The sequence below is a fragment of the Mesoplodon bidens genome (assembly GCF_964165515.1).
Source record: "Mesoplodon bidens genome assembly, chromosome: 5".
NCBI classification, from domain to species: domain Eukaryota; kingdom Metazoa; phylum Chordata; class Mammalia; order Artiodactyla; family Ziphiidae; genus Mesoplodon; species Mesoplodon bidens.
In genome coordinates this window covers 79291017-79435195 of record NC_138161.1, presented here as the reverse complement: position 1 = coordinate 79435195, position 144179 = coordinate 79291017, and the positions used below count along the sequence as shown (strand labels likewise).

General features: G+C 38.7%; 1 protein-coding gene and 1 pseudogene across 2 annotated transcripts; both read right to left on the bottom strand.

Annotated features, from left to right (window-relative positions):
• Positions 1-66872: 66872 nt before the first annotated feature.
• On the bottom strand, positions 66873-110869 carry NMD3 (NMD3 ribosome export adaptor). Its single transcript, XM_081235039.1, has 16 exons — positions 110770-110869; positions 110161-110217; positions 108921-109055; positions 106627-106723; positions 102518-102598; positions 101630-101758; positions 101266-101356; positions 93701-93779; positions 92916-93012; positions 89925-90042; positions 84108-84253; positions 77832-77944; positions 76951-77023; positions 69581-69687; positions 68580-68650; positions 66873-68247 (listed from the first exon to the last, which is right to left on the bottom strand). Exons 2-16 carry the CDS (start codon positions 110202-110204, stop codon positions 68117-68119), a joined length of 1512 nt encoding a protein of 503 aa, XP_081091165.1. The 5' UTR covers positions 110205-110217; positions 110770-110869; the 3' UTR covers positions 66873-68116.
• Positions 110786-125745, bottom strand: LOC308617935 (small ribosomal subunit protein uS2-like; annotated as a pseudogene). The gene is made up of 4 exons: positions 125660-125745; positions 112628-113495; positions 111976-112094; positions 110786-110954 (listed from the first exon to the last, which is right to left on the bottom strand). The product of its transcript is annotated as a small ribosomal subunit protein uS2-like (transcript).
• Positions 125746-144179: the final 18434 nt, after the last annotated feature.

The following is a 144179-nucleotide window of genomic DNA, read 5'->3' as shown; positions in this document are numbered from 1 at the left end:
AGCAAGCCTCCTTTGAGAAGGCTTTTGCCTTCTGCACATCTACCAAGCAGAACTAGCATTTGGGTTAGAGGCATCTGTGACTCCAGAAGGTATGGGTCAGGCACTGTGACAGAGACAACAGAGGGGAGAGTGCCCCTCGGATTTTGGTCCCAGCTCTGGACAATGGGAAACAAGGGCATACGATTCATGAGTGTGTCCTTGTTGGTCAGGATGTGTGGAGGGACATTTGGGTTTGCCTCCAAGAGCCTGAGGCAATCCTCATTCTTTTCCACATCCCAGCTAGTAAGGCACTGACACCCCCTGGCAATCAGGAAGCTGATGCTCCAGCTCAGATACAAGCCCTAGCAACTGACCCTCTAGTAGATACAGCAGATTTGGGTGTATAAAAGGAGCAGCCACCACAATGCTTGGGTAGGATGGCATATTGCCAAGGATGTCAAATTGCCCTTGAAATACAGTGACTTGGTTAATAGCAGTAACAACATGTCCTGTGTGTTCTAAGCAATGCGCAAGGCAACATTATGGATGATTGGACCCATCCACTGTAGTTCCCAACTGGGGAGGGATTGGAAAATTGATTATATTGGCCCCTTCCCTGCAAGTGAGGGTTTAAACATGTCTTGGTTTGTGTGGACACTGGGTCTGGTTTAACCTAAGCCACATAAACCAGGCTACCACTGTTAGGGGATTAGAGAAGCTGAGTACCATGTATGGATACTCTTTTTGAATATCAGTGATAGTGATCAGTGATCACATTACAAAAGTCAAGATGTGCAAGACTGGGCAAGAGAACATGACATTAAATAGAGGTTCCATCTCCCCTACAATCTGCAAGCAACAGGGCTGGTAGGAAGGAAAAATGGAATATTAAGACAGCAGATTAAATTACTATCAAGTAAAATCACCTTGGCAGGGTGAACTAAAGTATTGTCTTAGGCTTTAATATATTTGAATGATCAACCAGTATGGCCTGTTGTCCCATATGCCAGACTAGGGACCTCTGCCAAGGCACCCAATACTGTAGAGGTATGGAAATAGCAGGAAAAAGCCATTGCCCCAACACTCACCATGGATCAACCTGCTATGCTGTTGAGAACATCGGGCCCCATCACACCTGGGAATTGTCTCCTGGAATTCGCAATAGGACGTCTCACCCAGATCAGAGACTTTGCACCCCTGGGTGAAAGGAAACTATGCAATCTCCTCAGGGATCCCATTTTCCTGCTGCAAGCTGGACCTGTTGAAACACATTATACTTGGAAGGGAACACACACCATTGAAAGAGGGAGAAGGTGGGGGCCCTGGTCTGGTATATCTCACCCACAGTCCATCTCCTCGTGCCTGAAATTGCTGCCTCCCCAGCCAGCATGTATGGTGTGCACAACCAGGTCAGTTTCCTAAAGCTGCCAACCTCCCTCTCTTGAAGGCCAGGGGGGCATGTTCTGTTTTCCACTGGTACAATCATTTGGCCACCGTTTGTTCCCTCTGTTGGCCTGGAGGACATTATAGCACACATAGAAGTCCTTACTAAATTCACCCAGCAAGACTTCAGTGAAAGCCATCAAGGCCTATCTTTACTGAACCCTGAAAGGTCTCTAATAATAAAAGCTGCCCTCCATTTTAAGATTCTGGTGGGCGGTACGGAAATCTACTCATCTTGTAGCCACCCAAAACAAGCATTGTAGGTTTGTTCCTACCCTTATTTAATTTGCCACCTACCAATGTGGAGTGATTTGCCTCTTTCTTGAGTCTCTTGCTGTCCCGTATGTATGGGAGCCAGTTTCAGATTACACCCAGGAAGCTCTCAAGAAGGCTGTGAACCAAAAAATGCACTTATGTCACCTCCCACCCCGAACACGCCACAACAACCTGCACTTCCATAACACTGTCCTTTTCTACTTTGTGTTGCAATTATGTGTGCATGTATCTAATTTTCCCTTCTAGATAACAAGCTATTTAAAGACAAAGAATTTGTCTTATCTTCATAGAACCCTCACTCCAAGTGCCATGCCTTGCAAATATTGTCCAGTAGGAACTGAACTGGGGTGTTGGCATAATTTTGCAAATGTGGGATATACAGGAGTGGTGGGAAGCATTGTGCATATATGAGTGGAGGAGAGGGAAAAGGAATGTGTCGACTAGGAATGCCTTTGTCTGCAAGTAACAGAAAAGCTGAACAACCATGAATTAAACAGTGAAGAATTTATTTTTCTTGTATAACTAAAACTAAACAGGTACTGGCAATTGGTTTAGCTACTCAGTCGCACCCAAGGGCCAAGACTCTTGCTTTATTTCTGCTCAGTATTCTTCACAGATTGGCTTTTTCTCCCATGGCTATCTCCCCATGGGAACAAGGTAACTTTTTTTTTTTTTTTTTTTTTTTTTTTGTAGTACGCGGGCCTCTCACTGTTGTGGCCTCTCCCGTTGCGGAGCACAGGCTCCGGACGCGCAGGCTCAGCGGCCATGGCTCACGGGCCCAGCCGCTCCGCGCGGCATGTGGGATCCTCCCCAACTGAGGCACGAACCCGTGTCCCCTGCATCGGCAGGCGGACTCTCAACCACTGCGCCACCAGGGAAGCCCCAAGGTAACTTTTGCATCTCCAGAGAACTTGTTCATTTCAAAGCAGGAAGAAAGGAGGAATGGTCAAGGGCCAAACCAACTGTGCCTGTCATCTTTTATAGAGAAATAAAATATTCCCCAGCTCATCAGCATCCTCTGCCTACATCTCATTGGTTAGAACTGGGTTACATGGCTAGAAACAAGGGAAGCTGAGAAATACAGGAATGTGATTAAAAATTTAGGCATAGACCCAGCTATACACACCTTGCCACCATAAAAAATCTCAGAGTTTCATTGAAAAGAAAGAAAAGGGGAATGTCTCTTGGAATAATAAACATATTATTTCAGCCTCAGGGATGATCCGTGCCTGAAGATAAGATCACAGGTACAAAAGCTAAACTGGGTATCTTAAACACAAAGTCTCTAAGTGAGTAAATGAGCAAAACATGCAGGTGATTTCTGTAGAGATCTATTTAAATGTATATGAATCCCTAGGATACTCTCACTTCCACAAGGAAATATGCTTTCTCTCATTGTTCTTGAATCATATGGCATCTTGGTCTGCATCATGCTTTTTGACACAAATGAGGTTATCAGACATATTCTAATATTCTGTTAATTCTACCATCAGACAAATAACCATCACATGGATGGATGGATTACAATTGACATTCAGCCTCCACATCTGGAGAAAATAAAAGGGTGAGAGGGGAATGGACAGTGGGGAACTGGCTCTTTCCCAAATGAGCAGCCACTATTCAGTCTTACTCAGTGAGAGCTACTATTGTGGAATGCTATCAGATTTTTCAAGAGAAATCAGAAATGTGGATTTGCATGTGAAATTTCATGATTAAGTGTTAATAATGAATATAGGAAATTTCAAATATAATGAGGCCTAAATGTTTTGTGCCCTTTGAGAGCAACTGTCAAGGATGAGAGCTCTCACTACAAGCCAAGCTCAGCCAACCCCCTCAGAGCTTCCTTTCCCACCCCAGCACTTTCCACAGGCATGTTCCTTTCCCACCTCCCAATGTCTAGACATTTCTATCAACTTTGACAAACAAAAACACTTTAAATGAGTACACTTTTTATTCTAAAACTGGAGTTCATTTGTAAGAGCAAACCTCTCCTACTGTTAAAAAGTTCTTTCCAATTTTTTACTAAAGGTTGGACTATGTACCTTTTTTAAACTTTAGTAAGATTTCTAAAATGCTATAGCATCAGGTTTAAAAAACAAACCCAGATATTTCTGGTTATCATAAAGAGCAAATATTGACTCATTTCTTGGTGAGATGACTGCTTCTTTGTTGATTCTTTCACTTATTTGTTTTCATTTAGAAAGTGTTGTTTGCTTTAGAAGTAGGACCAATGGTCTGTTTTCAGCTCAAGAAAATGCTGGACTACTTTACTTACTCAAATTTTCCAAAGTAAAACTTTAATAAATAAAGCTCTGGCTTGTCATCAAGCATTTTGATTTTTCTTTTCTCTCCTATTGTTTCTTGTTTTCCCATTTCACTCTGGCCCTAGGCCTTTTGGTTAGCCCATAACAAAACCAAGAGAAATTTGACAAAGACTATCCTCCTCGCTTCCCAAAGTAATATTCTTGTTGATTTATGTCGCTGTAAATAGCCAAGGCAACCATTCCCCAATCTCAAATCTAATACTGTTTTTCTCTCATTGTGATAGAAATACACCTTTCAGACTGTGCTGTCTGACCTTAGTACATACATCTTATACCTGCCTTTCTTGTAATTGGACCACTGTGCAGCTTTCTCACCAGGTTTATGATATTCCTTTTCCTCTGAGAAATTCTTTGGATTTTCTATGTCCTTTTCTCCTTCTCTTAGATATAAAAAAAAAAGATTAAATAACTAAAGGTAAAATACTTTTTTCAACACATGGTTCTTCCAGCTACATAATATCCATCCACACCAAGTTAACTTCAGCAACTCTCTCATATAAATATATGTATTTATAGTTTATACATCAGAAGTCAATTCTTGGAATGATCCTCATTTTTCCTTCCTATTATAAGCATAATACATACCACCTTCCCACGTTTATCTAATAGTTATTGCTCCTTGATTTTTCTTAATGTTACCATCACAGCGATTAGCTTCACTATGGCGAAAGGCATTAATTTTCCTTAAACATGAATCAGAGATGAGCCAAAATTTGCCAAATATCTTTATAATTTTTGTTATCTGTAGTTCTAAAATGCATTTGACATCACTTATAATAAAAATATGTAGTCAGGCTAATTTAAAGAAAAAAAGCAGAAGTCTTTTAGAATTGGGATAAGGTACTTATTATCACAACAGAGCATAAAATCTGGCTTGAAGTTTTCTGGCATGCAAGGGAAAAGAAAACCAGAAAATGATGCAAAGCTCCCATCAGGTAATCAAATAAAGTACATGAGTTCTTCCTTCAATAAACAAATCCACTTAACAAATATTTGTGGAGGACTCACAATGCCTCAGATACCATGCTCGCTGTGCAGATATAAAGAAAGACAATATAACAATGACCTGAAGAGCCCAGCATCCAGTAGGGTAGACAGACATAATGATGACAATGGAATGAATTAAATTTAGCAATTGAAATACGTACAGGATGTTCCAGGAGCACTTTCTGAAGTCAGGAGTATTCCCTCTCCTGAAGGAGAAGCAGGTGACTACCTAGGACTGAATTCACAAACAGGGGTTTCCATGCACTAGATGCCCTAACTAGAGGATAACACATACAAAAGAATACTTGGGATTTCAGGTGAGAAAACAAGAGTAGTTTGTAGTAATAAACACAATCAATCTGTGTAAAATTTTAATTGTTTCCTCTTTGGAAAGTGACATGTATTTGCAGTGTCTCAAGTTCAAAATCCATTCAATTCAAAATGGCTGGATATGTACCTAGAAAAATAAAAACATATTATGGGCTATATAAAATATAAAACATGGGCCATGCAGTTTTATTCAAGAGCAGTTCACACAACCTGCAGTTTTAAGACTGTGCATCACTAATTGACATTTGGATCAATTCAACCTAAAGGGAATTTGATCAATAAGAACTCAGGCATGCCCAGTAGGGGCACTTCATGATGGATGGTGACAAGTCCATGCAGGCACAGCCTCCCCCTCAATGTGATGGTTAATTTTATGTGTCAGTTTGACTGGCCACGGGTGCCCAGATTAAACATTATTTCTAGGTGTATCTTTGAAGATGTTTCCAGATGAGATGAGCATTTAAATCAGTGGACTCAGTAAAGTAGATTGCCCTCCCCAATATGGGTGAGCATCATCCAACCCATTGAAGGTCTGAATAGAACAAAAGGTGGAAGAAGGAAGAATTTGCCCCTTTCTTCCCTGCCTCACTGCTTGAGCTGGGACACCTCATTCATCTTCTCCGGTCCTCATATTGGGATTTACACCATCAGCTTCCCTGGTTCTCAGACCTTTGAACTTGGACTAAATTACACCACTGGCTTTCCTGGGTCTCCACCTTTCAGACAACAGATTATGGGACTTCTCAGTCTCCATCATTGTGTGAACCAATTCTTATAGTTATAGATATAGATAGATATAGGTATAGACATAGACATGATAGATAGATAGACAGATAGATATCCTATTGGTTATATCTATATCTATATCTATATATACAGATATCCTATTGTTCTGTTTCTCTGGCGAACCCTGGCTAATGCCCTTGGGAAGGGTGAATGTGGACACACACAGAGGAAGCAGCAGCAGGGAGCAGCACTGCTCAATCCTGAAGGGAAGACAAGATGACTAGGTGTGTTGAGCTGTTGTTGCATCACAGATCACAGTGGGCAGTAGAGCTGCTGGGAGTTCCCGAACAACACTGAGCAGTGTTCTCACTGAGGGAGGGCTGCTGAACCTCCCAGACTTGGATGTACGGGGGGCTGGAGGGACCCCCAGTTTGGCAGGTTCACTACCAACCTTTTGTGGTAGGCTGAATAATGGTCCCCCAAATATATCCATATGCTAATCCTCAGACCCTGTAAATACACTATCTTACATGCAAAAGGGGCTTTACAGTTGTGATTAAGTTAAGGATCTTGAAGTAACGAGATAATCCTGTATTATCCAGTTTGGCCTGATATAATCACAATGGTCCTTATCAGAGGGAGGCAGGAGAGGTCAGAGTCAGAGAGAAGGTAATGTGATATCAGAAACAGAGTTTGTAGTGATGAACTTTAAGATGAGGGATGGGTCACAAGGCAAGAAAGCCAAGGAAGGTGGCCATAGAAACTGCAAGGAGCAAGGAAATGGACTCTCCCCAAAGAGCTGCCGGAAGGAACCAGCCCTGCCAACACCTTGACTTTAGCTCAATGAAACTGATTTGGGACTTCTGACCTCCAGAACTGTGCAAGACAGAGTTTTGCTGTTTTAAGGCACTCAGTTTGTGGTAATTCGTTATAACGGCAATAGGAAACTAATACAAACATCTTTGTCCTCTTTCCCCTTTGACACTGCAGACCACCTTATGCCTTAGGCTCATTTAGGAACAGACAAGGCAGTGTGATGCAAGTTTCTGCATGAGCACACATGAGGAAGAGCAAGATATCCACTCAGCATGTGTGATAAGAGTTGAAGGAGGAATACAGAAAATTGAAAGTCACTGGTCCTTTGAGTGGGGCGAGTACTGAGCAGAAAGCCTACTTTTAGAGGGCTGATTCACAATCGGGAGATGAGGAAATCAGACAGCCAGTGAGTGTGGACCATGAGTTCATACTGCTTGTCGTAAAAGGAAACAAATTTGTCTGTCCATAAATTCTAGAAAGAACAAAGCACTGGATTCTTATATAAAGGGAAATTTATAACATAACAGATAATGTCTTCAAGCAGCAGTTTTATAGAGACATTCTTAAAACCTCAAGAAAACAAGAGCATACTCTTCAATTACAGCCCAGGGACAGCAAGTTTTGTAGGAGCAAGACAAATTGAGTCAGAATATATTATCTGCAGTAATCCAACTTGATAAAAAAAAATAATGTAGAGAGTTTAGACCACCTGAATGAATTAGCAAAAGTTATTCAAGGGATATGGCCTCATACCTTAAGAAAAGTTGGCTTTAAAAAACAATGCATTAGTAGTGACTTCTAATTTTTTTTTTAAACAGAGAGAAATTGAACATGCTTCCCCTATGTGGACAGGACCTACATCTCTTTATGTCTCTGGATTATAACAGGTAGGGTAGATATGAAAATCTTTTCCCAGTGTGGGAAGCTGAGGGCACTGATTACAGAGGGTTCATTCCCAAACTTTACTACAGATCCTGGTTTGTGTTCTGTGAGAAAATTAAATAATCTAATGTATTTGTACTGATTATAGAATAATTATATTGCATATTGTTCATTTATTTTCTTAATGGAATGTTGATAGACACAGAGTAGACCACACCCACTCTGAAAAAATGAGTGAATATTCTGACTTGATTAGGTCTCCATCTTTAGCAATCATGAAATCCTAGTTCCTCCTTTTACAAGGCCCCAATATCAGAGGGTAAATGTGAGATGGAGATTCAGATTTTTAACTCCTCCCACTGGCTGCGCTTAGTTCTTTCTAATTCCACGCTTCCCAGAATATGGAGCTGGATCTTAGCCCACAAACTCAGGATTACAAAAAAATATTTATTCTTATTATTTTTGTCATTCCTTTCTTTTCTTTTTTTTTTTTGGCTGTGCCGAGAGGCTTGTGGGATCTTAGTTCCCTGACCAGGGACTGACCCCGGGCCCTTGGCAGTGAGAGCATGGAGGCATAACCACTGGACTGCCAGGGAATTCCCTCATTCTTTCTATTTTATTCTTTATTCTTTTAATTCAGCTTAATTTCTGTTTTGGGTTCCCATCATGCTGGGCAGGGAGGAAACCCAGCCTCAAGCCATGGTTCCTCCCCTCTGGTCATGCTGGGGTCCCAGAATCTTGGGCAGTGGAAGGCAGTCACGGAAAGACAGACTTGGAGACATCCAACATAGAGGCAGCAGGCCTTGGAATTTCAGAGTTTTCCCACTGCTGCCTAACCTAGCTGAGGCCTGGGAGTCTCCATGAAACTGCCCCAAGCAGCTTTCTCAAATCTAGAGTCTTTCCACCCTCCCAAAGCCCTGCCTAGAAATTAAGCAAGCAGTTAAGAAAAACAAAACCAGCTTTCTGGGTTCAATATTCAGCTCTGATACCTACTAGCTATGAGATCAGCAAATTATGTAACCTCTCTATGTCTCAATTTCTTCATTTGTAAGCTGGGTATATATCAATAGTATCTAACTCAACAGGTTGTAAGAAGTAAATACATGCCATGCACTTAGAATAGTGTCTGGCATACCAGAATCCCACACATTTGGATATTCACTAAAATGTAATCTCCATGAGGGCAAGGATCTTTGTGTATTTGTTCACTGCTCTTAGACCTTAAAACATGGTGCCTTAAAACATGGTGTATACAGAAGTTAAAGAATGAATGAATGTTGAAAGATTCAGTGCATGTTCCTTCTTTGTCCCAGGACTTCAGAGCTCTCTGCTTTCCTCATGTTCCCTCTCTCCAGCCCTGGAAAATCTCTCTCTAGTATCAGAGAAGTTTTTATTTTTTGGGGTGTCTGGCCAATATGTTTTTTCTGACCCATACCATCCCCACCTCTGCCCACAGAGCCAGGAAAACATGTAGACTATGCTTTATTTTCTCCCAACCATATCCCTCCACAGAAGCAAAGAACAGACTTTACTCTGCTTCAACGGAAGGAAGAGAAAGGAGGAAACACAGAAGAAAAGCAAAGTTTAAAAATCTCAGAATAGTATCCCATCCCAAGAGCTTTAACTCATTTTTTTTAAAACTTTTAGTTTCTCACGAATGAGTCCAAGGGTTGTGCAAAATCATAGGGCTTTTTCTTGTAATCATTACATGAAATGCACTCATGCCTGCTCACATCAGCTGAATCTAATCTGTCTGTGATTCATGGCCGAGTTACCATGTTGCCTTGCTCGTCAGAACAGTTTCCTCCTGGTTCCCTTGGACAGGATGAGGCTGGCTCTTGGTAGCCAAGTCATTAGAGTCATATCAATGAGCAATTTGCATTCTTTGATAAAAGCTCTACTCTGATTGTTAGGTACACACAGAGCCCACACCCAAGCACACTATGTATACTTTCTAAACAGAGGTGGGGCAAGCACCATGATGTCCGTTTCCTGCCAAGTCAGTAATGCTGTCCTCCTTCACCCTCCTTCCCACCTAGTTTGCCATCTTCAGCTCTAGGCAGTGCAGATAGTTACTAGCCTCCTATTTATTAGTGAAAGCAGTCTGGGTTTCTTTGCCAAAAGATACACTCAGGAAGGCTCATCAGCCCATACCCAGTTACACTGGCTGTGCTGCCAGCTGGCAGCCTCCCATACTTCACGTTTGGGCCCTAAAATCAGGGCCCAAAGTTAACCTGGCTTCTTCTGGGATAGCAGCATCAGAGCCAACAATTTTTCACTAACATTTAATGAGATTGTTAAACACTTCATTTCAAACCAGATCTGAAGTTGGCTTAGGGTTTTGTTTTAAAGCCAGATGTATTTTCTGGTTCTTAGTTTGTCCAGGTATGGCTGAGATTAGATTTTAGTCTAATCACTGCTGCCTAGAGCTGAAGATGTGAGCCATCTTACTGGTAAAGACACCTCTCCCTCAGCCTAATTATTTTCCAGGGTTCACTATTATACCATACTCACGTGGTAAATATTGATAAGGATTGGAAATGACATAATATGGGGGTAAGAGCCCTGGACTGAAGTTCAAATATCTGCAACCCAATCATGACCTAGTCACTATTAGCCCTTGGGAAAGTCAGTGACCTGGTCTGGATTTATATACAATCTGTATATTATGAGACATTTTTAAAACATTTTCATATCCTACAATTATCCTTGACTATGGTAGCCCACTCTGACTCTGAAGCATCCATTCCTTTGGGAGGGCAGATACCATCTCTAACAAAGGGTCAGCATCCATGTCCCAAACTGCTTCTTATTAAAATTCTTATTAAAAAAAATAGTAATCACCAATTTTAAAATCTCTAAATTCTTTCAGCTTCCTTTATATAACAAAAGCAAACCTTGACCAACGCATCTTGATTTGCCCAGGATGTTCCCAGTTTTAGTACTGAGAGTCCCTCCCATACCCCAGGAACCCCCTCAGTCCCAAATCAGGGTAATCAGTCACTCCACTTAGAGTTCTGGACCTACAGTTTAGTTATGAGCCATAGTGTAGAGATTATTTAAGATAAAAGAGAAAGACTGGTAAGAATGTGAGCTCCAGAAGGAGTGAGTGCTTCAGTCATCTATGAACAAACCACCCCAAAAGAGTGACTTAAAATATGAGCAATCATTTCTTTTGCTCATTAATCTGAGCATTAAATGGGCTTAGCTGGGTGTTTCTTTCTCAGGGTGTCTCTTGAGGTTGTAGTCAGACAGTGATTGAAACTGATACCATCTTGAAGTCTTCTTAACTTGCATGTCAGCACCTGGGTTGGGCACACTTGAACAGCTAACAGCTCAAGCTCCTCATATCTCTCTCTCTCTGCCCCCCCCACTCCTCCCTCCCTTCCTCCCTCTCTAACTCTTTCTCCCATCTCCACATGCTCGCCCCAAATGGTTGCCTCAGGATAGCTGGACTTCTCACATGGGGGCTGAAGGCTCCCAGAGCAAGTCCCAAGAGAAACTGGCAGAAATGGCATGGCCTTTTCTAATCTAGCCTCATGTCATACTGCGTTGCTTCTGCCATATTCTTTTCATTAAGCAAGTCACAAATGTCCACCCAGGTTCACAAAAAGTGACACAGACTCCACCTCTTGATGAAAAGAGCATCAAGGAATTTGAAGACACGTTTCACAACCACCATAAGGAAGAAGGACACGTACTCCTTCCAGCTCAGATAATTTACTTGAAAGAGAAGAGAGGTAGGGGAAGCAAATTGTCAGATGCATATGTGCTAGGGATCACCACCACACCTCCCCAGACCATAAGATCTGAGCGGCTGGTATCAGACAGTAAAGAGTCAAGAAGAAAGCCAAAAGTAGAGAAGCCTCAACCACTTCCCATTCACAATTCTGGGAAGACGTCACCACATAAGGCATCAACAATGAATGATGCAACAAAGTGAAAATGGCAGCCCAGCCCGGTTAGGTAATGAGAGCATCAATTACCCAGAGCCTTCCTTGTGGCACAGAAGAAATTTAGAGGTTTCTGCATATCTCATGAAGGATGTAAGAAGATGATGTTGCTGATAGCAAAGGTACCACAGAGCAATGATGAGGTCACTCTGAAGTGCTTTAAATTGGGAATCACAGGCGTCCTTAGGGGAAGAAACTGTGGCATCAGAGAAAATGGAAGTAGGGTGAGTCTGCAGGAAAGACTTCTGGACCAACTGAGCCCAGAGAACAGACTGAGAGTTCTCCAGAGACAGGTAAACAAAGTGCCCCCAACCCCATCACTTGACTGGATGGACAAGGGCAAGACCAGAGCTCTGGCTTCACCTGTCAAGATGGAGACAGGAGGAGCCAGAGGGCAGCAGACAACTGGTGTGTGGACCTGGGGCCTCTCTTCCCCGCCACCTTGCAAAGACAATGGAGTCACCTGAAAGTGATGAACATACCACAAACTGGCAGGTTTAAATTTCTGGTCCCTTCTTTCAGTCTCAACTCCCATTCAGGGTGGCAGCTGTGAGAAAATTCAGGTCAGCTCTAGAGAGAGAAAAAGCGATATTTCTTTTTGCACATCTAAGTTACAGTGTTAAACTTGTCCCTGAGCAATATGAAAAACAGAAACCACACTTTTGATTACCTCACTCCCCACTCTGAAGCCACAATAGTTCCTGTTGCCTACCTCTGACTTGCTGTTTCCTCCCTTTGTGCCTGTGCACCTATGGTTCCCTCTATCTGGAATGTTCTCTCGGCTGGCTCTTCGTAACTTTCATATCTCACCTTAAATGTCAACTTCTGAATGAGGCCTTTATTAACTGCTCTGCCAAAATGGATCTACTCCTGTTTTTCTCAATCTCAATACCTACTGATTTTTTCCGATAAATGATTTCTCACCCCACCCACACTGTTCCCAACCTGCTCCTCTCCAGACCTGCCCATCTCAGGAGACAGTCCTACCCAATCACTTAAGCCAAAAACCTCAGTTCTTCTGAGTCCTTCTCATTTGTCCTCAAACCCACATCCAAAGGAACTGCAGTCCGAAGGGTTCTGTCTCCAAATATATATCCTAAATCCATTCACTTCTCTTGGTCGCCTCTGCCACCACCATCTAGTTGGGCCAGAACTTTCTTGCCTGGTCTGACCTGCAGTGCTAGCCTCCCTACCTCTGCTCTTGCCTCTCTACCATTCCACATAACACTCAACAAAATATTTTTAAAATATAAATCAGCTCCCACAGCTCCTGTGTTTAAACCCTCAATGGCCTCAAAAGTCTCCCCCTAGACCCACAAGGCCTGAAGGGTCCAGCCCTCAAGCTCTTCACCTAACAGCACATCTCCTTCCCTATACACTGGTCTGCTTTGGACTCTTTGAACCTGCCTTCCTGCCTCAGGGCCTCGGCAATTCCTCTAACCTGTAACAATCTCCCCCAATGCCTTAACACAGATGGCTCCTTCTCATCATTCAAGCCTCAGCTTAAATGTCATCTCCTCAAAAAGGCCCTCCCTGAGCTCCTCCCACCCCCGTCAGAAAGTCCCTCTCCTTGGACTTCTTTTCTTTACAACACGTAACTCTGTGATGAAATGGGCAGTTCATTTGTTTACTTTTTAAAAATTATCTAGTCCCTCCTTCACAAACACACTTAGGTAAGCTCCCTGGTGCAGGTCTCTATAGCCCCAACACCCAGAACAATATGTGGCTCTTAGGTGCTCAGAAGGTACTAAACAAACAAATGAATGAATGAATACCTTGAAAACCAGTTATTCTCTGAGGAAGAAGGAGCATTTTCTTCTGGTCTCAGTTTCCTCACCTGTGAAATAAAGCTATTGAATAAGGTGATCTTCAGGGCTCATTTCAGCCAAACATCCAGGGTTCTTTCTATAATTGCACGAGCACTCTAATTGTTAGCTCTGTAAGGGCATCTTTTCTCTACAGATAGTTTAAAGGGCTCTTTCAATCTTCTCCTAGAGTAAAAATTCGTGTCTGCCAAAATAGAGTAAAACTTCACTAGGTAAATAATACAGTTAACACTTGCCAATAAGATAAGGTCGGCCCAAGTAAAATGTAAATCCCTCATTTCAATAAATGATGAAATAAACTGCCTGTGCTCCAGATCTATTTATATCTGGCATTTAGCTTTCCTTAGGAATTTGGCTCCTCTGGGCTGGAGCTTGAATTTAAGTAAACACACACACACACACTATATATATGTATGTATGTATGTATGTATGTATATATATATATATATATATATATATATGTATGTATGTATGTATATATATATATATATATATATATATATGTATGTGTGTATGTATAATCAAAACTCTATTAACTGCAATGATTTGTTGTGTCCCTATCTGGGGCAATATTCTTTATTGTCAGCAGTACTTAGTTTTCAATTTCAATTCATTTTTCAAGTTCTTCCTGATCTAAAAAAAAAAAGAGAAAAAGCTATGAGGGTGGAAAAAATACTCTTTTATTCTAGCAGGGTTCCCAGCTACATGACTTCAGGTTGGTACCTCCAGGCAAATGGCAATAGAACCCAGGACTTCAAGTTCTCTCTCAAAGTATTTCTCTTTGAAGAACCACAAAGTCACTCTAAATGCTCTTTGGGCTTCAAAAAAAGAACATCTCAAGCTAGTCCCCATGGTGAATTTTTACCATATATAAACACATCTAATTTCATAGGCTAAAGGCATGAAAGAATATGTTTGGAGAAAAAGTAGACATTTGAATAAGAAAATACTAACCAAAAAGTCTAGGATATACATAAAAAAAATTTTCCTTACTCTCTTCTGTAACTTCAGAATCAGATCCATCCTTCAAGCTTCACTTCAGAAATCACCTCCTCCAATAAATTTCTCCCCAGCTCCTCAGACCACTTTAAAATTTCCTTCCTCTCAATTCCTGCCACACTTTGCTTGTAATTATTCAATTTATTTGACTCAGAGATTATATATGGTTGTTTACATGCCCACCTCCCAGTAGACAATGTGCCATTCACTGAACTATCTTCCCCACTGCCTGTAAGCACTAGAGGGCAAGGACTCCCTCTAACTCACCCAGAAGGTTCAGCAAGACCTAAAATCACACTTCTGTTCTTATGTTCAAAGTCATTATTGCCTTTTTTTTCAAGCTATTAATAAAATACAGATACTTCTATGTTTTTATAAGCATTTTTACTCACTACCTAGGGTTTTTTTAAACTTTTTATTTTAAAACATTTATAATACCCTTCATCCAGCTTCCCCCAGTGGCAACATGTTGAACACAAGATCAAAACAGGAAACTGACATTGGTACAATACTCTTAACTAGATAGACTACAGACCGTGTTCAATGTTCATCAATTTTTACATGCACTCATTTGTATGTGTTTCTATGCACTATATGCATATGCAATCCCATGTATATACATTTATGTAGCCACAGTCAAGATACAGAGCTGTTCCATCATCACAAAGGATCCTGCTCATGCTCTCCATTTATCTTCACATCTCCCCAACATCTATCCCTGCCCCATGGCAACCAGTAATCTGTTCTCCAACTATAGTTTACCATTTTGAGAACGTTATGCAAATGAAATTATAAAGTATGTATAAAACCTTTAAAGGTTTTAAAGTATAAAACCTCTTGATGTTGACTTTTTTCAGCATAATGCCCTTGAGATCCACCCAGGTTGTTGTGTGTATCAATAGTTCATTAATTTTTATTGCTGAGTAGTATTCCAAGGTATGAATGTACCAGAGTTTGTTTCCAGTTTGGAGGTATTACAAATAAAGCTGCTATAAACATTCATGTATAGATGTTTGTGTGAACATAAGTTTTCCTTTATCTGGGATAAATGCCCAAGAGTGCAACTGCTGGGTCATTATGGTAAGTGCATGTTCAGCTTTATAAAAAACTGCCAAGCTATCTTTCCAGAGTGGCTATGCCATTCCCACCAGGAATCCAATTTCTCGGCATTCTCTCTAGCATTTGGTATTATCACTACTTTTAGCGTGTATACATATATATATATATATATATATATATATATATATATATATATATATATATAATGGAATATATATATAATGGAATATTATTTAGCCATAAAAAGGAATGAAGTACTGATACATGCTACAAGGTGGATGAACCTCTAAACATTATATAAGTGAAAGAAGGCAGACACAAGAGGTCATGTATTGTGTGATTCCATTTATATGAAGTACCCTGAAAAGGTAAATTCATAGAGTGGGAATGCAGATTGGTAGAGCCCAGGAGCAGGGGAGAGGAGAAATTGAGAGCAACTGCTTAATAGGTACAGGGTTTCCTCTGGGGTGATAAAAATGTTTTGGAACTAGATAGAGACAGTGGTTGCAAAACATTGTGAATGCACTAAATGTCACTTTAAAATGTTAATTTTATGTTATAGGAATTTGACCTCAATTTTTTTTTAAAGTTGAACATATTTATGTGGGTCTGTTTAATACCATCCAGCACTGATTACTGTAGGTATATAGTTAACATCATACTTTTCATACATAGGGCCAACTACAGGTGAGCTGGGTAAACGGACACTCTCTTCACCAAGCATTTTCTCTCAATAGGCTGGGAGTTTTCCCCCAGAGGCACAGATCCCTCTATCCCAACATACATTCACAGGCCCCCTATTATCTGTCTCCCTATTACACACAGGTGGAAGTAGGCTTTGCTGACACAGATTGGCATAGGCTCTCAAGAAACTGGAGATTCAGTCAAAGTTAATTCATATTATCACTTTGACTTTCTGCTTACCCACCTTATTATTTTAAAAAATCTCCAAGTATTAAATGTAATATTGTATTATTACTTAAAATTGTATGCATGATTAAAGTGGGGAAAGGAGAGTTTTTATCTTCCTTTACGGTGAGGACTGAACTAATAATGCGAGTGTGCTTAGCTTTAATTTGGATTGATTAGGTTTAATAGCGTTAAGTGGCACAACCTTGTAAAAGTGATACTAAAGTTTATATTTATTTCTAATGGGCCTCTGGCTGGACTTTGGGTTTGGTTGGGGTCAAAGCCAGGTTGTTCCTAAGTTGAATTCATTCTGATGCTTGACACCCCCCACCCCCTTGTCCATTTAGAAACCCTGCTTCTAAAGGTCAGTGTACTCTCTCTTTGGCACCCAACTAACAATTAAGAGTAGGCTATAAGGGAAGATTGTCTATATTTTGAGTGGCAAGAAAAGCCGCAGTCATTTTGTCTTTGCACTTTGGATGCTGAAATCTTCCTGTGTAACATAGCCACATCTAGATAAATATGAGCTTTTTCTTCTATTAAAATTATTTCCAATGTCTATCAAAATGCTTTCTTTTATAGAATGTTTCTGACCCATAGTGGTCTGTAAAACATGTATTTGGAATATTTGGAAAAAAGTAAATAGTTTTTTCAAAATGAAAAAAAAAAATTTGCTAAGCAGTAAGCAGCAGTCAATGAACAACACTTTCAGAATGGTTTTGAAGAGATGATCCAGTGGACAAAAGAGGGGAAATTGTGGGAGTTCCCAATTAACAATGAAGCAGGTTTTGATGATGATGTTTCAGAATTTCATGAACATATATTTCTGGATAAATACCTGGAGGATTTTCCAAAACAAGGACCAATTCGCTACTTCATGGAGTTGGTGACCTGTGGCCTTTCCAAAAGGCCACAGGTCACCAACTTTTTTTTTTTAACAATTTTTAACACACTTTATTGATTTAGGGGCCAAACAAGGCAGCATTTGGACAGTTAAGAGAGGCACCTCATTGAAAATAATACATCACAGTGCTGTTGAGTGATCCCAGTCACAGGATTTGAGGATGGAAAGGACAATCTCTGGAAAATGTCACTTAGGACACTTGCTCATTTATTAAAAACAGTCCTTTCACACAACATGGATGGAGGATGGCAAGAGTGTAGGACTATGGCATATGTTGGGTGGCTGTCGAGAGCTTACCCACGAGAGCCAGTGGGCTGGTACATCAGTGGTAAGTTGAGAAGGAGGTGAGACCAGCCTGCTCCACCTGCCCCATGACTCCAGTAAACCTGATTTGCTGAGCCACTGCCCCCATGAACACACTCCATATCTCCTTCAAATGCGGAGATGACTTTTTGATCTCATGGTATGGGGAACCAGGGTTAGTAGTCAACTCCCGCCCTGTTCCAAGCTACAGGACAGACAGGACAACAGTGTGATTTCCTGCATTCCTGGGCTGGCATGAGGTTCTGATAAAAGCTGAGGTCTTAGGGCACTGGCACTCTAGAGTTAGAGTATTAATTACTAGCTTATCAAGATTTTTAGATATTTAGATTTTTACTTAATTCTAAGTTTTACACTAGGGAGAAATCTCCTGGCAGGCATTTCAAAAATACCCATAAACTGTCACCAGAAGATGTACTGGAATTAGACCATCTTCATGGAGCCATGGCACACCCCAGCCTCCCACTCATGGAAGGCTGAGCCTATAACCAGCTTTCTTCACCAACCAGGCAGGATGCTAATAGGGCTGTACAGTTCCATCTCATGCCTGTGCTTGACAAACTGAAGAGCTCAGTTGTCATGTCAAACTTGATGACTTTGTGGAGCTGATATGAGGATCGATTTTGCTGCCTTGTCCTTCCTCTCAAGCTTACAGTGAGATAATAAAGAGAATCTGCTCATGTCAAATTCCTGCTTAAAATCTTCCATTGACCTCAGAATAAAGTCCAACATCCCAGCATATCATACAAGCTCCTTGGCTTTCCAACTTTCTCTGTCCCCTTCTCCAATCCTAACTCCCAGTTTCATATCAAAATATTTGCACGTCCAACACTTTGCCATAGTCTCACTTGGCCCAGTGCCTTTGCATATGCTGTCACCCTTCAAGCTTGACTCAGGATAAATCCTACCTGGAAAGTTCTCTGTGACCCATCATAGTCAGGTTAGGGTCTCTCTGTGTTTCCTTCTTCTACAGTAAATCTTACCTGTGTCAAAATTCTCTGTTGACTTGTCTTTCTCCCTCATGAGACTAAAGCTAAATTGTTCCAGCCATGTAGTAGGCACTCAACAAATGTTTCTTACATGAATACACTTATTAATTCATGATAAGGGATATTTCTCAAACACCTGTTATGTGCCAGATACTGTTTTCTACATGGAGATATAGCACTTTACAAGGTAGGCAAAACCCCTTCTTTCTTGGAGCTTGTATTAAAATAAAGGAAGGAGACAATAAATAAGTGTATATTAAAGTTTCAGGTGTGATAAGGTATGTGAAGAAAATCAAAGCAGAGTGAATGGGTGAATGAATGAAGAACTCGGATCTAGGAATCAGGCAGGCCATTCAGACTGCTGCCATAGAAGCCAATCTTACTGCTATCAATTCAAACTTGAAATTACATGATTTTTCAATTTGTATACATTTTACAAATATTTACTGATTGTCTTCTAGATGCCAGCCATTGCTCTAGGTCTGGGATAGAGCAGGGAACAGAGCAATTAGTTAGTTGTTAGTTAGTCAGTCAGTCAGTTTTGGCTGCATTGGGTCTTCATTGCTGCTTGCAGGCTTTTCTCTAGTTGTGGTGATTGGGGGCTACTCTTCGTTGCAGTGTGCAGGCTTGTCATTGTGGTGGCTTCTCTTTGTTGCTGAGCACGGGCTGCAGGCGCACAGGCTTCAGTAGTTGTGGCACGTGTGCTCAGTAGTTGTGGCTCGTGGGCTCTAGGGCACAGGCTCAGTAGTTATGGTGCATGGGCTTAGTTGCTCCGCAGCATGTGGGATCTTCCCAGACCAGGGATCGAATCTGTGTCCCCTGCATTGGCAGGCAGATTCTTAACCACCGCGCCACTGGGGAACTCCCCCAGAGCAAGTTTTATTAGGAATTTTTACTCCTGTCCTTGAAGAGCTTACATGTGAGTGTTAGCAAGTAAATATATAATATTATCAGAGGCTGGAAAGTGCTTTGAGGAAAATAAAGCAAATTAAAAGGCAAAGAAGTTCTTGAGTGTAAACTAGACTAAGTGCAGGCAGACCTGGGTGTGAGACCTGGGAACCTCACTTATGGTTGTATGGCTTTAACCAAGGTTTTAATCTCCTCAGGTCTCCGATTCTTCATTTGTACAATTAATGCCTCTCTGAAAGTATGGTCATGCTACTCCAGCAGGATGATGGACTCTAAAGTATTATGAATATCAGTTTTAACTATTTTCTCATATACCTTGTCTTCTAAGATTGCCAGGAAAGTTAACTAGATCATTAGTGATCTAGTTATGATGATCTAGTTATGATGAAGAAGCACTCATTATATCTAAATGCAACATGAAATTATAGAATTTTCAGATTCTTGTGGTATGTTCACATTATGTAACTAATTATTTATATAATGTGACTTAATTAAGATGTTTTCAATCTTAGTATTTCTTGAAAGAGCTATCATTTCTGACCACTAACAGTATCTAGACTTCCTATATCATTAAGGTTAAAGGTTTTTTGTTGCAATATGCATACATCCTTTGTCAAATTGACTTTGATTCCTGATTCTAGACATTAAACGGATTGTTCTTTTCATAATTTTATGATCTAAAAGAGCTCCTATCATTTTTAATTTAGATAAGCACAGTACAAAGAAAGTTTAAATTCAAAGAGGCTGGGGTCCGGGCCTCCCGGATGTCTGGGACAGGCCCAACAGGGATACCTGTTTTTTGCTGGTGACTAAAACAATGGGGAGGATTTGATCTGGTGGGACAGTTACCCAAAAGGTGACTTAAGTTTTCACTATGATCCCTCACTGGAGTTTTATACTATATATTATTATATACATTATATGGATTACAATATAATTACATATACAAAGCTATATTTGTGTATGTAATGGGTAATATAAGGCATTTTTAAGTGTAATTTTGTACTATACGAGTCCTTCAGGAAACAGTGCAAGCATACATTAAAAAAAAACAATTCACAAGATTAGGCAGCATGTGACAACTGACATACAGGTGGCACAGACAATAGAGGATGGAAGGACTTCAGAGAAGGGAGGGTAGTTTACTAAATTCGACAATCAGGAAAGGCTTTGCAGATGGGTGGGGATTTGAGTTAAGGACATATGATTCAGAGATGGATGAAGACATTTCCAGAAAGGCATGGGAAAGGCCCTGAGATGGTACCCATGGAACGATGTTTGAAATCAAAACAATGTAGCTGTAACTGAGGGCAGATCTGAAGTAAAGGCTTTATACAGGAATATATTTGGAATAATTTAGGTGGAAAGAAAAGTCAGGAAAAATGTGGAAGGCCTTGAATGATTTCATCCCTGATACACTGTTGGTGGGAGTAGTAAATTTATACAACTTTCTAGTGAGCAGTTTGGCAGTATTTCTCAAAATGCATATAACCTTTGATTTAACAATCCCACTTCTAGGAATTTATTTTAAGGATATAATCAGAGAAGATCTCAAAAATATATGTAAAAGGATGTTTACTGTAGCATTATTTATAATATAAAAATAAAACTAACTATCTCACATACCAAATTGGTAATAAATAATAGTGTCTCCACCTATGGAATCCAATGCAACCATGAAAGCTGGTTTTTCAGGATTACTAAGGAGATGGAAAGACAATGTAAATATGAAGTGAAGAAAGCAAATCACAAAAAGTCTTTATACAATATGATTCTGCAGGGGCAGAAAACTTTTCCCTTCTTCCCTTCTAGTTTCTTTGCCTGGCCTAATAATTAAATTGACATAAGACAGATTAACAGGAGAAAAACAAATTTAATTTCATAAGTACAGGAGCCCAATAAAATTATAAGACTCAAAGAAGTGACCAAAGCAGGCAGCTTTTATACCTGCTTGACAAGGAAAAAATAAATTTGTAAAGAATTGACAAGATAAAGGAGTTTGGGCCTGGAGTAGTAAATTAGCGAAGAAGTAACAAGGTTTGTTTATATAGCCTTCTCAGCCCTAAATTCCCTGTCTCTGGTGATAAGGATGCCTTCTAGCCTCCTGGTACCAGGAGGGTTCCTTTCACATAGGATATTTATTTCCTGCTTTCAGGGGTACAAAGGAGGGTCAGAGTGTTCTTGCACCAGCTGTTTCTTAGGTAACTTTAATCCAAAGTAATCGATACACCAAAATGGCATATTTCGGGGTAGCATATTCTACTTTCCTTCAAGTCAAAATTTTTAAAGGTTGTATAAGGTGGGCAAAGAATACACCAAAATGTTAACAGTGGTAAATGGGTGCTTTTTTTTTTTTAAACAATCAATGTTTACCTGTCCTGTGCTCCATCGCCTCAGGGCCAATCTGATAAACTGTGATAAGTGGTGGAGGACACTCAGTGCAGTGCAGCATAGTGCGGACAGCTGCCTCTCCCACAGACGATGGCTCTCTTACAAACAGAGGCTTCCTGAAACCAGTGCCTGAAGCCCAAGGCTCAGTGAAAGGCCTGCAGTGCAGATGTTTTAAAGGGAAGTAAGCTTTCAGTTTCTCAGATCACACCAAGTAAGAACAGGGGCTTTAGTTAGTGTTTACTTAGATGCCAGGCATTGTGCTAGTGTTTCTCAGATGGTCTCATTTAAACCCCCAACAGTCCAATAAGTTATGTACCAGTATTCTCATTGTATATATGAAGAAACTGAGGTACAGAGAGGTTAAATAATTTCCTCAAGGACACACAACTAACAAGAGATGGAACCAGGATCCAAATGTAGATAATGACTCCAGAGTCCATATTGACCACTACACTCACCCACCCATTTTAATGGAAGACAGAAAAAAAAAAATCCGTCCTATACATCTCCTCAGCCTAGGGTCACCTGCTGTAGTGTCCTTGGTGGTGGAGTTAGGCAGCATATGATCCAATAGAAAAATTCTGGATGGGGCCTGTGGGAGCCCTCTGGTACTGGGTCTGGCACCTACTAGCTTTGTAACTTTGGGCATGTCATAATGCCTCCAAGCCTTGACTTTCGTACACATATAAGGGAAATAATATTCCTTGACCTGCAGGCCTCCCAGGATGGCTATGAAGATCAGAGGAGACAAAACACATGAAAGTCCTGTGAAAACTATCTAGTGCCATACAAGTAAAAGGTATTATTAGTCATAATACTAGCATGGAACTCTCAGAGTGTTAAGATTGGACACCAGATTGCTCTGAGAAGCTCCCCCAAGGGTCATTCTCAAGGAGTATACCATACGACAACACAGACATTTGCTCCAGCTGTGGCCTGACAATCGTGATGTGCTATTTGGAACAAAGCACCTGATTTGCACCACAGTGCAACGCACTGTGTAGTAACACCTACCCATGACTAATGGACAGAGATGAGCTGAATAATGGCATTCACACAGTCCAAGTCCTGGCCTGGAAAGACATTCAGAGAACTTACTGAGATTCAGACCTAGTAAGGTCTTTCTTGATTCACAAGGCAGAACATAAGAGGCAAACAATTGATGGTGCCCGCCACACACCAGGCCCTGTCTGTGCTAGGCCCCTTAAAAACATCTTCTCTAAGCCTCAGAGCATACCTGCTATTATGCGCATTTTACAGTTAAGAAAGTTGAGGCTCAGAGAGGTTAAGGGGCTTGCCTACCAGAGAGCTAAAGGGATAAAGAGAAAATTAAGGTATACTGACACAATTTTGCTCCTCCATTTCTGTTCCAGTAAAGATATCTAAACTCTTTTTTGGTTCAGTCCCTCCAAAATGAAGATAATTAATAAATCAGATTATCTCCTGGGTTTCTCTTGACATGTTAGGTGAGTAAAACTGACATTTATCCAAAATATTTTATTATAATATATATCAATATTTTGAGACCAATGTATGGCTGCCAGACTCTTATGAAAATCATGTGAGTTTAATAGAAAGTAGTTTTGTCTAACTTTTTTTTTTTTTTTTTTTTTTTTGCGGTACGCGGGCCTCTCACCGCTGTGGCCTGTCCCCTTGCGGAGCACAGGCTCCGGACGCGCAGGCCCAGTGGCCATGGCTCATGGGCCCAACCGCTCCGCGGCATGTGGGATCTTCCCGGACCGGGGCACGAACCCGTGTCCCCTGCATCGGCAGGCGGACTCTCAATCACTGCGCCACCAGGGAAGCCCTGTCTAACTTTTTTCTCCAATAACAGAGAAAGGCTTTTGATTTTTAACGGAGAAATGAAAGGAATATTTACAACAAACATGGCCCATTCTTAATGTCAGTAATAAACTCATGTAATTCTATAAGTTTGTTTAACACATAAACAAATTGCCCCTAAAAGGAGCAGACAGTTCACAAAGGAAGAAATATAAATTTTTATCAAACATATGGAAGCTCACGAATAATGAAGTAAATTCAAAGTGAAACAATGATATCCCACATTTCATATGTTGAATAAGTAAAGATTTTTAACTTTTTAATATTTAATGTTGGTAAGTGTGCATTCTCATGAACTGCTGGTAGAACTGCATATCAGCACCTTTCTGGAAAGTGACTTGGTGATGTGTATAAAGATCCTTCAACAATATGCTCTTCTCTTTTTTAAAATTTATTTTATTTATTTATTTTTGGCTGCGTTGGGTCTTTGTTGCTGTGCGTGGTATTCTCTAGTTGCGGCAAGTGGGGGCTACTCTTTTGTTGCGGTGGCTTCTCTTGTTGCAGAGCACAGGCTCTAGGTGCACGGGCTTCAGTAGTTGTGGCACGTGGGCTCTACAGCGCAGGCTCAGGAGTTGTGGCGCCCAGGCTTAGTTGCTCCGTGGCATGTGGGATCTTCCCGGACTAGGGCTGGAACCCGTGTCTCCTGCATTGGCAGGCAGATTCTTAACCACGGCACCACCAGGGAAGTCCCCAATATGCTCTTTGACTATGGTAGATTAAATATGGCCACAAATTCCTTGTCACTTCCTCCACCTCTGGAATCTGACCTGTGACTGCTTTGACCGAGAGAGCATGGTGAAAGAGACTCTGTGCCAGTTCCAGGCCCCTAACCTTTAAGAGGACTGGCAGCTTCCACCTCCTCCCTCTCTGAACCCAGTGGAGACACCCACCTTGGAGGGGAACTGAGGCCCCAGCCAACAGCCAGCACCAACTTGTCAGTCATGTGAAAGTTACCTCGGAAGTGGATCCTCTAGCCCCAGTCAAGCCACCCCAGCCAGCTAACATGTGGAGCAAAGACAAATTGTCCCCAGATTGCAAGCAAATGAATGATTGCTATTTTAAGTTTAAGTGACTAGGTTTTAAGTTTGGAGGACACGTTACACAGAATATTGACCTGATATTGATCCAATAATTTTGCTTCTAGAAATGTATCCTCAGGCACTAATCAGGAATGCAGACAAAGGCTTACACCCAAACATTTCTTGCAGAGAAGTTTCGAAGAATGTTAATGTCTAAATTAGGAAAAATGATTATGTAGGTCGCAGTATAACCAGTATGAAAGTAATTCAAATGTTAGCAATATGATACAGTATTTATGATAGACTTTTAGGTGGAAAAAGTCATATAAAGAACTATGAATATAAAAAGGAAAAAAATTAAAAGTTAATAGTAGTTATTTCTGGGCAATAGAATAATGAGTGATTTTATTCTGACCTTCACATTTTTGTGATAACTGCACAAAATAGAAAAAATAAATTTTAAAAATGAGAAAACTATCAACTTGTAAAATCTGTCCATAGATAAACAAGTAAATAAAGCTCCCTTTTAACTATAGCTTCAAACTTTTTCATAAAACCATTTTACCAAGGCATTCAGCAATACTGATGTTGAATCATCTGCTATTTCTCATAATTGACAGGCTGATAGGCAGTTACACTGCAATTTTAAAAGTCAGCAGGAGGAATAAAGACGCAGACATAGAGAATTGACTTGAGGACACAGGGAGAGGGAAGGGTAAGCTGGGACGAAGTGAGAGAGTGGCATGGACATATATACACTACCAAATGTAAAACAGATAGCTAGTGGGAAGCAGCCACATAGCACAGAGAGATTAGTTCAGTGCTTTGTGTCCACCTAGAGGGGTGGGATAGGGAGGGTGTGAGGGAGATGCAAGACCGGGGAGATATGGGGATATATGTTTATGTATAGCTCATTCACTTTGTTATACAGCAGAAACTAACACACCACTGTAAAACAATTATACTCCAAAAAAGATGTTAAAAATAAATAAATAAATAAAAGTCAGCAGGAGACAGACTTATTAGCAAGGGGCTTTGATAATCCATAAACTGGATGTAAAAAATCCTGAATAATTAAGCAGTTCTAATGATGTGGCAGTAAGTAAAATAACTGAAGAAAAAGCTTCAAAAAATCAGATTAACATCATTGAAAATCTGTTACCTGCCAGGAAAGTTCCTAGAGCCATGCCACTTAATCCTCTCAACAGCCTTGTGAGGTAGGTGTTATTCCCATTGTACAGATGAGGACACGGTGGTCTTGATGGAACTTCCTACAGCCTCCAAATGCAGAGCCGAGAGTTGGGTTCAACACACGTTTTTTCCACAGTACCGGGCCATTCCACTCCAAGGTCAGGGTTCAACATTTTTACAGAATGGAAAAAAAATTATTAAACATATAAGCTTTTTGAAAAAGGCTTTCTTTCATTCTAACACAATTCATTAAAATATATTTAACTGAACTTTGTGAGCTTCTTTTGCAGGGTCATTTTCTTCTTGCATAACTTGAAGTAATCCTTAAAAAGTCAATGCCAATTTTGTAAGAAGCCTAGACTGTTCTTGAGCAATTAGAAGGTGTTGTGAGGAGGAGGAGAGGCTGACAAAGAAGAGGTACTTGTCCTCTCTCTCACAGCATCTCTGAGAAACCCTATCTTTAGCGTGACTGAGTCTTTTAGTAAGTTGGAACCTGGCTATGCTCGTTGGTTTTATTCACTCTTCATACCTGTTTTATTCTGTTTCCAATAGGCCATATCCATTTTGGGAGCCAAGATGTGAGGGATCAGTACCACAGAGAAGCCCCACAGGGCATCTGGCAGGATAATGTGGAGAGCCAGATTTCAACCAAGCCCAGGGGTTTTTGTTTGTTTTTAAAGACAGTAGTTTGTTCTGTTTGTTGTTAAAGAAGAGTAACTAATGATAATAACAGCTAAGATTTCCATAGTGTTTATATGCATCCGCTCTGTGCTGTGTACTTTGTTTGTGAACATTATACTACTTAATCCTCATGACTCTAGGAGGTAGGCACTATTTTTACCTTCATTTTACAGATGAAGATGTGAGGTCTCAGACTCCAGACAGGTGGCGGTCAGGGTATGAATTGTTTGTCCGATCTCAGTCCATGCTCCTAACTGCCACATGGACTGTAGTAGTCAGGCTGGAGTTTCAAAGAGAAGCCTGTTTCTGTCCCTTTCTGTCAGTTCCTGTGGGAGCCCCGAGTATGAGCAAAAGGAGAAGGGCCATAGCCAGAATAGAGAAATGGGAATCCTAGTCGCACAAGGCCAAGCTGGAGGGTGGCTCTTCCCAGAGCCAGGGCTGCTTGCCACCTAGTTCCAAACTTCTAAGGACTCTGAGTCTTCTTTTTAAATGTACTTCTATTCATTCATCATTCCCTATATCTAAAGGGATATAAGGGAGTTTACAATGATAGACAAAATATAACAACATGAAGTAAGAAAGAAAAAGAAATGAGTGGTAAGTATTCAATGGCTGACGTCAGTTCATGATCAGTAATCATCACAGATCAGTGTTCAGTAGATTGAAATAAACCAGCGGCTCAAGACAAGCACAACTAATGCCAATATTAAGATCAGGAAAATATTTCCTTCTGAAAGCAAAGGGGCACAGTGCAGTGTGATGAGCAGTACCCTCTGCATCTCCAAATGTTTAAACACCAGGCAGCAAAGCACAGTGGTTGAGCACACAGACTCCGGAGCCAGACTGCCTGGGTTCCACCACTTTCTAGCTGAGTAATCTTGGGCAAGTTATTTAAGCTGTTTGTGCCTCAGTTTCTTCATCTATAAATCAGGACTGGGGAAATATGGAAGACTGAATGAGATAATGGATATAAAGCCTTCAGAACAGTGTGGGGCATGCAGGAAGCACTGTGTCTGTGTGCCGTTATCATCAGCCTGGTTTGGAATATAATAGACACTTCCTACCTCAGGACCCCTGTCCTCACTGCTCCCTCTGCCAGGGACAACATTTCCCCCCATTATCCAGATGACTCACTCCTTTCTCTCCTTCAAACCTTTGCTCTAATGTCACTTTCTCGGTGAGGCCTTTCCAGACAACAATATTTAAAACTGAAATGCTTTCCCTACCTGTCTCCATCAAACCAGTAAGCTACATCTCCTTCCCCAATTCATTTCTCTCCTTCTCATGAGCTCTTCTCATGCTCAGATAACCAATTACTTCATTTCCTCTGCTTTCTGTCTATCTTCCATCACTAAATGAGGGCAGGTTTCTGTTTTATTCACTGAACCATTACCAACACCTACAACAGAGCATGACAGAGAACAGACACCCAATAAACCCATGATGAATGAACTAACCAACACATTCATCACTGTACAACCAACTGCAGGGTCCTTTTGAAACATCTGTAAGGGCAAGTCAGTCAGTCAAAAAGAGAACCTGTAAATTGTCTGGACTTTTCAATCTTCTGATAATAATTTGAGAAAGACTTTGAAAGGCTTACAAAATTTTATAGTGGCAAAGGTTACTCCACTGAAATTTTAGGTGACGTGTACTGTTTTATACTCTTGGAGTGAGTTTAGAATTAGTGACTAAGAGTCACTTCCAGAAGAGGAACAGCTAGAGGGAATTGTCAAAATGCAGAGTAAGAATAAAGCATTACTGGAATTAAGTCATCACTCTGTCAGTTCTTAATGGAGCCAGTCCAAATAAATCATAGGTTTTACTATCCAGTTCTCTCCTAACAGCAAAGCAAGGACAGGAAAGCCGGTTATTAATGAGACATCTTATTTCATGCCTCAGAGGAACTCAAAATTCTGTATTTCCTAAGACAAAGGCAAGTGTTAAGTGCAGAACTTGGGGAGAGACATCAAGACACATGGGGCTCCCACTTAGTACTAAGACTTATATGACTGCACAGGCCTAAGTGGTGACTGGCCGTCTTTCAGTCACTGAAGGGCAATCTAGCAGAACGGAAAACATGCCACAGAAAGGGCAACAGAAGGCAACAAGGTGAGTCAAGCTCCAGGTGAAGCTGGGCAACTCTCCCAGTCCCAAAGGCAGATTGATCCATGTCATCCACATGTGGTAGAAAGCCAACCTCAAAGGAGCAGCCATTACTATACACCACTCTTTGGTCAAACAAAAGAGTTTGGGGGTACTCTTAACTTTCCGATGGCTGAAGTACGAGAGCCAGGAATACTTCCATGAGATATTCTTCATAAGGTTTTCAGAAAAAGAAAGTTGACTGACTAGGCTGCAATTCTGGCCATTCTGTTGTTGTCCTTACCTGTTGTCATGTAAATCGTGGCCTGAACACAGATCTCACTGAGAGAGAACTGTGTGGCATGGATTGCTGGCTGTGAATGAAGCTGTGCTTGTCTCTTGTTACCCTTTTTGGTTTAAAGTCTATTTTGTCTGATATAAGTATAGTATACCCCTGCTCTCTTTTCTTTTCCACTTGTATGAAATATTTTTTTCCATCTCTTCACTTTGAGCCTGTGTGTGTCCTTAAGGCTGAAGTGAGTCTCTTATAGGCAGCATATAGTTGGGTCTTGTTTTTTAATCCATCCAGCCCCTCTGCCTTTTGATTGTTGAATTCAATCCATTTACATTTAGAGTAATTATTGACAATTAAGGACATACTAATGTCATCTTATTCATTGCTTTCTGGATGTTTTGTAGTTCCATTGTTCCCTTTTTCCTCTCTTTCTGCATAACTTTGTGAATTGGTGATTTTCCATGGTGGTATACTCTGATTTCCCTCTCTATTTTTTATGAGTCTACTAAAGGTTTTTGCTTTTTGGGTTACCATGAGGCTTACATAAAACATCTTATAGTTAAAACAGTCCATTTTAAGCTGATAGCAACTCCAATCACATATAAAAGCTCCACCCTTTTACTCCTCGTCCTTTTTTGTTTTTGATGTCACAATTACCTCTTTTTGCATTGTGTATTTGTTAACAAATTAAGGTACCTATCGTTATTTTTAATACTCTTGTTCTTTAACTTTTACACTACACTTAAGTGGCTAACACACCACCATATTACAGGTATTAGAGTATTCTGAATTTAACTATAAACTTACCTTTACCAGTATATTCTACACTTTCTTTTTATTGAATTATAATTGACATATAAAATTATGTTAGTTTCAGGTGTACAACATAGTGATTTGATGTTTAAATGATTACCATGATAAGTCTAGTTACCATCTGTCACCATACAGTTATTATAATATTATTGACTATATTTCCTATGTTGTATATTATATCCCTATGATTTATTTATTTTCTAGCTGGAAGTTTGTACTTATTAATCTCCTTCACCCTCTTCCCCACCCACTTCCTTCTGGCAGCCATCAGTTTGTTCTCTGTATCTATGAGTCTTTTTTTTTTTTTTTTTGGCTATGCCACATGGCTTGCAGGATCTCAGTTCCCCAACCAGGGATTGCACCCGGGCCACGGCGGTGAAAGCCCAGAATCCTAACCACTAGGCCACCAGGGAACTCCCTCTATGAGTCTTTTTTTTTTGCTTTGTTTGTTCATTTGTGTTGTTTTTTAGATTCTACATATGAGTGAAATTATATGGTATTTGTCTTTGTCTTACTTCACTTAGCATAATACCCTCTAGGTCCAACCATGTTGTCACAAATGGCAAGATTTCATTCTTTTTTATGGCAGAGTATATATAGATATGTATATACCTATATACGAATATTGCTCATTGATAGACATATGGATATATATATACCACATCTTCTTTTTCCATTCATCTATCCGTGAGAGTTTAGGTTGCTTCCATGTCTAGGCTGTTGTAAATAATGACACAATGAACATAGAAGTTTATATAATTTTTTAAATTACTGTTTTCATTTTCTGCAGATAAATAACTAGGAGTAGAATTGCTGGATTGTGTGGTAGTTATATTTTTAATTTTTTGAGGAATCTCCATACAGTTTCAAATAGCAGCTGCACCAAATGTGTTTGTTGGCCATCTGCATGTCTTCTTTGGAAAACTGTTTATTCAGATCCTCTGCCCATTTTTTAAATTGTATTGTCTGTTTTTTTGATGTTGACTTTTTTATATATTTCAGATACATATCAAATATATCATTTGCTAGTATCTTCTCCCACTCCATAGGTTGCCTTTTCATTTTGTTGATAGTTTCCTTACTATTACTGTAGCTTTGTAGTATAGTTTGAAATCAAGGAGGGTGATACCTCCAGCTTTGTTCTTCCTCAAGATATATTTGTCTGTTCAGGGCCTTTCATGTTTCCATATAAACTTTAGAATTATTTGTTCTAATTCTGTGAAAAGTGCCACTGGTATTTTGATAGGTATTATATTGAATCTGTAGATTGCCTTGGGTAGTATGGTAATTTTAACAATATTAATTCTTCCAATCCAGGAGCATGGGTTATCTTTCCATTTGTTTATGTCATCTTCAATTTCTTTCATCAGTGTCTTACAGTTTTTTTGATTATAGGCCTTTTACCTCCTTGGTTAGATTTATTACTAGGTATTTTATTCTTTTTGATGCAATTGTAAATGGGATTGTTCTCCTAATTTCTCTTTCTGATAGTGTTGTTAGTGCATAGAAATGCAACAGATTTCTGTATATTAACTTCATATCTTACAACTTTACTGAATTCCTTGATGAGTTCTAATATCTTTGTGATGGCATCTTTAGGATTTTCTATGTATAGTATCATGTCATCTGCAAACAGTGACAGTTTTATTTATTCCTTTCCAATTTGGATGCCCTTTCTTTCTTTTTCTCATCTGATTGCTGTGATTAGGACTTCCAATACTATGTTGAATAAAGGCGGCTAGAGTGGAATCCTTGTCTTGTTCCTGATTTTAGAAGAAATGCTTTCAGCTTGTCACCTTTGAGTATGATGTTAGCTGTGGGTTTGTCAGATATGGCCTTTATTATGTTGAGGTATGTTCTCTCTATACCCACTTTGTTCAAAGTTTTTATCATAAATGGATGTTGAATTTTGTCAGAAGCTTTTTCTGCATCTATTGAGATAATCATAAGGTTTTTATTCTTCAGTTTGTTAATGTGGTGCATCACATTTATTGATTTGCAGACATTAAACCATCCTTGCATCCCTGGGATAAACCCCACTTGATCATGGTTTATGATCCTTTTAATGTATGGTCGACTTCAGTTTGCTAGTATTTTGTTGAGAATTTTTGCATCCATGACCATCAGTGACATTGACCTGTAATTTTATTTTTTTTATAGTGTCTTTGTCTAGTTTTGTTATCTGGGTGATGCTGGCCTTGTAAAATGAGTCTGGAAGCATTCCTTCCTCTGCAAGTTTTTGGAATAATTTGAGAAGGATAGATGTTAACTCTTTTTTAAATGTTTGGTAGAATTCACCCACGAAGCCATCTAGTCCTGGACTTTTGTTTGTTGGGAGTTCTCATTGTGGTTTTGATTGGCATTTCCCTGATGATTAGTAATGTTGAGCATCTTTTTATGTGTTTGTTAACCATCTGTATGTCTTCTTTGGAAAAATATCTCTTCAGCTCCTCTGCCCATTTTTTAATCAGGTTGTTTGTTTTTTAGATATTGAGTTCTCTGAGCTCTTTATATATTTTGGATATCAACCCCTTACCAGATACATCATTTGCAAGTATCTTCTCCCATTCAGTCAGTTGCCTTTTCATTTTATTGATGGTTTCCTTCACTGTGAAAAAGCTTTTTAGCTTGATGTAGTCCCATTTGTCTATTTTTGCTGTTCTTACACTTGCCTGTGGTGACATGCAAAAAAAAAAAAATTGCTAAAACTGACGTCAAAGAGCTTATTGCCTTTGTTTTCTTCTAGGATTTTTGGTTTCAGGTCTTATATTTAAGTCTTTAATCTATTTTGAGTTTATTTTTTATATCATTTAAGAGTGTGTTGTATATTTTTTAGGTTACTAATTAGCATCCTTACATTTCTGCTGGAAGAACTCCTTTCAGCATTTCTTGTAAGGTATTTTTAGTAGTGCTGAACTCTCTCAGTTTTTGCTTTTCTGGGAAAGTCATTCTCTCTCCTTCATTTCTAAAATATAACTTTGCCAGATACAGTATTCTTGGTTGGCAGTGTTTTTTCTCTTAGCACTTTGAACATATCATCCCACTCTCTTCTGATGTAAGGTTTACACTGAGAAATCCACTGGTAGCCTTATGGGGGTTCCCTTGTAATTTACAAGCTTCTTTTCTCATACTGCTTTTAAGATTCTCCCTTTGTCTTTAAATTTTAACAGTTTTAGTATAATGTGTCTTGAAGAGAATTTCTTAAAGCTGAGTTTGTTTGGTGACCTATGAGATCCATAAATTTGGATATCCAAATCTCTGTCCAAATTTGAGAAGTTCTCGGCTGTTATTTCCTTAAATAAGCTTTCTGCCCCCTTTCTCTCCCTCTCTTGCTACTGGAACTCCAATAATTCACAAAGTATTTTTTTTCATGGTATCCCATAAATCACATAGGCTTCCTTCATTCTTTTTCATTCTTTTTCCTTTGTTCTCTGACTGGATACCTTCAAAGTTCCTATCTTCTAACTCACAGATTTTTCCTTTGGCTTGATCCATTCTGATGTTGATGCTCTCCATTTCATTTTTCATTTCATTCCTTGTATTCTTCAGCTCCAGAATTTTTATTCACTTCATGATTTCTGTCTCTTTGTTAAACTTTTCATTTTGTTTATGTATTGTTTTCCTGATTTTTTTGAAATGTATTTTCTTGTAGCTCATTAAGTTTCCTTAAAACAACTATTTTGAAATCTTTATCATGTAAAGTACAGATTTTCATGTCTTTGAGATCAGTTACTGGAAAATAATTATAATCCTTTGGTGATGTCCTGTTTCCTTGATTTTTTTCATGTCCTTGAACTTTTGTGTTGCCATCTTCTCATTTGAAGTAACAGTCTCTTCCTTTAGTCTTTATTAACCTCCTTTGAGAAAGAAATACCTTGCATCAGCCCTGCTAGTGATTCTGAGGCTTTCTATGGGTATACCTGCTCCAAGCTTCTTGCTCCCTCTTGTGGAAGAATTCCTAATTTATAGGCATACCTTGAAGATATCGCAGGTGCAGTTCCAAACCACCACAATAAAGTGAATACTGCAATAAAGAAAGTCACATGATGTTTTTGGTTTCCCAGTGCATATAAAAGTTATGTCTACACTATACTGTAGTCTAGTAAGTGTCTAATAGCATTATGTCTAAAAAAATGTACATATCTTAATTAAAAAATACTTTATTGCCAAAAAATTCTAACCATCATCTGAGGCTTCAGCAAGTTGCAATGTTTTTTGCTGGTGGAGGGTCTTGCCTCGATGTTGATGGCTGCTGACTTGTCAGGCAGGTGGTTGCTGAAGGGTGGGATGGCTGTGGCGATTTCCTAAAATAAGACAGCAATGAAGTTTGCCACATCGATTCCTGCTTTTACAAATGATTCTCTTTAGCATGCAATGCTGTTTGATAGCATTTTACCCACAATAGAACTTTTTCTAAAATTGGAATCAATCCTCTCAAGCCCTGCCGTTGCTTTATCAACTAAGTTTATGTAATATATGTAATATTCTAAATCCTTTGTTGTCATTTCAACAATCGATTAAGTTCACTATCTTATATGGGCACAGTTTGTGGCACCCCAAAACAATTACAATAGTAACATCAAAGATCACTGATCACAGATCACCATGACAAATATAATGAAAAAGTTTGAAATATTGTGAGAATTACCAAAATGTGACACAAAGTGAGCAAATTTTGTTGGCAAAATGGCACCAATAGACTTGCTCAACACAGGGTTGCCACAAACCTTCAATTTGTAAAGAACGCAATAACCTGCAAAGTGCAGTAAAGATATGCACAATAAAAATAAGATATATATATATATATATATATATATATATATATATATATATACACTACCAAATGTAAAACAGATAGCTAGTGGGAAGCAGCCGCATAGCACAGGGAGATCAGCTCAGTGCTTTGTGTCCACCTAGAGGGGTGGGGTAGGGAGGGTGGGAGGGAGACGCAAGAGGGAGTAGATATGGGGATATGTGTATATGTATAGCTGACTCACTTTGTTATAAAGCAGAAACTAACACACCATTGTAAAGCAATTATACTCCAATAAAGATGTTTTAAAAAGGATAGGCCTGTATACCTTCTCTTGATTTCGCAACAAACCAGGCTGAGTACTGATGGCCTCCTTTTTGTTTTTACAAAAGTAGCACTAAAACTCAAGTTTGTAGGTTCTCCCTGGTCCGCAGATTCAGGTCGATTTTCTGTACATGCTCACTAGCCATTTGCCAAAGCTCACTCTTGCTGCCACCAGTGGGAGCATGTACAGGGAGCCACCACAGTAGGCGGGGGGTGGGGGGTGGGGATGAAGCACACAGAACACTGGGGGTACCCATAGGCCAGTTGGGGGGATCTGCTGGCAAGGTGCCCGCAGCAGCTCATGGGCAAGCTTCTTGATGGAGTCTGTGACACAGGAGGATCTGTGTCCCTTTGATGCCCTCCAAGAGTCCAATCTGGAGCCCTCCCAGTCTTCCCCTGCACCTGCCCAGTCATGCAGCTCACAACTCAGTACCCTGGATGGGTGAGAGAAATGAGCCTCTTGGAGAGTGTCCCACACAATGGGGAATCCAAGTGCTCATTCACACACTCTCATTTCCCCCACAGGAGAAATCACAGGCTAAGAAGATCTGTCTTGGCCCTAAGCAGTGCCGTCTTGGGGATGGGGTGATGCAGGTAAAGTCAAACTGTTCCTCTTACCCACTCCATTGCATCCAAACTCATGTTTTTGTTTCAGTGGTGTGCTAGGATTTCTCCACTGGAAATTTTGACTTCCACAAAGGCTCTCTTGCTCATGGATGACTAAGACAGTGTTTTCCAGGGGCTCCTGGACTGTAGCCAAGAGGGACTGGAGCCAGTTCACAGGTCATTGCAGGGTCCAGAGCCAGGACCAAGGTTCATTTTCCTATTATCTGACACATTAGTGGGCAAGACTCTTCCTGGACCCCCTGGCCTATGGGGCTGGATCCCACAGCTCCCACAGGGCACTTTTGTCCCTGGATGGATGCAAAATTGTTGTTGGGGGAAGGCCACAAACGAGTGATGTCTTATTCAGCCATATGGCTGACATCACTCCCCAAACAGCTCAGCCCTGTATCTTGCAGCAAGCTGAGAAATTCATGAATGGAAAAATGTGGACATCCCAGCTTTATTTACCACAAAATTCTTGGATCCATCAACTACCTAACTCTTAACCTCCAGCTCCATTCCTATAATTCCCAGATTTATTCCTGTCCAATACTGCCTGTAAACTTTGAACATTGTCCCCCACTGTCCATCCCATGCTTGTCCTTTGGATCTGAAATGGACTTGGCTTCTCTGATTTGACCCCCTCATTTCCTGGCTCATCCATCCTGAGTATCTGCTCCAGGAGATCAAGCCTAGGCTCCCAGACCAAATTAGTCATTATCCAGATGCTTATCTGGCATCTGCTTGGGAAGAAGTGGGAAACAGTACATGATGGTTGGACCTGCTACAATAATCATGAGTATAGTCAGGACGGCACAATTCTGCCATGCTGTGTGCTTCTACCACCACCAGCAACAGCACTTTTCCATGTCCTGGGTGTGTGAGGAGTGGTCTGGCTCAGCTCACCACCACCAGAAGCAACAATTGATTTATCACTAAACTGAGAGACCAAGGCACGAGAGTAGAGAAGACTATAAGCTCCCTAGAGGTAAGAATTATGTGTCTTATTCATAATTGCCTCTTCAGGGCATGCCAGTGTCTAATATGTGAGTAGGTTCTCAACAAATTTGTTGAAATAATTCATTAGGAGAAGAGTGGTACTATCTTTGATCTCCATCTTATTGTCCTTTAAAGGAATTTAAGTCAATAAACATGTATTGTTCCAATCATGGTGCAAAGCCTTGCAAATATATGAACAGATGAAATGAGTTACATGTAATCTTTTCTCTCAAGAAGTTTACAGCTCCCTTTAAGCATAAAGGCAGACACATTTTAGACGCCTGCGTGTTGTTTCACTAGAGTTACAGATAAATAACTATGAGCATAGATAGAACTTTATGGAGTAATTTATTCTATTAAAGTTGGAAGCCTACGGGGGGGAAAAAGTGACATTTGAGCTGGGCCTTGAAATAGGAAGCATATCTCAGGGGAACTTATAATGACAAGAATGAAATTGACCACACAGTGAGGACTCTGTGAAGAACAGCCCAGTCTGAGAACAGAGTGAGTTCAGGGCTGCTAGTGCCCCTCTGGCAGACAGAGCTAACTGTTGACAGAAGTCTCTATCACAGGAAGCCTAGGACGTACTAGAGATGTCCTAGAAGAACCCTGAGGACATATATTGGGAACTTATGACAACCACAGCTCTCCACCAAGATCAGCCAGTGGTCCATGTAGCACTGAATGCAGGTGACCTAAAGACCCTAAAGAAACACCCCAGGATGAATCAGGATATTCATATATCCCCCCAAACGTCATCAGGGCTCCAGCTACAGCACTGCTACTTACTGTTTGCCTGATGTTTGTTACTTAAATAAGTGCTATCAATAGAATATTATAACAGAAACGAATCCATTTGCTAAGGAAAAATTTAAATGAGGCATTTAAATTATTTGCATTATGAACTAGGATTAACGAGTAATGACAATATCTTAATTGGTACAGAAGTTTCAGTTTTTAAGATACTTTCCCATTCATCGATGTATATGGTGCTAATAATCCCTGATGAAGTAGGCAGGTAAGACACTAACAGAGAGGTTAACTGCACCTCCCATGGTTCCACAGTAAAACAGGAGGCAAGCCCAAGAAGGCTAATTCCCAATCCTGTGGTTTCCTAATCCTGGCCAAATATGGCCACCAGGAATACCACTGTGATCCACTCATTTTATTTAGCCATTTCTAGATTTCATCTGTCAGACGCTTTCCATCTGATTTGCTCTGGTGACGAGCTGCTCTGTAGCTGAATGTTCAGGATTCAAAGCACCTTAGTTCTTAATACCTATTACATACTTTACGAAAAGGGTTCATAGTAGTGTTTGAAGCAAAATCATTCTCATCTATCTTTTCTTTATGATGCATGTTACCTTTGGCATGTAGTAAAAGGAATGTAAAACTAGCTTTATATCAGGCTTTTAAATATCTAAAATCACAATTTGGATAACTATTTTAAGGTAGATAAGATGTGCTGCTAAGGAGTTCTGAGGAAAATTTCATCACAACTGAGACTTTAAAGTCTCGACATATTCCCTTTGTTTTTAATTAATTAATTTATTTATGGCTGCATCAGGTCTTCGTTGCTGCGTGCAGGCTTTCTCTAGTTGCGGCGAGCGGGGGTTACTCTTCGTTGTGGTGTGTGGGCTTCTCACTGCAGTAGCTTCTCTTGTTGCAGAGCATGGGTTCTAGGCATGTGGGCTTCAGTAGTTGTGGCTAGCAGGCTCCAGAGCGCAGGCTCAGTAGTTGTGGCACACAGGCGTCGCTGCTCCCCAGCATGTGGGATCTTCCCGGACCAGGGCTCGAACCCGTGTCCCCTGCATTGGCAGGTGGATTCTTAACCACTGTGCCACCAGGGAAGCCCCTCCCTTATTTTAAACTCTGAATTCAGGAACCAGAAAGGATGCCAGTGAAGTCTTTTACCTGTTTGCCATTGTATGGAAAGTGCCCAGGGCCCAACCCTGAGCAAGCAGGCACTCCCCTGGTGCACACCCACTGGTCCCCCATCTTTCCCAGGCTGGTCCCACTGCACCTCACCTCTAGTCACCCACATGCTCACCACCACCTCAAGACAGGATATGCACCTGCTTCCCCATCCAGTGTTCCACTTGTAGATTTGCCTTGTCTGAGTTCCAGCTCTGGTCTCTATCATTAATTAGCACAAGCTTGAAAAAGAGCATTGGCCCACATGTTGGATGGGTAATACATTTACACCAAACTCACAGAGGGACAAATACGACAGTCCAGTAAAAAAGCTTAATAAAACTTGACAGCAAGCATCAAATAAAAATGTCCTGCTCATTTTATATCTATTTTTGCTGATATTTGCTGTTGATATTACTCAGATTGCAGTTATAAACAAAGCCAAAGGACAGAGGAAGGAAACAGGGAAGGAAGGGAGGGAGGAAGAAAAGAAAGAAAGAGAGGAGAGAGAGAGAGAGAGAGAGAGAGAGAGAGAGAGAGAGAGAGAGAGAGAGAGAGAGAAGAAAGAAAGAAAGAAAGAAAGAAAGAAAGAAAGAAAGAAAGAAAGAAAGAAAGAAAGAAAGAAAGAAAGAAAGAAAGCTGGACAGGAGGCTCTAGCCTCACCTCTTTGCAGCTTTGCTCAAAACTACTAAGTAACTGATACTTATCTGTCAATTCATGTAATATGTTACTCTTTTAAGAATACATCTTTCTAACAGTTGAACCCAAAGAAAACTCAAAGGTCTGACACTTTATGGATAGAATTTAAGAGACTATGACAACTGAATGGAGAGATTTAGAGGTAGGAAGTTCCTTCTAAGACTTCTTATACCATGACACCCTTTTAGATTTCAAAACAAAGCTCAAACTTGGTAATGAGTTGCAGACAAAAAACGCTGCCTGCCATTCCAGTAAATATTGCCCGCCATCAAGCCCTCAGCCACAGCAACCACCCCCACTAGTGTCCCCTGAGAGGGAATTCAGGCTAGAGAAAAACAGGACACAGGTCCTAGATAAGATGCATATCTAAGGAATAACTTCAGTGAGCCCAGACTCTTGCACCTTCCCATACATAGGAAAGCACTAAAACCATTAACTTGAGATGTATATTTTTTGTGATTAGCAGTAATCTTTTGATGTTTGACTACACTTTTTTCTTTCCCCAGCAAAAACTCCTATATATCCTGGCTCCTCCCTTACCTCTTTGGAATAGTTCCTCAGAGCTATCTGAGGGCTGTCTCCCAGGCTACAGTCCTCAGTAAGCTCCCTGAATAAAACATAAGTCGCAACTTTTGGGTTGTATGTTTTTCTTCAGTCAACTAAGTCTTCAATAAACGTTCTTGCAATACTCATCCTAAAAGAGAACCACGATTCCATGTGTCTTGTTCTGAGTATACCCTAGCCTGTTTCTCTTTGGTAATCTTATAAGCTTTTCTCTGAAGCCAGACTCCCCAGGTTCAACTCTGGGTTCTGCCACTGTATGACTTGGGGCAAAATACTGTCCCTTCTCCACCACTTACTAGCTGTGTAACCCTGAGTACATAATTTAACCCTCTTTTGCCTCAGTTTCCTCATCTGAATAAAGATAACACTATTACCTACCTCATAAAGTCTTTGTAAGGATTACATGAATTAATGTATTTACATAAGGCACTTAGAACAATGTCTGACTTGTAGTACACACTGTTTGCTATTATTTCTTCCTAAGAATAAAGACATCCTATAGGTCTCTAATCACAACTAGAGTTAGTTATGCAAATGCCAACCACAAGCCCCAGGAAGAACAAAAGATAATGAGAAAACAAAGTAATACAAAGCAGTGCTAAATCACAGATTCCACACTCCATCTGGTAGTTTTAACTAGTGAGCTGCGATTTCATTCTCTTTCCCTTCCCTTCATCACCCTTTTGATCTAGAGATATAAGAAGGGTGATGAACTTGAAAGGCAAGCAACAAGTAGGAATAGGGAAATAAGAAAGAAACTGGTGCATTTCAGACTGGACAGACAGCCCCTTACTGGGGGAATGCTTCACCTGCCCGAACGCTGCTCTGTCGCAGGGTTCAACCTCTTCCCTGCCTACTTACTCCCTGGTTATAGAAGCACAGAGGAATTGAGAGAAGTCTGTGCTAAAAGGGCATGGATCTGGGAATCAGGCCTCTCATCCTAGCTCTGGCACAGGCCTCTGAGTGACCTACGATGAGTCACCTGAATTCTTTCTTCTGTTTCATTTACAGAATGAGAATGCCTATCAGAGTTAGGTCCTAAGCTTAATTATAAACAGATTTTAAAGCTACAAGGACAAAAGTAAGTCCCAGGGGGTGAGGGAGAACTCTTGTTTTTACAGGACAGACTGTGCACTGCACACTATCTACTGTCCATGACATCTGGGCCAACTGGTGTGACGAGAACACTCCCACAAATTTATAACTTATAAAATGTCTCCTGGGGGCAGTACCACTCTACTGAGAATCATGGCTAAAAGGCTTCAGAGAATCTTTAACATGATAATGTGAGCAGTGCTGAGAAAAAAGTTTGCTTAACCACAGAACACCTTCCAAGTAGCTTCTGGAAAGATTATTGTTTCATTAATCACACTTTGGGAAATATTGGCATTGCTCATTTTTTAAAAGTGAATTCAATAGTGGAAACATACTGAGTACCTGCCGCAAGTGAACAGCAGTAAGAAGGTTCTGGAGATATCAGGGATGGAAAGCCTGATGCTTGGCTGGGCCTCTCAATGTATCAGTAATACAGAAAAGATATCATGTCTCCAAAGGACAAGAGAGAGGGAGCTCATAGAAACTTTTCTAGGATGTTTGGACCCAGGCACAGAGCCTGAGTCATCAGTACCATTCAGAATAAATGGTATCAAAGTTTTACACTTGGAGTACAGATTGTTGCTTGGAAGTTACTCTTATGGCCCTTGGATATATTAATGTTTATTTTTCAAAGTCTACAAATTTCTCTATGCTTACTTCCCAAAAGGAAATGGTATTTGTAGATCAGTCCAGTGAATGAGGTGGATAATCTTGCCTATTTTTTTCATTATATAAAATTAAAGCAATGCAATGTTTATTTCCATGATTTTCCCAACCTGCAGGTTTTATACACGTTGAAAGATATGTTTAAATTAGAAAGTCTATATTTTAGGTTTCACTTCTCCCAAAACTGGCTTTAACTCATAACCTAATGATTACTAGAAAATAAAAGTCCCACTATTCATGGCCTAGGCTAAAAATGTCCTGATCTCTACCTCAAGTGAAAGAAATAGACTCTAGTAAATAATTACAGAAGAAAGATACCTCATCCAACCTGGAGCCCCAGAAAGGGTTTCCTGAAGACTAATTAATAGGGAGCCAAAATTATCTCCATAATTACACTGTCAACACATTCTTATTTCAACAGATTTTAAGTGTGAGAATAATGCTTCTGATCTTCATTAAGTACTTATCATGCACTGGTGCCATCTGGTGGACATTTTTAAACTAAAGCTAAAAGTATTACTTAAAGAGTTTGGGGCTTTCTCCTCTAACTTAAAAAGAAAGTAGAAAAATACCTTTTATTATTTTGCAACATACTTTATCTTATAGTTTCCATAACTTGGGGACCAATGCATTAATTCACTCCCACGAGGTTCTATTAACCTAACTCAGGTCACTTGCAACACGGCCACATCTCATCTTTATCCAGATTTATGAATGGGTTAAGTTACCACATTATATGTAAGGTAAGTACTTGCAGTGATGTTGCAAAGCAAATTCAAATGAAATGGGCAACAACAGAGCATAGTGTTTGTCCATATCTTTAAACCTGCTTCAATTCATCCAACAGTTTTTAGTGAGAAGACTTTTATTTATTCAGAAAATCTACATTATAGATATTAGTGGTCCTGCTTGAACAAGATCCAGAGAAGCACAAACCTTAAGGAGAAAGAATTTCTTGTTATAACTACATCAAAGTTAAATACTTCTGTTTAATGAAGGACATTATTTGCAAATTTAACAACTAATAAAATGAGAAGATACTTGCAATTTCTGAAACCAGTAAGGGCTATTATAAGACATTTCATCAAATCAACGCAAGACAGAAAAATTAAAGAAGAGCAAAGAATATAAATAAGCACTGACCAAAAGGCATATGACTGGATATTCAGCATGTTATCAAATAAATATAATTAAAATGAAATATCACTTTACACCTATCAGGTTTGCAAAAAATTATTTAGAAACACCTGATACTAGCAAGTGCTAGCGAAAAGTGTGAGAAAACAAAAGCCTCAAGTATTGCTGACAAGAAAGAAATCTGACAGTACTTAAGTATGCATATATCCCACAGCCCAACAATCATACTTCTGGGTATATTAGTTACCTATTGCTGTGCAACAAATTACCCAAGATTGTTATATCAAAGTTTCTGTGGGTCAGGAATCCAGATGTGGTTTAGTCGGGTGCCTGAGTAGGGTCTCTCAAAAGGTTGCAATCAAGAGTCAGCTGGGGCCGCAGTTACCTCAAGGGTAACTTGGGGAGCATCTGCTTCCAAGCTCACTCACAAAGCTGTTGCCAGATCTCAGAGGCTTGTTGGCTGTTGGTCAGAGACTTAAGTTCCCTGCTACATGGACCCCTAACATAGCAACTTGCTTCCCCCAAAGAAGAGAGAATGAGAAATGGCAAGTAAGACATAAGTCACAGATCTTTAAAAATCTAACCTTGGAAGTGACATCTCATCACTATTGCCAGATACTATTCACTAGAAGAGAATCGCTAGGGTCAGTCCACATGAAAGGGGAGGAGATTAAACAAGGTGTGAATATTAGGAGGCAGGGATCATTGGGAGCTATTTTTAGGCTGCCTGCCGCACTGAATATATACCGCAGAAACTCAACAGATCAATATAAAGTAAATAAAACAGGGATGAAGCTGCTCATTGCAGTATTGTATGCAAGATAATTGCAGGCAACTTAAATGCCCATCTATGGGAAAACAGATGAGAAGAGAAAGGGTGATAAATGCATATGGTAAAATATCATGCAACAAAATAGTGAACCAAATTTATATACAGCAACATGGATCCATTTCAGAAACCTAATGCTAAGTGTAAAAAAGTAATAAAGAATAAAATTTTTAGCACAACAGCATTTATTTAAATTTAACCCATGAATAACATTACATATTGGGTTGGCCAAAAATTGCCTTTGGTTTTTAAGTAAAAATAAAAGACACATTTTCCATTTTTACCAAGAACTTCATTGAACAACGTATTCACCCTTTTGTTCCACTACCTTCTGCCATTTTTCAGACAACTTCGTAATTCCATCTTCCCAAAACTTTTTATCTTTTTGAGCAAAGAACTGGTCCAGGTGCCTTTTACAGTCCTCCAGGGAACTGAATTTTCTTCTATTAAGAGAACTTTGTAAATACCAGAATAAATGGAAATCTGAAGGTGCAATGTCTGGTGAATACGGCAGATGAATCAGAACTTCCCAGCCAAGCTGTAACAGTTTTTGCCTGGTCATCAAAGAAACATGTGGTCTTGCGTTATCCTGATGGAAGATTATGCGTTTCCTGTTGACTAACTCCGGACGCTTTTCATTGAGCGCTGCTTTCAGTTGGTCTAATTGGGAGCAGTACTTGTTGGAATTAATTGTTTGATTTTCTGGAAGGAGCTCACAATAGGGGACTGCCTTCCAATCCTACCATATACACAACATCACCTTCTTGGGATGAAGACCAGCCTTTAGTGTGGTTGGTGGTGGTTCATTTCGCTTGCCCCACAATCTCTTCCATTCCACATTATTGTACAGTATCCACTTTTCATCGCCCGTCACAATTTATTTTAAAAACAGAACGTTTTCTTTCTGAGAACTACGTGCAGAAATACGGTCAAGAAAGTTTTTTTCGCTTAACTTACGTGGAACCCAAACATCAAAGTGATGAACATAACCAAGCTGGTGCAAATGATTTTCAACGCTTGATTTGGATATTTTGAGTATGTTGGCTCTCTCCCACGTGGTATAACACTGATTGTTCTCAATGTCTCAATTTGATCACTATCAACTTCAACTGGTCTACCCGACCGTGGAGCATCATCCAGCGGGAAATCTCCAGTGCGAAACTTGGCAAACCACATTTGACACGTTCGATCAGTCACAGCACTGTCTCTGTACACTGCAGAAATCTTTGTGTTTCAGCTGCACTTTTACCTTTCTTGAAATAATAAAGCATTATATGCCAAAAATGTTGTTTTCCTTCCACCTTCAGTATTAAAATGGCTACACAAAAATTCACCAATTTTGGTCTTTTTTTAAAGGCACGCTAATAATGACAGAGCTGTCACATACAATCTAACAAAATTGTTCTGAATGAAGTTAAAGACAACTAAGTGCTACTAGAGCCATCTTACAGAAAAAACCTAATGAACCTTTTCGCCAACCCAATCTCTTTCAAGAATTTCAATATATCTATATAAAAGTATGGAAGGTGGACAAACATGGCATAAGTGACAATGGGAAAAAGGAATGGCATGATGCATTGCATGAACAAAAATCAACATGCTATGAAATGAATAAAATCAACTTAATTCTGTGGATCTAAAGGCATTAAAAACAAAGCCCCAAAGACAAGGAATAAAATGAATGCATCCCTCCACTGCTGTGCTCAAGCCCCCAAGTTCTCCTTCCTAGAGACACAGTTACTGATTATAGAAGATATGTGCATATACATAGTCTTTGCACAGGTTGTTACCTGTTATTTTTCACCCCACCTACCCTACCCTTCTATATGCAACTCTGAACATCTGGGGCTGGGAAACATCAAACTATATTTCTAAGCTCTCTTGCCAGGTAGCTTCCTGTTAGGCACTGAAGGGAACTGAGGAAGCTGAAGAAAGAGAAAGGTCCTGGCTCCCAATGTGTGACAGTTGCTGGCAGACACTCTTGCTGCTATGGAAATGGATTCCAGATGAGCAGCCAGGGCAGAAGCAGCAGCCTTTGGTTAAGTGACACCTCTTCAGTAGATCCAGGCCTGCCTCTGTGCCTTCAAGAGTACAGCAGCAGTCAACTCAAGGGCGGCAGCATCTGCACTTCTATCTCTGGGTATCACCCCTTCATCATCCCTTTTACTGCTCCAGGCCCACTTGTTTTCCTTTTTTGCACTTCCAGCCCCTTTATGTGAGTAGAGACAGTATAGATCATCTGAAAAATACTGCATTTCTATTACCCTCACAATAATGGGACACCACAATTTTAAACAACTGAATTCCCATTTTACAGATAAGTACATTGAGTCAAAGAAGGGAAGTACTTGCCTGAGGATCACAGCTGGGATCTGAACTCAGGACATATGGCTCTTGAGCCTATGCACTTAACTATATTCTGCACTTCCTTTCGCACACATATAAATAGAGTAAAACTGTATTACCGTATGATGCCATATAAAAAAAGAAAATGTGACTGTACGGTAAAGACAGCCGAGTACCACCTGTGCACCTTTTATTTTGTATCCTCATACCCTAGAAAAAGGAAAATATGAAAAAGCAGTTATACAATAAAGGATATGACTGACCTCCCTTCCTTCTTGATATTCATTCATATGCTTGGGGTAAATATGGTTCCATATTTCATACTACAGGTCTGATGCTCAACTTTCCATGGTTTAGTCAGTGGGAAGCACCAGACTGGGTAAACATATTATCAGACCCGTACCCGTGTTAGATTGTTTTGCATCATAAACTATTTTTTTAAATAACTAAAAGAATTACTAAGACAAATCATATCACAATCTTTAAAATTCTTTTTTAAAAAAGCATTTCTATTTTTTTGCTTGCACTGGAAATTCTCAAATCACAGAACAATGGGGAAATTTGTATAGGACATTGGTGATGTTAACATCACTGAATTAGATTAGAGTCCAAAGCTAGGGGCTGTTAGATGATTTTATTCTCAAACCATTCAGCCTCAACCCAACTCCTGTGAACTTCAGTTTATTCCTAAATATGTGACAGCAAGGGAGCATGTTACTGTGAACATTTACAGCTTTGAACCTTTCTAATGGAAAGAAAACTGCTTTTAGTTTCCTAACACAAAGTTCTCCCTGGTTTGCCAAAACTGAGAATTGCTAGTCCTCTGTTAGTTGCCTTCTGCCTCATAAAATGTAGACCCTCTCTTCTCTTTTCCCTTACTTAATATCCTACTCTTTCCTTTTGCTAATATCAACAATAACAATGGGTCCTTTTGTGGGACTCCTATAAATTCCACTTGACAGAACTGAATAAACACGCACACATACACACATGCACCCTCTCTTCTGTCACATTAACTTTTCTCTAAGGAACATCTTAGATTATCAGAAATGAATAACTTGCCAATAAAATGTACCAATATTCACTTAAATTTCTTTCAAATAAATCATTTATTTTTATTATGATTTATTATTTATTAGAGGAAAAATTATTTCTTTTCCTCTAATATTAGCTCTTACACATGGCAATGCCTTTAATTCCCTCTTTAATTCTGAAATAATCATATACTCACAAAAAATTAAAAAAAAAAAAATGTACCAGGAGGTCCTGTGCATTCTCCACCTATCCTCCTACCAGAGCAACATCTTGCATAGCTAGAATACAGGACCAAAACCAAGAAACCGACACTGAGACAATCCACAGAGCTTATTCAGATCTTATTAGTTTTACAAGCATGTGTATGTGTATCTGCCTGTCTGTGCAATTTTATCACCTGTGTAGTTTCATGTGATCATCACCACAGTCAAACCTCAGAACTGTTCCATCCTCAAAAACCCCCCTTGTGCTACCCTGCTATAACCACACCCAACCTCCACACACACACCCATCCCTAAACCCTGGCAATCACTAAGCCATTCTCTATCTATAAATTTGTTGTTTCAAGAATGTTATATAGACTTCCGGGTAAGATGGCGGAAGAGTAAGACGCGGAGATCACCTTCCTCCCCACGGATACACCAGAAATACAGCTACACGTGGAACAACTCCTACAGAACACCTACTGAACGCTGGCAGAAGACCCCAGACCTCCCAAAAGGCAAGAAACTCCCCACATACCTGGGTAGGGCAAAGCGGAGAGATTCCCGCACAGAGGATCGGTGCCGAGCGGCACTCACCAGCCCGAGAGGTTTGTCTGCTCGCTTGCCGGGGCGGGAGGCGCTGGAAGCTGAGGCCCGGGCTTCGGTCAGAGCGCAGGGAGAGGACTGGGGCTGGCGGCGAAAACTCAGCCTGAAGGGGGCTAATGTGCCACAGCTAGCCGGGAAAACTCTGGAGCTGCCGAAGAGGCAAGAGACTTTTTCTTCCCTCTTGGTTTCCTGGTGCGCGAGGAGAGGGGATTAAGAGCGCTGCTTAAAGGGGCTCCACAGACGGGCGCGAGTCACGACTGAAAGCGCGGAGCCCAGTGACGGGCGTGGGACGCTGGGGCTGCTGCTGCCGCCGCCAAGAAGCCTGTGTGCGAGCGCAGGTCACTGTCCACAACGCCCTTCCGGGAGCCTGTGCAGCCCGCCACTGCCGGGGTCCCGGGATCCAGGGGCGGCTTCCCTGGGAGAACGCACGGCGCGCCTCGGGCTGGTGCAACGTCACGCCGACCTCTGCCGCTGCAGGCTCGCCCCGCACTCCGTGCCCCTCCCTCCCGCCCGGCCTGAGTGAGCCAGAGTCCCCGAAGCGGCTGCTCCTTTAACCCTGTCCTGTCTGAGCGAAGAACAGACGCCCTCCGGCGACCTACACGCAGAGGCGGGGCCAAATCCAAAGCTGAGACCCAGGAGCTGTGAGAACAAAGAAGAGAAAGGGAAACCTCTCCCAGCAGCCTCAGAAGCAGCGGATTAAAGCTCCACAATCAACTTGATGTACCCTGCATCTGTGGAATACATGAATAGACAACAAATCATCCCAAATTGAGGAGCCAGGAGTCAGTGCTGTGCCTCTGAGGTGGGAGAGCCAACTTCAGGACACTGGTCCACAAGAGACCTCCCAGCTCCACATAATATCAAACGGCAAAAATCTTCCAGAGATCTCCATCTCAACACCAGCACCCAGCTTCACTCAACGACCAGCAAGCTACAGTGCTGGACACCCTATGCCAAACAACTAGCAAGACAGGAACACAACGCCACCCATTAGCAGAGAGGTGGCCTGAAATCATAAAAAGTCCGCAGACACCCCAAAACACACCACCAGACGTGGACCTGCCCACCAAAAAGACAAGATCCAGCCTCATCCACCAGAACACAGGCACTAGTCCCCTCCACCAGGAAGCCTACACAACCCACTAAACCAACCTTAGCCACTGGAGACAGACACCAAAAACAACGGGACCTACGAACCTGCAGCCTGCAAAAAGGAGACCCCAAACACAGTAACATAAGCAAAATGAGGAGACAGAAAAACACACAGCAGGAGAAGGAGCAAGATAAAAACCCACCAGACCTAACAAATGAAGAGGTAATAGGCAGTCTACCTGAAAAAGAATTCAGAATAATGATGGTAAAGATGATCCAAGATTCTATTTCCCAGATCCAAAATCTTGGAAATACAATAGACAAAATGCAAGAAACAGTTAACAAGGACCTAGAAAAACTAAAGATGAATCAAGCATCGATTAAAAACACAATAAATGAAATAAAAAATACTCTAGATGGGATCAATAGCAGAATAACTGAGGCAGAAGAACGGATAAGTGAGGTGGAAGATAAAATAGTGGAAATAACTGCTGCAGAGCAAAATAAAGAAAAAAGAATGAAAAGAACAGAGGACAGTCTCAGAGACCTCTGGGACAACATTAAACGCACCAACATTCGAATTATAGGGGTTCCAGAAGAAGAAGAGAAAAAGAAAGGGACTGAGAAAATATTTGAAGAGATTATAGTTGAAAACTTCCCTAATATGGGAAAGGAAATAGTCAATCAAGTCCAGGAGGCACAGAGAGTCCCATACAGAATAAATCCAAGGAGAAATACGCCAAGACACATATTAATCAAACTGTCAAAAATGAAACACAAAGAAATCATATTAAAAGCAGCAAGGCAAAAACAACAAATAACACACAAGGGAATCCCCATCAGGATAACAGCTGATCTCTCAGCAGAAACTCTACAAGCCAGAAGGGAGTGGCAGGACATAATTAAAGTGATGAAGGAGAGAAACCTGCAACCAAGATTACTCTACCCAGCAAGGATCTCATTCAGATTTGATGGAGAAATTAAAACGTTTACAGACAAGCAAAAGCTGAGAGAGTTCAGCACCACCAAACCAGCTTTACAACAAATGCTAAAGGAACTTCTCTAGGCAAGAAACACAACAGAAGGAAAAGTCCTACAATAACGAACCCAAAACAATTAAGAAAATGGGAATAGGAACATACATATTGATAATTACCTTAAATGTAAATGGACTAAATGCTCCCACCAAAAGACACAGATTGGCTGAATGGATACAAAAACAAGACCCATATATATGCTGTCTACAAGAGACCCACTTCAGACCTAGAGACACATACAGACTGAAAGTAAGGGGATGGAAAAAGATATTCCATGCAAATGGAAACCAAAAGAAAGCTGGAGTAGCAATTCTCATATCAGACAAAATAGACTTTAAAATAAAGACTACTAGAAGAGACAAAGAAGGACACTACATAATGATCAAGGGATGGATCCAAGAAGAAGATATAACAATTGTAAATATTTATGCACCCAACATAGGAGCACCTCAATACATAAGGCAAATACTAACAGCCATAAAAGGAGAAATCGACAGTAACACAATCATAGTAGGGGACTTTAACACCCCACTTTCACCAATGGACAGATCATCCAAAATGAAAATAAATAAGGAAACACAAGCTTTAAATGATACATTAAACAAGATGGACTTAATTGATATTTATAGGACATTCCATCCAAAAACAACAGAATACACATTTTTCTCAAGTGCTCATGGAACATTCTCCAGGATAGATCATATCTTGGGTCACAAATCAAGCCTTAGTAAATTTAAGAAAATTGAAATTGTATCAAGTATCTTTTCCAACCACAATGCTATGAGACTAGATATCAATTACAGGAAAAGAGCTGTAAAAAATACAAACGCATGGAGGCTAAACAATACACTACTTAATAACAAAGTGATCACTGAATAAATCAAAGGGGAAATTTAAAAATACCTAGAAACAAATGACAATGGAGACACGACGACCCAAAACCTATGGGATGCAGCAAAAGCAGTTCTAAGGGGGCAGTTTATAGCAATACAATCCCACCTTAAGAAACAGGAAACATCTCGAATAAACAACCTAACCTTGCACCTAAAGCAATTAGAAGAACAAAAACATCCCAAAGTTAGCAGAAGGTAAGAAATCATAAAAATCAGATCAGAAATAAATGAAAAAGAAATGAAGGAAACGATAGCAAAGATCAATAAAACTAAAAGCTGGTTCTATGAGAAGATAAACAAAATTGATAAACCATTAGCCAGACTCATCAAGAAAAAAAGAGAGAAGACTCAAATCAATAGAATTAGAAATGAAAAAGGAGAAGTAACAACACTGCAGAAATACAAAAGATCATGAGAGATTACTACAAGCAACTCTATGCCAATAAAATGGACAACCTGGAAGAAATGGACAAATTCTTAGAAATGCACAACCTGCCAAGACTGAATCAGGAAGAAATAGAAAATATGAACAGACCAATCACAAGCACTGAAATTGAAACTGTGATAAAAAATCTTCCAACAAACAAAAGCCCAGGACCAGATGGCTTCACAGGTGAATTCTATCAAGCATTTAGAGAAGAGCTAACACCTATCCTTCTCAAACTCTTCCACAATACAGCAGAGGGAGGAACACTCCCAAACTCATTCTACGAGGCCACCATCACCTTGATACCAAAACCAGACAAGGATGTCACAAAGAAAGAAAACTACAGGCCAATATCACTGATGAACATAGATGCAAAAATCCTCAACAAAATACTAGCAAACAGAATCCAACAGCACATTAAAAGGATCATACACCATGATCAAGTGGGGTTTATTCCAGGAATGCAAGGATCCTTCAATATACGCAAATCAATCAATGTGATACACCATATTAACAAATTGAAGGAGAAAAACCATATGATCATCTCAGTAGATGCAGAGAAAGCTTTCGACAAAATTCAACACCCATTTATGATAAAAACCCTGCAGAAAGTAGGCATAGAGGGAACTTTCCTCAACATAATAAAGGCCATATATGACAAACCCACAGCCAGCATCGCCCTCAATGGTGAAAAACTGAAACCATTTCCACTAAGATCAGGAACAAGACAAGGTTGCCCACTCTCACCACTCTTATTCAACACAGTTTTGGAAGTTTTAGCCACAGCAATCAGAGAAGAAAAGGAAATAAAAGGAATCCAAATCGGAAAAGAAGTAAAGCTGTCACTGTTTGCAGATGACATGATACTATACATAGAGAATCCTAAAGATGTTACCAGAAAACTACTAGAGCTAATCAATGAATTTGGTAAAGTTGCAGGATACAAAATTAATGCACAGAAATCTCTGGCATTCTTATATACTAATGATGAAAAATCTGAAAGTGAAATCAAGGAAACACTCCCATTTTCCATTGCAACAAAAAGAATAAAATATCTAGGAATAAACCTACCTAAGGAGACAAAAGACCTGTATGCAGAAAATTATAAGACACTGATGAAAGAAATTAAAGATGATACAAATAGATGGAGAGATGTACCATGTTCTTGGACTGGAAGAATCAACATTGTGAAAATGACTCTACTACCCAAAGCAATCTACAGATTCAATGCAATCCCTATCAAACTACCCCTGGCATTTTTCACAGAACTAGAGCAAAAAATTTCACAATTTGTATGGAAACACAAAAGACCCCGAAATAGCCAAAGCAATCTTGAGAACGAAAAATGGAGCTGGAGGAATCAGGCTCCCTGACTTCAGACTATACTACAAAGCTACAGTAATCAAGACAGTATGGTACTGGCACAAAAACAGAAAGATAGATCAATGGAACAGGATAGAAAGCCCAGAGATAAACCCACGGACATATGGTCACCTTATCTTTGATAAAGGAGGCAGGAATGTACAGTGGAGAAAGGACAGTCTCTTCAGTAAGTGGTGCTGGGAAAACTGGATAGGGACATGTAAAAGTATGAGATTAGATCACTCCCTAACACCATACACAAAAATAAGCTCAAATTGGATTAAAGACCTAAATGTAAGGCCAGACACTATCAAACTCTTAGAGGAAAACATAGGCAGAACACTCTATGACATAAATCACAGCAAGATCCTTTTTGACCCACCTCCTAGAGAAATGGAAATAAAAACAAAAATAAACACATGGGACCTAATGAAACTTAAAAGCTTTTGCACAGCAAAGGAAACCATAAACAAGACCAAAAGACAACCCTCAGAATGGGAGAAACTATTTGCAAATGAAGCAACTGACAAAGGATTAATCTCCAAAATTTATAAGCAGCTCATGCAGCTCAATAACAAAAAAACAAACAACCCAATCCAAAAATGGGCAGAAGACCTAAATAGACATTTCTCCACAGAAGATATACAGACTGCCAACAAACACATGAACGGATGCTCAACATCTTTACTCATTAGAGAAATGCAAATCAAAACTACAATGAGATATCATCTCACACCAGTCAGAATGGCCATCATCAAAAAATCTACAAACAATAAATGCTGGAGAGGGTGTGGAAAAAAAGGAACACTCTTGCACTGCTGGTGGGAATGTGAATTGGTACAGCCACTATGAAGAACGGTATGGAGGTTCCTTAAAAAACTACAAATAGAACTACCATATGACCCAGCAATCCCACTACTGGGCATATACCCCGAGAAAACCATAATTCAAAAAGAGACATGTACCAAAATGTTCATAGCAGCCCTATTTACAATAGCCCGGAGATGGAAACAACCTAAGTGTCCATCATCGGATGAATGGGTAAAGAAGATGTGGCACATATATACAATGGAATATTACTCAGCCATAAAAAGAAACAAAATTGAGCTATTTGTAATGAGGTGGATGGACCTAGAGTCTGTCATACAGAGTGAAGTAAGTCAGAAAGAGAAAGACAAATACTGTATGCTGACACATATATATGGAATTTAAGAAAAAAAAATGTCATGAAGAACATAGGGGTAAGACAGGAATACAGACACAGACCTACTAGAGAATGGACTTGAGGATATGGGGAGGGGGAAGGGTAAGCTATGACAAAGTGAAAGAGCGGCATGGACATATATACACTACCAAACGTAAGGTAGATAGCTAGTGGGAAGCAGCCGCATAGCACAGGGAGATCAGCTCGGTGCTTTGTGACCGCCTGGAGGGGTGGGATAGGGAGGGTGGGAGGGAGACGCAAAAGGGAGGGGATATGGGAACATATGTATATGTATAACTGATTAAATTTGTTATAAAGCAAAAAAAAAAAAAAAGAATGTTATATAAATGGAATGACACAATATATAACCTTTTGAGATTAATTCTTTCCACTCAGCATAATTCCCTTGAGATTCATCCAAGGTGTGTGTATCAATAGTTCATTCCTTTTTATTGATGAATAATATCCCATGGTATGAATGTACAAGTTTGTTGATAAGCAATTTTAAAATTTTCTAAAAAATACCTTTTTTTCCTAACAAAATCTTACATGAAAACCAAATATCGAAATAAAAGTGAAGCTGCTTGCCTGAAGCAGAGTTGGGAACAAATGGAGCTAGGTCTTCTTGGCCTCCCCCATCTGCCCAAGGTACCATTATTTAAACCAGTAAAGCCTATAATACAGACAGAAAGGAGAATGCATGGGAATGAACCCAATAAAATTTTTGTACTTGTTCACAACAGTGAAAGCAGCAGTAAAAGCCAGGCTGCTTTAAGGGACTCTACAGGAGTATATCCACTATCATCTTAACTTTAACCCTATCCAATGAATGGGGGAAGGGAGACTGGCTATTTCTACAATCCGAGAAGTTATCCATTGACAACTACTTAATGAAATGAATTTTAAAGATGAAGAGACTATCAGTTAGCTATTGCCAATGATACTACATAAGAAACCACCCCAAAACTCAAAGGTTTAACAACTAATCATTTATTCTTACACTCAATAGTTGTTTAGAGTGACACTGCTTCAAATGTTCCATTCTGAGCCCAGATGAGGCAGTGACTATCCAGGGCATTCCTTCTCATAGTGAAGGCAGAAAAACAGGAACACAAATGCAAATAAGCAAAGGCATTTTAATCTTCTTACCATATCCACTAACACCCCACTGCCAAAGGAAGTCACACAGCCAAATCTAAAGTTAAGGGACAAAGAAATACACTCCACCACCATAAGGACTGGGGCAATATAAGGCTATTGGTTACTTACAGAGGAATTAAGAATTGTGACCAACAATTCAATCTACCACACTCAGAAGATCTGCTATCTCCCAAAATATATTTCCTCCATTTGAACGTGCCTTTGCTTAGGTCCCTAACAAAAATGAAAATACTCCCAGGAGTAACACTTTACTCCATAACTATTTATTCTATCCCTTACTATGAATATCAAACCATTTCCTATGAAAAGAAGAAAAGGCAAACATGACTAGGGAAGGCAGAGTAAGGGACTGGGGGAACAACCCCAAACAAACTTTCTTCAAATTACAAATTTACCTAGGATCAGAGTCTATGTATTCTCACAAAATAAAAGGCAAAATGCCACAGAAATAGTCACAGATGTAGAAAACAAACTTATGGTTACCAGGAGGGAAGGCTGGGTGTGGGGGGGGGATAAATTGGGAAATTGGGACTGACATATACACATTACTATATATAAAACAGATAACTAATAAGGACCTACTGTATAGCACAGGGAACTCTACTCAATACTCTAATGGCCTATATATATATATATATATGGGAAAAGAATCTAAAAAAGAGTGGATATGTGTATATGTATAACTGATTCACTTTGCTGTACAGCAAAAACTAACACAGCATTGTAAACCAACTATTTATTCTCCAATAAAAATAAAAAGGAAAAATGCCAAAATGGAACTCTACAATCAGAACACAGATATTTTTAAGATCCTCTCAGAAACACAGAATTCCACATTCCAGACTATTCAGAGTGTCACCAACCCAGGAATCTGTCTCGCAACACTCCGCGGAGACTTCTATAGCATTTGCTTATGCTGACACTCTAGAACCCAAATGAACGCTGATTTATCTCAGCCTCTGTCAAGTAGTCAGCACATCAACATTATTCTGATCCAAATGCATAAACACAGGAAAACTACCAGACATATTTCATACTTCTTGAATACTGCCCAAGAGTTTACCGTTCTGATTACAAGCTACCTTCTCTGCGTAGGTCATTTGTACTTCTCTGTCCACGTGACCATTTACAAATACCATTTGTGCTATTATATACAATAAAGTACCCTAAAGTAAGAAAACTATTTACTGAACAGTTACACTGTTACACTGAACAGTTTGTGTTAATACTACAACATATGACTTCTGTGGTTAATTAATAATAATTAGCACACTCCCATAAAATTTACCAAGCTTACAATTAGATGCAGGTTTTGTTTTTATTAAGTAAAATGAAGTCTTGACCAACATGAACAACTCTCCCTACAAATCCCACTTACTGCCTAACGCCAGTAAGATCTGCTTGATTTCTTATTTCATGACCAGACTCGTAAGGAATTATTTAAAACAAAACTATATCCATTTTTCAAAATATTGACTTCAGTCAAATCATACTACTACCTATGTTTGAGGACTTATGCATTATATTTGTTGCCTTAAGGAAACTGCAGTCTAGTTAGAGAGAAAGACAAATACACATAAAAATAGTAATGATAACTCAGGAGGCATATAAAAACCAACCAAGCAGAACAGACAGTAACTGCTACAGAAGTTCAGCAAACAGATCACTGTGGACTGGGCCTCACCTACTTAAGCCCAGAAAATATTAAGTGAAAAGAGAAACATGTCAATCATCAAGAATAGCAAGACTGTAAAAGAGACACTCCTAAAAATTCTACCACATGGAAAGCATCTTTCTGGAAAGGACTTTTTTTTTTTTTTTTTGCAGTATGCGGGCCTCTCACTGTCACGGCCCCTCCCGTTGCAGAGCACAGGCTCCGGACGCACAGGCTCAGCGGCCATGGCTCACGGGCCCAACCGCTCCGCGGCATGCGGGATCTTCCCAGACCGGGGCACGAACCCATGTCCCCTGCATCGGCAGGCGGACTCTCAACCACTGTGCCACCAGGGAAGCCCTGGAAAGGATTTCTGTAATGTGTCCTGAGATTCATACATGCTCTTTGACAGTACTTTCACTCCTAAGAAAATAATGAGCAAAATGGACAGATTTTTATAAGAAAAGGAAAAAATGAAAAAAACCTGGCAACAACCAACTTTAGAAATTGGATAATTAAATGCTGGCACAACAGTCTACCAACTGTCTAATGCCACAACAATGCTATGAGGTGAACACAAACCTTCAGGGGCATGTAAGTTTACTACTCACGTGTCTGGGGTTAGTCAGGGGTCAGCTCAGCAGTTCTGCTGATCTTAGCTGGGCTTGCTCAATGTCTGAGGGTTGGATGGCTTCATACAGGGCAATGGGGCAACTTGGTCTGTGCCACCTGTATCTCTCTTCCTCCAACACTCAACCAGGCATGTTTTCACAGTTACGACAGAGGTGCAAGCCCTCCTGAGCCCTAAACTCAGAACTTCCACCTCATTCTAATCACCAAAACCCAGAGAAGAGTATAAGGGCACTACAAAGTTACATCTGGGGTCAACAAACTACAGGCTACAGGCAAAATGTGACCTACTGCCTTTTTTAAAAAAAAAAGTTTTATTAGAATATAGACACTTCCTTTCATTTACGTATTTTCTATGGATCTTTCAGCCTACAACAGCAGAACAGTTGTGACAGAGACCATATGACCTGAAAATCCTTAAATGTTTATTATTTAGTCTTATCGTAAAATCACAGTAAAGGGAATGGACACAGTGAAGAGTAAAGAATTGGGGCTATTTCTGCAATCTACCAGTGGAATATTGTTTTATTATTAAATATGTTTAAAAAACTTTAACGGTTTAGAGAAGGTTTATAAAATAATGTTAAAGAGAAAAGAAGGTACAAAAATAAACAGGCAGTATGATCTCACCTCTACATAATCATAAGTAAATTACATATATTACATATAAATAATTCATATACATATATTATTTTCATATATATTTTTAAAGGCAAGCCACAAATAAAGAATATATTTTCAAAACAGGTACCTGATAAAGGACCTGTATCCAAAATACACAAAGAACTGCTAAAACTCAATAAGAATATAATTAACACTGCTGTATGTTATATATGAAAGTTGTTAAGAGAGTAAATCCTAAGAGTTCTCATCACAAGGAAAAACATTTTTTTCTATTTCGTTAATTCTGTATCTATATGAGATAATCGGTGTTCAATAAACTTATTGTGATAATCATTTCATGATGTATATCATTATGTTGTATACCTTAAACATATATGGTGCTGCATGTCAATTATTATATCTCAGTAAAACTGGAAGAAAAAAACCTCAATTTAAAAATGGGCCGCCAGGGCTTCCTGGTGGCGCAGTGGTTAAGAATCCGCCTGCCAATGCAGGGGACACGGGGTTCGAGCCCTGGTCCAGGAAGATCCCACATGCCATGGAGTAACAGCCCGTGCACCGCAACTACTGAGCCTGCGCTCTAGAGCCCAGGAGCCACAACTACTGAAGCCCGCGCACCTAGAGCCCAAGCTCTGCAACAAGAGAAGCCACCGCAATGAGAAGCCCGCGCACCGCAACAAAGAGTAGCCCCCACTTGCCGCAACTAGAGAAAGCCGCGGACAGCAACAAAGACCCAATGCAGCCAAAAATAATTAATTAATTTAAAAATGGTAAAAAAAAAAAAATAAAAATGGGCTGCCAGACAAAGACAAATATCATGATATCCTTTGTATGTAGAATCCAAAACAAAAATGATACAAGTGAACTTATATACAAAACAGAAATAGACCCACAGACATAGAAAATAAACATGGTTACCAAAGGGAAAGGGGGGGGCATAAATTAGGAGTTTGTGATTAACATATACACACACTACTACATATAAAATAGATAACCAACAAGGACCTACTATATAGCACAGGGAACTATACTCAATATTTTGTATAACCTATATAAGGGAAAAAAATCTGAAAAAAATAGGTATACGTGTATGTGTAACTGAATCACTTTGCTGTACGCCTGAAACTAACACAACATTGTAAATCAATTATTACTTCAATTTTAAAAAAAAAGGGCCAAAGATCTGAACAGACACCTCATTACAGAACATATACAGATAGCAATTAAGTATATGAAAAAACGCTTATCATCCTTTGTCAACAGGGAATTGCAAATTACAACAATGAAATACCACTACGCACCTATTAGAACAGCTAAAATCAAAAAAGCTAACAATACCAAATGCTGGCAAGGATGCAAAGCAACAGGAACTCTTACACATTGCTGGTGGGAATGTAGAATGGCACAGCCACTTTGGAAGACAGTTTGGTAGTCTCTTCCAAAGCTAAACATAGTGTTACCATAAGAGCCATCAATGTCCCTAGGTATTCAACCAATTGATGTGAAAGCCTTTATCAACACAAAAACCTGCATATGGAAGTTTATAACAGATATATTAATCATCACCAAAAGCTGGAAATAACCAAGATATGTTTTGACACGTGAACGAATAAACCAAGTATGGTACACCTATACTATGGAATATTACTCAACAATAAAAATAAATGCACTAACAAGCCACAAAAGATAGAATAACATTAAAGGCATATTGCTAAGTCAAAGAAGGCAGTATGAAAGGTTACATATCATATGATATGTACATATGATATGTATATATGATATGTATATCACATGTATGATACTGGAAAAGACTAAACTATAGAGATAGTAAAATGATTAATGGTTGCCAAGGGTATGGGGTTCATGATGAATAGGTGAAGTACAGGGGACTTTTAGGAAAGTAAAACTATTCTGTATGATACTGTAATGGTGAATACAAGACATGATGCATTTGTCAAAACCCATGTAACTTTATAGCACAAAATGAACCTTAACCTAATCCATGCAAATTTAAAAAAATCATTTAGGAGGTTAGGGGATTAAATGCAGACTGTGACAAGAGATTCTAACTGTATTACAAATATATAAAAACAACCTCACTGAAGGAGGTGGGGGGGGGTTATTTAGGTCACTAAATAACTCTGGAAATGACTGCAGTCTGTAAGACTAAAGGCAAAAGGAATTGCACATAAGCACTTACTGTAATAAACAATGTTGTAATGGGCAGAGGTTAACAATTCTGATACAGCCATACATGTACACCAGAAATGAATAATTAAGTAAATGAATGGCGGTGACGGGGATCAGGGTTTTTATTTTTTTTATTTTTATTTTTTTACTATTGGAGTGGGAGTTTACAGATAAACGAGGGAAGTTAGACTGATCCATGATGTAATGAATTAAGAGTTGAAGACAGTATGAACTCATGTTTAGCTTAATGTAGACAGAGATGGTTACATATAGAAATACTTATAAATATGTGTAAATATATAGGTTAGTATAAAAGCATTTTTTTCAGCCTGTCAGCTAAGAGGGCCTAAAAGAAATGACACACAGGAGCAACAAGCATTCCTTGTGCCTAGATATTGGTTTCTAAAACCATTCTCCAATAAATGGAAGCAGAATTTCTGGGCAAAATGGCTGATTCTAAGGTAGTAAATATACAAAATGACTCTGTAGTGCCATAATTATGGTGGCAGAGAATAAGGAAATGCAAAGGTGAATGTGAAGGGAGAGGGAGACAAGGGGAGAGGAGGGGTGTAGGAAAGAGGGAAGGGTAAGAGAGGAGAGGGAAGGAGGAGGAGGAAGAAGAGGAAGGGGAGGAAAAGAAAAAAGAAAATCTACATACACAAGCCCAATAGGGTTATGTCAAAGGAGCACAGGAGCCAACCAAAAGAGCTCCAAATGACCAAAGCTAGAACAATTCAAAGAGCAAAGTAAAATAGTTATTAGCTAATAACCCAAAATATAAAATAAGTACTCATGAGTCCATGTTGCTTTAAATAAATGATTGAACAAACTAGTACAGTTGTCCCTCAGAGTCTGCAGGAGATTAGTTCCAGGACCCCTCATAAGTACCAAAATCTGAGGATGCTCAAGCCCCTTATGTAAAAGGGCACAGTATTTGCATATTGGACACACGCTGCTATATACTTCAAAAATCATCTCTAGATTACTTAAAATACCTAATATAATGTAAATGCTATGTAAATAGTTACAAATACAATGTAAATAGTTGCTGGCATTTGGCAAATTCAAGTTTTGCTTTTTTGGAACTTACTGGAACTTTTGTCCCAAATATTTTTTTAATTGAAGTATAGTTGATTTACAATGTTAATTTCTGTTGTGCAGCAACTGATTCAATTATACACGTATATACATTCTTTTTTTCCCCAAATATTTTTAATCTGAGGTTCGTTAAATCGTGGATGCAGAACCCAAAGATATGGGGGGATGACTGCAAATGGGAAAAAAAGAGACAAATCTCCTATAGAGGAATTCAGAATAATTTATGTAGATATCCCACCCTCAAGAAAAAGCAGCATGACTCACTACTTGGTAGGTGTGGAGTGTGCATAGTGACTTCCTTCCAAAGTGTTCATTATGCAAAGGGGAAAAATAAGAGTTACTCTACAGTGGAGAAACCTGACAAACACTATCTCAGTCAGGTGACCATGACCAACATCAACAGTGATAAATCATGCTAACAGTATATACCCTTGATATAATGTCATGGAAATAGCACTTTGCATGTGGTCTTCCTCCCAATAACCCATAACCCCATTCTTATTATGAGAAAAACATCAGACAACCTCAATAGTGGGGCATCCTACAAAATCCGTGCCCAGTACTCCTCAAAACTGTTAAGTTCATCAAAAAAAAAGGAATTCAGAGAAATTGCCCCTGCCAAGAGGAGCCTAAGGAAACAGGACAACCAAATGTAATGTGGTATCCTGGATAGGATTTCAGAAAAGAACAAGTACATTACATAAGAACTAAGGAAATCAAATCAACTATGGACTTAGCTAATAACAATATATCAATATTGGCTTATTAAGTATAACAAAGTATATAAAATGTTAAAATGTAAAATGTTAAAAACAGGAGAAGCTGGGTGTGATATACTCAGTACTATCTTCTCACTTTTTCTGAAGATCTGAAACTATTAAAAATTAAAGTCTATTAAAAAAGAAATAACAGCCAAGTGTTAAATGACAGATCTCACTCTATTGGAAATATGGGCAATTTATGACTAGTCTTTATAGTTCTCTGTGCCATACACATTTTCTAGAATAAGCTCTATGTTGCTCTAAAACGTATACGCATACAAGATTTGTTTGCTCAACTTACTTAAATACTAAACACTAGAACCGTAATTATAAATTTTAAAAGCAGATACTATTTATTGAATAATTACAATTTGTTGCATACTGATTGTGCTAAGAATTTTTTTTTTTTTTTTTTGCGGTACGCGGGCCTCTCACTGTTGTGGCCTCTCCCGTGGCGGAGCACAGGCTCCGGACGCGCAGGCTCAGCAGCCATGGCTCACGAGCCCAGCCACTCCGCGGCATGTGTGATCTTCCCGCACTGGGGCATGAACCCGTGTCCCCTGCATCGGCAGGCGGACTGTCAACCACTGCGCCACCAGGGAAGCCCTGCTAAGAAATTTTAACAGTACTCTGTGAACACTACTCTTCCGTTTTAAAAGAACACCACTGTGCCTTTTTAAAAGATAAGGAACTAGAGGTTCAGAAATTTTAGGCCATAGAGCTAACAGATGGCAGATAAGCTGACTTCAAACATGCTTTTATTTTTAGATAATATAGCTTCCCTAGAATTACTCGTTCACTAGTGCCATATATTATCTTAAAGTACTTCACAACAACACTATGAAGTGAGTTTTAAATAACCGTATTTATGTGAAACTGTGTTAGAAGAAAAATGTGACAGACACCATTGCAGTGCCAATTCCACCAAAGACAAAACAAAACCTCCATCAGATAAAACAATGGGTTTAAGTCCTGATAAACCCATCATAAATTGAAAATATCAAGTTGAAAATGCATTTAAATACACAACCTATCAAACATCACAGACTAGCCTAGCCTACCTTAATGCTCATAATACTTAATTAGCCTATAGTGGACAAAATCATCTAACACAAAGCCTATTTTATAATAAAGTGTTGAACATCTCATGTAATTTAATTAACACTGTACTGAAAGTGAAAAACAGAACGGTTATATGTGTACCGAATGACCGTAAGTACATTGACTGTTTACTCCCTCATGGCACTGGGAGCTATGCTCTCTGCCGCTGACCAACATCACAGGAGAATATCGTACTGCATATTCCTAGCCTGGGAAAAGATCAAAATTCAAGGACTGCCCTGGTGGTCCAGTGGTTAAGACCCCGTGTTTCCACTGCAGGGAGCGCAGGTTCAATCCCTGGTCGGGGAACTAAGATCCTGCATGCCACGTGGCGCGGCCAAAGGAGGAAAAAAAAGAGAAAAAAAAAAAGATAAAAATTCAAAGTATGGGGCCTCCCTGGTGGCGCAGTGGTTGAGAGTCCGCCTGCCGATGCAGGGGATACGGGTTCGTGCCCCGGTCTGGGAGGATCCCATATGCCGCGGAGCGGCTGGGCCCGTGAGCCATGGCCGCTGGGCCTGCGCATCCGGAGCCTGTGCTCCGCAACGGGAGAGGCCACAACAGTGAGAGGCCCGCATACCGCAAAAAGAAAAAAAAAAAAAAAAAAAAAAAAAAAAAAAAAAAAAAAAAAAAATTCAAAGTATGGTTTCTATTGAATGCATGTCACTTTCACACCATGTTAAAGGTGAAAAATCCTAAGTTGAACTATGGTAAGTCAGTGAGCACCTGTACAAGCAGCATTGCTACAGAAACACAGTGACTGCCAAACCTACTTCTAATAACTTTTAAATATTTAGATCTTGTTTTACCAGGAGGCATCCTCAAGCATGCCTCTTTCCTAGGCAATAAGGCGGTTCTTTCAAAATGTATCAAATCAATTATTCTCCTTATACTACTGTTAAGTTCAAAGAGATATTGAGACTGATTTCTTGCCTTCATCAAGGCTCGCCACCCTACTGCTCAAGCTATTTTAACATGTGACAGAATTGATAAACTGAGAATGAATAGCCTATATCTGTGTTTCTTATGATGCTATTTCATGATTCCTTAATTCACAGGATGACTCAACTAAGGCTGGCTTATTTTTAAGAAAATTGGTGTATTTTTAGGAAAATTGGTCCCATCATGAAAATAAGCCAAGAGGAGACTGCACACATGTCCTGAACAAGGGAAATCCAAAACCTACTCAAAGAGTTACATTATCAGCATCCACGAATAAACTCAAATATATGGAGAAGAACCTGGCAAAAGGACACAGGAGCCACACTGATGGGGCACCCACTAGCCAATTCTGGGATAATGTGAGCGACAAAAGAAAAGATTAACAAAAAGAAAACAAACAATCTGGTATTTAAAAGTAGGCAAAGGTTTTGAACGGCCATTTTACCAGTGAAGATATACGAATAACAAATAAGCATATGAAAAGATGCTCAACATGATAAGCCATTAGGGAAATGTAAATTAAAACCACAAAGGACACAACCAACCACCTATTAGGATGGTTTTTAAAAAATGACAACATCAAGTGGTGGTGAGGATGCACAGTTACTGATATGTTGATACACTGCTGGTCGGAAAGCAAAAAGGCACGAACCACTTGGAAAACAATTAAATAGACAAATACTATAAGGATCCAACAATCGCATCCCTAGTTATTTATCCAAGTAAAATGAAACCTGTATACAAATATTCAAAGCAGCTTTACTCCTAATCATCAAAACCTGGAAATTCAAATGTGCCTCACCAGAGGAATGAATAAAATGGGGTACGTCCATAAAATGCAATATTATTCAAAATAAAAAGTAACAAACTCTTGATATATACCACACCTTAGATGAATCTCAAGTGTACCACGCTAAGTGAAAAAAAAACAGACTCAAATGTTCACATACTGTATGACTGCATTTACATATTTTGGAAAAAGCAAACCATAAGGTTAGAAAACAGATTGGAAGTTGGCAGGAGTTAAGGATGGGTGAAGGGTTTGAAAACAAAGGGGTAGCAAAGGGAATTTAGGGGGACTGGGGAGGATGATAGAAATTTTTTGTATTTTAATTGTAGTGGCAATTCCATGAATATACACATGTTAAAATTCAAAGAACTGTAAATCAAAGCATAAGCTTCACCATCTATAAGTTAATGAATTTAAAAAGAAAAATCAAGTTAAAATAACAATTGCAAAGGATTAAATCCTTTAATCCCTTCAAACAGAAAACCAAATAATATAACCCCAAAACATTTGGGAACATCTGGACTAATCGACAGCATATGTCTCCTGATGCAATGCATTGAGAATTTAGCATTACGTCAGGGGAATTCCTTCTAAAAGGGCTTGACATAAATTTAATCATGAGGAAAGTCAGACAAGCCTAAGCTGAGGTCACTCTACAAAACAACTGGTTTGGACTCTTCAAAAATGTCAATTACATTTAAAAAAAACTCAGGAATGGATCCAGATGAAAGAAGTCTAAAGACATAAGAGAACCCAATGCAACATACAATCTTAGATATTTATTTTTTCCATAAAAGACTTTATGGTTGGGATAACTGACAAAATCTCAATGTGGTCAATCAATTGGATAACAGTATTGTGTCAATGTTAATTTTCTGATTTTGATCATTGCACTGTGATTATGTAAGAAAATTCCTTGTTTTGGAGGGGAAAAACCAAATATTTAGGGGGTTACTCTTAAATGGCTCAGGAAAAAAATAACTAAAAAGAGGAAGAAAGAAAATAAGGTTATGTTCACGTTTGGCAAATCCGAGTGAAGGGTATCAAGGAATTCTCTGTACTATTTTGCAATTTTTGTCTGAAATTATGCCAAAATTAAAAATAAATTATTTTTTAAAGTAAACGTCCTCTGGGCTAAAAATACCAGATCAAGTTATCTAAAGGATGGGAATCGGACTTCCCTGGTGGCACAGTGGTTAAGAATCCACCTGCCAATGAAGGGGACACAGGTTTGATCCCTGGTCCGGAAAGATCCCACATGTCGTGGAGCAGCTAAGCCCGTGCACCACAACTACTGAGCCTGAGCTCTAGAGCCCGGAAGCCACAATTACTGAGCCCGCGCATCTAGAGCCCGTGCTCACAACAAGAGAAGCCATCGCAATGAGAAGCCCACGCACCGCAAAGAAGAGCAGCCCCCACTCGCCACCACTAGAGAAAGCCCACGCGCAACAATGAACCCAACGCAGACAAAAATAAATAAGTAAAATAAATAAATAAACTTATTTTTTAAAAAAATAAAGGATAGGACTCAACATGAACACATTTACTAAAATTTTAAGAGTCATGGGAAAGCTCCTGGCACTTACTCAGAACTGATCAGAGAAGTGTGATCTAGCACAAAGTCTGGAATTCTGGGTTCCACTGAGGCAAGGAATTAGCTTGATGCTGTTAAACATCTAACCACACAAGCAACTCTCTCCCCTCAACTGTTTCCTTGCTCATCAAGTGCCTCTTGCCAATAAAACAGCAGCTTCAAATGCAGATTTGGCCACAAAAAAATAATCAATCATACTGACTTAGAATATTTATAAATTGGGTTATAAATCAGGTTCCTGTTATTTTGATTAATACCAGCATCCTCAAGTTGTATCAACTCTGGGACATAAGCCTGGAAATTATCCTCTAAAATGGTAGATTTATCAAGGCTATATAACTGTGTGCACTCTTGGCTAACAGCTTTTCTTTCAGCTATATTCCCTCATCTTGTCACAACCTTCTTTCAGCCAATAGATTTCATTACTCATAAAGACACAACATGAAAACAAGACTAAATAAGGTTAGTGAGAAATTACATTTTTCAGTGGGAAAGTCATATGACAAGTACTTAAATAACATTAATTCTACTTCAGAAACCTGCATGAAATTTAAATATGACACCCACATAATCACTTCAAGGACACAAAAAAGGGGGAGAACGTTTTTATTTTCATGCTTTTTAAAGTCTTGACATAGAAGAGGTAAACACAGACCACAGGTAAAACTTTAAATATGCAGACAGAAGCCACTTTAGAAAGCACAGGCCTTTATTCAAAACTTCAGAATTAGGGAGTCTGATCTTAAAATTAAGGAAAATGTTCCATTCAGCACTTACTCAATTTCCTTATATAGTGGTATATATAGAATTTATGAATTAGCACTTAGTAAGTCTGATCTTGCTTATAGAAATAGGATCTTAATACTTCATTTTCAGAACACTTTAAAACCCAAGCCAATGCTTTTCCTTCAAGGATGTGGAAGGCATTCCTCATTCAAATCTGATTCGTGGTTTTATAAAGCATGAAGATCATTTTCATTACTTCATCAACTATATGCTGGATTCTAATATTCTTTTTGATAGTGATGTGTTCAGTGATAGAAACTTTTTTTATAAGAGAATTCCTTCTCAATTTGTAAACCAAAATTTTAAAAGTAAAATCCCTGAAGTGATAGGAAGACATTTTTATGACATAAGCAGCTACTTCACTAAGCTGCTGGCACAAGCCAAAACAAAGGTACAAATTGTTATTTAACCTTTAACTATTGTTTGCTACAAATATTTTAAATAGACCTTCTTCTGCAATGAAAATTAAGATAATACCCAGCTTAACAGCTTTTGAAGATGTAAATATTACAAATAAAAAAGACAAGCTTTCCTACTGAATGTCTAATGATAAACTGAACCCCAAGTTTTCTATCCCAAGGACATAAAAATGATCTGAAGTGGACTAAGTGCATGGCAAGTTCTTATTAAAAATGATTCTTCATATGCTCTTCTACTAAAGCAATCAATATAAAAAGAATATGAAACTTGTTTCCTGCTTGAAGACTTAGGTAACCTCCAAGGAATCAGAACTTGTGAGCTTTTAAACCCAGAGCTATAGTATATGAAAATACTAGTGTCTGATAAAAAAACAAACCAATAAAATTCCATACGTAAAATGGCCTAAATATCAGTAATAATTACATTCTGCATTTTTTTATCTAAAACTTCAAAGCCATCAACCTTTATCAGTGCTTCAAGTGAACAATCAAAATAGTCATATTTATCCAGGTTTAAAACTAAACTTCTCTTCTCTCAATATGAAGGCATAGACAGAATAGACAGTAAAAATTATTTTGTCCAACATCCTGAGCCTACGGATGTGGAAACCATCTACAACATGATCTCATTATGTCATCATCGATTCACCTTCTTCACCAGTAGCATCTTGGGAAATGTGAAGGTCTTCAAGCATCTCAGCCAGACTAATTCGAGGTGCTCCTTCATCATCTGTGTCACCTTCCACAGAAATGGTTGAATCTAAGAAAAGTACAAAGAGGATTTCAAATACAACTATGGAAATATACAAATATTTCCATATTTGCTGTACAGGGGTCAGCAAATTAAGGGATCATGCTAGGATGCAAATGATATCAAATGTGGTATAGTAAACAACATTTTAATAAGTTTTACTGTTGTGCACGTTTGGGATTTTTTTTTGGGGGGGTGGGTAAATGTTTAGAGTAGTTTTAAAAACACATGATAAAAGTCATTTATGGAATCAGAGTTTAAGATACCAAAATACTCATACTGGGTTAATATATTTATTTACAGAAGCTACAACTTAAATCAAATACTCCTAATTCACCAACCTCTATAAATGTTCACATTTTTTCTAATTGCCTCATCCTCTTCAAGATCTTCAAGGAAATCTTGGTATTGCCTACCGAAGCATAAAGAAACATTTAAGTATTTCACCTTTACCAAGAAAGTATGAAGTTGATGTTTTCTTCATTTTCAGCATTATAAGTGTGTTCCAAGTATTAAAATCTTTCAAAATAGTTAACTGAAGGTCAAGTAAGGATGTTAATTAAATACTGACAGGTTTCTAAAAATTCTTTTCTTTCAAAATTACATTATTAAAAAAAATACACACCTGAATATAGGTGACATTAAATATAAGACAATAACAAGACCCCTTCATACTTTACCCTCCCCCGAAAAAAAGTATGGTCAAGTTGAAATACACACACTTTAAGACTATAGATGAAATAGTCAAATACGTACTTACAATATCTATTTAACATTATATACTTATATATACGTATTTTAAGTTATACTATGAGACTATATTTTAGAAATATTGCTGTTTCCCACTCACATTTCATGACACAACTTTATTTAAACTTTTCATTTTTTTATACATCAGCGTCATTAATGTCATCATTAAGGCCACTTTTCCAATCATCCAATAAACTTTTCTAGAACACAGTATCTTCATTTCTCCTTAAGTTGTATGAAAAACAGCATATTTGATATCAATGTGCTATTTTCTTTCTATACTAAATCATAAGTACTCATTTGCTATTTGTGATATCCACAAGGTAATTGCTCATTATATTTTCAAATGAATCATCAATAATAACACTGCAATTGTCAGGTCATAACCCAGGAAATAATAACTAAATCTGTGTTAAATGTCATTACATCTGTTCATACTGACCCAAGCAACATATTGATAACAGAAAATTAATACTGAGTGCAAGGAGCAAGTGTGTGGTGACTATTTCTTTATCATAAAAAAAAAAAACAATAAAGATTTATCATAAGAATTTCCTTTGAGACAACATATAAAATATAAAGAAAGTGGGACCTTTCATCATCTGTATCCATGTTTTCTCTATCTCTTGCAAGCTCTTTCAGTTTCCAGTTTCTACGACGCTGACGTTTGGTACGGTCATAGCTCTTCTTGATTAACACCTAAAAGTAAGAAATATTTGCAAGGTACAAAAAATGGGAACTAGGTAACAGGACCTCAAAATCCAACAAAATTTTTAAAATGAAAGCTTACAGGAATGCCAGGAAGACACTAAACTAATGACAGTGGTTATACCTTAAGGGAAAGGAGTAGGGATAAAGAATTGGTGTCAACATATTAATCAAACTGTCAAAAATTAAACACAAAGAAATCATATTAAAAGCAGCAAGGCAAAAACAACAAATAACACACAAGGGAATCCCCATCAGGATAACAGCTGATCTCTCAGCAGAAACTCTACAAGCCAGAAGGGAGTGGCAGGACATAATTAAAGTGATGAAGGAGAAAAACCTGCAACCAAGATTACTCTACCCAGCAAGGATCTCATTCAGATTTGATGGAGCAATTAAAATGTTTACAGACAAGCAAAAGCTGAGAGAGTTCAGCACCACCAAACCAGCTTTACAACAAATGCTAAAGGAACTTCTCTAGGCAAGAAACACAGCAGAAGGAAAAGACCTACAATAATGAACCCAAAACAATTAAGAAAATTGGAATAGGAACATACATATCGATAATTACCTTAAATGTAAATGGACTACATGTATCTTTTCCGACCACAATGCTATGAGACTAGATATCAATTACAGGAAAAGAGCTGTAAAAAATACAAACACATGGAGGCTAAACAATACACTACTTAATAACGAAGTGATCACTGAAGAAATCAAAGAGGAAATTAAAAAATACCTAGGGCTTCCCTGGTGGAGCAGTGGTTGAGAGTCCGCCTGCCGATGCAGGGGACACGGGTTCGTGCCCCGGTCTGGGAAGATCCCACATGCCGCGGAGCGGCTGGGCCCGTGAGCCATGGCCGTTGAGCCTGCGCGTCCGGAGCCTGTGCTCCGCAATGGGAGAGGCCACAACAGTGAGAGGCCCACATACTGCAAAAAAAAAAAAAAAAAAAAAAAAACCTAGAAACAAATGACAATGGAGACACGACGACCCAAAACCTATGGGATGCAGCAAAAGCAGTTCTAAGAGGGAAGTTTATAGCAATACAATCCCACCTTAAGAAACAGGAAACATCTCGAATAAACAACCTAACCTTGCACCTAAAGCAATTAGAGAAAGAAGAACAAAAACATCCCAAAGTTAGCAGAAGGAAAGAAATCATAAAAATCAGATCAGAAATAAATGAAAAAAAATGAAGGAAACGATAGCAAACATCAATAAAACTAAAAGCTGGTTCTTTGAGAAGATAAACAAAATTGATAAACCATTAGCCAGACTCATCAAGAAAAAAAGGAAGAAGACTCAAATCAATAGAATTAGAAATGAAAAAGGAGAAGTAACAACTGACACTGCAGAAATACAAAAGATCATGAGAGATTACTATAAGCAACTCTATGCCCATAAAATGGACAACCTGGAAGAAATGGACACATTCTTAGAAATGCACAACCTGCCAAGACTGAATCAGGAAGAAATAGAAAATATGAACAGACCAATCACAAGCACTGAAATTGAAACTGTGATAAAAAATCTTCCATCAAACAAAAGCCCAGGACCAGATGGCTTCACAGGCGAATTCTATCAAGCATTTAGAGAAGAACTAACACCTATCCTTCTCAAACTCTTCCAAAATATAGCAGAGGGAGGAACACTCCCAAACTCATTCTACGAGGCCACCATCACCTTGATACCAAAACCAGACAAGGATGTCACAAAGAAAGAAAACTACAGGCCAATATCACTGATGAACATAGATGCAAAAATCCTCAACAAAATACTAGCAAACAGAATCCAACAGCACATTAAAAGGATCATACACCATGATCAAGTGGGGTTTATTCCAGGAATGCAAGGATTCTTCAATATACGCAAATTAATCAACGTGATACACCATATTAACAAATTGAAGGAGAAAAACCATATGATCATCTCAATAGATGCAGAGAAAGCTTTCGACAAAATTCAACACCCATTTATGATAAAAACCCTGCAGAAAGTAGGCATAGAGGGAACTTTCCTCAACATAATAAAGGCCATATATGACAAACCCACAGCCAGCATCGCCCTCAATGGTGAAAAACTGAAACCATTTCCACTAAGATCAGGAACAAGAAAAGGTTGCCCACTCTCACCACTCTTATTCAACATAGTTTTGGAAGTTTTAGCCACAGCAATCAGGGAAGAAAAAGAAATAAAAGGAATCCAAATCAGAAAAGAAGAAGTAAAGCTGTCACTGTTTGCAGATGACATGATACTATACATAGAGAATCCTAAAGATGTTACCAGAAAACTACTAGAGCTAATCAATGAATTTGGTAAAGTTGCAGGATACAAAATTAATGCACAGAAATCTCTGGCATTCCTATATACTAATGATGAAAAATCTGAAAGTGAAATCAAGGAAACACTCCCATTTTCCATTGCAACAAAAAGAATAACATATCTAGGAATAAACCTACCTAAGGAGACAAAAGACCTGTATGCAGAAAATTATAAGACACTGATGAAAGAAATTAAAGATGATACAAATAGATGGAGAGATGTACCATGTTCTTGGATTGGAAGAATCAACATTGTGAAAATGACTCTACTACCCAAAGCAATCTACAGATTCAGTGCAATCCCTATCAAACTACCAATGGCATTTTTCACAGAACTAGAACAAAAAATTTCACAATTTGTATGGAAACACAAAAGACCCCGAATAGCCAAAGCAATCTTGAGAACGAAAAATGGAGCTGGAGGAATCAGGCTCCCTGACTTCAGACTATACTACAAAGCTACAGTAATCAAGACAGTATGGTACTGGCACAAAAACAGAAAGATAGATCAATGGAACAGGATAGAAAGCCCAGAGATAAACCCACGGACATATGGTCACCTTATCTTTGATAAAGGAGGCAGAAATGTACAGTGGAGAAAGGACAGTCTCTTCAATAAGTGGTGCTGGGAAAACTGGATAGGGACATGTAAAAGTATGAGATTAGATCACTCCCTAACACCATACACAAAAATAAGCTCAAAATGGATTAAAGATCTAAATGTAAGGCCAGACACTATCAAACTCTTAGAGGAAAACATAGGCAGAACACTCTATGACATAAATCACAGCAAGATCCTTTTTGACCCACCTCCTAGAGAAATGGAAATAAAGACAAAAATAAACACATGGGACCTAATGAAACTTAAAAGCTTTTGCACAGCAAAGGAAACCATAAACAAGACCAAAAGACAACCCTCAGAATGGGAGAAACTATTTGCAAATGAAGCAACTGACAAAGGATTAATCTCCAAAATTTATAAGCAGCTCATGCAGCTCAATAACAAAAAAACAAACAACCCAACCCAATCCAAAAATGGGCAGAAGACCTAAATAGACATTTCTCCACAGAAGATATACAGACTGCCAACAAACACATGAACGGATGCTCAACATCTTTACTCATTAGAGAAATGCAAATCAAAACTACAATGAGATATCATCTCACACCAGTCAGAATGGCCATCATCAAAAAATCTAGAAAAAATAAATGCTGGAGAGGGTGTGGAAAAAAGGGAACACTCTTGCACTGCTGGTGGGAATGTGAATTGGTACAGCCACTATGGAGAACGGTATGGAGGTTCCTTAAAAAACTACAAATAGAACTACCATATGACCCAGCAATCCCACTACTGGGCATATACCCTGAGAAAACCATAATTCAAAAAGAGACATGTACCAAAATGTTCATTGCAGCTCTATTCACAATAGCCCGGAGCTGGAAACAACCTAAGTGTCCATCATCGGATGAATGGATAAAGAAGATGTGGCACATATATACAATGGAATATTACTCAGCCATAAAAAGAAACGAAACTGAGCTATTTGTAATGAGGTGGATAGACCTAGAGTCTGTCATACAGAGTGAAGTTAGTCAGAAAGAGAAAGACAAATACCGTATGCTAACACATATATACGGAATTTAAAAAAAAAATGTCATGAAGAACCTAGGGGCAAAACGAGAATAAAGACACAGACCTACTTGAGAATGGACTTGAGGATATGGGGAGGGGGAAGGGTAAGCTGTGACAAAGCGAAAGAGAGGCATGGACATATATACACTACCAAACGTAAGGTAGATAGATAGTGGGAAGCAGCCGCAGAGCACAGGGAGATCAGCTCGGTGCTTTGTGACCGCCTGGAGGGGTGGGATGGGAAGGGTGGGAGGGAGGGAGATGCATGAGGGAAGGGATGTGGGAACAGATGTATATGTATGACTGATTCACTTTGTTATAAAGCAGAAACTAATTAAAAAAAAAAAAAAGAGAAATCTAGAAACAATAAATGCTGGAGAGGGTGTGGAGAAAAGGGAACACTCTTGCACTGCTGGTGGGAATGTGAATTGGTACAGCCACTATGGAGAACGGTATGGAGGTTCCTTAAAAAACTACAAATAGAACTACCATATGACCCAGCAATCCCACTACTGGGCATATACCCTGAGAAAACCATAATTCCAAAAGAGACATGTACCAAAATGTTCATTGCAGCTCTATTCACAATAGCCCGGAGCTGGAAACAACCTAAGTGTCCATCATCGGATGAATGGATAAAGAAGATGTGGCACATATATACAATGGAATATTACTCAGCCATAAAAAGAAACGAAACTGAGCTATTTGTAATGAGGTGGATAGACCTAGAGTCTGTCATACAGAGTGAAGTTAGTCAGAAAGAGAAAGACAAATACCGTATGCTAACACATATATACGGATTTTAAAAAAAAAATGTCATGAAGAACCTAGGGGCAAAACGGGAATGAAGACGCAGACCTACTTGAGAATGGACTTGAGGATATGGGGAGGGGGAAGGGTGGGCTGTGACAAGGCGAAAGAGAGGCATGGACGTGTATACACTACCAAACGTCAGGTAGATAGATAGTGGGAAGCAGCCGCAGAGCACAGGGAGATCAGCTCGGTGCTTTGTGACCGCCTGGAGGGGTGGGATGGGGAGGGTGGGAGGGAGGGAGATGCATGAGGGAAGGGATGTGGGAACAGATGTATATGTATGACTGATTCACTTTGTTATAAAGCAGAAACTAATTAAAAAAATGAATAAATAAACTTAAAAAAAAATGGATAACCAGTGGACCTACTGTATAGCACAGGGGACTCTGCTCAATGTTATGTGGCAGCCTGGATGGGAGGGGAGTTTGGGGGAGAATGGGTACATGCATATGTATAGCCGAGTCCCTTTGCTGTGCATCTGAAACTATCACAACATTGTTAATCGGCTATACTCCAATATAAAATAAAAAGTAAAAAAAAAAAAAAAAAAAAAAAGAGACATGTACCAAAATGTTCATAGCAGCCCTATTTACAATAGCCCGGAGATGGAAACAACCTAAGTGTCCATCATCGGATGAATGGGTAAAGAAGATGTGGCACATATATACAGTGGAATATTACTCAGCCATAAAAAGAAACGAAATTGAGCTATTTGTAATGAGGTGGATGGACCTAGAGCCTGTCATACAGAGTGAAGTAAGTCAGAAAGAGAAAGACAAATACTGTATGCTGACACATATATATGGAATTTAAGAAAAAAAATGTCATGAAGAACATAGGGGTAAGACAAGAATAAAGACACAGACCTACTAGAGAATGGACTTGAGGATATGGGGAGGGGGAAGGGTAAGCTGTGACAAAGTGAAAGAGCGGCATGGACATATATACACTACCAAACGTAAGGTAGATAGCTAGTGGGAAGCAGCCGCATAGCACAGGGAGATCAGCTCGGTGCTTTGTGACTGCCTGGAGGGGTGGGATAGGGAGGGTGGGAGGGAGACGCAAAAGGGAGGGGATATGGGAACATATGTATATGTATAACTGATTAAATTTGTTATAAAGCAAAAAATAAAAAAAATAATAAAAATAAAAAATAATTGGTGTCAAGAGAACTTTTAACATTTTTATTAATGTACTTAATATTTTATGAGAATGCATTTAGCCATTATTTGTATAACTGTTAAAATTTACTAACTGAAATTTTCCAGTGACTGAAAATTAAAATTTTTTTCTACCAAAAATTTCATTTTTCTGGTGGTTTTTTTCCTTCCTTTATACCAAAGTTCAGTTTTCAGCTACCATTCACATAAATCACTCTGAAACATTATCACAGGCAGACATTTTTCTCCCTTTCATTCCTACTAATAAGCACTTATAGAATTATATATATTTTCACAACTGTCTATTCTAGAACAATTTAATAAAGTGTGGAATAAATGAAAATAACTTTATAATACAAAATCTATGTAAGACCATTTGATCTTTTATGACCTTTTTGAAAAATACCTATTTAGACTTACACCGAAACCATGCTTCTATTTCCTAATTTATTAATATAAAAGCACAACTGGGTGGTGAGGAGGGGAGCCCTTCTTATACCATGACTTTATTTTTGCCCACAGCTAAAGAGATCAATGTTTATTTTAAAAGATTAAGTAAAGCAAACAGGAGATAGGGTCTTTCACATTTCACATTCACTGTTGCTCAGGATTCTGATAAACTCATGTTAGAATTTAACAGATTTTTTTCAGAAGTAACATTCTTTCTCTAAGACTTAACACTGTGAAGATTATTTTTAACTACAATTATATTCAAACCTGAATGATGGTTTTAACTCTAAATGCCTTCTTAACAATACATGAAATAAGCTGAGCCTAAAAGAATGAACAGGAATAAATTCTAAAGGTCATCATTTCTAGCTGCAAATTTATTTTTACTCTACAGATACTATCAAGTATTTTGACAGAATGAAAATTTGATAAGAGCAACCAAAACACTCAATAAATCTTGGGTTTTATCCACTAAGAATAATTATCTTAAATGAAGGTTTTGCTATTATACCTTAACTGCAATTTCAAAAGAAACCTCTAAATTGATTACTTTCAAAAATGTGAACTCGGGCTTCCCTGGTGGCGCAGTGGTTGAGAGTCCGCCTGCCGATGCAGGGGACACGGGTTCGTGCCCTGGTCCGGGAAGATCCCACATGCCGCGGAGCGGCTGGGCCCGTGAGCCACGGCCACTGAGCCTGCGCGTCCGGAGCCTGTGCTCCGCAACGGGAGAGGCCACAACGGTGAGAGGCCCTCGTACCGCAAAACAAACAAACAAACAAACAAACAACAAAAAAAAGGTGAACTCATGCATCTTACCCATAAGAGTTTCATCAATCATCTTCAACACATGAAAAAGAAGAAAATCTAAAGCCTTACCACATCTGGGACTCTATCTGATTTCATTTTGTTGACATGCTCATCATTTAAGTTACAGTTGGCCAAATCAAACCTGAAATGAAAACAATGAAACACTTAATAACAAAAACACTTACTCTTTCCATGTAACTTTTTATTTTATAGATGATCACCTAACAGTTCCTCCTAAGATCAAACATTTAATACACTTTCCCACTTCAGAAGTTTTGCAGTGTACTATACAGTGAACAGGCTTCTACAGATCCTGGTAAAGATAATAATGCACTCTATCTCTCAGTTTCACATGTCATCCATTATTGTCCACCTTACTATACTCTTGTAAAAGAAGCAAAACAGACTTATATATCAGTCTAACATTAGGATTCAGTTACATGGTTCCATTCAATTTATAGACAACAAAAGCAAAACACCCCTCATTCTCTAGTAAAAGGAACTGAAACCCTAAGAGCAAAAATAATGTTTAAGGCATGCTTATAAGCTCTGCATCAGAATGGACTATCCAATGCCTATAAAGACCCTTTACATATATAGCTGCCATATTTTAAAAGTGAAATATTTTAACAACAGCATATGCATAATAAAATACTACCTGCTCCCCCCAAAAACTACAAACATAATCTAATCATACTACTTCAGGGTTCAATTACTCAAAATCTTATAATAAATGACTCTTTAAGATGATGGCCAAAATGGAATAACTATGGGCTTCTGTCCAATCAATAATTTCATTTAGTTATCAATAATAAAGTGAGCTATATGGCTCCTAAGAACTCTTAAATTCTTTTTAGGATAAACAACTTTATTTTAGATAGCTTTGCTGGCTCCCAGAGAAAATCTACAATGTTAGTCGGCAGTTTAAAATACTATAAAATAATACAAACCCCAACACCAGGTCTCCAGGATTTAGAAGATGTCCCAAATGAGTGCGACAAAAATACTGTTTATCTGTATTCATTTCAGATGTTTTCTGTACCCAGACTTCCCCGAGGGTATGCTTAACAGGAAAGAAAATGAACTCTTCAATAATCTAGGCATAACTTAAAAAGCATCTCATAGAAAAGTTAAATACAATGTTGATTTTGGTTTTCTGATTTTCATTCTAAAGACAGAAATTGTTTTATTTTCCAGATCTCTGAATCACTGTCAAAATTAACAAATTACTGAATTATGAGTACAGAAAAAGACTCATAAGTAATTCATAAAATAAATATTTTGTTAAGATTTTATTCAAGGCTTTTATAAAACATTAACATTGTCACCTAAAAACAGACACATATGTAGGATTTTCAAAAGAAATGTTCTCAAAGGGAGATGGGCCAACACAGACTGAGTAAAAAGAATAACTAAAAAAGTAGGGGAATCTTAAATCCAGAAAATATCTTAAGCAACCCCTTGTTTTACACATAAGGTTAAAAAAAACAGGCTTCAGAGAAAATAATCTAGCAATCCCAGCGGCACCACTACCACAACAGAACCCAAATCTTCATCAGTTTTTTGAAGGTCTACTATTTTGAGGTATAACTTTTTTTTAAACTATATACCATGGAAACATCATCTCAAGTTTGAACTTTTAAAGCAGAAAACCATTAATGTCCCTTTCCAAACATGGAATTTTACAAGCAATTGTAACTGACATTTCAAACTTCCCGGCTGAATGAAGTATAGCATGTGCCAATACCTTTTACTAACAAAAACAGAACAAAGTAAAATGGGATCAAGAGCAAAATAATAAGAATTATTGACAGAATTAAGGAATCTCAAAGAGGTGAAAAGAAGAGGTAGAGAGAGAGGAAGAAACTGAAATAACAGACAGGTCCCAGATTTAGGAAAAAAATGGGAAAAAAATCAAATTACCAGGGAAACACTAAATTCTAGCTAAATGCATTTTTTGAAAGCAAAGAAAGTAGTTTCATATATGCCTGAGGGGAAGTGGTGGTGCTTAAATGATAAACATTTCTTTATTTTTTTATAAATTTATTTATTAATTTGTTTTTATTTTTGGCTGTATTGGGTCTTTGTTGTTGCTCATGGGCTTTCTCTAGTTGAGGCAAGCGGGGGCTTACTCTTCATTGCGGTGCGCAGGCTTCTCATTGTCTTGGCTTCTCTTGTTGCAGAGCACAAGCTCTAGAGCGCAGGCTCAGTTGCTCCACAGCATGTGGGATCTTCCTGGGCCAGGGCTCGAACCCGTGTCCCCTGCACTGGCAGATTCTTAACCAATGCACCACCAGGGAAGCCCTAAACGTTTGTTCTTAATCATATTATCAAATTTTTTATTTTAAAGAAAAATATGAAAAGTAATTCTTCCATTCCCATTGATTTTCTCAAGTTACTGGAAGTTATTTTTGTCTCAAGACACAATATTACCTCAATAGAAATGAGCACTGTTACTATACAGTTTGGGGGGGCCTCTAAATACTATTGTATAGTAGAAGAAATCAGACTTACATCCTTGAAGAAACACCTGATTTCAGATATGGGGTAGGAATTATACAATGTGATTTTGGAACACCTAAATGTTGTGGTGTTGTCCCACCAAGTAAGGATGCTTTCAAAGACTAGGAAAGTCATGTCAAAAGGACAAAGGAATAGACCTATATCTATTAAAGAAATTGAGTCAATATTAGTAATCTTCCAAAATAAAAAGCACCAGGCCCTGATGGATTCACTGGTGAATTCTAGCTAACATTTAAGGTAGAAATTATACCATTCCTCTAGAATCTTTTCCCAAAGGCAGAAACAGAGGGAATACTTCCTAACTCATTTACAAGGTCAACACTACCTTATAACCAATACCAGACAAAGACATTACAAGGAAAGCAATCTACAGACCAATCTCTCATGAACATAGATTCAAAAATCCTCAACAAAACATCAAAGAACTGTACACCATTACCAAGTGGGATTTAACCCATGTATGCAATGCTGGTTCAACATGTGAAAATCAAATTAATGTAGCCCATTAATCAAATCAACAGGTTAAAAAGGAAAAAAAATCACATGATGATATCAATAAAGAAAAAGCATTTGACAAAATCCAACACCCATTCATGATAAAAAAAAAAAAAAACCTCTCAGTAAACTAGAAATAGAGGGGAACTTCCTCTACCTGATAGAGAATATCTATTAAAAAAAAAACCTTAAACCTAACATTATACTTAATGGTGAGAAACGTGCAGCTTTCCCACTAAGATCAGGTACAAGGCAAGAATGTTCCCTCTCACTACTCATTTTCAATATCCTACTGGAAACCCTAGCTAATACAAAAGATAAGAAAAGGAAATGAAAGGTATATAAATTGGAAAGGTAAAAATAAACTTATCTTTGCAGATGACATGGTCATCTACATAGAAAATTTAAATGGACCAAAGAGCTCCCAGAATATAGCAAGGTTATAGGATACAAGGTTATAAATGAAAGTCACTTTCCTATATACCAACATAAGAAAGTGGAATTTGAATTTTAAAAATACCATTTACATGGGCCTCCCTGGTGGCGCAGTGGTTGAGAGTCCGCCTGCCGATGCAGGGGATGCGGGTTCGTGCCCCGGTCTGGGAGGATCCCATGTGCCGCGGAGCGGCTGGGCCCGTGAGCCGTGGCCGCTGGGCCTGCGCGTCCGGAGCCTGTGCTCCGCAACGGGAGAGGCCACAACAGTGAGAGGCCCGCATACCGCAAAAAGAAAAAAAAATACCATTTACATTAGCACCCCCCCAAAAATGAAATACTTAGGTGTAAGTCTAACAAAATATGTATAAGATCTGTATGAGGAAAACTACAAAACTGATAAACAAAATCAAAGAACTAAAACAGAGAGACGTTCCATGTTCATGGACAGGAAAACTCAATATTGTCAAGATGTAAGTTCTGCCCAACTTGACCTACAGATTCATGCAATTCGAATCAAAATCCCAACAAGTTTAGCCACAGAGGCATAATATACAGCATAAGGAATATGGTCAGTAATACTGTAATAACTTTGTATGGGGACAGATGGTAACTAGACTTATCATGGTGATCACTTCATAATGCATGAAAATATCAAATCACTTGTGTAGTACACCTAAAAATAACATACTGTTGTATGTCAACTATGTTTCAATTAAAAAAAATTTCCAGTAAGATATTTTGTGGATATCAACAACTGCTTTTAAAGTTATACCAAGAAAAAAGATCCTGAACAGTCAACACAATTTTAAAGGAGAAGAACAAAGCTGTAGGACTGACACTATCCAACTTGAAGACTTACTATAATGCTACAGTAATCATGACAGTGTGGTACTGACAAAAGAATAAACAAATATTATACATCAATGGAACAAAATAAAAGAGCCCAGAAATATACCCAAATAAATACAGTCAACTGATCTTTGACAAGGGAGCAAAGGCAATACAATGGAACAAAGACAGTCTTTTCAACTAATGGTGCTAGAATAATTGGACATTAACATGCAAAAAAAAAAAAGTCAATCTGGACACAAACCTTACACCCTTCACAAAAATTAACTCAAAATGGATCATAGACGTAAGTGTACAACACACAACTATGAAACTCCTAGAAGATAACAAAGGAGAAAATCTAGCTGACCTTGGGTTTGGCAATTACTTTTTCAATACAATAACAAAGGCAGGATCCATGAAAGAATAGTAGATAACCTGGACTTCATTAAAGTTAGAAACTTCTGCTCTATGAAAGACAATGTCAAGAGAATAAGATGATAAACCACACTGGGAGAAAACATTTGCAAAAAACATATCTAACAAAGGACTTTTAACCAAAATACACAAATAACTCTTAAAACTCAAAAATAAGAAAACAAACAACCTGATTAAAAAATGGGCCAAAGACCTTAACAGACACCTCACCAATAAAGACATACAGATGGCAAATAAGCATGAGAAAATACTCCTCATCATGTGTCATCAGGGAAATACAAATTAAAATGACAATGAGATACTACTATATACCTATTAGGAAGGCCCGAAACACTGACAAATCCAAACTCCTGACATCAAATGTTGGTGAAGATGTGGAGCAACAGGAACTCTCATATATTACTGGTGGGAATGCAAGATGACACCAACACTATTGAAGACAGTTTGGCAGTTTCTTACAAAACTAAACATACTCTTACCAAATGATCCAACAAACATGCTCCTTGGTATTTACACAAAGAAGCTGAAAGCTCATGTCCACACAAAAACATGCAAAAGAATGTTTATAGCAACTTTACTGATAACTGCCAAAACTTGGAAGCAACCAATATGTTCTTCAGTAGGTGAATGAGTAAACTGTGGTATATCAAAACAATATTATCTGGCACTTAAAAAAAAAAAAGAGCTATTAAGCTGTGAAAATACATGGAGAAAATTTAAATGCACATTACTAAGTGAAAGAAGCCAATATGAAAAGACTGTATGAGTCCAATTATATGACACTCTGGAAAAGGCAAAACTATACAGACAGTATTAAAAAAAAAAAATCAGTGATTGCCAGGGGTTAGGAGTGAGGGAAGGATGAACAGGCAGAGCACGGAGGATTTTAAGGGCAGTGAAAATATCCGGCATGATACTATAGTGATGGATACATGTCACTATACATTTGTCCAAACCCATAGAAAGTACAATACCAAGAGGGAATCCTAATGTAAAATATGGACAATGGGTGATTATAATGTGTCGATGTCGATTCATCAATTGTAACAAATGTACCACTCGTTTGGCAGAAGAAGGGCATTTGATAATGGCGGAGGCTATGCATGTGTGGAGGCAAGGCGTATACAGGAAATCTTTTACCTCCTCTTAATTTTGCTGGAACCTAAAAGTGCTCTAAAAAAAGTAAGTCATTAAAAAATTTTTTTCTGAAGGAAATAGAAACTATTCTGAAGGGGCTCCTACTGGCTACATTTGAGGTGATCTGAGAGGGAGGGAGGGAGGGAGGGTAGTAGCAAAGGGAAAAAATTCTTCAATTACAATGGAGAGACCTGGCTATCAGATAAACAGCCAAACATTACTTGTCTCTTGATATATCATAAAAGGTACATAGCATCACCTCCAAAATGTTCTGCCAAAAAAAAATTAACCTAAACTTAAATAGGACTTTAGATCCATTTTCCAGTTTAAAGGAAATATAAGAGATTAGGAAGAAAGTTAAATGACATCATGAGGGGCTTCCCTGGTGGCGCAGTGGTTGAGAATCCTCCTGCTAATGCAGGGGACACGGGTTCAAGCCCTGGTCTGGGATGAACCCATATGCCGCAGAGCAACTGGGCCCATGAGCCACATCTACTGAGCCTGTGCGTCTGGAGCTTGTGCTCCGCAAAGAGAGAGGCTGCGACAGTGAGAGGCCTGCGCACCGTGATGAAGAGCGGCCCCCACTCGCCAAAACTGGAGAAAGCCCTCGCACAGAAACAAAGACCCAACACAGACAAAAATAAATAAATAAGTTTAAAAAAATGTGACATCATGAGGAAACAATAAAACTAGATCCACAAGATAAATAAATGCCCTACTTGCATTAGGAAGTTGTTATCATAAAAAAATGAATGAGAAGAAAAGGAGGGGGCTGTTATTAAATATTTAAGAGGTACAATATTCACATTCAATATACAGTCCCCAACTAGACACTGGTTTGAACGAACCATAAAAGGCACTTTGGGACAAATAAGGAAATCTGGCAAACTATGCAGTTTATATGTATGATAGTACTTTGATTATACAGAAAATGCTTCTATGTTTTAGAGATGATTATTGAAGCATTCAGTATTTAGTGATAATATATATATATTTAATTCAACATGTTTGAAATTTTTTTAAAAGCAAAAGAGGGTTAAGCTTGTCATTTGGTCCTTCTGTACAAAAGGAAAGGAAATGCTTTTTCATAATAATATTTTTTTAATTTTTCCAGTATTAAACAGAATAAGTTAACCTACTAGATAGTATAAGTCTGACAGTTTTCATCACAATGACCACACGTTAAAAGCAAATGTTATACAAACACACAATGCATTTTTAACTGAATGAGCTGTTAGCTTATTTGGAACCACATTTTGGAATTACCAACAAATTTTAAAAAAACAAAGATACAAAAAAAAAGAGAGAGAGAGAGAAACACAAAAACAGTAAGTTGGAGGCTAGGAGGAGGAAAGCAGGATGGAACTTACCTTTTTTGATATCATTCCAGCACCTGCATTGCGTTTTAGATCTCGGACTATGCTACATTCCATAACAATAAACTCTTCTAGCTGTTTGGGATGGCATAAACTATTGAAAGGGTGACTCCAAAAAGTGTTGCCATCAATATCTGCAACTAAGAATAAACAAAGAACATTAAAGAACAAAAGAACTGAAGTATTTCAAAAGCCATCAAATGCTGTCCCGGGTGAACGCCCAGAGCATCCGAGCTGGCTTCCAGGGTTTCAGCAGCAGCAACCCAACAGGCAGATTTCAGATACTCAGACTCCACCTATACTTTCATCTACATTGGCGGCCCCAAAAGCCATGTGGCTGACAGGGTCCTGGTGCTCTGGCCGGGTGTCAAATCTGTAACTCTGAGGTAGGAGAGCCAAGTTCAGGACACTGGTCCAGCAGAAACCTCCCGACTCCACATAATATCAAAATGCGAAAACTCTCCCAGAGATCTCCATCTCAATGCTAAGACCCAGCTCGACTCAACGACCAGCAAACTACAGTGCTGGACACCCAATGCGAAACAACTAGCAAGACAGGAACACAACCCCACCCATTAGCAGAGAGGCTGCCTAAAACCATAATAGGGTAACAGGCACCGCAAAACACACCCCACACGCAGTACTGCCCACCAGAAGGACAATACCCAGCCTCATCCACCAGAACACAGGCACCAGTGCCCTCCATCAGGAAGCCTACACAACCCACTGGACCAACCACAGCCACTGGGGGCAGACACCAAAAACCGGGAACTACAAACCTGCAGCTTGCGAAAAGGAGACCCCAAACACAGTAAGTTAAGCAAAATGAGAAGACAGAGAAACACACAGCAGATGAAGGAGCAAGGTAAAAACCCACCAGACCAAACAAATGAAGAGGAAATAGACAGTCTACCTGAATAAAAAAATTCAGAATGATAGTAAAGATGATCCAAAATCTTGGAAACAGAATGGAGAAAATACAAGAAATCTTAACAAGGACCTAGAAGAACTAAAGAGCACACAAACAATGATGAACAACACAATAAATGAAATTAAAAATTCTCTACAAGGCATCAATAGCAGAAAAACTGAGGCAAAGGAACGGATAAGTGACCTGGAAGATAAAATAGTGGAAATAACTACTGCAGAGCAGAATAAAGAAAAAAGAATGAAAAGAATTGAGGACAGTCTCAGAGACCTCTGGGACAACATTAAACACACCAACATTCGAATTATAGAGGTCCCAGAAGAAGACAAAAAGAAAGGGACTGAGAAAATATTTGAAGAGATTATAGTTGAAAACTTCCCTAATATGGGAAAAGAAATAGTTAATCAAGTCCAGGAAATGCAGAGGGTCCCATATAGGATAAATCCAAGGAGAGACACGCCAAGACACATATTAATCAAACTATCAAAAATTAAATACAAAGAAAAAATATTAAAAGCACCAAGGGAAAAACAACAACTAACATACGAAATCCTCATAAGGTTAACAGCTGATCTTTGAGCAGAAACTGTGCAAGCCAGAAGGGAGTGGCAGGACATATTTTAAGTGATGAAAGAGAAAAACCTACAACCAAGATTACTATACCCAGGAAGGATCTCAGATTCGATGGAGAAATTAAAACCTTTACAGACAAGCAAAACTAAGAGAATTCAGCACCACCAAACCAGCTTTACAACAAATGCTAAGGAACTTCTCTGCACAGGAAACACAAGAGAAGTAAAACACCTTCAATAACAAACCCAAAACAATTAAGAAAGTGGCATTAGGAATATACATATCAATAATTAACTTAAATGTAAACAGATTAAACGCTCCAACCAAAAGACATACACTGGCTGAAAGGATACAAAAACAAGACCCATATATATGCTGTCTACAAGAGACCCACTTCAGACCTAGGGACACATACAGACTGAAAGTGAGGGATGGAAAAAGATATTCCATGCAAAATGGAAATCAAAAGAAAGCTGGAGTAGCAATTCTTATATCTCACAAAATAGACTTTAAAATAAAGACTATTAGAAGAGACAAAGAAGAACACTACATGATGATCAAGGGAATCAATCCAAGGAGAAGATATACCAATTGTAAATATTTATGTACCCAATGAAGAAGCACCGCAATACATAAGGCAAATGCTAACAGCCATAAAAGGGGAAACTGACAGTAACACAATCATAGCAGGGGACTTTAAAACCCTGCTTCCACCAATGGACAGATCACACAAAATAAAAATAAATAAGGAGACACAAGCTTTAAATGATACATTAAACAACATGGACTTGATATTTATAGGACATTCCATCCAAAACAACAGAATACACATTTGTCTCAAGTGTTCATGGAACATTCTCCAGGATGGATCATATCTTGGGTCACAAATCAAGCCTTGGTAAATTTAAGAAAATTGAAATTGTATCAAGTATCTTTTCCGACCACAATGCTATGAGACTAGATATCAATTACAGGAAAAAATCTGTAAAAAATACAAACACATGGAAGCTAAACAATACACTACTTAATAACCAAGAGATCACTGAAGAAGTCAAGGAAGAAATCAAAAAATACCTACAAACAAATGACAATGAAAACACGACAACCCAAAACCTATGGGATGCAGCAAAAGCAGTTAAAAGAGGGAAGTTTATAACAATATGATCCTACCATAAGAAACAAGAAACATCTCAAATAACCTAACATTACACCTAAAGCAATTAGAGAAAGAAGAACAAAAAAACCCCAAAGTTAGCAGAAGGAACAAAATCATAAAGATCAGATCAGAAATAAATGAAAAAGAAATGAAGGAAACGATAGCAAACATCAATAAAACTAAAAGCTGGTTCTTTGAGAAGATAAACAAAATTGAGAAACCATGAAACAGACACATCAAGAAAAAAAGGGAGAAGACTCAAATCAATAGAATTAGAAATGAAAAAGGAGAGGTAACAACTGACACTGCAGAAATACAAAAGATCATGAGAGATTACTACAAGCAACGCTATGCCAATAAAATGGACAACCTGGAAGAAATGGACACATTCTTAGAAATGCACAATCTGCCAAGACTGAATCAGGAAGAAATAGAAAATATTTCAGACCAATCACAAGCACTGAAATTGAAACTTGATTAAAAATCTTCCAACAAACAAAAGCCCAGGACCACATGGCTTCACAGGCGAATTCTATCAAACATTTAGAGAAGAGCTAACACCCATCCTTCTCAAACTCTTCCAAAATACAGCAGAGGGAGGAACACTCCCAGACTCATTCTACAAGGCCACCATCACCCTGATACCAAACCAGACAAAGATGTCACACAAAAAAGAAATCTACAGGTCAATATCACTGAGGAACATAGATGCAAAAATCCTCAACAAAATACTAGCAAACAGAATCCAACAGCACATTCAAAGGATCATACACCATGATCAAGTGGGGTTTATTCCAGGAAGGCAAGGATTCTTCAATATATGCAAATCAACCAATGTGATACACCATATTAACAAATTGAAGGAGAAAAAACATATGATCATCTCAATCGATAAAGAGAAAGCCTTCCACAAAATTCAACACCCATTTATGATAAAAACCCTGCAGAAAGTAGGCATAGACGGAACTTTCCTCAACATACACTAATGATGAAAAATCTGAAAGTGAAATTAAGAAAACACTCCCATTTACCACTGCAACAGAAACAATAAAATATCTAGGAATAAACCTAAGGAGACAAAAGACCTGTATGCAGAAAATTATAAGACACTGATGAAAGAAATTAAAGATGATACAAATAGATGGAGAGATATACCATGCTCCTGGATTGGAAGAATCAACATTGTGAAAATGACTCTACTACCCAAAGCAATCTACAGATTCAATGCAATCCCTATCAAACTACCAACGGCATTTTTCACAGAACTAGAACAAAAAATTTCACAATTTGTATGGAAACGCAAAGGACCCTGAATAGCCAAAGCAATCGTGAGAACGAAAAATGGAGCTGGAGTAACCAAACTCCCTGACTTCAGACTATACTACAAAGCTACAGTAATCAAGACAGTATGGTACTGGCACAAAAACAGAAATATAGATCAATGGAACAGGATAGAAAGCCCAGAGACAAACCCACGCACATATGGTCACCTTATCTTTGGTAAAGGAGGCAAGAATAAACAGTGGAGAAAAGACAGCCTCTTCAATAAGTGGTGCTGGGAAAACTGGACAGCTACACGTAAAAGTATGAAATTAGAACACTCCCTAACACCATACACAAAAATAAACTCAAACTGGATTAAAGACCTAAATGTAAGGCCAGACACTATCAAAATCTTAGAGGAAAACATAGGCAGAACACTCTATGACATAAATCATAGCAATATCCTTTTTGACCCACCTCCTACAGAAAGGGAAATAACAACAAAAATAAACAAATTTGACCTAATGAAACTTAAAAGCCTTTGCACAGCATAGGAAACCATAAACAGGACCAAAAGACAACCCTCAGAATGGGAGAAAATATTTGCAAATGAAGCAAGGGACAATGGATTAATCTCCAAAATTTACAAGCAGCTCATGCAGCTCAATATGAAAAAAACAAACAACCCAATCCAAAAATGGGCAGAAGAGTTAAACAGACATTTCTCCAAAGAAGATATACAGACTGCCAAGAAACACATGAAAGGATGCTCAGCACCACTAGAAATGCAAATCAAAACTACAATGAGTCATCATTTCACACTGGTCGGAATGGCCATCATCAAAACATCTACAAACAATAAATGCTGGAGAGGGTGTGGAGAAAAGGGAACCCTCTTGCACTGTTGGTGGGAATGTAAATTGATACAGCCACTATGGAGACCAGTACGGAGGTTTCTTAAAAAACTAAAATAGAACTACATATGACCCAGCAATCCCACTACTGGGCATATAGCCTGAGAAAACCATAATTCAATAAGAGTCATGTACCACAATATTCACTGCAGCTCTATTTACAATAGCCAGGACATGGAAGCAACCTAAGTGTCCATCAACAGATGAATGGATAAAGAAGGTGTGGCACATATATACAATGGAATATTAGTCAACCATAAACAGAAATGAAATTGAGTTATTTGTAGTGACGTGGATGGACCTAGAGTCTGTCATACAGAGTGAAGTAAGTCAGAAAGAGAAAAATAAATACCGTATGCTAACACATATATATGGAATCTAAAAAAAGAAAAATGGTCCTGAAGAACCTAGGAGCAGGACAGGAATAAAGACGCAGACATAGAAAATGGACATGAGGACACAGGGAGGGGGACGGTAAGCTGGGACGAAGTGAGAGAGTGCCATGGACATATACACACTACCAAATGTAAAATACATAGTTAGTGGGCAGCAGCCGCATAGTACAGGGATATCAGCTCGGTGCTTTGTGACTACATAGAGGGGTGGGATAGGGTGGGTGTGAGGGAGATGCAAGAGGGAGGAGACATGGGGATATATGTATATGTATAGCTGATTCAGTTTGTTATAAAGCAGAAACTAACACACCATTGTAAAGCAATTATACTCTAAATGGAGTACAACTAATAAAAATGTTAAAGTTCACAGAAATCTTTCTTCAAACAAAAAAATACAAGGATAACTTATTAAAAGCTTTAAAAATTCCAGTATTTTAAAACACTGTATGGTAAAAATTTAACCACTGTACAGTAGTTTTTTAAAACAATGTTACTAAGAATGCTTGATAAAATTAACAACATTAACAAATTATTACTGCTTGCTGGAAAGAACTGTCAAGGCAAATAGTTTCGAAAACTTACCTTGTAGGGTATTTGGATCTATGAGATGGATGACGCTGGTTACTCGAATACACACACAAATCTGGTTCATGTTTCCCAGGCTTTGTGCCAGTTTTGGAGACAGACAAACAACATTATCCTAGGCATAAGAACTAACATTTAGTGTGAAGGAAATCCTAAGTAACAGTCTCCAGTAAACACTCATCAACGTAAAGCTGGTCCAAGTGTATTTGCCCGAACCAAAATGTCATTTTTAATTCTATGTATCAACAAAGGGCCTAAAAAAAAGAATCAGACCTTAAAGAAACAGAAAATAAGCTACACCTTCTTAAGATGGAAATATGTCTTAATAAAAATGCTTTAAAAAATATTTTCCAGATCCTAGTCACCAAACTATTAAGTTTGTTTCAATTTTATTCAAGTGTGAATGCCTTTTTACTCTATGTTAATATAGTTTACATTCCAAGCAAAGTATTATAAACACCAGAAGAAGAGTGATTTTCTAATCTATTTGTGCCTTCATTTAATCTCTATAAAAATTAATTTCAGGGACTTCCCTGGTGGCGCAGTGGTTAAGAATCCACCTGCCAATGCAGGGGACACGGGTTCGACCTGTAGTCCGCGAAGGTCCCACATGCCGCGGAGCAACTAAGCCTGTGCGCCACAACCTGTACTCTAGGGCCTGTGTGCCACAACTACTGAAGCCCGCGCCCAGAGCCCACGCTCTGCAACAAGAGAAGCCACCGCAATGAAAAGCCTATGCACCGCAACGAAAGAGTAGCCCCCGTTCACCGCAACTAGATAAAGCCCTCATGCAGCAATGAGGACCCTACACAGCTAAAAATAATTTTAAAAAAAATAAATAACCATTATTTTTAAAAAAATTAATTTCAGAGGAGCCACGTGTTCCTCCTTCTTGTCTACATGTACCAATATGAAATCAAAGATCTAATGCCCCCTTAAAAGCACATATGACTATGTGTGCATCAGGAGATACTACCACCAATGTGGTTATCTGTTTTTAAGCTGTTATTAAAATATAAAAAGGATCTGGGTTATATTTTAAGCTGTATCTATTCACAAGGCTCCCCCACTGAAGGAACATTCTGTGCCTCCCTAATGGCACCTACTTCAGTCCTTTTTCTTTTCTTTTTTTTTTTAACTTAGTAAGAGTCTCCAAAGATTAATGAAAAAACTTCTTTACACTGTGTATTTATCCAGATACCTGTGTGAGTCACTCAAAGCACTTAATACACATGGCCTAAATATGCCCTCACACCTAGATTCATATTTCCCCAGTTTTGCACCAGGAAAATGTTCACTGTTTTAAACTAGGAGTCTGCAAATAAGATCCTCAGACCAAATTTTTGTAAATAAAAGTTTTGCTGGAACACAGCCTCAGCCCTTCATTTACCTGTTAACTATGGCTACTTTTGTGCAACAACAGCACAGTTGAGTAGTTGCAAAACCAATTATATAGCCTAAAAGCTGAAAATATTTACTATCTGGCCCTTTACAGAAAAAATTTGCTGACTCGGTTTTAAGCCATCATTTCATCCCTGGTACTGTGCTACACCATAAATTAGTGATAACTTTAAAGCCTCAAAGTCACAGACCTAGACACAAATCCTGGCTTCATCATTTTGTAGTTATGTAACTTTGGGCAAGTCATCTAACCTCCCCAAGCTTCAACTTCCTCATCTTCAAATGATGATATGATTTACTCCCGTTGTTATAAGACTTGAAGAGGTGAAATATACTTATAATAATAAGTATAAGAGATAACAGCTTTATGTAGAATGCTCACAATAAATTATGGCATTTATTATTAGTGATTTAAACATGGACATGCAAGTTCCTACGTGGCAGCGACCTCTACTACATAATCCTTAACACACAGCCTTCTATACAATAGATCCTCAGTAACTATTTGTTGAATTTTAATTCATTTATATTTTTAAAGCAGAGTTTACCTTAGTACAATCAATGAAATGATAACCTATGTCTTAAGTGTTATTCGGATTATATGTTTAAAATCACAGGGATTTCCCTGGTGGCGAAGTGATTAAGAATCCACCTGCCAATGCAGGCAACAATGTTGGGTTTGAGCCCTGGTCCAAGAAGATCCCACCTGCTGCAGAGCAACTAAGCCCTTGTGCCACAACTACTGAGCCTGCGCTCTAAAGCCCGCGAGCCACAACTACTGAAGCCTGCGTGCCTAGGGTCCATGCTCCACAACAAGAGAAGCTACTGCCATGAGAAGCTCACGCACCGCAACAAAGAGCAGCCCCCCGCTCGCCACAACCAGAGAAAGCCCACGTGCAGCAATGGAGACCCAACACAGCCAAAAATAAATAAATAAATTTTTTTAAAAATCACAAAAATAATTCTATGATCTCCTTTCCACAATACTGTTTAATTCTATCATGCCAAAATCCAGTTTGCATATATTCCACAAAGTGGTTCACTGATAATTATTTTAAAGTAATTTCCTGTATTCAAAGTTTCACAGAACTATCAAGTGTCCACTAGGATTGCAAAGTTTAAGGAATTCGCACCATAAACACTGCAACCAGGCCTTTTAATTAGTACACCAAAAATTTATAATTTTAAGCATGATTACTTTTAAACATCTTTTTAACATGGCTGAAATGTGTCAGAAATCATTAAGAAGGAAGTTTTCTAAATGTTTAACCAATCCCAGAAGGAAACCAGGACCTAATAATTACATATAAACCAATTAAGAAGGACATGGGTTAATTTGGGCTTCGCTGGTGGCGCAGTGGTTGAGAGTCCGCCTGCCGATGCAGGGGACACGGGTTCGTGCCCCTGTCCGGGAAGATCCCACATGCCACGGTGCAGCTGGGCCCGTGAGCTATGGCTGCTGAGCCTGTGCGTCCGGAGCCTGTGCTCCGCAACGGGAGAGGCCACAACAGTGAGAGGCCCGCATACCGCAAAAAAAAAAAAAAAAAAAGAAAGAAGGACATGGATTAATTAAATGAGAAAAAGTACCTTGCATATTGGAACAATTTCCACAGAAAAAGTGCTTTTGTAATTGTATGTGTTACTATGGACATCCTGAGAGATCAGTCTCTGTGAGGCTTTGTATCTGTTAAGAGAAAAAGTTAATCGTAATAAAAAAACAAAGGTCCTTACTTGTATAGTCTCGAGAATATAAATTTTCATCAAATCAAATCATTACTGTCCAAGGTCTGAAACAGCAGATGCCTGCTACGGTGAACCCTCATTTCGTCCACTTCATTTAAAAACCTTCACCAATCTGACTGCACCCTAACCTATTTTCAACTTTACCTACTGAAAACCTCCAAAACATGCCCTTGGCTTAGACCAATCTAGTCTACATATAGCATCCATTAAAAGCCACACTAATGCCTGCCCCAAGTCATTGTTCACACTAATCTCACTTTTCAATACAAACTCTACTTTTGAAAATTTCCCCATTTTATGAGCTTAAGTTCTTTCTCTTTCATGAAGTTTCTCCCCAAAGTCCTCTACCCCCATTTTTCTTCTCGCTTATTTAAACATATTCAATCAGTGGTTCAGTACTACAGTGCTTACTATTGTGGGGTGAGGTCTAGCTCCCCAAAGAGATTGTTAATGCTCTTTGGCTAATACTTCCCTTAAAATGCCTAATCCAATAAATGCTTACTAACTGTGTAAGTATTCCTACTATAATTTAAGTATTTTAAGATAGGATGCTAAAGCCTGAAGAATGGATTTGACCTAAGTTCATTCCCAGTTCCCGGGATTTAATCACATGTACGTTCAAAACATACCTAGTGGGAACCGTACACTGAAGAAATTCTACCATCTTCTGAGCATGTTGTTTTGAGGAATAATAGAAATCCAGACCATCTTTTAAAGAAATAAGCCATGTTAAAATAATACCACAAAGTAAGATTTTCCTCTACTAACATGACTATACCAAAAATTCAGTGCATATTAAACAATTATAATATTCTAGCCATAGCACAGTAGGAATACCGTTATCACTTAAAGACTTGTTTGACAAAAGGATAGACAAATCCGATAAATGCTAACAAAACAAAACAAGATGCCCGATTTAAATTTCAGACAAAATAAAATCAAGGTTAAAAGAAAACAATATTAAACAGAAGGATATTTTATGTAATAAATGAAACAATCTACCAAGAAGACAATAGGAATTCATCTAATAACACAGCACTGAGATGCAGAAAACAAAAACTATTAAAAAGAATAAAATTAACAAATGTTAACACACGTGCAATCATTGTGGGAGACCAGTATATAAGACTATCAAAACCAAAATGACCAAACTGACCAAAAATAGGGAGGATACACAGAACTTGAAAAACCAAGTATCAAGGTTGATTTAATTGACATTGTAGAACACGGTCCCAAGAAAGACTGTTATTTTCAAAAATTCATAGAATATTCATAAAATAATCACATACTAAGAACAAAAAAAATTCAATAAATTCCAAACAGCAGAAATGACTACAATGTTATCTGATCACAATGCAGTACCATTAAAAATCAGCAGCAAAGAGATAACTAAAAGCAAACTACCTGCTAAGAAATGTTTAGAGATATTCTTCCAAACAACTCAGCTAACTAGGAAGACTAAAATAACTTAGAACAGCCAAACAATTTTGAAAGTGACCAAAGTTGTCAGGAATTTACACTTCCCAATTTCAAAACTCAATAACTTTAGGTAGTCAAGACAGTGAGGTACTAGTATATTAAGGATAAATTATATAGATCTATGGAACAGACTTGAGAATCCAGAAATAAACCCTTACATTTATAGTCAATAAATCTTTGACAGAGCATCCAAGGCAATTCATTGGGAAAAGAATAGTCTTTTCACTAGGAAAACAGGCTATCCACATGGGGAAACATGAATTTAGACCCTTACACCATGCATAAATATTAACTCAAAAGGATTAGACTTAAATATAAGAGCTAAAATTATAAAACATTTGAAAGAAACAGGAGAAAATCTTTCTGATATCAATTAGACAAGAGTTCTTAAACATGACACCAAAAGCATGCTATTTAAAAAATGATAAATTAGACTTCAAAATTTAGAAGTTTCACAATTCAAAAGACACCATTTCATGCAGGCATCACACATCCTAATTTCAAAATATATTACAAAGTTACAGTAATCAGAACAGTATGGTATCAACAAAAAGACAAGTCTATAGAATCAATCCACACATACACAGTTAACTGATCTTCAACAAGTGTGCCACAAATACACGGTGGGGAAATGATAGTCTCTTCAACAAAACGGCATTGGGAAAACTGGCTATCCACATGCAAAAGAATGAAACTGAACTCGTCTTACAAAAATCAACTCAAAACAGATTTAAAAGACTCAAATGTAAGACCTGAAACTATAGAACTTCTACAAGAAAACATACAAAAAAAGCTTCATGACACTGGTCTTGGCAATGATTTCACAGATGACACCAAAACAAAAACAAAAATAAACAACTGAGACTACATCAAACTCAAAAAGCTTCCACACAGCAAAAGAAACAATCACCACAATGAAAGGGCAACCTACAGAATTGGAGAAAATATTTGCAGACCATGTATCTGCAAAGGGGTTAATCTCCAAAATCTATTAGGAATTCCTACAGCTCAACAGCAAAAAAAACCCTAATAACCCAATTAAGCAACAGGCAGAGGAACAAGACATTTCTCCAAAGAAGATGTGCAAATGGCAAATAGGTATATGAAAAAAGCACAATGTTGTTAATCGTCAGGGAAATGCAAATCCAAACCACAATGAGTTTACATTTCACACCTGTCAGGATGGCTATTACCAAAAAACCCCACAAAAGACAATAAGTACTGGAGAGAACATGGAGATACTGGAACCCTTTAAAACTGTGCAGCCACTATGGAAGATAGTCCAGATGTTCTTCAAAAAATTAAAAATAGAACTACCATATAATCCAGTAATCCTATTTCTAGGTATTTATCCAAAAGAAGCGAAATCAAGATCTCCCATGTTTACTGCGGCACTATTCACTCCAGCCAAGATGATGGACATTTAGGTTGTTTCCACAACAGATGAATGGTTAAAATGTGATATATACCTCCAATGGAACATTATTCAGCCTTAAAAAGGAAGGAAATTCTACAATGTACAAAAACATGGACTAACCTTGAGGACATTATGCAAAGTGAAATAAGCCAGTCACAGAAAGACAAATACTGCATGATTCTACTCATATGAGATATCTAAAATAGTCAAATTCATTGAATTAAACGGTGGAATGATGGTTGCCAGAGAGGACGGGGAAATGAGGAGTGACTAGTTAATTGGCATAAAGTTTCAGTTAAGCAAGAGATTAAGCTCTAGAGATATGCTGTACAACACCGTACTTACAGTCAACTACAATGTATTATACACTTAAAAACTTAAGAGGGTAGATTTCACAATTTTTAAAAAAGACCCCATTAAGAAAATGAAAAGATAAACTAGGAGAAAATATTTACAAATCATATGTGATAAGGGGCTTGTATCCAGTGTATATTTTAATAACTCTTACAACTTCAGAAAACCCAATCAAAAACTGGGCAAAATACTTAAAACAGCCATTTCACCAAAAAAGATACAGAAATGGCTAATAAGCTCATGAAAAGATAATCAACAACATTAGTCATGTGGGAAATGCAAATTAAAACCACAATGAGATACCACTTCAAATTATCCTCTAGAATGGCTATTTATAAAAAGAAACAATAGCAAGTGTTGATGAGGATATGCAGAAACTAGAACCCTCAAACACTGCTGATGGGAATATAAAATGATACAGCCACTTTGGAAACACTTTGGTAGTTTCTTAAAAAGATAAATATAAATTTGCCATATGACTCAGCAATTCTACACCTAGGTATGTACTCAAGAGAATCAAATAGCTGAGATACTTGCTGAGAAAAAAAAGAAATATGCAATGGGTAGTGGAAAAAGACTGCTTTAAGTACCAGCTACAGAGCCAATATGATACTCAGAAAATTTATTAAGTCTACATATTAGAAATTGAAAATAAACTAAGCTTTCAATTAATTCAAACAAAAATTGTATAACTATGTATGGTGATGTACGTTAACTGGACTTAACAGGGTGACCATTCAGCAATATACACAAATATTCAATCAATATGTTGTATACCTGAAACTAATATAATGTTTTATGTGAATTCTACAATTCTATCTCAATTAAAAAAAATTTTAAATAGAAGGATTAGTAACAAAAGCAAAAATTAAGAGAAAGTAAGACTTTTTTGATAAAACTAAAGCTAACTCTTTGAAAAAACTAGAATAGACAAAACTTTGGCAAATCTGATGGGAACAGGGAGAGAGAGGAAGTGAAGGGAGATGAAAAAAGACAAACAACATTAGCAACAATAAAGAAGACACAACGACAGTTATGGATGAGATTTAACACTATGATATATATACCATGTTCAATTTTATGCCAAGTATGTGCAAAGCTAGACGAAATGGTGAATTTCCTTGGAAAATGCTATTAAAATTGATTCAAGAAGCAGTATAATACCTGAAAGACTAACGTCTTAATAAAAGGAGTTGAAAAGCCTTTACCCCCTTTCCTCATACCAAACTGGATGGCTTAATGGGCAGGTTCTTACAAAACTTCAACATGTTGATTAACAGTGTGCAGAAAGAGGGAAAAACTCCGACTGTTTCAATGTCACTAACGTAACTGATAGCATGATGGGACAGAACAGTTTAAATATAACTATATATGCATATGTATCAGATAGAAATCTCAACAAATATTCTATTTAGGGGTGAAACAGAAAGATGGTAATGCCTGATACATTACCACTCAATGCTATTCTCCACTCCTAGCCAAAGGGGAAAAAAAGAGGGAATAATACTGCAAAGGAAGAAATAAAACTATCATTGTGTACAGATAATAATTTACCTAGTAAATTATCATATATATGACACAAGAATATAATGTAAACTATTAATGATTAAGAAATTTCAGAAAGATCAACATACAAAATCAACAGTTTTCCAAAATACTAGCAATAATCACTTAGAAAATATAATGAAAAAGTTGCCATCCACAATAACAAAAAGCATAGAATAGTCTTAAAAAAACTAGAAACATTCAAAATCTTGATGAAGAAAACAATAACATGTCACTGAAATACAGAAAAGAACTAAATAAACATGATTATGCACCAGGCACAGTTCTAAGTGATTTACACAAATTATTTAATCCTCACTATAATCCCATGAGGTAGGGTTATTATCATCCTCTCTATTCTATTAATGGGAAAACTGAGGCTCAGGGAAGTTAGATAACTTGCCTAAGGTCACACAGCAAAAAACTGGTGGAACAGAGATTCAAATTCACAAAATCTGGTTCCAAAACCCATGCTCTTACTCACTATCAACCAAGGTTTACAAAAGAATTAATAAAAGGGCACATACTGTAAAGTATAATTTACATATTGTAATAAAAGCAGTGGGACAAAATAAATCAGAACTGAGCCATGTGTACAAAGGAACTTAGTCTATATAAGAAAGGAGATATTTCAAATCAGTGGGGAAAGGACAGACTACTTGGTAGGTAAGTATTGAGACAATGCAAGTTAACTTTCTGGGAGAAACTCTTACCAGGTAAGATTAAAGATCCAAAAGTAAAACAAAAATTTACTTTCTAAAACTAATTTTTGGAGTATAAAAAACTTTCCTATGCAAGACAGAAAGTCAAAAGCCATAGCTATATAAAACTAAAAAATGAAAAATTTAGATGATAAAAGACATGAGACATTGTAAGAAAGTATCTGCTCTCTCAGGTTCACACTCAAACACATGCTCTGCATGCTCCTCTCTCTCTATATATAATAATACACACATGTAATGAGACTCATATCCTGAATAACAGACACAAAATATATAAGGAAAAAACAGATATATGCAGGACAATTCACATTAGATAAACATAAATGGCCAGTACATATGAAAATGTTAACCCTCATTAGTAATCAAGGAAATGAAAATAAAAACAAGATGCGCGGGCTTCCCTGGTGGCGCAGTGGTTGAGAGTCCGCCTGCCGATGCAGGGGACACGGGTTCTTGCCCCAGTCTGGGAAGATCCCACATGCCATGGAGCAGCTGGGCCAGTGAGCCATGGCCACTGAGCCTGCACGTCCGGAGCCTGTGCTCCACAATGGGAGAGGCCACAACAGTGAGAGGCCCGCATACTGCAAAAAAAAAAAAAAAAAAAAAAAAAAAAAAAAAAAAAACAAGATGCTTTTATTCTCTTCATCAGAACAGCAAAAATTAGAAAGTCCAATACAATCTTATGCAGTGTTGGCAAGTGTTTGGAAAAAGAGGAATTCTCACAAGTGATTGGACTGTAAGCTGGCACCATTTTGGAAAACAATCTAGCAGCACATATATAAAATTTAACATTTGTATACTTTTGCCTAGTAATTTCAATTCCTGAACTCAGTCCCACAGAAAAACCACTATGCACAAACGTAAGGATGTTTATTACAGTACTGTTTGTAGCAGCAAAAAAACTAGAGCATCTTGTAAACCAGTTAATAGGAAACAACTAAATAATTAAAAACATACTGATTAACAAATACACAACCATAGTGGTTAAAAATAATAAAATAGGATTATATGCAATGACTTGGAAACGTTTCTAAATATATTAAGATGGCAAGTCACAGAATATTACAGAACAGTCTCATGTATGAGGGGAAACCAATGCTATCACAATTTATATACAGAGTACATATTGTAATACCTTGTTTTAAGGGGCTACATCTGGGAATAACAAGTGGATAAATGGGACAGAGGTCCTTCATTCATATATACTTGTTTAAATTTTTACAATTGTTATGATTTTAAAAACAAAGTTACAAACAAACAAGCAATCAAACAAAAGATTCATTTACATCAAACCAAGAACCAGTAGGGGGAAAAATAGATTAATTCCTCTGGATGAAAAAAAGCATTGTTAAACTTCCAGCATTTTTGATTTTTAAAGTGACAGCAAAGGCATGTACCAGAATGTATCCAAGTCTTCTGCTACAAAAAATTCTGTGTAAGGACATTTCTGCCCTGGTGATGAACGATAATCAGTTTTCTGTTTCCTTTTGAACTGATAATCAGTTTTCCTTTCCTTTGCTAGAATATTAGGATCCCCTAATCCCCAAAAGTTACTCAAAACAAAGTTACTCAGGACAAAGGTGTATTTTTGCCTGATGGCTAGCCACAAATAGCCAGGCACCATGTTAAACAGGCTGCAAAGTACCTTCCCCACGATAAGTATTCAGTAAACTATGTTTTACAGATTTAGACTGTTAACCTTATACTGGTAATGCACTCAAATCAGATACAAAGCTTAAAAGATTTTCTCCAGGTGACATAACTGATATTCACTTCTTCCCATGTAAGGATCCAAAATCACACTTCTAATTACTTTCCTCAAGACATATGAGATAAATGACTAACAGATCAGTAACAGAGGAACTTACATTTTTGAAATAAGTAGTACAAGAATTTGGTCATTCCTTCAAGAATAGCTATCTCTAAACCTGTACTTTAACAACCAGAAAAATTATACACATCTCCTACAACTAAAAATATTAACTTTTAGCAAGAGACTTAAGAGTTTGCTAAAGAATATTTATTTTTTCTATTATTAAAGAAATATTCATCCATCTGCTAGTATATAAAAGTATGCTACATCAATAGTAAGTGCTAAGACAGGACACGCTCTGAGGAGCCATTATGAAATTACACAAACATTTTTAAATTCCATCTTCAAGAAATCTAATTATATCATTTGTATATCACTATTTATTATTACTGAGTTTAGCCTTTTGATTTAATGTATCCAGCACAAATGCCGCTAGGCATATGAAAAACAAAAATATTACAACTTACAGATCTCAAAAATAATTTTCTTTCAATCAGAAACTGACCTCTACATAAAATAAGTTTTTGATGAATTTCTATCATACCACTTTACATTCTATTAATGTAGTTACTGGTTTACTCATCTGGTAGCTATTTAGTGTAAATTTCAATTAAAATAGAAAAAAATTAAAAATTCAGCTCCCCAGTTGCACTAACCACATTTCAAATATTCAATAGCTACATATGGCTAGAGGCTACCATACTGGCTGGACAGTGCAGATAAAGAGCTAAGATTTTTTTCTTCCTAACAGAAATTTCTTTTGGACAGTACTATTCTAGATACTATCAGTAAAGATAAAAGACTCCTTAGGATAGCTGAAATAAAATTCTGACATCATTTCAAATGCTTTAAATTTTAACTCACCATGAATGTCTTTGATACGAAGTGTATTCTGGTGCATGCCATATTTCAAAATCAACTGTTCCAGATAGTAGAAAGTTTTTTTGTGCAAAGTCTAAACATAAATGCATTATTAGATTAATAAATGAAATGCAAAAAAAAAGCCATCTACAGATATAGGACACTGATTTTTAAAACAAAAACAATCTTTAAAGATTATCTAAAATGTGGCAGTGATCTCTTTCTAAAGGTGAATGCCCCAGAGACCTGGAATATCCCTAGTGCCTGAAAGATTTGGAAAGACGGGAAAGGAGAAAGGTTTTACTCGCTATTTATAACCGACAAAGATACAAGATGAAGGATTCACACATCATCTTTCTCTCATTACCTTTTGCCTGACTTGAACCACAGCTTTCCAGAAATCCTTAGCTTCCACTCTATGGCAATCTCCACACATCTGGGGCTGAACAACATAATCCACCACAAACACTTGCTGAAGGATAGCACCATTCATCACCTGACGAAGAAAACAACCACACTCCTTCATTCTTTCCTTTCTGTTTAATAACAAATAGTTTTCTTAAAAGAAGATCCTTCAATATTTAACTTAAAATCTTCTTCCATGAATGCTTTGAGGAAATCAACAACAAATGAGTTACATTTAAAATCCTATGTCATACTATTTCAAGAAAGATATATAGGTTTAATTCATAGGATTTATTAGATTAACATTTCAAATTTACCTTTAGTTGAAGTGTTGTAAGGATATTCTTTGAAGAATTTTTATAGCTATATATACATGTACATGCGTGTGTGTGTATAAAGTTCTTCCTTAGGAGACCAATAAAACTCTCAAAAAAGAAGATATTCCTTAATTTAATTGTCCCCAAACATAGGCAATCATCAGAAATCACCTGGGAAGCTTTAATAGATTCCTGGATCTTACATCCAGTTGAATCCAGTTTGATTCAGTCACTGTGAGTCAAATGATCAGCCAAGTTTGAGAAGCACTGCCTTAGCTCATGTTTTTACTTCAATCTTATTCCAAATAAAAATGACTTTGAGAAGATTAACTTAGCCCACTAATCATGAACAATGGCTGCTCTTACTATCAACCTGATCATCTGTGCAGATGATCCAAAAGAAAACAAAGGGTTAAAATTAAGAATGCATTTGTTTCCTTTTAAGCTGTTCAAGTCATAATATAATTTACCAATAGCCCCTCATTCTCCTACCTATACTTTAAACCATGCTGAGAAAATTATGTATAGCTTACCTCTTTCTGAATAGTTAGTTTAACTTTAAGTCTCTTAGAATGGGGCTCAGTCCAAACAAAGCTTGCATCTACAAGCCGTACCTTCAACAAAACACAAACAAAAAGAAATGTAAGTTCCCATCTGAGGAGAAAAGAGATGAGAGAATAACTCATTAATAAACAGATTTCATAGATGCTTAAGGAATCCATGATTAATCTACCCAACATCACCAGTTTAAAAAAAAAAAAGATTCATCATCAGAGGTATGGCAACAAAAACAGCAAATAAAGGGAAAATCTAATGACTATATTAATGAAACTGGTATAATTCAAGCAAAAATTAAAATACTTGCATAGAAAAAAACTCCTTTCCCCTAAAAACGGTATACAGTTTTTTGAATGGAAATTACACTTTTTAGAAGAAAACAAAGACCTGATGACCTCATCATCTACTAGAAATCTCATGAACAAAGGTTTCTACTTTCATTATTCTCACTATAATATGTATGTGGCTTAAATAAAAAAAAAGAATGAACATTCATTACAGGGAGTCTCATGCACTGAATACTGAATCAACAATGGTAACTCACTGCTAAATCAGCAGAGGCCAGAAACAGTTTGCCATATGTGACAAACTGAATGTAGCTCAATATGGCTAAAATGGGTGTTCTGAGGAGGGGGGTGGGAGAACAAAAATGGAGGTTGTTTCAATAATTTGGGCAAGAGTTGTAGGTGACCTGAACTGAGGGGTTGGAAATAACAGCAGCAGAAAGATCCAAGCCAAGAGCTATTTAGGAGATAAAATCTATAGGATTTAGTAATAACTGGATATGGGAAGGAAGAAAAGAAGATTCTAGAATGATGGTCAAGTATCCAGCTTGGGCATCTAGGTAACACTATTTTTCTGACACAAATAAAAAACAGATTAAATGGGGAGGAATGTGCTATATTTGGTTTCAGACATTTAAGTTTAAGAGGATTTATCTAAGATATCCAAGTGAAGCTGTTCAATGGTTAGTGAGATATATATTTGGTCTGGAGCTCTATGGAGAAATCTGAGCTGTAGATAACAGATTTGGGAGACATGAGCAGGCAGATAATTTTATCAAGACCTTTCTGGTGAGAACTAGATAAGCTAGTATAGGTACAGCAGTCCAGAGTAAAACCCTGCTCATTCAAGTGGCTTCCCTAAAGCAAAGCCTAGTAGTCAACAAGCGACACCAGGTACAGAGTGTGACAGAGAGCTTCTTATTCCCTCAGCCTCCATCTGCATTCCCCATTCCTCAGCCTCACCACACCATCTGTCCTCAGACAACCAGGACTAATCCATCTTATTGAGCCCTTTAATCCTTCTTTACCATTACCTCAGTCACTCCCTCATCTCCCGCACTCCGATCTCCATATGGTTCCACATATGCCCTTTTCTATCCCATCTAACACTCCTACCCAAATCCTGAAAACCTTTTACTGGCGTCTGGAATTCAACATTCACTAACAACAAAACCTCCAAAATCCTCAATCTCTTTCCTGAACATTCCCTTCACCTTCTAGATCTCCCGATTATACATATTGCTCTCCCTGCAGCTAATTAGAAGTAATGACTGATGTTTTTTTCTCATCTTCTCAAACTTTTATCATCAAAGGATCCCAGGATTCAGTCCTGAAATTTCTTCCTTTCTCTAAACTCTCTAGGAAATCTCATCTAATATTACAGCTTTAAATACCATCACACCCCAAATTTATTATCTCTGGTCTGGACCACTCCCTTGCTCATTTATCCAGCTCCCCACTATTTCTACTTCCATGTCTAATGGACATCTAAGTACCACTTTGAGATGAGCTTTGATCTCTCCCACCTGACCTGCTCCTTTTTTTTTTAATTTTTATTTATTTATTATTTATTTTGGCTGTGCCAGGTCTTAGCTGTGGCATGTGGACTCTTAGTTGCCGCACGCATGCGGGACCTAGTTCCCCGACCAGGGATCAAACCTGGGCCCCTTGCATTGGGAGCAAGGAGTCTTACCCACTGGACCACCAGGGAAGTCCCCTGACCTGCTCCTCTTAAAGCCTTTCCTACTTCACTATCAGTAACTCCCTCCTCTGATTGATCAAGTCAAGAACCATGGAAGTCACCCTTGACTATTCCAACTCATAAACATACATCCAGCTTCATGAGTAAATCCTACTGACTACCTTCAAAATACAGCCAGAACCTGTCCACTTCTCACTTCCTCTACTACTGATCCAAATATCACTTCTCATGATTACTACAATCGCTTCCTAAAGGTGCCCATGCCCCTCACATCTATTCTAAACACAGCCAGAGGGAAGCTGATAAACTGTAAATCATTCATCTCACTATTCTGCCCTATACCCTGTATACCAGCGGTCCCCAACCTTCCAACCTTTTTGGCACCAGGCACCGGTTTTGCGGAAGGAAATTTTTCCACAGACGGGGGTGGGGGGGTTGTTCAGGCAGGAATGCCAGCAATGGGGAGCAACAGGGAGCAGCAGATGAAGCTTTGCTCGCTCACCCACCCCCGCTGCTCACCTCCTGCTGTGCGGCTCAGTTCCTAACAGGCCACTGACCAGTACCTGTCCACAACCTGAGGGTTGGGGACCCCTGCTCTACACCCACTATACTCAGAGTAAAAACCAGGCCTCAAAAGGGCCTACAAGGCCTGACCTACTGACTTTCCATGCCTTCCCTGGCTTCATCCCCAATTACTTTTCCCTCCTCACTCTACTCTAACCACACAGGTATTCTCCTGCCTTTGGCCTCTACACTAGTTTTGTCTACCCATACAGCTCTTCTCCTCCAGATTATGGCTCCCTCCCCTACTGCCTTTAATGTTTATTCAAGTATCACCTCATCAATGAGGCCTCCCCTAACCATTCTATTTTAAATTGCAACTCTTCCCTGCACAGTTCTGGCTTTTTCCTCCACAGAATTTATACCTCTTAATATACCTATTTATTTTGTTCATTGACTACTCCACACCCTCCCCTTCAACTAAAATAAAAGCGCTCTAAGACAGGGATTTCGTCTCTCTCATTTACTTCCATATCTCTAACACCAAAAGTAGATTGGCACAGAGTTGAGTTAATAAACGTCTGTTGAATGCTAATGAATTATTAATGAACATCTGACAAAAGCCGGAAGTATGAAAACAAAAGACCAAATTACACAAAAACTGACTCCAGAAAAAAAAAAAAAACCTAAGACAAATCAGGGAACAGAAGGAAAGTAAAAAACAATAACAGCATATTTTTAAACCTTCAGAAATATTCAACAGACTGTATCAAGAACATTAAAAACTCTAAACTTAAAATATTACTACTGTAAGAAAATTAATACAAAAATTGGAAGATAAAGGAAACTGTCAGGAACACAGGAAAAAAAGATTAAAAACAATACAAGGGCAAAAAGGCATTGTTTTCAGCTACTAGGGCCAACATTTGACTAACACAAATTTCAGGGAGCATAAACAAAGAAAATAAAGGGAGAAACTTCAAAGAACTCTTACAGGTAATTTTATCAGAGTTTTAAGAGAATCTGAAGCTCTTCAAACCAAAAGAGCCATTTCAATTACAAACATACCTGGTGGAAATAAGTCATAAAGTTCAGCATAAAGAAAACTGAAAGTGTTATGTAGAGAGGCTAACTACACTAACAAACCCTATTTATTTTTTGAAGATGTTTATACACTGACTTTAAGTAAAAGGCACAAATATTTTCTTTCCAGAGCAGTAATGAAAAATTTTTTAAAACCGAATACCATAGCCCTAATACTATAGCCTCCAAATTATGTTTAGCAATGGCTTTATATAAACATTTTCAGAAAAAGATTATTGCACATAAGAGGTTCTCATATAATGAATGAAAAAAATTTGATTCTATACTAAATCTTTTAAAGCAAAAAGATTTTCATTTCCATTAAACAAGAATTTATACAACTTTAAAAATGAAAACAGCATTTGTAGTAGTGTGCTTACCAATAGTAGCATTTAATAGTTATTTTGGAAAATCTACTCAAGGATTATCTGAAAATGAGAGGACACACACACACACACACACACACACACACAGAACCCCCCCCACAAAAACTGATTTTAGCTATTTGACCTACCTTACTCAGAGGGGCTTTGATTTTTTTCAAACACAAAGCAAGAAGTTCCCTAGATTCTAATGCACATTGTACCCAAGTTCCTGGTGGCTGGAAATATCTGAGAGAAAATATATTGAAATTCAGGATCTCTCAGAAAAAAAATTTTCCATGTGAATATGCAGACATAACAATGATTAATCAAATATAATAATACCCAAGGTTGATCTGAGGCACTTAATCAAAATATATTTTAAAAGTTCCAGAAAACTTGGAGTTAGACAAGTAATTTAGTTAAATAAAATTCTGAGTATTTGAGAAAGTCAATCTGAAATAACTTATTAAAAGGTCTTATTACTTCAAGCACCAGTAAGCATTCCAGTGAGGATGACAAAATGCCCCAGTGTTCCTTGAAGCTATACTTTGAAACACAGGTGAAAATATCACCTCCAAATAGCATTAAAATGGTTTATAATGTACATCTAAAATGCTTAAGAACTGCTTATTTCTCACACACAGAAAAGGTAAATTAGTACCTAATACTATGTATCAATAATAGCTCAGACTATTTATCTACTTCAAAGTCCCTTTTCAAATTTTAAATTGTAAAATTTAAAATCTTATATAAAACCTGACTAAATTAAAATTTAAATCCCTTATGTATGTACTTTAAGTTTTTTAGCCCAGTCAGCTCAGGACTTAGGACAGTGCCTAGCATACAGTAAATGCTCAATAAATGTTTGTTAAATACATAATACTTCTAAATGTATTATGTGAATGCTTTTTTTTCCCCTTACTTGTTAAGTAAATATTCTAATTTTCACTTTTAAAGTTTCACTGAAAAAAATTATTTATATAGGTCCCTTTGTTATAAGCATGTTTTTGGAGTTAGAAAGGGCTTCGTATATCATCTAATAAAGCCCCTTCATTCTGATGAGGAAATTAAGGCTTAGAGAGGTGAACTGGCCAAGAGTATCAAAGAGCTAGTTTGTGAGAAATCCAAGATAAACTGGGTCTCCTGATTCTTTGTCCAGTGTTTTTTTCACTCCACCGACGCTCTTAAGAATAGCAAATATTTATTATAGATTAATCCTCACACCTGCCAAGCTTACAAACTATAAACTCCCTGAAACAGTACACAAATTTCATGTCTTTGTTTTATGTATTTTTCTGGGAAGACGCAGTTTTTAAATTCTTAAAGGGATTCATGAACCCCTCCCTCCCAAAAAAGTTAAGAGCCACTAGAGTCCTAACCCATTTGGGAAATCACAGGTATGTAATTTTATGGATAGTTTCAATGGGTAGTTTTGTATTACTCAATGGCCTCCATAGTTTCAATGGGTAGTTTTGTATTACTCAATGGCCTCCTAGACATAAGCTGTTTATGCCAACAACTAAAGAAAACATAAAAGGAATAAAACATTAACTTTCAGAAGAAGTCTGCCTTAAAATCCAGTCTTCATTTCAGACCATCCTAGATATGATATACTGAGCTGTTTTTCCATCAGCTATAGTCATTTTAGTTACATGGGAACATTAATACATGATGTTTTACTTAAAACACACCACTAAATTACTTAAAAAATAAGGTGCTTTTTATCATACATGGCTTCTATATGATTGAAGCGGAAAACAAAAGCTTCATGGTAATTGATAGTAATATGTCTTTAAAATCTGCTCTCACCCTTAAAAACATCAACTTGTATCTATTAATTGTATACATCAAACCTATTAATCCCTTAACAGAAAAAGAACAGATTCAAATACCTTTGCACTAACTTTAGCAGAGAAAACTAGAAAAGAACACTACAAAATTGAGAATTCTAAAATCTCTAGCTAGGCCAACATAAATAAAACTTAAATCTCAATTACATGCACTTTATTACATGTATCTTATCTTTATTACATGCATCTTATTGCATATATTTTTAGAGGATGGAAAGACTATCGTTGTCTAGTGACTCACTATGATGGGAGTGTCATAAACCTAGGTGTACTGTGAACACAAAATGTTTAAGAATCATTGCCATTATACAAAATGAAAGTTCTATAATCTCTGATGTCCACTATGGTAACCACCAGGCACATGTGACTACTGAGGACTTGAAATCTGGGTAGCAGACAGAACTGAATACTTAATTTTATTACATTTTAATTACTTTAAACTTAAAAAGCCACGTATGGCTGATGGCTGATGCCAATCTAGAAGAATATACAGTGAATATCTTAACACTCTTAAAATATTGTCAGTATATCCTGGTGGCTCTCCCACATACAAATCTCAACTTTAAGCAGGATAAAATAGTACCACACCGTACCTTTGGCACTGTTTGCAGAAAGATACAGAGACTTGTTTCGGAATGCCTTGGCTGATATCTACTTTACTTCGCAGACAAGCCACACAAATATTGGCAGGATTTGGACTGATCGGGACACCGCAATCGCAGCACAAGCTTAAATAAACAAAGCATACGTTTTTCAAATTAGATTTCATAAGTGCACAGGTTAAATTAAAAAACTATCAAACAGGGAGTAGCAGATACAAACTATAATACTATATATAAAATAAACAACAAGGTCCCACTGTATAGCACAGGTAACTATATTCAATATCCTGTAATAAACAATAATGGAAAAGGATATAAAATATATATATATATATATAAAACTGAATTACATTGCTGTACACCAGAAACTAACACAACATTGAAAAATTAACTACACTTCAACAACAAATAATAATAAAAAAATAAAAACAAACAAACCAAAGCCTTCAAGTTAGGCCATAATATCTCTGCCCTTTTTAAAAAACTGACTTCAAAGATGCAGTAGATTAAAAAACCTTGGATTATTGAGGCGAAAACAAACCAAGGATGGCCGCAATTCCAAAAAACCTCAAAATATGGCCAATGTACAAAGGGTCTAGAGAGGCAAAATAACTGCTAATAGTAATCATCAGACAGCTTTATAGTCCAAAGGCAAATTTTTTTTAAGCCTCAGTATAGCACAGGGACTGCCAAAATGTAAACATTTACCCAAAGGAGAAAAATTTTTAGAGGATGGAAAGACTATCATGTCTAGTGACTCACTATGATAGGAGTGTCATAACCCTAGGTGTACTGGGAACACAAAATATTTAAGAACCATTGACGTTACCCAAAATGAAAGTTCTATAACCTCTGATGTCCACTATGGTAACCACCAGGCACATGTGACTACGGAGGACTTGAAATGTGGGTAGTAGACGGAACAACTGAATACTTAATTTTATTACATTTTAATTACCCTAAACTTAAAAGTCAATGGCTGGTGCCAACCTAGAAGAATGTACAGTGAATATTTTAACATTCTTAAACCAGTATTTACTACCACAAACTTCCCAGCGAAAAATGAACTCGTTTTTCTCAGGAAACAAGGCTTTTCATTTTTCCCACTTAAGACAAAGGAATCCCCCCGACCCCACCCCGCAAGGGAAAGCTTTCCCCACAGTAAGTTTCAAAGAGTCACTTTTAACATTTTTAAACTTAAGGGGGATGGGGGAAAAGGGACGTGACTCACATGTGTCCAGGTGTGTGCTCCACGGGTTCTGTCATATACTCCATTTTTCTGTATATCCTGATTTTAAAAAGAGAGACAATAGTAAGATTTAAGGCATTTGTTACTCATCTTCCTTCTGCCTCTCTGAACAAGGCAGACAAGCCTCGTAAAGCCGCAAATAAGAAAAACCAATTCCACCTGGAACCTTTGGAAGAAGTAATTTCTCTGATAACAGAACGAAGCGAATTCCAGTCTGCAAGACCCTCGAGCCACTAAACTGCGCGCTGACCTCAGGCGGCACCTGGACGCCAACCCGGCGAACCCAAGGAGGGGCCAAAGGGGGCCGGGGCCGCACCGGACACCTCACGCCCTCACCCCTGCCGCAGGCGTGCCTCGAACCTCACTGTAAGAGTCCGCGGGCGGTGTCACCGCACCTGTGGGCCACCCACCAACCCCACCCCACCCCGACCCCGCACCCCGCGGGCGAGACCTCACGCGGGCTCCCGCCGGCGGCACACACGCTGCGCGCAAGAGGCCCGAGGTCGCCCGAGCCCAGAGAGTCCGTCCCCCTCTCTCCTTAGGGACCCCGCACGACTGCAAGCCGGGTCTCGGCCCCCAGAACCTACTTACCGCCTCTGGGCCAGACTCAGATGGGCCGAAAAACTGCAGCAAGACGAGCTTCTACCGCCCAGTTAGCGGCCACCACAGCTGACTCCAGTATGCTGAAGATCTCGCGAGAGAAGAGCTCGAAATCTCGCGGGCCGACAGCGCGAATCACAGCGGCCCACCACAGCTGACTCCAGTATGCTGAAGATCTCGCGAGAGAAGAGCTCGAAATCTCGCGGGCCGACAGCGCGAATCACAGCGGCGGGTGGGGAACTGAGAAAGGGGAGGGTGCTGGCGAGCGGCGGGCGGAGCGGGCGGGGCGGGCGGGGCGGAGCGGAGCGGAGGCCCGGCCAGTGGAAAAGATCAGGGAGAGAAGGCAGCGGGCTCTCTGGCTTTCTCGTCCAATGGCGCCTGAGACTCACACAGACCTTACAACTCTTCTATTTGGTTGTCGTCCTTCCCGATCTTCTTGGCCAGAGTTCACTCAGAGCCACTTTTCAGATACCCCTATTGGGAGCTTGCTTCTTGGTTAAATGATTATATAAAAGTTATCTATAAACGGTACCACATTGGACAAAAATTACACTAACCTCCATCGAGGGCAAGTGCCTTTGTCTATTTTGTTCACCGTTATATGCCTAATGCTTGCCACATCCTAACTGCTCCAAGGAATAGTTGTTGAATAGACGAAAGAAAGAAATGTAAGAAATAACTATTTGTGAAGAAGTCTGTTATTTTCAGACCAGAATCTGAATGTGTTTCCCCATAGTGCACTTAATATTTCCTTATGACTTTATACCTTGATCCTAGAGCAGCTCAGAAAGAGTCTAATCACTCTTTCTTATGACAGAATTTCAAATATTTGAAGAGTGCAACCATATTCTTTTTCTGTCTTCTCGCCCCAAATTTCAAGGAATAAGCAAGGTTGCCTTATAGAAGCTCATTAAAGAAGGCCTCCCATTTCTTGCGTAGAGTACTTAAGTAGTCTCCCATTCCTTCTCCTTATTTCCACACTCCAATCCATCCTTCTAAAATGCAAATTTGATTTTGTTACTCTCCCCTGCTTCTAATCCTTCAATGGTCTCCACTCTGGATTATTTCCAGTTTCTCTGCATAGAAAAAAGACCCTTCAGGATCTGACCCTGACGTAACCTGTCACATTCCTAAGCACACAGCCTTTCAAACCAACTGGCAGGTTCTGCAGGAACTAATCTTCCTTTGCTGGCCTACCTGTGAGTACAGGCCAGCTTCTGAATGTCTGGGGCTGTTCCTTTTTTCTTTCTCAATACACTCCTTCCATACCCTGTTTGATTTGGCACCAAGTGCCACAGTGCCAGTCTTGTTAGGCACTGGATCAACACAGACATGGTCCCTGCCCTGATGGAGCTTATGTTTTACAGATGAGGCTGATATTCCAAAAAACTAGGTAATTTGCTCAGAGTTCTGTAGCAAGTAAGTGGCAGAACCAGGACGTGAGCAACAGTCTGTCTAACTCTGTGTACATGTACCACCATACCAGGCTGCCAGCCTTCTGAGGCTCGGGTCAGCTATTCCTATTCGTGGGCTTTTTTTCATTTTTTTTTTAAAGAAACTTTATTTTCCATCGACCTTATTTCCATCTTCTGTTTAAGAGTTCTGTGGAAGGGCTTCCCTGGTGGCGCAGTGGTTGAGAGTCCGCCTGCCGATGCAGGGGACACGGGTTCGTGCCCCAGTCCGGGAAGATCCCACATGCCGTGGAGTGGCTGGGCCCATGAGCCATGGCTGCTGAGCCTGCACGTCCGGAGCCTGTGCTCCGCAACGGGAGAGACCACAACGGTGAAAGGCCCGCGTACCGCAAAAAAAAAAAAAAAAAAAAGGGTCTGTGGAAGAGCAGCTTTGAGACCACTCTGGTTGTTTCTCCCCATTTAGTGGTCTGAGCAGCGGCGGCAGACCGGCCTTCAGAGGCTGGCTGCGCGCCGCGGTCCTTCCGGAGGAGCTGCTGGAAGATGCTGAGGCCACCTGCGCCTTCAGACCCGTCTGCAACTTCGGGTTGAGTAGCAATAAGTTCGGGGCCTGGAGCAGCTCATTCACCCCGAAATTCCTCCGGGGTCTCAGCCTTTTCAGCAGCCGCCTGCTCTTCCTTTTCAGTCTCTTCAGGATCCCTGCAGAAGCAGAGACACGACCTGACCTCCCACGAGCGCGCACTGGAGATGGAGCCGCGCAGGCGCACAATCCCCAGGCCAGCACCACCACATCAGACCCGCCGGGAGCTCCCCTCGTGCTGCAGGGATGGCAGCGTCCACAAAGCACAGGGGGAGAGTCTGTGTGACATGGAGCAACGGTAGGCGGGTTACCATAAGACGCCTCTGTGAAGCTGGTGGTCACCCCTGATAACCGCACAACACACAGCGGAAGGCTGTCTGGATCCGGTTAGGGAAGCTGCCAGGAGTGGATGGAGCACCTGCAATAGAGAGGCTCCCGTGGCGGCAGCAAACTTCAGCACAGATCGCTGGCTCGCATTCCTGGAGGGTATGACACTGGCACCTGCTGGGTTTTCAATGTCGAATATGGCACGAGCTGCTGGCAGAAGCTTCTCCCGGGTTCTCTTCAGATTTATGAGGTAACGCCATCACTTTTCCTTTTGTAGATGTGCTGTTCCATTTGGAAGTCAGGTTGGTGCCACCTAAGTGGGCTCTGCTGTGAGGGATTTCAGGACATCCTCCTCCTTCATTTGCAGGACATCAAGGGCTCTGGATATTATGAAAATTTCCCTGTAAGTTACAAGGGGGAGCCCAGAACAACGCCACCATCTGGACCCCTCTCTGGTTAATGCAGAAAGGCCACAGGCTTGTTTTTCTTTTTGGAGTATAGTTGATTCACAGGCTTTTGATAAATGAAATACGTACCTATATCTCTCCTCCCACTTCCCACCCCTCAGTACTAAGATCTCTAGATGTGAGAAGTGCTTGCTGTTAAATGTCTGCCACAAACCAGGATGACCTTGCTAGGACTGGTCTCACAGTGGGATAATATAGGCAAATTACACCTGAGAGAAACTCATTTTGTACTTTTTATTTAATCCTCAAATCTCACCTTGAAAAAATGTGTTCTCTTGTACCATAGTCCTTACAGTGAGGATATCTGTCCTTATTCGAATCTTAGCTTTCATTTGTTTTTACAAACTTAAATTCAGACCTCCTAGGAAGTTACAGTTTCACCAGATTCGTCACCCACAAACTCGTTAAAAAAAAAAAAGGTTAGATCAGGATCCATAAAATCTCTTTCTCAACCAATTAAGGTAAATATAAATATTGATTTTCATCTGTTTTGTTTTAGATTACAACATAATTTTCTTGGAGACAGACTGAATAAGTGTTTTAAAAGTAGAGTTTTATTAATTTTAAATATCTTCAATACCTAGCAAGTAGTAAATGCTCCATTCATATCTGTTAATCACTGAAATTCTACACAGAACTTTCAGATGCAGAGTGTGGTTTTTTTCACACCATCAAATGTGATAGCACGTGTGGGATATCAAGATCTCATTGGCTGGAGATTAGCGCAGGAGAGGTTTATTAGGGAGTTCACTTAGAATCAACACCTGTGCAAAGGAAGGAGGGGAACCACAAGTGGGTAGAGGGAGAAGCCGAGGTGCCTTGCAGTCTGATGGAGGCCTCAGCAACCATAATGCCGGAAGTTCTGAAGCTGAGATGACTTGAGAGTTTTCTTGAGGGGGCTGGGCCATTGTTCATTGATGAGTCATTGGATGTGACCGCTCAAGGAAGGAGGCGTAACCTCAGGTGAGGTTTCCCTCTTCAGCCAAGGCAGTCCCAGAAGTGGGTGAGACTTAGAGCTTTCTGCCGGCAGCAGGCATAAGGAATAAGTCATTCAGAGGAATAAGTCCTTCATTCCTGAAAGGGGATCTGGGATGCACCACACAAAAGCAGTTTATCTGTAGAATTCATACTAGACCTGGACTCTCAGGGCCTTGCTTCCTGTCCATGACTTGCAACTTATAGACCCTCTGCCCCCAAGGGGTTGCTTCACCTCTCTGAGCCTTAGTTTCCTTCTTTTTTTTTTTAATTTTTATTGAAATATATTGTAGTTGATTTACAATTTTGTGTTAGTTTCAGGTGGACAGCAAAGTGATTCAGTTATTCATATATAAACATATATATAGATTCTTTTTCAGATTCTTTTCCATTATAGGTTATTACAAGATATTGAGTATAGTTCCCTGTGCTATACAGTAGGCCCTTGTTGGTTCCTTCTTTCTAAAACTATGTGATAATCTGTTCCTCATAAAGTATTGTGAGAAATGATTGAGATAAGGTATGTAGAAATGTTAGTAAGCTGCAAAAAGAAGTGCTTAGTAAACTATAAAAAGCTGTTATGGACAGAGTTATGTTATTCTCAGGTGAAGCTCCTTAACAGCAATTGCGTTAAATGGCAAGGAATGGTTAGTATTTGATACATCCAGTGTATAGAATTTGAAACATCACACTTGTGATCTTGCTTCACTCTTAATTTACAGATAAAGAAATTATAAACAAAATAAAATTTGAGTGTTCATTTTGTGAAATTCATTCACCTATAGCATCCGTGCATATGTCTGCATGTGTATTATACTTAACAAAAAGTTTTAAAAATACAAATAAACTCTCACATAGAATCTCAGTAAATAAAACAGAAAAAATAAAATAATAAAATTACTATAATAGTACTTGAGAAATTTCCCCACTTTTTCAAATTGCAAAATATTGGAGATTAAATTTGTAATGTTCTGTAGTTTTTCAAAGATGTAATCACTGACTTCTCGCTTTAGATGTTAGTGATGGGAGAGAACTACTATAGTAGTAGATGAGGAAATATTTTACAAAAATAAATTTTATAGGTATTTTAAAAGAGAAGATGAACAAGGAAAAAAACATGAACAAATTTAGATGCACCAAAATAACTTTCAACAATAAAACTACTATATATAAAACAGATAACTAATAAGGACTACTGTATAGCACAGTACAGTTCAGTACTCTATAGTGACCTATATGGAAAAGAATCTAAAAAAGAGTTGATATATGCATATGTATAACTGATTCACTTTGCTGTACAGCAGAAAGTAACACAACATTGTAAATCAACTATACTCCAATAAAAATTAAAAAATTAAAGAATAAAACTGTATATGCACTGGGTCCCAATGAACTAAGAATTGGGGGATATGAAACTGACATTTTTCCTCTGACCCTTCTTTTCAGTACTTGCTACCATGTCGGTGTCTCATTGGTCTAAAAGCCTGCTCACCTCTTCCTCTCAGATGATCTCAAAGATGCTTGGTGCTCTGTTTTTTATTTCACTCCTGTAGCAAGAATGGAAAAGACACACAAAACTGTACTTGTCTGGAGGTGATGGGGAGAATTTTCCTGCCAAAACTGTTTAGAAATAAACTTACTTTGCCTATGTCAGCATTTTATAACACCTGAAGTTGAGTTTCAGGGGAGTTGCCAAGGATGTACAGGGAGTGTATGTAAGCAAATTTGGATGTCAGAAAAAAGCACTTTCTAAAATGTCTGGCTCTGTAGCTGATTTACTTTAGGATACTTTTCAGTTAGTCGAACCATGACCTCCTAATAAACTTCCCAAATTATTATAAAAATTATTATTATTGAAGAAATAATACAAGAAATATTTTTGCAGCACATTAAGGACAAGAATGTACAGATTGAAAGAATCCACCATATTCTCATCAAAATGGAAAAAATTGGTACACACCAGAGATCATTGTCATGAGGCTTAGAACACTAGTGATGAAAAGATCCTTGAAGTTTCCAAGTAGAAAAAAACAGGTCACATACAGAGGATCAGGATCAGAATACCTTCAGACTTCTCAACAGCAACAACAGAAACAAGAAAGCAATGAAGAAATACTTTGAAAATTTTGAAGAAAAATTATTTCCAACCTTGAATTCTATCCTAGACCAAACTGTCAATAAAGTGTGAGGATTGAATAAAGATATTCTTAGTTTCACCCTTCTGAGGAAGTTACTGACAGATGTAAACCAAGAAAAAGGAAGATACAGGACTCAGGAAACATGAGAAAAGTTAAGTAAAATCCCAAGGGGATACTTATATGCTACACAAAGGGAGCTTCATCTGGATTGGAGCAATCAGATGGCTCTGAGAGAGATCTCTACAAGAAACTAAAAATCGATGACATATACAATGTTTCTGAATATCTTGAAGAGTTAGACATCTGGGAAATAGTTAGATATTGATAAGGGAATACTACGAAAAAATTTCCACGCAAAAATTTGAAAACTTAGGTGTAATAGACCAATTCCTCAAAAAGCACAAACTACCACAACTCACACAAAATGAAGTAGATAGTTTGAATAACCTGATAACTACTAAGAAAATTGAATTTGTAGTAATTTTTTTCACAAGGCTTCAACACTTTTTTCTTCATGGTCAGTTGGCTGACTTAACCCCATCCACATTCCCCTTCTCCCCAGTCTCTTTACCACTAGGAGCAACCACAAGACACAGTTTTGGCCAGCAGTTTACAAGGAGAAATCTATTGGGCAATCTTCCAGAGAACTTTAGCTTTCTTAATAAAAAGGCACAGACTCAGTGGGTAAGCCATTTTGCCCTCACTCCGTTCCTTTGCCCTTTTGTCTGCCTCTTGTCTGGAATGCAAATGTGATGCCTGGAGGCACAGCAGCCATTTCCTGACCATAAGGCAAAGAGCAAAAAGGGCAAATGCTATCAAGCAGAGTATGGTGAGGCAGAAGAGAGATAAAAAGAGCCTGTGTCTTGGCTGTGTTATTATGTGGTGGCACCAACCCTGGAGTTCTTTCTCTTGAAGGAGAAAAAAAAAAAAAAACACTTTATTTGTGTAAGCCACCATTGGCCAGGTTTTCTATTATTTGTAACCAAACACACTTCTAACAGATTCCTTACTCAGGAGATTCTCAGCAGGGCTGATACACTTCACCTATTATAAGACTATTATAAGGATGAAAAACAAGATAGCTGCTTTATATTCTCTGTGTGTTTCAGAAACCAAATTGCTGATACTGCCTTTTCCTTATGTTTCTTATTCTCCTCAGCTTGAGCTAAATTTGTATTATAAACAGACCCTTGCCAGTCACTCTCCTAATTGAATTGGACTTTTGTTCTAGCTCAGACAGCTCAGAATTTAATAGTCTTCCTAAACCATCCCAGCCCAAGGCAGTTGCTCCCTTCTTTGACCTCATAGCACTTACTGTCTGCACCTCCCAACTGCCAATTCATCATGCACTGCCCCATGACACTTCTCATACAGCTGTCATAGAATAATCGATGTTTAGAGCTGGACATGACATTAAAAATCATCTTCTCCAGCCACCTCACTGCATGTGAATTGTGGCTTAAATCTTGGATTTTTCTTTACCTCTTCAGGGGTTTACAGTTTATCATCCCAACTAGATCTTAAGCTCCTAGAGAAAAGAAAAATGAGTAAGTATTTAAGTTACCTCCTATAAGCCAGACACCTGACACTCACTGTTTAATTTTCACAACAATCCTATGAAATGGAGACCTGATTGAAATAAAAAGGTGTTCGTTTGAGGTTTGTTAGGACTGCATCCCATGAGGCACAGATCCAAGAAGCACTTGAATTGTGTTCCACCAGTCTACAAAATGGGAAAGGCTTATAAAGGCAAAAACCACAAGGTTACAGTTAATTACATGAGTTGTTTATCAAGAATTATAATTGGAGCTGGCAAGAAGTAAGGGTGATTGTTAAGTAAGGAATGGTTGGGGTCTGAAATGGTTTCATAGTTATAAGGGGAGACCTTGAGAACATAAAGTTGCACTTGGTAGGTATTGTTCTGAATACAGTTGGTTGTGTCCTTGGATCTGGTACAGTTTAAAGAATGTTCAGTTCTCATTGGTTCAGGAATATGTCTGAGACCAGAACCTCCATGGCTGCCCAACCCCATTTTTGTATACCTGAACTGTGATCACTCCACTATAATTTCAATTTATCATCAGTACAATACCTAGAAAGAGAAGAAGCCCATTCTGACTCAGGTCTTAAGATATTTAAGTGTCTTTAACCTCCTTCTAGGCTGCTAAACCACTTGATTGGATTTTGCCTTTGGGGGTTCTTCAACCTTTAAACTTCAAGATATTCTGCATTTTCTTCATGGGCTTTCTCTCTAGTAAGAGATTTAAAATATATCTGTGATATTGTGATTTATAATAAGAAATATATATTTGGTCTTCATCTCCAATCCCTGACCCAGGGCTTCTAAAACTCTTGTAAATTCCTAAGTGGTAAGAGCACTAGAAGCATCTTTCATTCCATTCAGGAGACTCTGGGTAGGCTTCTGGCTGGCTTCTGCATGAAGGGTGGTCAACTGAAAGACCAAACCATGATTAGAATTTTGGAATTTTCAGCCTCACCACCCATCCTCCAGAGAGGGGAGAGGGACTGGAAATGGAGTTAATAATTGACCATCCCTATGTGAGGAAGCCTTCATAAAATCCCAATAGTTAGGGGTTCACAAAGCTTCCAGGTGGGTGAACATCCACATACCATACCAGAGGTTGACACACCCCACTTCATAGATGTCGGTAACCTAGGGACCTAGTACTTGAAACTGACATCTGAAGTGGGACGGGAGCAGCTTTGTGGGATTGAACCCTTAACCTGTGGAATCTGACTCTATCTCCAGGTAGACAGTGCCAGAATTCAATTAAATCATAAACCCAGCTGGCTTCCTGGAGAATTGCTTGGTGTGGGAAAAAAAAAACGCAAACATTTGGTGACCAGAAGTGTCAGAAGTGTTATGAGTGTGGCAGTAGTGTGAGAGTAAAGGAGAAACACAGAACTGTAGGTTTTTCCAACTCAATATCTAATAGCCAAATAAGATAATGGTTCTTTGTATTTAATGTTAACATTTTTAAGATTCAGTGCTAATGGAACAAAAATATTTTACTGTTTTGTCTTAATGGAAAAACTATTAGATATCCATCATGATAAAATCTTGTAACAAATATACATATATTGTTAAGTTAATGCAGAACAGTTTTTGTTCTATCTGAACAGCAGCAAACAAAAGTGCTTTGTAGAGAATAACTTTGTAAGCTATTTGAGATAGCTCACACCATTAAGAAAAAATAATGGACATATTTAAAGAAATGAAATTTAGTAGTTCCAAGGTTCAGAGAAATGTCAGCAATTTTTTATTCCATTCAATAATCCAATTTTATCTTTATTTTTCATCTGCAACATTCCATAATTTAATCTGGGCCTAGCAGATTTTTAATTTGGAGTTTGGAAGTCTTTTGTTTGCATTACCTTTTTGCAGAACTAGCTTAATGCTAGATTGGCAATTAAAATGCAGGTGTAATTTTCTTCTAATGCCATTGCTATTGTTTAGGTAACAAGAAAAATCTTAGGTAATTGGCTTTGATGAGTTCAATCCTATAGCTGTCATCCGTCTCTGATATAAGCCACATTTGATTTTTAAAGTGTATATATAATCTCTTCATTTAAAAAAAAAAGTGTAATTTTACATTTCTGCATTTTAAAAAGAGCTCGGTCACAATTTTAGATGCCTGCTTTTAATAATGTACTTGTACGTGTCACCTTTGGGAACATACCTTTGCCTGTATAATCTGAGTTTATTTATAACTTTTCTGATTATATACTGCTTAAATCTGTAAACTCAAGATATACAATGAATATCAATTTCAAAAAAAACCCACAGGTTATGATAATTGGTTGTACATGCTTAAAATGTTAACCAAAAATAAATAAGCTAAAAAAAAAATATATATATATATATATATAAATATATCTAATAGGTGCCTGTGTGTCACAAGGCCACACAGGTCTCTAGTCATGTGGATGATTATACCTATTAACCATAAGCCTCAATAGACAAGGACTATACCTTGTAGGCCTTTATATCCATCAGGTCTAATATAGGAGAGTCTAATAAACATTTGAAAGCTGAATGAATGAATGAGTGAATGAATGAGTTTCCTTGAAGGGCAGTCAGGTGATTCATACTTCTTTGAGTTTCTTCAGATTGCTAGCACAATGTTTTGCCCAAAGTAAACAACATTTACTAATTGGCATGTGTTAAAAGAAGGAAAGGGAAAAGCCTCCTTTGTCTTTCTCACCAGGCTACCCCATTGTTCTAAACATTATGGAATATGCATTTTCCTGTCAGCATGGTATGTCAAGGACTCAGGCAAACTAGATGTGCCCTATGACCCAGCCATTTTCCCCCTGACCTTTGCCTTTTCTTTGATCCTATAAATTTGTTAAAGAATTACTTTATAATTATTACTCTGTTAAAAATACTGTTTTAAAAAGATAGAATGATGTGGGGCTTCCCTGGTGGCACAGTGGTTGAGAGTCCGCCTGCCGATGCAGGGGACACAGGTTCGTGCCCCGGTCTGGGAAGATCCCACATGCCGCGGAGCGGCTGGGCCCATGAGCCGTGGTCGCTGGGCCTGCGCGTCCAGAGCCTGTGCTCCGCAACAGTAGAGGCCACAACAATGAGAGGCCCGCGTACTGCAAAAAAAAAAAAAAAAAAGATAGGATGATGTATTACTTTGATAGTGAGGGGAAAAATGAAGAAACCCAACTTGTATGTATTCTCTTCACATTTTCTCTTCTCCCACTTTATTTATGAAGAAGCTTACAATTTATTTATTTATTTATTTATTTAGCCATACCATGTGGCTTGTGGGATCTTAGTTCCCTGACCACGGATTGAACCCAGGCCATGGCAGTGACAGAGCAGAGTCCAAACCACTGGACCGCCCGGGAATTCCCAGGAGCTTATAATTTAGAAGGGAGGACTCAAAGTGGTGTACTACAGCAAATCCAATGCATGGGAATTTTTGACAATGTCTAACATTGGCTTTTAAAAAATTGAATGAATTGCTTTCTCGTATAATATTCTTAAATACAAGCATGAGAAACTGACTGTGGCTTAGTTAGCAGAAAGGAATTTGTGACATGCTCTTGGTAGGCCTCAGAATCCAAAGGAAGGTGGAGGACAAGACTCAGAGTCATGCAGCCAGGAACACCACTCAAAATCACACAACTCATCCAGTCAAAACCACACAGACATCACTCCCACAGGATACACACTGCAGCCTGCCCTGCAGACACAGCTACTGCTGCTAGAACCTCAGTCCCTGCTTCCCTAGGAACTCTGTGTGGCTACCATAAGGCTTCCTGCAGTCCTGATTCTTTGCATCATTAACTCAGAAGTTCAGAGCTGGCACCTGTAATCAGCAGAGCCTAGATCATGTGGGCAGATGAAGGAGATGGGGCAGTAACTAGAGGTTGAGTCAGAGTTTGAGCCACTGACCACTACAGTCCAGTCCCTTTCTTGCTAATTTTCAAAGAACTACCTCCTACGCCCCAACCTTTGCCCCTTCCAAGTTTAGAATCCCTAAACAAGCTTAGCAATTTGCACATTCATTGCCAAAATTAACATAGTTGGATGCATTAAGAAGTCTAATAGCCAGATGTTCTTGGTAAATGTTTACTGGGCTATTTTTAGACAGTGCTGATGCATTCAATTAATATTTATAAATGTAAAACAGAAAGCCCTAAATGGTCATGATTGCGCTCTTTCAGTATTCTTTTAAAATTCAGAATTAGCTCCTGAATAGAGTCTGCAAGTGCCTTGAGAAACCAATTAAAATCTTAATCCCTGTATGGCATGATTTTCCTTCTCTTCATTACTGTGCAGGCTTATTGCTTCCTGGTCCATCAGCAGCACTGTCAACCACAGCCCTTCTCTAATAACCTTTAAATCCGTCTAAAAGACTGAGCAATCAAACAGCTCAGTGAAAATTTACTTGAGTTCAACAAATTCTTGGTTACACTTACTAATTTTCTGAAAAAGCTTCCAAGAGGGTAAGTGGTGCCCCAGAATATGATATTGATTCGTGAGTTGCTTGGCATGTAGTCGCAAGCCTTAAGTTCACATACAAGGAAATGCTTTTAGCTGCAAGCACTTTAATGTCTGTTCAGAGCACAACAGACTCGTCCTCTAAAATCCTAGCAATTATTTTATTGCTGAAATTTAGAGACTTTTCAGTAAAACCCATGCATGTCAGTAAAAATTATAGACAATAAAGAATTTTTACACGTGAGATATTTCAAATACTGAACTGTCAGATTTAGACTCAATTTATATTTGTTGAGCACAGACTGTCAAGCACCGTTCAAGGCTAGGTTACAAACATTCTCTGAACTGTCGCTACAAACTCATGAGGTAGATTAAAATCCCACTTCACTGATGAGGAAAGCAAAGCTCGAGGTCTATGGGACTTACTGAAGATCACAAGCCTAGTAGATGGTAAAGCCAGGCTCCTGATCTAAATCAGCTCTCTGCCTCAGCAGAATGATCCAGGGTGAGTAAGGGTTTCAGCATAAAGGAGCAGTTAAGATAGATTAAGCTTTAGGCAGAGACGTGTAACATCTAGTAATTCTTCCCTAATTAAAATGTCATGGATTAAGCCCAAATTGCAGGGATTTCATTGTGACGCTGCAATTTGGCATCCTATCATTCAAAACTGAGTTGAAAGGAAGGACACCATCCAAAGCAAAAGGATGTTCTACCTGTTGAAAGGATGCCCCCAGATGATGAAGGATGGCTAGATAGAAACCTTCTCATATCTCAGTGTGTAGGTTTAGAAGGCAAAAACAAATAAACAAAATAAAAACACATGTAAAACATTATGATGTAGAAAAGTTATCTTACAATGCTTAGTGACTACATAATTGGACCGTCTATGGTTGGGGCATATATTTTGCAGTCTTTTTTTTCCTTCTTCAATCTCATGATTCCTTGTCAACATAAGTCTGGACTTGTAGATTAGATCCTAAAACTGGTCCAAGGGTACATCAGCATGACTCCCAGGGCCATATGGGTGACAAATCCTTACTCTAGCTCCATGGAATAGAATTCAGTATTATATCCAGTCCAATGGAGCCCTATGTACTCCTGCAAACCTGGGGTGTGTACTATGACTCCCTGATAGATGCAGTACACCTGGCCAGGCTGCAGTTGTCTCCAGTGTGTACCCAGGCAAGACCAAGACCACATCTTGGACTGCTTTAGCACTGTGTATGCAAGACTAGGTCTGAAGGAGGCAGCTGATCTTTGCAAGGTCTGATGTGAGCCTCATTTGCTCAAACTTACCACCCCCAACTGTGTATCTGCTGGCGTGGCCCCTTTGAGGGGTCCTCAAGTGAAAGGACTTCTGTCCATTAATAGGAAATGAGAGCTGATCTCTCTAGTGCACGGCCTACCTGTTCTGACTTCATGCTGCACCTTTAAATATGTAAACCTTGTTTGATTTACCCAAATGTTGTCTTCTTCTGGTTGTCCAGTCAGTCTGAGCCTATTATTCACATCTGTCAAGTCGGTGTGTGTGCAGAGCCAAATGACTAGAATAATTCTAAGATCTTTGATTGCTGGTTATAGACTCTTTTCAAAGGAGATGGGTAGATTTATGGTGAAACTGATGCTCTAGTGATGGTTCTTATCCTTGAACAAAATGTAAGGCTCACAGGAACAAACCTTCAAGAAAGGATCTCTTTCTATCACATCCATCTAAAATGATTCCTCTTTTAGACATATCACATATTCTTAAACTAAGTTCTGCTAAGTAACTCACATAGAAAGGAAAGTCTAGGGCAAAACAGACATGAAAATTCATGAAATGTGAAATGTGCTATACCAGTAAAACTTCTAGAAGGAGGGTCTTTATGTAGCAACAGAGTGTAATGTCTTTTTGTATGTAATATTTTGATATGCTATGTATGGAAGGAGAAAACCTTCAAAAGTAATTTGATAATAATTTGAAGATCTAGGTATAGATCTATAGGGATTAATAATCTCTGGCAAACATATTTATCTGCAACGTATAATGTTAAATTAACTTGTACTCAGCAGAGAGCTGCTCCTTGCCTTCCACTGGGTTTATGGCTGATGAAGCCCTCACTCCATTTCCAATATTCATTTAACCATTTACCCATATCTTTTACTGGGAAGTACTCCTTTCATTTTTTATTTTATTAGATTGCACCTGTTTTCTGTCTGTGGATCCAGGCCAAAGGAAAAAAATGAACAAGGTTATTATATCTTTGAAAACCCTTTAAAAGACTATATCACTCTCAACATTAGAGTCATATTTTTAAGGACAATGTAGATTTTTTTAGGATATATTACTCTCTGACATAATCCAGCTTCATAAAGAGTTTAACTATTTTTAAGATTAGTATAGAGATTTGGTAAGCTCTGTCTTTCAGTAATTTTCTGGTTTTTGTAATTCACTGCTTTTTTGCAGTAGAAAGGATTGAGTCACAAAAGGAATAAAAATCCTTTCACAGGGTCTCATGGTGAGACAATGGGACTCCATGACGTAACCTTCTGGTTTCTACTCCCCTACTCCTTTAGTTATGGATAATTAAATTAGCCAACTTAATTTTACCTTGGAATTATCAGTTAGGTCAGTTTTACTTTTTTAAATCTAGGGAGTGGGTTTTAAAAAATGTTTAAAACTCTGAAATGCAACATCCACAGAAAATCTCACAGATCTTAAGCTGTACAGTTTAATGAATTTTCACAAACCGCACACACCTGTGGAAACAGTGCTAGCTGAGAAAAAGAACATAGCCAGACCCCCGGTTGTCTCCCTTATGCCCTGACCCCAAGAGGTAGCCACTCTCCTGATTTGACACTGTAGACTACTTTTGTCTGCTTTTGAACTTTATATAAATGGAAACAAACAGCATGTATACCTTTGGGTCTGGCTTATTTCACTCAACATTACATTTATGAAATTCATCCATGCTGGCACATGTAACAGTAGTCTGTTCATTCTCATTGAATATAGTATGATTTACTTATCTGCACTACTGTTGATAGACTTTGGGGTTGCTTTTTGTTCAGGGCTACTATGAATAGTACTGCTGTGAACATTCTCGTACATGTCTTTGGTGAACATATGTGTTCATTTCTGTTGGGGATATATCTAGGAATTGTCAGGTCATAGGGCCTCATGTGGTATTGGCTATCTTTTCATTCTGGTAGGTTCAAAGGTGAACCTACCTTGTGTTCACCTTTGTTGGAGTTGGCTCAGATCGTCTCTCAGGGGCCAAAGGTTAAATTTGTAGTAATTTTGAGAGCTCATTATTAAACACAACCATTATTAAAAAATTAACTTACATAAATATAAATGTTATATTAAAACAAAAATAATAAGTATTCAAAATTCACCACCTCTTAATTATTTTACTACATTTGACTATCATCTATGCTATTAAGGTTATTTACAGTAATTGTATCTGTATGGTGGAAATACTATATAGTGCATAATACTATATGCATCTCTTCAGCGATATCCTCTAGGTAGTTTGAAATTGACCACAGTGGAGTATTTACACTATGGAAACTAGGAATTGCTACTAATCAGAGCTTGATTTATTGTTCTTATGATTTATATAGACTTAAGATAGGGATGGGGGAAACGTTAATAATGCAGGTTAAACTTAAAAGTGTCATGTTTGTAGTTGATATTTTGTGAATAGCTAAAAAAAATTATCGAAGCATGGTTGAATTACAACTGTAGATAAGGATACAGAAGTTCACCAAAAATCAACAGAAGCATTCTGTTAGAATTAATTGGCTATATGGAATTTACAATAAAGAGTATATATTATGTTGTATATTTTATTATTATTTGTCAATTTGTGATACACACACATACACACTTTTTTGACCCTCTGGAAAGCCAATTGTCGAATATTTACCAGGATACCGTTAGTCATAGTGCTGTCACACTGTGATTTAAGTTTTCTTTCCCTGATGACTAAGAAAGTTGAACACATTTTCATAAGTTTATCAATCAATAGAATGTCTTTTTTTTATAAAGTCCCTATTAAGTCTTTTGGTCATTTTTCTACTGTGTTCATTTTCTTATTGATTTGTAGGAATTCTTTACGTATTCTTTTTTTTAAATATTTATTTATTTATTTATTTGGTTGTGCCAGGTCTTAGTTGTGGCAGGCAGGCTCCTTAGTTGCAGCATGTGGGCTCCTTAGTTGCGGTATGCGAACTCTTAGTTGCGGCATGCATGTGGGATCTAGTTCCCTGACCAGGGATCAAACCCAGGCCCCCTGCATTGGGAGCGCAGAGTCTTAACCACTGTGCCACCAGGGAAGTCCCTTCTTTACGTATTCTTGATAAAAGTCCTTTATTGACTATATGTATTGCAAATGTCTTCTAGTGGTGTTTTTTTATGTAGAGAAGTTCTTTTTTAAATTTATTTATTTGATTTATTTATTTTTGTCTGCATTGGGTCTTTGTTGCTGCGCACGGGCTTTCTCTAGTTGCGGCAAGCAGGAGCTACTTTGTTGTGGTGCGCAGGCTTCTCATTGTGGTGGCTTCTCCTGTTGCAGAGCACGGGCTCTAGGCACGTGGACTTCAGTAGTTGTGGCACGTGGGCTCAGTAGTTGTGGCTCATGGGCTCTAGAGCACAGGGTCAGTAGTTGTGGCGCATGGGCTTCGTTGCTCCGCAGCATGTGGGATCTTCCTGGACCAGGGCTTGAACCCATGTCCCCTGCCTTGGCAGGCGGATTCTTACCACTGCACCACCAGGGAAGCCCTATGTAGAGAAGTACTTAATTTTCAGTTAGTACAACCTATCAACCTTTTCCTTTGTGGTTAGTGCTGTTCATGTCCAGTTTGAGAAATATTTGCTGTCCCTGAGGTGCCTGTGTTTTCTTCTAGAAGCTTTGCTGTTTTACCTTTCTCATCTAGATCTGCAATCCACTTGGAATTGATTTTTCTTTATGGTGTGAGGTAGAAGCTAAGATTTATCTTTTTTGTCCAGATGGCTATCCAATAGGCCCAGAACCATTCGTTGAAAAGACCATCTTTCCACCATTGTATTTCAGTATTTCTTTTGTCAAAACCAAGGGAATGTCAACATGTAAGTCTTACAGGACAGTTTTAAATCATGAAACAATGGATTTTTTCATTTTACAGGTATTTAACCACTGCAATCATCTTAGCAATTCATCCAGAAGAGATTTTATTTCAGTTGGTTAGGGAACAACTTTTCTCACCTCCAGTCAACAATGTTTATTGATTTCCACTGTGAACAAGACCCTGGGCTAGACTCTGAGAGTATAATCTCCTGCCCACCACCCCCACCAGCTCTACACACTCAGTCCCTTCATTCTTTTCTCTTTCTCAAGCACCTTGACACTGAAAGTCATAAAATAAACATTTCTGTCAACATCTTATTTTTCTAGATATTTATTATTAGATCTTTTGATAACTTTGCAAACTATTCTCTTTCAAATATTAATTTATTTTATAAAATTAAAGCAAATTTTGATAACACATTCAGATTATCTATTGAACAAGTCAATATTTATTTGTATAAACTTGTGAGAGAGAGTCGATTTATTTGTCAATACAGAGTGACTAACAGTTTTTTTCAAAATAGAAAACAACAGATTTCCTGGACCATGACAATTTGGTTATTCCTACTTACAGGATAATGCACCCTAAAAGTAATTAAAATAAATAAAGTTCATTCAGGAAGAACATATGGGACTTCCCTGGTGGCACAGTGGTTAAAAATCCACCTGCCAGTGCAGGGGACACGGGTTCAAGCCCTGGTCTGCGAAGATCCCACATGACACAGAACAACTAAGCCCATGCACCACAACTACTGAAGCCCACGTGCCTAGAGCCTGTGCTATGCAACAAGAGAAGCCATCACAATGAGAAGCCCGCGCCCCGCAACAAAGAGTAGGTCCTGCTGTGGCAACTAGAGAAAGCCTACGCGCAGCAACGAAGACCCAACGCAGCCAAAAATTAATTAATTAATTAAATTTATTTAAAAAAAGAACATATGAATGAGAATTAATTTCTTACATAAGGGAATTCATTTCTTAATTCTGTTATTGATTCTATTGTTCAGAAGAAAGCAAAATCCCCACATCGCAATTGCAGTGTTAACTGCGGATAGATTTTCTGTTCTTTCAGTTTGATTGTAGAAAGGACCTAACCTTCCACTAGAGGGTGTCTTTACTCCATTTGGTCTTTTGTAAAAATGAACAACAGCAGCTAATACTTTGCTTAATGTTGTCATATTACCTTTTAACTACTCCTGACCCTAAAGAGAAAGCTGTGAATGATCCTCATATTAAAAGAACTCTTAGAAACACGCACACTATCTTTTTCATTAACAGCTCTAGCATTAATAACTGTTACTATTATGAAATTATCTTTGGAACTAACTGTCATTCTTCTTTATCCTCCTCTTTTCCACAAAAAAAGCCCTTTTCAAACAAATTTCCCTCTACCCTTCTAGGTTCTGTGATAAGACCCCCTGTAATAAAAGACAGATTAATAAGCGAAAAACACACAGAAGTTTATTAACACAAATACCTCGTGTATACATGGGAGATATCCAGGAAAACTGAGTAAAAAGCCCCGAAATGGCCCAAGCCATCACTTTAAGTACTATCTTCAGCTAAAGACAAAAGAAAGATATGGGGGAGTAGAGGGGGCAGTTATGGGAGGTTATCAGGAAAGACACAGTAAACAGGGTAAGGTTGTTATGCAGATTTAAGCCAGCACCTTCTTCATGCATGAGTCTTTTGTGATTTAGAGTCACTCTTCTCTTCCTGGTACAGAGAGGGAGACATCCTAACCAATGGAGATTTCCCTTAAAAAGGGGTAAATTCAACTCTGTTTTCGGAGCTTCTCCTGTGTCTACTTTAAAAAAAAAAAAAAATCAGCTCAAAATAAACCTTATGCCAAAGAGGTATATTTTAGTGGGGCATATTCTGCTATTTTTCATTCCTGCCTTTGAAACTTCCCTGCTAAGTTTCACAGCCCTTGTGAAGTTGGTAGATTCCTCCATCTTACTGAACCAGTCTCTTCGTACTGAGAATAGGTCAGTTCAGTTAAAGAGTTGTGTCTCATTTCAGGAGGCGGTGTAAGGGAGGAAAAATAATTTCTCCTCTACCCTTCTAGGTTCTTGGCTGAGACCCACCTGTAATAAAAAAGATTAATAGGAGATAAACAAATGTAATTATATGGGAGCCCCACAAAGAAGTAAACAAAGCAGGATGGTTTTATACATTTTAGACAAAGAAACAATAAATTTGTGAAGATTGACAAGACAAGAGGGTTTGGGCTTGGGTTAGTAAAATGATGAAGTAGCAACGTTTGTTTACACAGCCTTCTTGGCCCTAAATTCCCTATCTCTGTTGATAAGAATGCCTTCTACCCTCCTGGTACAGGGGGGGTACCTTTCATGGGAGATTTATCTCCTACTTTTAGGGGGACAAAGGAGGGTCAGAGTGTCCTTCTTGTACCAGTTGTTTCTCAAATAACGTTAGTTCAAAATAATCAAAATACTAACATGGCACATTTTGGGGTGACAAATTCTGAACACTTATAGCAGTGATACAGGTGGGCTCCCAAAGTTAGGCTTATATGGTTCAAGCAACCAGGTATTTAATAAGAGGTATTTCTATGGAAACAAAATAAAAAGAAAGGTTAATGATTAGAGCAGACTGTGAGTCCAGTTTCTGAGTTCTGAGGGCAGCCAGTGATTTCAAGATGTTGGGCTTGCAGAATATTTTGTGGTTTGAATCTTTCTGGTGATTTTATCAGGTGTTCCAGGGAACCTTATGCGTGGCCCATACAGTAGTAGGCATAAAGTTTGTCCATACATAAGCTGTTGCAGTGATTTTTCTGAAGTTTATATCAAGTTGTCCAGCTTCACTTTGAAGAGAAAAGGGCAGCCTTTGTTCTTAGTGACTTCAAGTCAGAAGGATGGAAGAAATTAGAAGCTAGTTTGGAGCCAGATACTTGAGGAAATTAGAAGAATTCAGGATACAGCCCAGTTTACAGGTATATAACAAAACCTCAAACAATTAACAGGACTAGATTCTGATATCCACCAAAGGTGTGCTACTGCACATAATTCTTCTCACAGGTTGCTTATTGGTAACAAGAGAAAAAAAAAATCGGCTAACTATGTGAACAACACCTTGACCAGAAGATGAAAATTAACACCACAAATGAGGGTCAGATCGCACACATATTGTGTGCCTCCAGGTGTGGTCTCCTGAGGATGCAACGCCACTAATGTACTATTCTAGCCAGGATGCATAATCTGAAACTAATGATGAGACAATATTAGACAAGCTCAAAATAAGACGTATTCTACTTGTTTTTTTAAAATGGACTATTTTTTCCCAAAATGTCAATGTCATAAAAAACAATGAAAAGCCAAGGAAATGTTCCATATTAAAGGAGACTAAAGAGACAACTAAGTACAGTTGACCCTTGAACAATGAGGGAGTTAGGGGAACAACATTCCCCACAGTCGAAAATCTGCATATAACTTTACAGTGGGCCATGCATATCTGCAGTTCAGTATCCTCGGATTCAACCAACTGCGGATCATGTAGTACTGTAGTACAGGGGTCCCTGACCCCCGGGCCATGCACAGACTGGTACCTGTCCATGCCCTGTTAGGAACCGGGTCGCACAGCAGGAGGTGAGTGGCAGGCGAGCGAGCGAAGCTTCACCTGTATTTACAGCCGCTCCCCATCGCTCGCATTACTGCCTGAGCTCTGCCTCCTGTCAGATCAGCGGCGGCATTAGATTCTCATAGGAGGGTGAACCCTACTGTGAACTGCATGTGCGAGGGATCTAGGTTGCGCACTCCTATGAGAATCTGATGCCTGATGATCTGAGGTAGAGCTGAGGCGGTGATGTTAGTGCTGGGGAGTGGCTGCAAATACAGATTATCATTAGCAGAGAGGTTTGACTGCACAGAGACCATAATAAATCAATTGCTTGCAGACTCATATCAAAAGCCCATCAGTGAGTGAAAACAAGCTCAGGGCTCCCACTGATTTTGCATTATGGTGAGTTGTATAATTATTTCATTATATATTACAATGTAATAATAATAGAAATAAAGTGCACAATAAATGTAATGTGCTTGAATCATCCCGAAACCATCCCCCACCCTCCTGTCTGGAAAAATTGTCTTCCACAAAACCAGTCTCTGGTGCCAAAACGATTGGGGACCGTTGCTGTATATGTATTTAGTGAAAGAAATCCCTGTATAAGTGGACCCATGCGGTTCAAGCCCATGTTATTCAAGGGTCTGCTATATGATACCTGATCCTAGATTGGATCCTCTGCTGGAAAGGATAAAATTGCTATAAATATATTATTGGGTCAATTAACAAAATTGGAATGTGAATGGTAGATTTAGGAAATATAATTATATCAGTGTTAAGTGTACTAAAGTTGATAACAGTACTGTGGTTATGTAAGAGGGATACCCCTCTTCTTTGTAAAGTTAAATTAATTAAACAAGGAAGCCATTAGACTGAAGGGGTTTGCCTCTGTAAGCAAACCAAAACCTAAGCATGTAAATGCTTCAAGGTGAAGAAATCAAAACCAAAGGACAACCAATCACCAAAACAAAGTAGGCTTTTCCAAATAAGGTAAACTTAAGTTCTAGCCAATCAAATAATTTCCTTGCTTTGTTTCTGCCTTTTCTCTATAAAAGCTTTCCCTGAGCTCCTGCTGGTGGAAAGCTCCTTACCACTTTGAGTTTGGTGCTGCCTTAATAGATTGGAATAGATTTTTGCTCAAATAATCTCTTTAAATTTTTAATATGCCTCAGTTTGTCCTTTAATAGTTGATACAGGGCTTCCCTGGTGGCGCAGTTGTTGAGAATCTGCCTGCCAATGCATGGGACACAGGTTTGAGCCCTGGTCCGGAAAGATCCCACATGCCGTGGAACAACTAAGCCCGTGAACCACAACTACTGAGCCTGCGCTCTAGAGCTTGCGAGCCACAACTACTGAGCCCTCGTGCCACAACTACTGAAGGCTGCTTGCCACAACTACTGAAACCGTGCGCCTAGAGCCTGTGCTCTGCAACAAGAGAAGCCACCGCAATGAGAAGCCCACGCACCGCAACGAAGAGTAGCCCATGCTCACCACAACTAGAGAAAGCCTGCGTGCAGCAACAAAGACTCAACACAGCCGAAAAATAAATAAATAAATAAATAGTTCATACAAACTGAAGTATTAGGGGTAAATGTGGTGGAAAAAAATTGGTTCAGAAAATATACACATTTGATGAGTTTATATCAATATATCTATATTGATATAGATAAAAGATATAGATATATAGAGAGATGAAGGGACTAATAACCCACCAGAATGGCATAAAGATAACTTTAAATGAGAAACATTTGTGCAAAAGATGCATAAAGAAATCTTATCTGAACCGCCCTTATCTGACTAAAGCAGACCCCCCCAACCCCCAAACACAGCAACCATTAACACCCCTCCAAGGGAGTTGCATGTTTGGGAGAAAATGGGATCCCAGCACCAGGAGGTGAGAATTCAGCTGCCATAAATTCCCCTCCAGGGGAGTTTCCAGGCAGGAAGGAGGCTGCCCATTACAACCAGGATGAAAAAGCCCAGTGGAAAGTTTCATACTTTCCCACTGAAGCCCTTAACCACCCCCAACCTTTTCCTCTATTAAGCTGCTTTACAAACTGTTGTTTGTATGAGTGGTCCCACATGTTTGTAAATAAGCCTTGTCTTTCCTCCTGTGAATCTGGCTATTTTCAGTTAATTCACAGGCCTCCACCACCCCACTCTGAGGTGGTAGAAGAACAGTTTTTCCCAAAAAAAAGAGCAAACGATAAAGCAAATAAGGCAAGATCTAAATAATAGGTGAATCTGGTGGAGGGTATATGGGTTTTCTTTGTACTATTCTGGAAAATTTTCTGTGAGTTTGAAATCATATCCAAAAAAAGTTTTAAAAAACCAAGAAACAGAGCTATTCATTGAAAAATTATCTATAATAGCAAAAAAAGGAAAGAGAAAAATTATTAAGTAAAGTTTTATGGATCCATTCAATGTTGTCATCAAAACTGATGTTTTAAAAAATGTTCCTTTACATGGGAGAATGTTACATATATATTCCTTTAAAAAAGCAAAAAAGTAGAAATGAAAAATATCTATACAAGATGATCCCAATTAGGTCAAACATTAAATGGTTTATGTATTTATCCCAGATGCTAAAGTAAGAAGAGCCTAATAAAACTTATTCCAACTTCATAGCTGGAAACCCAGAGTTACTCTGAACAGCTCTAGGAGTTAAGATATGTTTGGGGGGTGAGAAGCAGGAAGGGAAAGTAGAGGAGCCGTACTACATTTCTCCTTGTCTTCTCTGGCTCCAAACTTCTGCTCCTGAGAACTTATTTCTGTGTAAGGATCCCATCTCTATTCTCTAGAGAATGGTCCCCAATATAGGTCACATCTCCTTTTTCTTGACTTGCTTCTAAAGCATAAAGTAAGTCATTTGCATGTATTGGGGAAGTAAAAGTCCTACGAATAAACACAGACCCCTCCACATCAATGCAGAAAAGAAAACTGGTTTAGTACTTGAGATATTGTGATTTATAAGAAATATATATTTGGTCATTCAGATGACCAAAATATATTTATCATATCTATTTGGTCTTCATCCACAGTTCCTGACTCACAGCTCCCAAAACCCTTAGAATTTCATCAGTGTGGAAAGTGATAAATGTGTCTTTTATGTTAATGAGGTGACAATGGAGCCAACCATGAGATTAGAATGTTGGAACTTTTAATCCCACCCCCTGACCTCCAGGGAGGGGAGAAGGGCTGGAGGTTGAATCAGTGACCAATGATCAGTGATTTAATCAATCATGCCCATGTAATGAAGCCTCCATATGAACCCAAAAGGATGGGGTTTGGAGAGCTTCCAGGTTGATGAGCACATGGAGATTGGGGAGAGCGGTGAGTCTGGAGAGGGTATGGAACCTCTGAGCGCTTTCTCCACACTGTGCCCTATGCATCTCTTCCATCTGGCTGTTCCCGACTTATATCCTTTTCTAACAAACCAGTAATCTAGTAAGTAAAATGTCTCTCTGAGTTCTGTGAGCTATTCTAGCAAATTAAGTGAACCAAACAAGGATGTTGTGGGAACCGCTGATTTATAGCCAGTTGGTCAGAAGCTCAGGTACCAGCCTGGGCTTGTGACTGGCATCTGAAGTGTGTGTGTCTGGGGAAGGGTGGGGTGGGCGAGGATGGACTGTCTTGTAGAACTTGTTAAAACACAAAATTCAACAGAATAAATTTAAAGATTTAATTGGCTGTATTCAGTGTTTCGTGCATCATGTAGCACCCCACCTAGCAGATAGAAAGGAGCTCCGAGGAGCTGTACAAAATGTAAGGCTTTTATAGGCAGAAGGGGGCTGGAAGTGGAAGTTTCCAGCAAAGAGTGGATTATTTCAGGCAAGGTCACCTTCCTTTGTGGGAAGGTGGGGTCTATCAGGCAGATTACTTCACTAGTGCTGTCCAGGTACAGGCATACCTCAGAGATTACAATTTGGTTCCAGACCACTGCAATAAAAGGGGTCACACAAATTTTCTGGTTTCCCAGTGCATATAAAAGTTATGTTTACACTATACTATAATCTATTAAGTGTGCGATAGCATTATGTCTAAAAAAACTGTATACATACTGACAATGAAACTTGGCCACTGTGCACCGGTGCCGAATCGAATCTCAGAGACAGAGTTTTGGGTGAAGTAAAAAGAATAGCTTTATTGCTTTGCCAGGCAAAGGGGGACACAGTGGGCTCGTGCCCTCAAAAATTGTGTGTCCTGGGACGTCCCTGGTGGTCCAGTGGTTAAGACTCCGCATTTCCACTGCAGGGGGAACAGGTTCAGTTCCTGGTTGGGGAACTAAGATCCCACATGCTTCATGGTGCGGCCAAATATATATATATATATATATATATATTAAAAAAACAAAAAACAAAACTGTGTCCCCACCCAGGGGGATTTGGTGAGTTTTATAGCAGTGGTTCAAGGGTGGGGTTGCTAATAAGGATAAGGGTGTGTGCAGGGTCTGCATTCCTTTAATCTGGTTCTTGAGGTTATAAACTGTGACGTCTCTCTGGAATGAAGAATGCTTCATCAAGTAGTTAACATCTTCCATTTGTTGGGGGTTTTAGTTCTGCAGAAGAGCTCAAATATACTGATATGTGTGTCCCTTGAGGTGGAGCCAGGACCCTGCCCCAAGGCTGCACTATTGTTTCATGACTGCTCCTCCCTTGTCTCTGCATCCTCTCCCCTCCCTGATTAACAACTGTTTGAACCTGCCCTTTGGAACACAGGGAGGGTCATGGAGACTGGAGTCTATTCCCTACCAATAAGAAATGGGGGACAGAATGGCTTCTGTGCCCAGGAGCCCCACAGGGTCCTGCTCGGTTTCAATACCTTAATTAAAAAGTACTTTACTACTAAAAAAAACACTAACCATCATCTGAGCCTTCAGTGAGTCTTAATATGTTTGCTGGTTGAGGGTTTGAAGTATTGGGAGAACTAACAGAATGTGACAAACAGACACCAAGGGAGCAAATGCTGTTGGAAAAAAAGGTGCCTATAGACTTGCTCAATGCAGGGTTGCCACTAATCTTCAATTTATAGAAAATTCAATATCTGTGAAGCACAATAAACCGAAGCACAGTAAAATGGGGTATGCCTATAATTCCAGATGGGTTAAAGTCACATTCCTGGGAGAGGCTGAAACTGCAGTTAGGTTAGGGGTTAAGTCTTGGTTTGGTGATGTGAATCTTAGCACAAGTGATCTCATTTTGGGCCTGTTTCTTTTATTTACAGAGTGAACCCTTAAGCTGTGGAATCTGATGCTCTATCTGGGTAGATAGTGTCAGAAGTGAGTTGAATTCTCACACACCCTACTGGTGTCTGAGAATTGCTTGGTGTTGTGTGCGAAACCCTCCCCGCAAACACACACATGTTAGAATTGGGTCCAGGAACCTAATTTAGTACTGATACTGCACAGGGCCCTATGGGGCTCCTGGGCACAAAGCATTTCTGTGACCGCCATTTCTTTGATTATAGGAAACAGCCTTCATTCAGCCTCCATGACCTTCCCTGAGTTCCAATAGGCAGATTCAAGCAGTTGTTAATTAGGGAAGGGAGGGGATATGAGACTGGGGGAAACAAACAGTCAAGAGCAGCCTTGGGGCAAGGTTCTGTTTCCCCATCAATGGATACACACAGTATCTTTGAGCTATTTTGCAGATACTAAAACCCCCTCCAGACAGGAGAAGTTAACGGATTAATGATGGTATGCTGCCCACAAGCATGTAGACCTCAGACCAGCTGGACCTGAAGGTTGATGATGCTGACTCCTACTTACCTCACCACCAACTCATCAGAAGAATGTCCATGAGGGGCTTCCCTGGTGGCACAGTGGTTGAGAGTCCGTCGGCCGATGCAGGGGACACGGGTTCGTGCCTCGGTCCGGGAAGATCCCACATGCCGCAGAGCGGCTGGGCCCATGAGCCATGGCCGCTGAGCCTGCGCGTCCGGAGCCTGTGCTCCGCAACAGGAGAGGCCACAACAGTGAGAGGCCCGTGTACCGCAAAAAAAAAAAAAAAGAATGTCCATGAGCTGATCACACCCTCTTTGAACAATTACTGTAAAACATCTCACTACCTTCTCCAAGTTGGGACACATAGTTTTTCAAGGCAGGAGCCTGCTGTGCCCCACTTTGCCTGGCAAAATAATAAAGCTATCCTTTTCTGCTTCACCCAAAACTCTGTCTCCAAGATTTGATTTGGCACCAGTGTACAGAGAAGCTAAGCTTTCGGCATCAGTACTGAGTAAGCACAACAGAGTAGTACACGTACATAGGTAGCCTGTGAGTAACTGTGAAGTCAGCATGAAGTTTCACACAATTGAGTAAAGCAGAAGAAAGAATATTTAAACTTCTCTTGTCTCCTTGAGAGATAAGTAGTTACTCAAAACAGCCTGCTAGGTTAACTCGAGAATTGTGTGTGGACATTTCTAGGGGGTATGAAGCCCAGACCTTGGAGACAACTCTGCATAAGGAAACAGGACATGGGGCTTATTTATTTAGCCCTGGAGAAATCTGCCCACATTCCAAAAAGTTAAAGTAGGACCTCAAGGACTATTCTGTTTCTAAAGAGACCCTTTCAAAAGCTAAGGAAGAGAGAACATTCTTCTCCTTTACAAGCAGAGAAAAATCATTTTTATTTATCCTCACACGTGGGCAGCAGCTTTTTGGACTTTTGGGATGCTGTGTATGAAGGGTGGGACTACATGATAGCGATAACTGGCAAACAACTGAAAGTTGAGCTTTCTAGTTATATATTCTGGTTGTTAGCCTTCTGGCAGCCACGGTTACTGGAATTTTGCCTGGAGCACCTCTATCTCAGCAGACTCTGGCCTCCTGCCATGTTTTCTTATTCCCTTTCTGACTCCATATTCCCTGCTTCTCCCTCTACAGGCTCCTTCCTCCCCTAGGTTTCCCCAAGAAACTCTATTTCCCTTGTATTATTATGCAGAGTAATTTTGTTTTCCATCCACTACTAGTCTCTGGAGCATCAAAGACATTTCTATTCCCCAATGCTTTAACAACTCAGGCATCAACTCCAGATCCCACTCCTTATCTGCAGAGAAAGATGGGCAGAGGCTTTGCAACTTCAGTCTTTTCCCTTCTTTTTTCCCACTAGTGTTTGAAGGGAAGGAAGAGAGAAGTAGAGATGTGTTGCCCAACTGCTGATATGAATTATGCCATCCTTCCTCTCGATACCCCCCTCAGAAGGCAGCCACGGCTACACTCAGGTTTAGTTTTAAATTATTATTTTCCTCTGATTTTTCAAATTTCTTTGCTCTAAGATATCTCTTTCTATTCATGTCATCTAAAAATTGAGATATATCTTATATATATGCCATCAAGTGATAAGATACCACTTTTATGTATAAAAGTAGTAAAGATTTTTGGTTTTGTAGGATCAGAGGAGTTAAAAATATATTGTCAGTAGCAAGCTGAGTAGTAAGTTGGCATTGAAAATCATATTCAAGGTTCAGTTTTAACCTAAGTTTGGTGTCCTAATGTTCTTAAGTTGTCTTCAAAAATTGTGCACCCAAAGTATGCAGAGATAGAGGTACATAAAGTATACACCTTGTGAAGTAAATATTAACCACTGAGGAATGACCACAGATAGATAAGTCTGTCTTTCTTACTGTCACTAATACAAGTGCAAAATGACTGCCTGCCACATGCCAGGAAATGCTGTCAAAGCCTGGAGAAATTATCAGAGCTTTTGGAATAGATCACAGAATGCTCAAGGCTAGGAGAAGTTGGTGTAACTGATCAATGCTTCAAAGACTCTCAGTAAGATGTTGACCATCAACTTGTCAAAAGCCTTCTGCTGACTTTTAGGAGAAGCTATTTATCTTCCTTCAAAATACAATTCATTCAGGAACGCAACAAAACCTATGAGTTTAGCCAAATAGGTAACAATCAAAACGCTGAAATTCCTTGATAAGCCTCAAAATAGAACTGTCTGCAACTGTCTGCCTAAAGGTTACTAGAGACCTCACAATCAGGAGCATGTTCTGGACATTATCATGTCTCCATGATGATCTAGGGAATCTTCATATTCAAAATGTGGGAAAGTCCTGGACTCAGATTTCCGTTGTAATACTGAAAAGCAGTAATTAGGCATATAACACTGTATTAGTCTGCTCAGGCTGCCATAACAAAATACCACAGACTGGGTGGCTTAAACAACAGAAATTTATTTTCTCCCAGTTCTGGAGGCTGGAAGTCCATGATCAAGGCATTGGCACGTTTGATTTCTCCTATGGCCTCTCACCTTGGTTGCAGATGGTTGCCATCTTGCTGTGTCCTCAAATGGTCTTTACTCTGCGTGTGTTCACCTCTGGTGTCTCTCTGTGTGTCCAAATGTCCTCTTCAAAAGGACACCAGTCATATTGGATTAGGGTCTTCACTCTACCCCAGTTGAACTTAATCACCTCTTTAAAGGCCCTATCTTCAAATGCATGGCAAGGCCCACCTTAAACCATATGCTAGAAAACCTCATAAAAATCCTGCCTTTGCCCTCTGCACTCTGAAACACTAAGACCTTTCAAGGTAGCCTTCTCCTTTACCATTGTGAGCAATAAATAAACAAACTCAGCTTTGTTTTATCAACAGATTATTTTGGTGGTATTTTCAGGGAGTCAGTTCTCAAAATTTAGAAGACTCCAGTCCTACTGTACAACATACTTGAGTCCCTCATATATTATCCCTAAAAAATAATATTCTGTTTTCTACTCAGATACTTCCAGGGCCTGGGATCTCACTATCTCTAAGTCACTGCCCTTTAGACAGTGACATCTTTGGAGTTGTCCAGGTATTTAACAGGAGGTAACAATATCATGGTAATAAATGTCATCTGAGCGAGTGAAAGGATAGATGGTACATGTCAGGCTTCATTGGTACTCCTTCTAGTTAGCTGAGAAAACCATAATTAAAATTTTTATTTACCTCCTGTCAATCTCCTTTCTTTTTCTGTTTTATTTCTTCCCTACTCCATCATTATAAAACAATTTTTAAATGATTTGTGTGTGTGTGAGTAAAATATTCTATGTGTAGTATATAGTTTGAAACTTTAAAAAGAAGTAAAAAGGAAAATAAATCTTTGGAAACTGAAAAAAAAGCTTAGGTAATAAATGAAATTTTAGAAAATATGTTTACTTACAGAGTTTTATAATTATTTTCTGTAGATTTCTGATTTCTTTGTTATACGTTTTCTGAATTCACTTTGAATTAATGAAGACATATTCTGAAATAATATTAATTTTAAAAATGAATAGGGCTTCCCTGGTGGCAAGGTGGTTAAGAATCCGCCTGCTAATGCAGGCGACACCGGTTCGAGCCCTGGTCCAGGAAGATCCCACATGCCGCGGAGCAACTAAGCCCGTGTGCCACAACTACTGAGCCTGTGTTCTAGAGTCCATGAGCCACAACTACTGAGCCCACGTGCCACAACTACTGAAGCCCATGCGCCTAGAGCCCATGCTTGGCAACAAGAGAAGTCACTACAATGAGAAGCCCGCTCACCACAACGAAGAGTAGCCTCTGTTCGCTGCAACTAAAGAAAGTCCGCACGCAGCAACAAAGACCCAACACAGCCATAAATAAATAAATAAGTTTATTTTAAAAAATAAAAATTAATAAAACTAGCTTGTGAAAAAAGAAATGGAAAAAATATGAGTAGCTCCCCAAAATCTATTAATTAGGAAAAATATAAACTGCTGACATATCAGCAAGGAGAATACCATTGCTGATTATCGTTTTGATGCAGAAAAACAGACACATTTGCCAAAAGTTCCTGCCAGTAAACCAACTGAAAAGAAAATTGAAAATCTTTCTGAAGTTCTACTTAATATTCTAATTATTTCAAGGAGGGGAAAAATGTAAGAATCAGTCTGAATTAATAAGATATTAGTAATCAGTATATAGAGGAAAGATGTGTATGCATGTCTGGAGTGTTTTCCAACACCAACAGCCAATTCTCTGGTCTCTGGACACCAACTGGGTATCCTATAATTCAATTTTTTTATGAAATACTTATTCTAATACTCAGAATTAGCATAGATCCCACAGGTTTAGGACTCAGTCCTCCATAAGATTACCCCCACTTCAGATGCCAATCCCAAGTCTGGCCACCCATACTTGTAACCTACTGCTATAAATTGTAGGTTCCCGTGATCCCCTCCTAAAGCTTGCTAATTTGCTAGAATGGCTCACAGAACTCAGGGAAACACTTTACTTACATTTATCAGTTTATTATAAAGGATATAACTCAGGAACAGTCAAATGGAAGAGGTGTGTAGGGCAAGGTCCAGGGTTGGGGCAGGCATGGAACTTCCATGCTTTCTCCTGACTTGCCTCCCTCCCAGCACTTCATATGTTCACCAACCCAGAAGCTCATTAAATCTCATCATTCAAGAGTTTTTATAGACTTAACTCTCCAGACCCAGCTTCTATCCCTGGAGGTTGATGGGTAGGACTAAAAGTTCCAACCCTCTAATCACTTGGTCTTTCTGGTGACCAGCACCTCCTGAGGCTATCTAGGAGCCCCACCCAAATTCACCTCATTAGTATAAATTCAGGTGTATCTAAAGGTGCTCATTATGAATAACAAAGATACTCCTATCACTCAGGAAATTGCAAGGGTTTTCAGAACTCTGTCCTCCACTTCCACCCTCTACCACACATGGTGTGCCTGAGACCTACTCCTCTGGTTCAGTTTCTCCAAGATATAAGCTTGTGATTGCTGCCTGGGGATAGTCACTAGGCACATAGGAGGGGAACTGGGGGTCTAGCCTCTCTGAATACCGACTTGAGAAGATGCTCCTGTTTTCAATACCATACCTTAACCCATGGTATCTCCAATATGTGAATCCTTCAGGGATTCTCTAGGGCAAACCGACTCACTTCTTGACTCTCAGCTAGTCTTTAGCTTGTTTTGACCAATACAGTATGGTAGAAGTGATGCTGTGTGATTTCTGAGCCTCAACCTCAAAAGATGTTGCAGCTTCTGCTCTTATCCTGTTGCAACCCTGCCCTGACACTATCATGGATGAGGCCTGGTATGACCTGCTGAAGACTGAGAGGCCACATGGAGAACTGAGGCCCCAGTCAGCTGCCAGACATGTGAATGAGGCGATCGAGAACCAGCTATTTCTCAGCTAACCTGCCAACTGAGCACAAATGTATGCCTGAGCCCAGACAAACCCACATGGAGCAGAGAAAAATCACTACAGCCAGGCCCTACTCAAAGTTCCAACCCACAGAATCCTAAACAAATAAATGATTATTTTAAAATACTAGGTAATTTGTTCCCTAGCAAAAGTTAAACTGATACAGTAGTAAAGTATCATGATGTTTGCAACTTACTTCCAAATGTTTCAGAAAAAAAGTATATATATATATATATATATACACACACACACACATATACATACAAATATTTATAAAAAAATATATTTGAGAAAGGTAAAGCAAATATGTCAACATATTAGCAATTATTAAATCTAGGTGAAAGGTATGTGAATATTCACTGTACCATCCTTTCCATCTTTATGTACATTTGAAATTATTCAAATTAAAAGTTGAAGGGAAATAAAATTTAAAATACAGAGGAAAACAATATTGGCAAAATGTTGGTGATTGTTGAAGGCAAGTAATGGATATGCGGGGATTCACAATACCAATTTTTGTTTATGTTTGACGTTTTCACAATAACGAGTTTTAAAATATATAGCAGGAATGATTACCAGACAGGGAGTTAAAATTTAGCTCCTAGTCCATTTCAACAGACATGCTTCTGTTGCCCTAACTAGGCTTTATCAATTTTTCTAAAGTTACAGGCTCTCTAGGTTGCCTACCTACTTTGCAACCCGCTTCTTCCTTCCTGGCACAATTTGTTTCCTACTAAAGAAACTGAAAATGGCAAACTATCACCTCCCTAGCTCAACTGCCCTTAGGACATGGGCACGTGACCCCATTCTGGACCCATTCCTCTGAAAAGTGTTGATTTTTGTTGTTGTTGTTTTACTAGGCAGTTTACTTGGGTGGAACCAAACCCCAAACTTTGTCTTCCCTGTGGTGGGTGTACATCTGAAATCACCATCACTACGCGGTTCTTTTATCCTTAGCTGGGCTGTTTAGAGCCTTCCCCATGCACGTGTGCTTTAGAGTCCAAACAGAGGTTTAGGCAGAGTTTATATGCAGAATTTGGGGTGTCCCTCTCTGACTCCTTTCCAGGATGTTCCCCTTTATTTTCCTGCATTGTGGTCCCTCTGACCTCTATCCCTGGTACTTTAAGCCAGTAAATTTGTGTATTTCTGTGCACAGGGGTTTAGCTCCCCTCCTAGGGCTTGTCCTCAAGCTAAAAGTCTTTAAAAATAGGGAAACTCACCCAGTTCATTTTTCCTTTTCCAGTCGCAGACCCAGTTTCTACCTGTTTTTAGTCTCTGATGCCTTCAGGGAATTGTTTATTTTTGCCCAGACTTTATGGTTGTCATATGCAGAAGGGCAGAAGCTACATCACACTTACCTCACAATTCTCTTTCAGAAGACAAAAGAAATATGACAATGGACTCATCATTTTTAGGTATTCAACCTTACAGAATACATAGTATGAAGAGAATTAGAATCTCTGTAGAGACTGCTTAATCTTGCTTTTTACAAAATATCCCAATTCTTTGAAGAACTGCTAATATTAAATGCCTTCATTTTTTAAATAAAGAAAAATGTCCACTGTCTTAATATTTTAAACAGATAAAACTATTGATTTTTCATTCTTATATATAAAAGGAAATATTGTTAGTGATCATTTGACTTCCACTTGGATTGACTTGACTAATTTAGGGTCTTGCTCAACATTTTATAATCAATAGCAGTCTG

What these genes read in the sequence shown, in the direction of transcription:
- NMD3 (XM_081235039.1), bottom strand. Translation starts at nt 110,204, where the DNA reads ATGGAGTATATGACAGAACCCGTGGAGCACACACCTGGACACAT. An exon ending in CAGATAGAGTCCCAGATGTG is followed by an intron (nt 69,688 to 76,950) that starts GTAAGGCTTTAG and finishes TCTTACTTTTAG; the next exon opens with GTGTTAATCAAGAAGAGCTA. An exon ending in AAATGTGAACATTTATAGAG is followed by an intron (nt 68,248 to 68,579) that starts GTTGGTGAATTA and finishes TACTTTTCTTAG; the next exon opens with ATTCAACCATTTCTGTGGAA.